Here is a 138,688-nt window from a genome sequence, read left to right on the forward strand (position 1 = left end):
TAGAGAAAACAAGCTGTTGTTCCTTTGAAAATGTCGTTGTAACGAAAAGGTGAGAAAAGGATGAGATGGCATAGGCATCACCCTCAATTTCATAACCATGAGATTCTGTTGAATTCTCTTTTGGCCTTTTCTGAGATGACCACTTTCAGTGTGCAACTAAGGTAAAGAAAAGAGTGGTAGAATTTCGCTTCATAGGATTTCTTTGTTTAGCATATATCAAGAGAATGTAGTGGAACAAAAAAATTAAATGTTGGCACATAGCATAGCAATGGCATAACATAGTAGTTTTGATGATTGCAAGGTCAAAGAAATAGCATCTGTATAAAATGGGAAAGCAAGAAAAACACAGGAACAGGGAAAGGGAGAGAGTGTCTGTTATTAATGTCTCAACCCACCATTCCGCGACTCCCTCCTTTTCTAATTTTGATATTCAAATTTTCCATTCATTTCTGACCCTTCAATTCGTTTGTGTCTTTTTAGGGTTTGTCTCTCGGATCACCCGCTCTTAAAATTCTCTTCTTTTTTTCCATTTACATTTTTTTTTCTTGCCATGCTGACGGGTGATGGCCCAGACTTTCTGCACTTATTTTCATTTCTACAAACCGTCAGCGATGAGTCTGTCACGAAACAATTGAATTGGGTTGGATTGTGAATTCTGAATTGTCTTCTTTTCTTTTCCTGGCAGAATCGATATTGTTTATACATGTTTCTGTCAGATTGTTGGGTTGATTTCCCCCCTGGTCATGCGTCTGATCAATTCGGTTCTGGGTTTTGCCAATCCAATTTGTTGCTTTTGATGCTTGATTATGAATAACCTTCTCCTTCTGCATGCATTGCATTTTCCTTTTGAAAGGATTTTCTGGGTCGCCCTCTGCTGAAGGAAAAAAGTTGACCTTTTTGCCGTAAGATTGGAGTTATAATTAGAAAATGAAGCTTGTGGTTCGTGTTATTGAGGCAAAAAACTTGGCGTTGACGGATACCAATGGGTTGATTGATCTGTACGTGCGGGTGCAGTTGGGGAAACACAAGTTCAAGACCAAAGCGGTAAAAAGTTTGAACCCAATGTGGGATGAACAATTTACTTTTTGGGTCGACGATCTTAAAGATTCCCTTATTGTCTCTGTGATGGATGAGGACAAGTTCTTTAATTATGACTACGTGGGACGGCTTAAGGTGCCTATCTCACTTGTTTTTGAAGAGGAAATTAAATCCATTGGTCCTGCTTGGTATTCATTGAAATCCAAAAACAAGAAGTGCAAGAACAAGCCATTTGGTATATTGTACTGTTCAACTGAACTCCCCTCAACCTTATCCAATTGTTTAGGGCATTTTTTTCTACATCCCCCACCCTTCTCAGTTTGCTTGGTTGTTTGTTTTATTATGTCAAATTCATGAATTTCCTGCTGTTGTTATATTGCTTTCATGCTATTGTAGACGACTGATCTCGAAATGTAAATGGCCTTTTGTCGAGTTTTAAGGGTCATCTGCATCAAGTCCTTTTGGAAAATATTGTGCTCGTACGTGGATCCCGCTACTGAACTTAAATTGTGACAATTGCTTTCATTTTCTGGACAGGTGAGATTCATTTGAGTATATTCATTTCCCAAAATGGATCTGGGGAGTCAAATGACATCGGTGATCAGTTAGTACCTCCAAGAAAATGTCCTGATGCAATTACCAATTCTCCTTCGTTGTCTTCTCTTAGCTTTTCAAACTTGTCTTCTCCTGTAAGGGAAGAAACCGCATCTTCCAGTTCTAAGGAGGACAAACCTTTTATGCATCAAAATCAAAAATCGTTTGCTGGCCGAATTGCTCAAATATTTAACAAAGGCACTGATGTGGCTTCGATGTCTCCCAGCAGAAGTATTGACTCAGACCAATCTGAAACAAGCAAAATTGAAGTTGGTGGTGAAATCAAGATTGAGGAGGATCAGCCCCCTGTTGAGACTTTCGAAGAAACTATTAAAAAAATAGAGTCCGCAGATCAAGGAAGTGAAATTCCTAGCAATTTATCGGGAGGAGTTCTTATTGATCAATTATACATAGTTGCACCGGGAGACTTGAATACATTGCTATTTTCACCTGATTCTAATTTTCCCAAGACACTGGCAGAGGTACAGGGTACTACAGAACTGCAAGTTGGTACTTGGAAGTTTGAGAATGGTGGGGAGACCCCAAAAAGATCGCTTTCTTACCTCAAGGCAGCCACTAAATTAATCAAGGCTGTCAAAGGCTACGAGGACCAGACATATTTAAAGGCTGATGGGAAGAACTTTGCGGTTTTCGCCAGTGTCAGTACTCCAGATGTTATGTACGGCAGCACCTTTAAGGTAGAATTACTTTATGTAATCACACCTGGACCGGAGTTGCCATCAGGGGAACAGTGTTCACGTCTGGTGATATCTTGGCGAATGAACTTTGTACAGAGCACCATGATGAAAGGAATGATAGAAAGCGGAGCTCGGCAAGGTATGAGGGAAAGCTTTGATCAATATGCTATTTTGTTATGTCAGACTGTAAAGGCTGTTGTCTCAAAGGACCTTGGTTCTAGTAAGGAACAGGCTTTGGCAACATTACGACCAGAGCCTCAGTCAGATTGGAGGCTGGCACTGCAATATTTAGCTAACTTCCAAGTATTCTTAGCATTCTTAATGGTCATGTCCGTGTTTGTGCATATGTGGCTGGCATCTCCTAGGCTAATTCAAGGGCTTGAATTTGTTTGGCTTGACCTCCCAGATTCTATTGGGGAATTTGTTGTATGTGTTGTCTTGGTTCTTCAAGGTGAAAAAGTATTCGGTCTAATCTCACGCTTCATGCAAGCCAGAGCACGAAAGGGTAATCCCTTTATTTCCTTAATTATTTTATGATCCTTTAACTTGACAATTTGCTTGATTTTAAACACCCATCAGATTGGGTGTTTATCTGAGCAAATGAAATTTCCTTCGTTTTTTTTTGTTGGTCAAAGAATAGTACCTTAAGAGAGAAAAACAAAATTCCAATGTGGGAAACAACATACCGTCCTAAAAAAAACAGGGAAAGAATGACAATCCGAATTCAAGCAAAGAGTAATATATGCTTTAGCTCAGAAGAAATTTCTACCTCCTATGCGGCGTTTTGGGAAAACCATAAACTGAAATATGTTAGGGAACTTTTACTCCAATAATAGATGCAAAGCAGTAAATTACTGGTTAAAATAGACAAATGAATACTCTGACCAAAATCAAATAAATAATTGATACATACAGAATTGAAAGCCTTGTACTTTGAAAATGAGCTTTCTTGCCAGAAAGAGTCAAACCTAAAGGTGAAGAATGTATTTCATGTTTTGCTCAGATACTGCTTTGGATTTTCTCAAGTGCTTGTTTTATACACTTTCGAGTTATACAAAGTAATATTAAATAATAACATATAAATAAACCTAAATATGCAATACATAAAAGAATAGGAGTAAGGTAGACATCTTAGACATCCTCTGTACACTCAGTGTCTCTGACAATGTTAGTTATTGCATCTAATGATTTTGAATTTTATAGGATAAAAAACAAATATTTATTTTACAAGGATCAAAATTGAAACACTCATTTTATAGATATTAATAATTATAAACATATTCAGCCTTTTTCTATCATTAAACTTGTATCTTTTTTATTTGTATGGAGGAAACAATATGAGCTTGTCAAATGCTAATGTAGTATGGACCTGGAAATTTCTTCCAGTTACGTTTTATTTGAATGAATTGATTTTGCTTTTTCTGACACCTGAGATGCTTATTTTTTTCACGGGGTGGCCAGGGATTTCTTCTCCCTTCTTTCTTGATTGTTTAGCCCTTGTTTACTTTATTTGGTGGTTATATGGCTTTCCTGATATAGTTTTTATGTGGTACTACAATATTAGGTAGTGATCATGGAATTAAAGCACACGGAGCAGGATGGATGCTAACTGTGGCCATAATAGAAGGAAGCAATTTAGCTATTGCTGAATCTAAGGCATTTTGTGATCCATATGTTGTGTTTACTTGCAATGGAAAAACAAGAACCAGCTCAATCAAGTTCAAGAAATCTAGTCCTTTATGGAATGGTGAATATATTTGAAATCTGATACTTTATCATTAATGAGCACCTCCAGCGATCTAACACACGAGTCTATTTTCCTCTACATGTGGATGGTGAATATGATAAAGTATTCTTTGTTAAAAAAATTATCTGTCTTTGCAGAAATATTTGAATTTGATGCAATGGATGATCCTCCTTCCGTGCTGGATGTGGATGTTTATGATTTTGATGGACCTTTTGATGAAGTTACATCTCTAGGACATGTTGAAATCAATTTTCTTAAAACAAACATCTCAGATCTTGCTGATATATGGGTTTCCCTTGAAGGAAAGTTGGCTCAGGCAAGTCAGTCTAAGTTGCACTTAAGAATTTTCTTGAACAACACTAGACGCGGGGATGTTGTAAAACACTATATAAGTAAAATGGAGAAAGAGGTGGGGAAGAAGGTAAGGATCCTTCTATGTTGTCAGGCGTTTGTTTTTCTTATTAATTATTTTGCACTTCTGTTTTATCACCCTTTTCTACCCTTTTTTCTTTTCCTATTTACAAAATTGTAGATTAATTTGCGGTCTCCTCAAACAAATTCAGCCTTTCAGAAACTCTTTGGGCTTCCACCTGAGGAATTTCTCATCAATGACTTCACCTGTCATTTGAAAAGAAAAATGCCCCTACAGGTGTGGTTGGTTTGTAATGTGGTGTTGAAAGACATTGTAAATTCTATTTTTATTTTAATGGACATGTGCTTTCTTTCTTATTATCTCATTAAGTTGTCACTTTTTTGTTTTCTTCAGGGTCGACTGTTTGTTTCAGCAAGAATAATTGGTTTCCATGCAAACTTGTTTGGACACAAGACAAAATTCTTCTTGCTCTGGGAGGACATTGAAGACATTCAGGTTATTCCTCCTACATTTTCATCAATGGGAAGTCCAATAATTGTCATCACTCTTTGGCCAGGAAGAGGTGTGGATGCAAGGCATGGTGCAAAAACACAAGATGAAGATGGCAGACTGAAGTTCCGGTTCCAATCCTTTGTGTCTTTCAATGTTGCAAACAGGTAGACTGGGGACATTTGATGTTATTGTACAAGCTTGCTTCTTCTATATGCTTAACTGCAACACCGCTGCCACTACCACAATTTTGTTTTACCAACCCTGGTTACTTTAGGTCTACAACGACACCAGTATCACTTTGAGTTTTGACCTCGAGTTAAGGCATATAAGAAATAGTATATCACATGATAAAATGCATTTAGTGCTCATGAAAATTAGTATTTAGGAAGCTAGGCTGAATCAATGTTAACCTAGAAAATAGTGTCGACTAAGTCTGTTAAGAGCCTAGCCTATATGTATGAATGCTACATGTATATGTATATAAATTCTAGAATAAGAAAGCATTTTCATTCTTAGTTTTCTCTTAAAACATTTGGTTCTTTTTGTCTCCTCACCCCCTTTAAATTCAACAATTTTGATTGTGAATTTATGTTAAACATTAAAAATTGTCAATATCAACAATTCACAGTTGCAATTCTTTTGATCATTTCCTATCCTGATGCTCTGATAAAACCCATTAACTTCTATTATATTTTCCTTTGTTGTAAATTGCATTGCCCTACGTTGGTTGGTAACTAAATTGATTTTCTTAATAAAGTGTGGAACTAGAAAAATAAAGTGTGGAAGTTATTTTCTTAATGTGTTTAGGTGTCTGCATTTCTTTGATTAACCATCATGCAATATTAAGTTGCTAATGGATGATGAAGAAAAAGTATGCTAACTTGTGTTTTTTGTTTCTTGTTGATCAAGCTATGCTTTCATAGTTATTTGTTGTTTTAAATATCCGATAATATGATCTTCCGATTGTGTTTGATTATATTTTTTTAGACTAATGTAGTTGTTTTCCAACTAGCCACTACTCCAACTACATTTTGTGTGAGATATTTTCGACCACCTGAAAAAAGGCCCATGTTTTTGGAGGCGTGGTCTTCCAACTTGTCAATAGATGATTTCAAGAAATTATCTGTGAAATTAATGGTGACAAACTATATTATAAAAGATATCCTATTTTACAACTCTAAAAACTGTTCTGTGCTGGTATAGGACTATCATGGCTCTCTGGAAGGCCAGATCCTTGAGTCCTGAGCAGAAAGTTCAGTTAGTAGAAGAAGACTCTGAAACTAAAGGCCTTAGAAGCGATGAGAATGGGTCATTCATCGGTCTTGGTGATGTCAGCATGTCTGAGGTTCATTCTGGTGCACTTTCTGTTCCTGTAATCTCTCTCTTCCCCTCAAAAAATTATTGGTTCATTATCACTTTTTTGTACAACTTGGCAAATGCTCGTGTTTCATTATAGTTTCTTATGTTTTAATTAATTTAGGCCAGTTTCTTGATGGAGCTATTTAGTGGGGGTGAGTTGGACCGAATGTTCATGGAAAAATCTGGCTGTGTTAATTATTCTTATACCCCTTGGGTATCTGAGAACAGTGGTGTATATGAGAGGGCAGTGTATTATAAGTTTGAGAAGCGGATTTCACGTTATAGAGTTGAAGTAACGAGCACTCAGCAGAAATCTACTTTGGAAGGAGGAAAGGGTTGGCTGTTGCAAGAGGTTATGAACTTCCATGGAGTTCCCCTTGGTGATTTTTTCAATGTAAGCAAGCCAAATTTAGCTTGTTCCTCAACTTTCTATGATGTATTTGTTGTATCTTTGTTTTCTAGGCTTACCTATATTTGTCATCTAATTGATTTTGTCTTCTGTACCGTTGCCTTATGTCTTCTAACAATGCTCTGCAGTTGCACATTCGCTATCAAATTGAGGATTTGACTCCAAAGGCATGTAAAGTACAGGTATTGTTTGGAACTGAATGGCTGAAAAGTACAAAACATCAGAAAAGGATTACAAAGAACATCCTAAAAAATCTGCAAGAACGCTTAAAGTTGACATTCAGTCTAGTTGAGAAGGAATTTTTGGCTAAATAACGAATGAATCATCATACGGAATTTAACCTCTTACAATTAGGAAAGGTAACTGATATTCTTACAGCACCATTACAATATAGATTCTTGTATATATGATTCTGGGCAATCCTTAACATTTCGTCCAAGAAAAAACAGTTCCTCATATTCTACGATTTTCTTAGAATAATTACCATTCTACAAAATTCAGATTGCCCAGTGTTTCACCAATTAATAAACCAAACTGACTACACCCTCCTTTCAGAACAAATATTTTTCCATTCTTCAGCTTGAACTGGGATATATGATGACTTCAGAAAATGATGCTGATTTGCTACCAAAATTTGTTGTTCATACCAGACTACTGTTTGGAGATATTACTAACTGGTTTGTCGTAAATGGCTAATTAGACTCTGCGAAACATACTCAGATTGCATCAGCAGTTGCCTACCAGTTCAAAATTTGGTTTGCTGTGAAATGTCACTATTTAGATGATTACTTGGCATTTATCATATGTCATGGTTACTGTTGTTTGCTTCCAAAGTATAGGTGACAAAATAATTAGTCAGTGATTGTAAGAAATAGTTTGACTGCTATAATATTCTGGTGCTCAAGTATATATCTCTCACTTTCCCTAGTAGCTATGACGTAGACCTACTTCTTGGGTGAATCACACGCATCAGCTTAGAAAAAAATGTGTTTTTTTCTTAATCATGCCTTGCAAATTGTTATAAAACACAGAAAATAAGTATGTACTTCTCTGTCAAAATTTTCTTACCAAATCTTATTCTAAAGGTAAAAGACTATATAACAAAGACAGTAATAAGCATCCACAGTCAGTCTCAACCTTGGCAACAGTAACAGCAGCCATGAAGCTTACAAATGAACAATAATTTGAAGACAGTTCCAGAAAAAAAAAGTTCAATTAAAAATATTTAAATTTTTAAAATTTGATCAGGTCAAATAAAAACAGTGCTTGTTTAGTTTGGTATATGTGAATAAGATATTCTATTTGATTTATGTCCCTAAGGTAATTTTAATTTCTTGCTGTCTCTTCTCAAAAGAAAAATAGGTGATATATATATGATAAAAATCTTATTTGAATGTAAATATAAATGATGTAAGAGTAATGTATATAAAAATAGAGGGGATATTAGAAAAGTATTCCATGGTTGGAATAAGTAACCATCCACCCCACATTCCAGTGGTTCTCCCAAGTTGTGTTTGCATCTTCAGTGTCAACCTGCAAGATCCAATAGAATACCATCATGGTGACAATTTGTGTATTTTATAGAATTGATTTTTGTAATTAAAAGTAAGTTTGAAATATTAAGGATTATGTGCACACAATTTTTTTTTTTATCTTAGAAGAGAATTTGTATTAAAACTACGTAGTATTATTCTACCTGAGTTGGAGAATGAAAATCTGATGCAGAAAAAACCCTTCTCAGTCTGCATAACTTTTCTGCAGGTTTAGAATTTGAAAATATCTAAAAAAAAAAAAGAGAGAGTGAAAAATTGAATTGAAAGAAGGCCATAAAATATCTTTCAACAAAATAGTGTCAAAAGGAAAAGGTGTATATATATAGACTGTATTATAGTGGTATTGTTTAATTATAAATTATTATATATGAAAAAAACTACTTTTAATAATAATTATATTAAATACTTTTTATTGATCAACAATATAGAATTTGTAATGTTACATAAAATTTAACTCAAAATATACTTAACACGAGCTTAGCAAACTGAGTTAAATTTATTTGATCTTCAACCATGAAGGTTTTTTTTTCTTTCTCAATCGATTAAAATTATGTTTAGATTAAAAATTTGAAATACTTCTACAAATTTCAAACCACAATATAAAGAAATTTAATATTAGTAAACAAAATATTTTGAAAATAAAGTACTTTAAAACTCTAACAACTTTAATTACAACATATAACAGACCTAATATAAGAATAGTAAAATAAATTGAAGTTATAAGTGATGCTAGTAAACCCTAAGCTACATATATAATCATTATCTTTTTGTTTGGCAGAAGAAAGAGAAGTAGGTAGGATGAAAAAAATTGATCGTATAAAAGTAAACAATAAATAAAATAAGTTAAATATAAACAGAGAATAGATGAAAACAGATAAATAAGTAAATAAAAATAGGTGAAAAAGTCCAATAAATTTACCATTTTTAAAATTTATTTTTCTTTTTCAAAAGTCCTGTATTAATCATATCTTCATCACTAGTCTTTCTATTTTTTAACTTAACCTACCCTGTATATTTTAGGTAGACAACAACAAAATTGAGACATTTTTAAAAGAGAAAGTGATATCCAAACACTAACTGAACATTTGATTAATTCAAATTTTGTTCAATAAGAATATTATGAATATTTTTTAACATCCCTTTTACTCGTGAATAACTTTATATTTAAAATTGGCAATAAATAAATAAATATATATATATATATATGACTAGAAACAATGATCACCTGTATAACTTTTTTCCTCAATTCTATCTCTCCCTTTAGTTTTATGACTTTTGCTTCAAGCTCACTGATATGAGCCTGCATTATCAAAAGTATTTGTCAAAACTATAAAAGATTAAATTGTCTTAAAACAAGTTATTAATTGATGTTTACATGTATTTGAATATACCAATTCTGATTTTTGTTTGATTAAAAATATAGTTTTAGTGTCTGTCCTTTAAATTAAATTATATTTTAGTTACTATATTTTTAAATTGATAAAATAATATTTCAATATTCTAAATCTATGTAATTTTGATAGTTTCAATATATATATCATAAACTTATTAGTAAGAAGGATGAGAATAAAAAATTTTAAAATGAAAAGGCTAATTTTATCAATTTAAAAAAGTACAAGTTTGACAAAAAATATAGAAATGATTTTATTTTTTTTGTGTATTTTTAAAGATGGGTGAGATTTTTGCACAAACCTGTTTCTTTTCAATGGATTTTCTAGCTGAAATTCTATTTTTGAGTCTAATTTCTCTTTTCCATATAATATACTCTTCAGTACCCTTTTTAAACCTTCTTCTTCTAATCCATCTTGGAGTTTCACCTTTAGGATCATGCTCAACATTTAATGTATTGCCATCAGATTCATTACTTCCAACTACTGAATCCTTGTCTATTTTGTTTTCACTTGTGTTATTTTCTGTTTTTTTATTGAAAAACTTATTTAGAAAAGCAAAGTCAAATGCACAATCATACTGTTCATCATAATCAGAGAAGGAATTCATACCTAAATCAAAATATTTTTATTTATTTAATTATATTTTTATCTGAGAACTTAGAGGTTCAAGATATATATATATATATATATATATATATATATATATATTATATATATATATATACATACACTTAATCTTCATTGGCATTTAGACAGGATGCAATCCAGTGTGTTATTTAATTTTGGTTTTATAACATGCATTGTCAATGAGAAAATATATATAATGATTAGTTTAAACTACATGTTTCTCATTTTCTTAACTACAAAGTACAATCATGTTGTATGAAAGAAAAAATACACGCATGTTTTTAATTTGAATAAATATCAGAGAAAATTCTCTTTATATATATATATATATAAAATTATTTACAGTTGAATAAAAATAAATTAAGTAATTTTATCTGTTATTTGATCACCATGATAAAATTGTTTAAAAAGTTATATTTGAATTAAAATTGTTTGAAAAAATAGATTAAGTATATTTTAATATCATGGGCAAATTTTTAAATTCAGCTAAAAAATCCTAAATTTTGAATTAAATTAATTTTCCCTACTTATAAATTCTGTCTAAGATTTGTTCTTTTTCTCTATATAACTTCACACATAAAAATCACTCTATCTACATAAAAAAAAACACAAATAACTATCAAAACACAACTTAATGATATAGAAAAAGGAAGTTTGGTAAAAAAAAAAACAACATACATCCCAAAAGGGAGCATATATTTTAAGGAAAAAAAAACACTATTTTCAATAGTAAAATATCAATATTAGAAAAATTAAATTATTTAATAGAAGATGGATATATAATAAACATATCATAATCTTTCATTTAATAATTTGCCTAATTCTCTATAATTATATACATATTTTCATTTGAGTAGAAAAATATTAATGGTACTTGTTACCTATTACATTATGTAAATTTAGCTTCTTTTATAAATTCAAGATCTGAAATAGTGTGAAATTTCCAAACAAACATTTTATTTTTAATTTTGGGTGTGTATGGTAAGCTCGAGCACATATTACAGTGTCTCACTATTATCACATGAGCTCCAACAAGATGCATAAAGAATTCAAATATTATGTATATATTACTAATCATAATAATGTATTACAAGATTGAATAAATAAATATATTAATATTATGTGTATTATGTGTTTTGATGAAGAAGATTTAGATAATAATTAAATAATTTGAAATATTATATGGTAAAATATATTTAAAAAACTTTAAATAATTAAATTTAAAAACTAATTTGATTTGTAAAGATTATAAAATTTACATTTTCAACTAAGTAAAAAAGAATTTTCTCATTGAAAATATTGTGAGCATAACATCAATAAAGAAATCTGTCTCATTGAAAATATTGTTGGGATAACATCAATAAAGAAATTTTCCACTCAATTACATTTTGGAATGTTGTTGATTGATATATATTTTTTCTTACTAGCTTGATTTGTTTCTTATAAGTGAAAATCAATAGTGATTATTTCTTTATTGTTGTCAAGATTGTTTTGTTAGTATAAGTTAATGCTGTTTTACAACATTAGGTTTTTTTTTCATCAATATTAGTAGTGGTTAATAAACTTGTCTTTGTTATTTCGAATTCATTTTGATTTAACAGAAAATTTGTAATTAGTTATATAAAGGTATATGTAATATTTAATTTTTTAGATTGAGTATAGGACGGAGACGAACATTAGAAAAAAACAAATGAACATATTTTTTACATTTGATAATAATATTATATTTTTTTTTGTGATTTTAATTTTTAATAAAAAAATATTTAATTAATATTTGAAAAAATAGACAAATTTAAGTGTATATATATATATATCTTTCTAAGAAAGATCAAGTTTGTATTTATCTTTAAATTAATGTTAAATATCTCATAGGTAAAAAATAATTATTTAGCAATGGATTGTAGAAGGAAAGTGTTATATTTTACAGGGGAATGAAGACCTAAATTAGTATTTTTACTTTTTCTGTACGAAAGAAGTTATGATTGATCATACATATATACACTCAGAGGAAAAGTGATTTGAAACTAAGAACAAAACGTGCTTAACTTTATATAAATAGGAAGGCAAGGGAATAAGTATGATATGAAATATTATTTTGTCCTTGTTTGTAAAATAATACACAATATCTGACAAAGTTGTAGACGCAGGATTTGCAATAAGATTCTTGGACAAGGGAACCAAAGAGGACCAACGCATTCAATGAAGCCCATTAGTCAAACAATAGAACCAAAATGTAGTAAATTTTTTGGGGAACCATCTTAACCTGATAGCCCTAACTTGGTAGTATTAGTAGGTCCAATGTGATAGAGTGTCAATTGACTACGCCCATTTTCCAGCAACCATTTCCAACTCACACTCATTACCAAGTACTATTAGATTCATTCACAAATACTCACACAATTGACAGAAGACTATCAATAATCTAAGTTTTACATTGAATTTACATAGATAGAAATAAAAAAATAAAGTATAGTATAAAGTTAAAAATCTATTAATTTATTGTCTTAAGATTTTGGATAAAAAGTAGTGTTCATTTCTTATCTGGTTAGACTCAGATTATATGTGTTATATCTTACAGTGAACCTCTCCTTCCCTAGATCAGTACTATAAGATTCATTCACAAATACTCACACAATTGTTAGCTTATGGTAGATTTTCAACTCTAAGTTTTGTAGAAATGAAAAAGTAGAGTATTGTATAAAATTAAAAATTTATTTATTAATTTATTGTCTTAAGATTTTGAATAAAAAATGATATTCATAAAATAAAGCTCAGATCTCATATGTGTCATATTTTCCAACGAATTTAAGTTTCGTAGAAATAAAAAAGGAGAGGATCATATAAAATTAAAAATTCATTAATTCATTATATTAAGATTTTGAATAAAGAGTGATATTCATACGATAAGGCTCGGATCTCATATGTGTTGTATTTTTCCGGTTAACTTCCTCTTCCATGGACCAATTAAGAGATTCATCATGTCTACACCAATTTATTTGTGTTCCATGTCTTCAAATTCCTCAAAAGCGACACATGACCATGATTCATACGTGAAGGCCTGTTTTCTTAAATATCAAGTTTTCAACTCCCACTTCACTAAACCAGACATAATCATAACTCACTAACTGCTTTTACAACAATTTTTCCTCCTTACGATAAAAACACAATCCAACAATTTACCTCTAAATGACATCTATGCTCTCTTTACGATTGCTCTTTCAGTGCTGTGTATTTGTACTGTGACCCAAATTTTACTCCAATTTGAAAACAACGGTATTGGTATCCTCAAAAAAAGTAAGTTAGGTGCAGTGACCTGTTACCTTTTAAATTAGCAACATGTTAAGAAATAATGGTGGCCAGTCATTTCCTTTGCCCTACTTAAATAACTTGTACCTTCTTTTTAAGTCACTTCGCAATATACCTGCACAATCTTAATCGGAATCTTTTCTATAAAACTATTATTTTTTATTTTGAGAAATTGAAGGAAGAATACTATGTTAACATTTATCATAAATGAAAATTTATGATACTGTACGCATGCATCATGTTTTGATTCCAGTTTCATTAAAAATTAAATGTTAATTATTCGTGATCTGTATTGATATATTTAACTAGAGCATGGCATCAGTTGATGTAACAAAAAGTTGGAAGTTTCCCTTTCTGAAAGACATGATAAGGTAATCAACGAATTTAAGACCTGCGGGTTGGAAGATCTTCCCGGCATGAATTAAGAAATCTAACCAAGAAAAAAGTGAATAATGTGAGACAGCTAGTTGGTAGTATGAACTTAAAAAAAGTATGAGTGAGTTTTACATCAAAAAGTTGCACAGTTTCTTTCATCCCTTTGAAATTTAATTAAAAGCAATGCAAGTATATCCACAGCATGACTCAAACATTAATCCATATATGGTTTATGAAAGTAAAATATATTTATAAAGTTTCATCTGATCTGATAACCTTTTTATGATGATGCTAGGGGAAATACAAGGTCAAGGAGCAAAAGAGCACACCAGTTAAAGTGCTTGCTGCACACAGAATGAACAAAATGTATTGGCATCAGACTGTCATCAGGAGACGATTATCTTCACGTAAAGGCACATGGTCGGCTTCATCTTTTTTCGCCTTTTTCAAAGATCAGCTTTAATGATCAAAATAAATACAAAATCTAATTAAGAAAATGATGATAAAGGTCTGTATGATCATGATCATGTTATTGAGATGATGATGCTCATCATGGCCATCGTCATCTCCTTGTCAAGGCATAATTTGTGTAGGACCATCGAGGAAATTGCTTTGCTTTGAGCTTATTTTTCATAGATATATAGATGTTATGTACATTTGGTTGTAATAGGTGTCTAAGATCGACACCAATACCAAATCCATTGTTTTTATCTTGGTAGCAGCTTATTCTTTGAGGGTATTAAATCAATAGTTTGGAGAGGTTGGTTGAAGCGAAAGGATAGAGTGGATGTGTGGGGTTGCAAGTGAGTGACAGAGAATCATGTGGGTCCCCCAAAGGGTTAGCAAGACGATTGACGCACGAGTGAATGAACAGGAACATAGAGAAGAAGGTAACACGCATGAAGTATTAAGCAAAATGGAAGAGTGACACGCAGGATAAAGAGAAGTGCTTGTCTGTGTTTGGCCTCCAAAACAACCAACACTCAAGTCAGACCAATCCCATCACCAAGATATAACCAACGGCATAGGGCAGGACACGTGGCTCACATGCAGACAATCCATTCGACTGATACAACAACAGTATTCAATCATGTATATATAACATGGTATAACAAATAACTAGAATTTAGGTGTTTAACCAGGAATTCAGTTCTTTAGTTTATACGTGCAGTTAAAAAAAAATCAAATTTTTGAACTGATATTAGTATTTTTGAAGAACTTTCAGATACCCTTTTAAAAAAAGTATAAGAATATCCTTTTGAGGTTTAGTGGGGAGAAGCATGATGAGGAATGCAGAGAGGATCTTTTATCTATGCAGAGAGTTGGCCCCACACAAGCTTCTTTTCAATAAGTATAGGAGCACTCCAAAGTCATAGCCCACTTGCAATGCATGCTTTTTGTAATTCAATCACTGAGCACCAATTTTCAAGCTGTTGGGTGAAGAAGGAAAAGACACTGCTTCCTCCTTTTCTTTTCATTTTTTTCCCATGTCTTCTTTTCCCCTTCTTCTATTCCATTCTATTTACTATTCAGTGGATTTATCATGGCATGCTTTTGATACATTGCCATGTTGACTAATCCCAACGAACCACTCCTTCTCTCTCCTCTCCCTGCTGTACCCCGTAACACTTGGTTAGGAGACATTGTGGTACTCATTTTTCTTTAGTTGGTGTCTCCCTGGCTGTTTCTAACCGAAGCATAAGTTACAGACACACCCTATTCCCTCTTTCTCTCTCTGAGGATTACTTGCATAACACTACTACTAAAGCACTCAGCTTACAGCTTCTCATCTTCATCTATGCTCCTGCTAGCCCACTCTATCTCTCTACCTTCACTTTCGTTACTCATGCTGTTTCACATCATTTCTTCAATTTCTACACTACACCTACTTCTAAACCATGCAGCCTTTTCAATTCTAAAGCTTTTTCTGCTTCCTAAGATTAAATCAGTTGCACCAATAATACAGCAACAGGTATGTTCTCTTCTTGCTCTGTTTGGCGTTTGATGTAATCTTTTTTATTTCTGTTAGTGTAAAGCATGAACTGTATTAGAGATAAATATGTGTGACACAGTGAAATTATTTAATTAAAGCATTAAGGTTTTGACTTCTCACTCCTTAACCAATTAAAAGCTTAAAGTTGCTTTTTCGTTTTCGTTTTAAAGATGAAGAATACTTTTGTCAGAGGATAATAGAATTTTATGAAAAAGGAACTTGCGTTTGAAAAGTTCCAAAAGAAAAGTGACAAAAGTAAATGATAAAAACCTTCTAGTGGGGGTGACAGTGGGTAACTGGCAGAGAGTTTGTCAATTCCAGAAGAAGAGAATGTTCACATAATTGGCTAAACACCCAATTGAATGCCATCAAAGAACATAAAAATAGATCACATTGTTTCAGCATATAGCTGACTTTAAAACCATGCATACACATTTCTGGATTTCAGTGTTCATGGAATTGGGATCTGTGGGAATTGCCTATATGGAAAAGGTGCTATGGCTACCCTTCGAATACCATCTTAATTGGGAGAAAGAACAAGAATGGTTGGTTTTTCATTCTTCTGTGTGGCTGAAGGCAATAAGTGCCATGCCACAAACACTGGTTTTTACTTTTTGCTTTACCACCATTTGTCTGTCAAAGCACAGACCATGCTACATGTCAGATTTTAACAGTGGGGAGGGAGAGCTTAGCTCTAATACCACATCCTTTATCAAAATTAATTTCCACTGCCTTATTTTTAATCTCTCAAGTTTTCTTTTTTCATTTACAATTATGTCTCTCAATCCTAACCGGTTTCATCTTACATCTAAAGCATTATATATGACTTCTTAACTTGTTTAAAAGGGAAAGGCTTTTCTTTTTAAATCATTGTGGTTTGAAGATGTGCTTTTCAACTGCTACATTATATTTACTCACTACTACGTCATGCTTAGTTTGTCATCATGTAATTTTATTAATTATTAAATGAAAGAAAACTAGTAGGACCTGATCTGTGCAATTGAAATTTAAAGGATTAAGAAGACTACAAATGCTGCTAACCTTTTTCTAATAATTCAAACTATCTCAGTGATTCCTGGCCAAAATTGAGAATAAAAGAGAAACAAATTGAAGAAAGGAGAAAAGGTTGGCTTCCACCTTTCTTGATTCCTATATGGTTAGTGGGGAATAAGATAATTGAGATGACCATAGCAGTGGACCACTCTGGCCTATACTAAGTTTAAACTGAAAAAAAAGAAAAGAGTACATTAGTTAATATATCAAAGTTCTCTTGAGACACTACGAAAGTGACTCAAGAAAGTAGCCACACAAGAAATTATTTGCCTTCGGTTAGGAAGCTTTTGGTAGCAATAGTTTTTAGCTCGGAGCATCACTTTCTCTCCGATTTTCATATCATTGTCTGAACAAAGCCACGTATCTTTATATACATGGAATTAATCAAAAGTGTATCTTCTAAAGAGATTGGCATTGGGGTGTGTATTAGTGCATATCTGTTTTGGATTTAGTACACTTTTGAGAGCACTGTATAAAAGCTCTAATCATTAATGTTGGCTCACCTAACACTTAATTCCCAACTTCCAAACATTGCATAAACATGCTTTACCACTATCCTTTCTCTAGCCAAGACCCAACCGCCAAGGTAATCATGTATGTTTATGCATGCTCAGTGCATTTTCTGCCGTGCTGCTGCTTCTTTCTTCATTTGCTATTATTATCAACTAGTGTGGGGTTGCATGAGTATTCAGTACCCAAAACATATGCTATTGGCTCCATTCTACTTTTTACAGTTTTTTTTTTCAGTCTTTCTGTGACACAAATTTAAAGATATTAGCTAGGGATGAAGTCATGCAAGGATTATCATGACACGAGTCAACGTCTTAACAAAATTAATACTAATTATAAGTAGCACTTTCCCAATTTCAGATCCCTTGTTTCTCTTCTATTATTTTATACTTCGGTACAAAAACTGTATGTTAGTATCGTATCCGTATGAGTTACAAGATTATCTTCCAACAAGGGTTACCAAATTTTCATGTTGTTCAGTTTATGTTTCGTGTGTCAGGAACTGCAGATGAGGCAGAAAAATCTGAAGCCTGGTGTTAGTCAGTGAGAGTATTCTGCATCTGCAAGACTTTTAGACTATAGTTAACTTCACCTACTCATCTATTCTATTCTAACGGTTGAGACAGAAACTTTCAGAAGTATACCATAGAGAGAAACAGGAAATGTCAATTTGCAAAACTCTGTAAGCAATTGGCGGATAACGGCCAAAACTGGAATTTGGTTGCTTTTTTATTTTTTTTTAATATGTGGAGGGCACCATCTGCAATGAATTGAAGGGCTTTCAGGATTGTATATAAATATCAATGAGGTTGAGGTATGGTCTTCTTGCAAATTTCTCTCTCTTTTATTAAGAAATTTTTTCTCATTCATAAGGGACAGAGTGACCAGGACAGGATATCATGTCATATTCTTCTACCTTTATCTATAGTGATTTCTGATTTCCTTTTCCTTCTTCATCCCTTTGCTTGAAATGAAGAAATCTAAGTTGGTGCTTCCGTATTCTGCTGTTTCATGGTCATGCATCACGACATAACCCTTTGATTTAGTTCTGAGAGGGTTACATCAATGCCTTCCCTTCTCTCCCTCTCCATGACTTTATGAGATCTATATTGTACTGTCGTTCAAGGTGTAGTCTTACCTGAACTTGCAGATTTTGAAGTAGAGGTTTTTTCTTGACAATTTCTACAAATAAAAATGAAGTTCATGAAACTTGGGACAAAGGCAGATACATTCTACACTGAACAAGCTACCAGGTATTTTGCACTTTGCAGGAACTCTTTGGTCAAAAAAATCGACACAATACAACTTTTTTTTCAAAATAACATGTATTGTCGTAATGCAGGACTCTGATATCAGAGATAGCTGCAGACCTTGTGATTCAAATCAATGACATCACGTATCTGTTACACAAGGTATTGGGATTAGAATGAAAACGTGGTGTGTGTGAAAAAGATAAAAAAAATGTAATAATTGGTTCATCTATAATTGTGCTCTTTTTAGCTGCAGTTTCCGCTTCTTCCCAAATGTGGCCTCCTACAAAGGCTTTGCTATGACAGTAGTGATTCAGAGAGTGTCTCTCTGGAGCTTCATGATATACCAGGAGGAGAAGAGGCTTTCGAACTGTGTGCCAAGTTTTGTTACGGAATTGCAATCAACATAAGTGCCCATAACTTTGTATCCGCTCTCTGTGCTGCCAAGTTCCTTAGAATGAACGATTCCATTGAGAAGGGAAACTTTGTTGGAAAACTTGAGTCTTTCTTCAATTCATGCATACTTGAAGGTTGGAAAGATTCCATTGCAACGCTTCAAACTACTGCTACGTTACCAGAGTGGTCTGAGAATCTTGGTATTGTCAGAAAGTGCATTGATTCAATTATTGAGAAAATTCTCACACCACCACCACAGGTCAAGAACTCAGATCCTCCAAACCTTCTCAGTTTTGTGTGACCGTTGCATTTTTTGGTATCTTACAAACGATTATTCTGTGCAGGTCAAATGGTCCTACACCTACACCAGGCCAGGCTACACAAAAAAACAGCACCATTCTGTGCCAAAAGATTGGTGGACGGAGGATGTTTCTGATCTTGACATAGATCTTTTCAGGTGCATAATAATGGCTATTAGATCAACATATGTCCTCCCTCCACAGCTTATTGGAGAAGCTTTGCATGTCTATGCCTGCCGGTGGCTACCGGGAATCCCAAAGCTTAAAAGTTCTGGCAGTTCAGTGTCTCAAACAGAAGAATCTAAACAGAAAAACAGAAAAATTCTTGAAACAATTGTTAGCATGATTCCTGCAGATAGAGGGTCTGTGTCGGTTGGCTTCTTGTTTAGGCTTCTCAGCATTTCAATTCACCTTGGTGTTTCCTCGGTGACCAAAACAGAACTCATAAGGAGAGCCAGTTTGCAGTTTGAGGAGGCAACAGTGAGTGACTTGCTTTACCCTTCAACATCCTCTTCTGACCAGAACTATTATGATACAGAGTTAGTTCTAGCAGTGTTGGAAACTTTCTTGAAGCTTTGGAAAAGAATGTCTCCAGGTGCTGTGGATAGCAGCTACTTTTTGAGATCAATTAGAAATGTCGGCAAGCTCATTGATTCCTATCTTCAAGTGGTAGCAAGGGATGATAACATGCAAGTTTCAAAATTTGTGTCTCTTGCTGAAACTGTGCCCAGTATTGCTCGAGAAGACCATGATGATCTGTACCAGGCAATCAACATCTACCTTAAGGTGAAGTACCCATAACACTCCTACACTCACTTATCAATTTTTCAGTCCCTTGTTTCAATGCTGCATAATTGCACGTAAAAATACAGGACATTTACAGCTAAAGTAATGAAATTTATTACCGGAAAATGTATTAAGTGCTGGGATTACTTCCCTTAACATGATTTTTCTTTTAACAAAAAGTATAAGTATGACAGATCTATGGTTAGAGTGTAAGTATGATGAAAAAGTCCAAATTGCATAAGAATGGAGAGTACCTATGAGCATGATGTTTTAAGATTGTGGATTGGACGTGATGGCAATCTCATTCATGTATAAAGTTGAGTTGTTATGATCTGTTGATGGAAATTCTGAAATTGGGAGAATGTAAGAACTAGTGAAAAAGTCTCATAATAGCAATGAACAAGTTGTTGTTTGTCAGATTCACACATAAGTGACAAATTTAAAATGCTAAAAGATTCACATTTAAGGTGTATTTATGAACTGATTGAAGTTATATGCATGCACAGATGCATCCTGAACTGAGCAAAGCAGACAAGAAGCGGTTGTGTGGGATTCTAGACTGTCAAAGATTGTCCCCAGAAGTGCGTGGACATGCAGTAAAAAACGAGCTTCTGCCATTAAGAACAGTAGTGCAGCTGCTCTACTTTGAACAAGACAAAGGGTCTAAGGCAACCTCCAGTCACAAACTGCCAAAGCCACATGAGATACTTCTGGGAGCAAAAGATAGAGCAGCTACCACAAGAGACACCCAAAGCAAACATTCTTTAGGTCCAGCCAAAGAAGAATTCAACGGAGAAGAAATTAGAGAAAGGGATAAGCAGAAAACAAAAAGATCAGATGGCAAATTGGCATTGAACTTAGAAAAAAAAATGGTTATAAGAGGAGACATTGAAGAGACACAATCTGAGAAAGGCAGGATTGTGAGAGATGAAAGTAGTTCGAGCGGCAAGGTGAACATGGATCCTAAAAAAATGATAAGAAGGGCAAGAAGTAAATCAGAACATGGTGTGAAGAAGTAAGATTCAGATCACCATCACAGCAACAGTAATAATAATCTTAGTAACTTCAATTCTTATTATTTCTTTTTTAACTTCTCATAAATGTCAGCAATGTATAAATCCTTTGTACTATCTCTTTCCCCAAAGAGTTTTATCTAGGGAAATTATTTTTTTACATCCTTTTGTTTGATAGAGAGACACACAGAGATAATGTGTATTAAAAATATTTTTTTGTTAAAATGTCTTTTTTAAACCAATAAGTCCATGTTACAAATGCAGTTTAATAGCCGTGAAATCTGTATAGAAATCAGTCTTTTCATAAATTGGTAAGCTAAAATTCATCTAAATAATACAAAAACTTATTTAGAGATATAAAGAGTGGTAAAGTTGGAAGGGAACAAGTAAGATCATTTTCCTCCACTACATCAAATTGTCTCTTACACTTACATTTCATATTTTTTAATATTTTTATTTGTTTTTTAATATAAAATATTATTTTTATGATTTTTTATGTAATTAATTTCTTTTTTTTTAATCAATTTTCATAAATATTCTTTTATCACTATAATTATATAAAAATATTTTATTTTCTAAAATATAATAATTTATTATCATAATATTTTTATGACGTAAAATTTAAGAGATTTATGTTTAAATTTAAATTATTATTAGTTAAACTTTTTGTTCTTTAGGATATTGTTCAAATAATATATTATAATCTTAATTAGTATACAAAATTTTATTAAGTTTTAACTTAATTATTGGTTTTCTTTATAATTTAAAAAAAAAAATTTTTAAGCTTATCAAATTTGTTTCTTTTATATATTTTTTTACGTGTGTTACTTAGGTTATTTGTAAAGAAAATAAGAATGAGAGATTAAGATTTACAATTACAAATTTCATAATTAATTTCCTTTATATTAGAACATTTGTAACTAGAAGAGACAAAGATGCGATAAATTTTTATACTCATTGATGAATTTTTACTTCAAATATAAATATATGAAACTCGTACCTTCTCATCTATAAATTTTATCATTCACGATTAGATTGTAATTTTACATATGTACACTTTTGAAGTGTGTTATAATTAAAATAAAAATTAAAGTTTTGTTTTAAAACCTTTAAAATTTAAATCAATGAGTAATATTTTTTAAAAGAAACATAGGTAAAATATAAGAAAATAAATTGAAAGAAAAATATATGAAAAACAAACAGTTTATCAGATAAGTAACTCAATATAAAAAAAATTAATCTAATATATATATATATATATATATATATATATATATATATATATATATATATATATATATATATATATATATATATATAATGTAAATGTTATTGACATTCATCTTATATATCTATCCTATTATAATTTTAAGATCAACTATTCTACCGTAACTCTTTTTTTTTAATATATTCATAATCTGATTTTCAACATGTATAAAAAAATTACCAATAATTAAATCAAAATTATATTACAATGGAAATTATTTATTATATTTATTATTTATTTTCTTTGGTCAAATAAGGAGGAGTAATTGTTTAAGATGGAGGAGATGAAGATTAACCAAGTCTGTGTTGGTTTCATACTAAAGTTTTTCGAAATTGGAATAATTTTTTTGCATCTAATAAAAAATTATACTTCAAACAAATTTGAACAATAATTAATTTTATTAAATCCTGTACCAAGATGCATTGGAACACAAAAATGAAGACACAGTTAGACACGTGGGAAGGTAGGTGCGCACGTGCTACCATCCATGACATATGCCTTCCAAATGAGGGTGATGTTTCAAATATGAAATAGGGTTCTTTGGTTATAATATTCTCATTTCTACCATTCATTCCATAAATACAATTCATAATTCAAAATTAATTGAGTGGGTTTTGTTATTTTAGGTTGGAGTGACAGGATAAACAAGATTGTTCAATTTTGCATACCCTCAAACTTCCCTTGAATATCAACAATTTAATCAAACTCTCTTTCTTTTTCTTTCATCAAAAATATATATAAAAGCAAAAACCCACCTTGATGCTGGCCTGTTCCTAGATTTCAAAGACAGACGAACATGTCCGAGAATATTCAGTCCAACTCCCTTTCGCTTTCCCTTCTCTCTTTTTTCTTTCTCTGAAAGGTAAACCCCACTTCTCCATTTCAACTCTTCTCACCTTAATTTTGTTTAAGTTCTGTTTTTTTGTATTATTTAATTAATCCCTGTAGATCTAGTTAGAAATCCCCAATTTTATTTTTTTATATTTTATTTTGATGTGTATTAATCAATAATCAAGGGAGATGTATCTGTTTATTCTTGCACGGTCAGTATGCATTTAGGTTCTGAATTCGAAATCTGCAATGAGATGTGTTTCTCCAATTCAGGAGGGTCATGCCCTGTGTCACATTGTTGCTTCAATTTTGCCTTGATTTATTTCATGTTAAGCTATCTAAGCTAATATATGCTTTTATTATATTGAATCAGATTCTCGCTTGGTTTTGTAACCAAAGTTGATTGGAGATTAAATTCGTTGATTTCTCTCTGATTGCACGTTTCTGCTTTCCATACGGGTGTAGAGTATTTGAAATTGGAATGGGGTTGATTCTGTTTTATTGTGTCTTTGCGTATAATCATTCTTTAATTGCTAGTTTTTTTGTACTGCTGGCACCTGTTATTGTTAAAAAAGATCTTTAGAGGGTAGAAATATTTCCCTTCCGCACACTGCATACAAATTCTAGGTGGAGGATAGAAGGCTTGGTCAAGTTTGCTCTGGTATTAAAATTAAATTGAATTGCTAAATCCCCTAGTAAAGAGTTAACAAAGAAATGGTTGATGTTTTTATTATAGATTTCTATGGGATGCAAACATTTTAGAGATACATACTGTTTTCTAATACTATGCATGTATCCTGTTCTCATTGATGTCAATTTATTTTTCCATGGAATATCACATTTACTTGCTGTTGTTGATTGGGAGACTATTAAATCTGTGAATATTAAATCAATATGATGACAAAGGTAGCTTGCTTGCATCAATTTTTGCTGTCACGATCTAAGTTGACAATGCTATTAATGTGGCCATTGCGAAAAAACGTGAGCTTCTACTTATGTTAATTGTAGAAGCATCTATTGCATTACATTTTGCCTAGTTTGTTGTCATACAAATAAAGTTGTATCCTAATCCTTTTCTGTGCCTCTTCTCCTAAGTCTGAGTAACAACAAAGTTATGTTTCAAAGGAAATGAGAAATGAGAAATAAAAGGTTTTCATTGATTAGATTGTTTAGAATCTGCTTAGAACAAGTTTAGGCTTGGTTATCTGCAATTTCTCCGGATAAATAGTAGTCATTTGTGTGCTGCTCCTTTTTCTTGTTTGCACCATTATAGGTGTTTTAGTACATTCAGATGTTTAAACTAAATTGACTTGTAGGTGTTTTCCCTTATATGTTGATAAATCTTTCAAAATTGTTATATCAAATGGCAGAAGTAGACTCAATGATTTTCTTACATTTTATGTGTCGCTTGTTTTCTTTATTAATGACTAAAGTAACAATAAAAATAGATACATATGATTACCTTATCTTTTTATCTCCTGGATTTCAGGTATGGAGTGTTTTGACATCCGGAAGATATCATGGTGCAGTGCCTAGACGGATTAAAGCATTTGTGTGCCGCTCTGGTAAATTGTTGTGATGCAGATTCGTCAAAGCAACCTAGAGGTTTAGAAAATCCAGAAGTTCTTGCAAGGGAGACAGTGTGTATGTCATTGTCCTGAATTTCTTTCTTATGTTGAGTGAGGAGCTCTTCATGGGAGTAGTAGACCAGTTATTAATTGTTATTTCAGTGTTGTCATTGGAAATTATTAAATTAGCCCCCATTTCATTATTTTCTTGTGTTTAATTGTGCATGTATCTCTTTTTATCCTTGTCTTCCCTCTTTGGTTATCACGATATTTGGAAGACTACAGTGGAAAACACTTAGTTATATATCTCTTTTACCATTAATTGGAGATGGCGGTCATGCATTATTGAGGACCAAATTACATAATTAAATTGCAAGTAAAAGATTCTAAGATACATTAGATTCTGAGATCATAACTTAACACAGATTACTTGTACTATCTGAATGGGAGAAGATGCTCACTTCAATATTATCATTTTATTTCCTTCTAATTCCTTTTACTGGCTACAGAAATTGTTAAAAGCTGTTGAAGACTTAGGTAACAGTTAGATGGAAATGAATCTATATAACCTTATTGTTCAGCTATTGTGCCTTTCTTAAGAATTTATTCACTTATTGAATATTCATCTGTTTTCCTCTCAATTTTGTTCTTTTATCAAAAACAAAAAAAATAGGAAAGAAATATTAACAAAATACGATATTCCTGTGTTTTATTGTAAATGCAGTTAGTGTAAGTGAGATTGAAGCGCTGTATGAACTGTTCAAGAAGATCAGCAGTGCAGTGATTGATGATGGCCTGATTAATAAGGTTTTTTATGATATTTTTCTCTGTCCTTCTGTAATTTTGTTTTATGAAATTACGATATATGTATTTTCAACTTTTCTGGACAATGGCATCCTTCCTAGTTTAACCTTTGAATCATAATTTCCCAAGTGCATTATGTTTTATGTATTAATGAAAATATTCACATTGTTTATGTCATTTTTTCTGGACAATGGCATCCTTCCTAGTTTAACATTTGAAAAATGTTTGTCTTTTTGTTTGTTTTGATGGTTTTCTTATTGAATATGGCAGGAAGAATTTCAGTTGGCATTGTTCAAGACGAACAAGAAAGAGAGCTTATTTGCAGATAGGGTATATAAAGATTAACTTGTTTATTTTCCATCTGCCTTTTACATTTCCACCCTGATGAAAAAGAAACAACAATATAACAAATATTTGTGTGCACTGTTTTTCTGAAAATGCCATAACTTTGGATAATATTTTCAATTTCCATAGTAAATTTTTTTTCAGCTACCTTTGTATACTTTATAATCTAGTTGATTTCTCTTACCATGTTACAATTTGGCCTAACAAATGTGACAGTCTATGTCATTATTGTACTATCTTTGATTTGTTAGGTGGGTGCCTGTTTCTAGTGTAATATATATGATCTGATTACTATTAAGTTAGTTGCATAGCATATACATATTATATGAAGCTTAAAAGTGTATTTGTCCTGTTTATGATTTCGGACTGTTTGTAGGTGTTTGACTTGTTTGATACAAAGCACAATGGCATACTTGATTTTGAAGAGTTTGCACGGGCTCTCTCTGTCTTTCATCCCAATGCACCAATTGATGATAAGATTGAGTGTAAGAATGATAAATCATGAGAAGACTTCTGCTATCTGGTCTACTTTTTAGTGTAGGTTTTGAATGAAAAGGGCATTTATTGGAGAGGGGGCTAGATCATGTGTTGTTTCTGTAGCTGTCTTTTTATTTCTTTAATGCATTTGGTATTGACAGTAATGTATATGCCTGTTGAGGAATCCCAACTTTTACCTTTTGCAGTTTCATTCCAATTGTATGATCTCAAACAGCAAGGTTTCATTGAAAGGCAAGAGGTAACTTCTTTTTCTTATGATTATGTTGTGAGTGTTGTTAGTTCGTTCATGCATGATCCAAGGGAGAGACATTTACAAGCTATAAACAAGATCCTTCAATATTTGAAGACAAGTTGAGGAAGGGGATTACTGTTTAAGAGGAATGAAAAATAAAAAATGGAAGTGTATACTGATTCAGATTATGCAGGGTTTGTCATAGATAGGAAATCCACTTCAGGATATTGCATGTTCTTGGGTGGAAATTTGGTGACTTGGAGAAGTAAGAAACAAAATGTTGTTGCAAGGTCTAGTGCAGAAGTTGAATTCTGAGCTATGGCATAAAGGGTGTGTGTGTTATGGATGAGAATTATCCTAAATGATCCTAAAGTGGCATGTGAAGAATCTATGATCCTTTATTGTGATAATAAGTCAACTATTAGTATTGTTCACAATCCAGTTCAGCATGATAGGACCAAGCACATAGAGATAGACCAACACTTTATTAGAAACTGAACAGTGGCCTTATCACTGCCTCTTACATCCCATCAGGACTTCAGTTAACAGACCTGTTCACAAAAGGTCTCACATGCAAGCTAAGCGATTTCATGATCTCACATGCAAGCTAAGAATGTTAGATATTCATTCACCAACTTGAGGGAGAGTTGTTAGTTGGATATTAAATGCAATACTAAAAGTTGTTGGTAGAATATTAAATGTATTACTAGAAGTTGTTAGAAGTTGTTAGAGGTTATTAGAAGATTCTAGAGATCCCTTGTAATTATTACTTTAGGGTTTGAGTTCTCTATATATATGAGTTGATGTAATATACTCTGATAATGTACATTGATGACTGATGTTATTTGTGTATAGGTAAAACAAATGGTAGTGGCCACTCTGGCTGAATCTGGCATGAATCTTTCAGATGATGTGGTCGAAAGTATTATTGACAAGGTGCTTAAATTATCTGATAACTTGCATGTCAAATCTTATGTTCATTACTAGACTGTGTATTTGAAGCATTTGACAAATACCTGTTTTTGCTAGCTTTTTGTTTTCTAAAGTTCTCTTTGTGTTAGAGTAAGCATGACATTTATTATTGCTAATTTTACTCTTGAAAATCTGTAGAAGTGAAACTGAAGCATGTGAAATTATATATGCAATGGGAACTATTAAGTAAAAATCTGTCTAATTTTTGTGTTTGTAATTGCTTACAACAGGCTGCTAGTTCTGTTGTTTCTCAAATTTAAGTCCGTATGTCCTTTTGACAGTTCATGTCCGTCCTTTGTTGTATCTCACATAAGGGATCCATTAATGCAACAATTGTGTGTACTCTATACAAATAATGCGACGTTTTCTTCATAGTCTGTCCAAAGTTTCTACAGAATTTATCTCTTAAATAAAGTAAACTATTCTTTCAGCCTTAATCTTGTGAACATCATAAATTACTAGAGTTTTGACTGTTGAGTTGATAATAGTGAGGTTGGTGTATAAAACCATTCTTGTGTTACTATAGTCTTATCTGGTGATCTGTCACTGATAGTTCTTAAGTTATTTAGACATTTGAGGAAGCTGATACCAAACATGATGGGAAGATTGACAAGGAAGAATGGCGAAACCTTGTCTTGCGGCATCCATCTCTTCTGAAAAATATGACACTTCAGTATCTCAAGTGAGTTCCTTCCTGTTGGTGAAATGTTATCATGCATATTGGGTTGTGTTTGTTAAAATGATCTGGAATATTATTAATGCAAACCGTGAATACTAGCCAGTGTTCTAAGGCAAACAGCAAACCCCAAATTTTATTTAAAAAATGTTATTAATGAATCCCTTCTATGATTTACATCGCATTCCTTACACAATTCTCAATAGGAACTTATTATTATTGATTCGTTAGTTGGCTCGAATGATTTACATCGCATTCCTTACACAATTCTCAATAGGAACTTATTATTATTGATTCATTAGTTGGCTCGAATGATTTTGTTACCAATTCAAACTGGATAGCAAATCCCCTATAATATCAAATAAAGAGAAGAAACGGGGTGTTTTTATTTTCTTCTTTTTTATGACCTCATTTTTATAGTAAAAGTTTTCAATTTTTACAGACTCATGTTTTTTAAAAGCTTGATATAGATATTATACATAAAATCATAATAAAACGGAAATGATATTTTACTATTTTAAAATTATTACAATCCATGCCTCTTTCATCTTCCCTTGTCCCCTCTTATTATCAACATTTTCTAATTGAATGTGTGTTGTTTTCGCTTTCAAGTTAGTATTGAAAAAAGAAGAAAAGAAGAAATTTCCAAATGGTTTCGTAATAAAAGTTGTACTAAAAGTTTAGAAGTTCTTTGCTAATGTAACGTATCATTGGAAGAATAATTTAGAAAAAGCAAAATATATCTACATGTTCATGACCTATGTGGACTATGCATGTAAAATTATCTAGGGGCCATTCAAATTAGAAGTTTTGTTTAAGTTGTAACCGTTTGGATTTTGGCATCAATTCGATTACCTTTATGATTGATTTTATCCTCGATGGCATTTCTAAGATATATATGTATCTTACTTCTCTCGAACTATTTTATTTTATCAATCTCAAGCATCTGGCATCTGAATTAACTTGTTTCCTTGGCAGAGATATCACCACTACATTTCCCAGTTTTGTTTTTCACTCACAAGTTGATGATACATGAGGCAACTACATCATGCATGTCAGGTTCAGTGTTCTTGATTGGGAGTGATTTTCGATTGGCTTGTGAATGATGGGGTTTGGTGTGAAGGGTTCACTAAAGGGGTGGATATGGACTTTGTTTATATTTTCATTATCAGTAGAACTTTGTCTTCCCGTTTTGGATGGATGAGGTTTATAGATTGAATGAATGGGTTTGCTTATTTATTTACTTCATTTGAGAATAAAAGGGGGAACAAAATAGATTATTCAGGCGTTTCAGCATTAACACGTTGGCATTAATTTTGGTCAGAAATATGTTTTACCACAAGTCTTTGCAATTGCTTCAGCAAGCTGTGAAGAGTTCTTTGAACACTTGTCCAGGGTTAAGAATTGCTGCTCCAGAAACACCAGAGCATGTCAGCTCTTGTGCCTAACCAACTTTGCCTTTCCCCCTTGACAGATGGATAATGTCCCTTTCTATCCAATTTCTTTCGCTCTTGTTGCCATTATTTTTGTTTAGGTCATTGGTGATTAAAAATCAGTTAGCAGCGTATGTTCTCTTGTAATTACAAATTTTTTGCAAGGGTATGTATTTGAGATATTATTTCAAACATTATTTTTATTAATGTCTAAAATCACAAGATGGATTTTTCTTAATGTCTACAAAATCATTGGATTGATTTTATACCACTCAGAAATCTTCAGTTGTATTAGTTGCAGAACGGTAAAGGTAAATCTAATGATAACAGGAAATATACTCTTATTAGTCTTTGCAGTTTTGGTTAAACGTATATAAAGTGTTTTTGTTTTTTTGGAAAAAATATGCTTTTTTTTCTCTGAAGTATTAGCTAAAATTAGAAATGGTTCCGGATCAAAATTGTCACTGTTTGGTCCATATGCTTTCAAAATAATTAGTTTTGGTCCTTATTTTTTAATGGCGTTAAAATTTATCTTATGTAATAAACTTATCTTATATAATAAACGACTTTCTAACTTTATCTGAAATTTTGACACGTGTGTTGACATGCATGTGGCATCATGGCATGTGCTGTTTCTTATTTTAAAATTAAATAATTTTTAAAAAAACAATCACCTAAAAAGTTGTGTTTTAGTTAATAGGAACTCTTGTGTAGGTGATAACTGTGGAGGTTCAAAATCTCCACAATGATGGGTAAAGTTCTTATAAATTTGTTTTTAGTATTACTATGTGTATATAAATCTAAATCTATCTCTATCTTTTATTTTATTCGATGTGAAATTTTCAATGTCACATAAACAGATTTAGATAAATCATGTGTAATATTGAATGCTTTGATGTTCAGATCATCTCTTGTATTATGATACAACAATGATTAGATCCTATTCTGGTTGGTTACAGAACCAAGAATGGAGTTGAATATTCTACTTCACTGCTACTTCTTGTTATAGAAAATGGAAATCCCACATTGTGGAACATCTGAATCACAATGAAAAAGAAGGGGTGATTTGTATTATGATTAGAAATGGTAGTAGAACCCACCACTGATATCTGGTCTGAGAAACAGAGGAGTCAGAGCCTTTGTCTGTGACGCCCACAAGGAAACGACAATCACCAACTGAGGGGTCTCGGAAAGTGATCATACCAAGCCCATCAAAATTGCAGCTACGTGAGTCTTGCATTTGGAACTGATAGTAACTGTTGAAAGCATATGAGATGTTACCCTTCTCCCCAATCCCATTACAAGAACCTCCATAACCAAGTGTGGTGCAATCCGCAACACTGCATGCAATTCTCATATGGTTTGCTACGTTTTGAACATCTATGGAGGGGCTTGCTACACACCATCTGGGTGGAAGATACTGAACATTCTTTGCATTCTTCAATTCCTTGTTGCCAAGGCCAAGGTCTAGAGGATACTTAGCTTGGCCATCAAATGAGAATATCCCCCAGTGTCTTTCAAACCCTCCTGGTAGTATGCTCTTTGCTCCTTCATCAAGCAGACTGAAGAGATAGATGTCCATAGGAGGAGCACCTGGCCTCAAAGGGGTCCCTTTGTTATTTAGAACATGACTCAGGAGACCTTGATTGAAAACCTTTGCTGCACTGATATTTGCACCAATGGCTCCATCTGAGGGCCAACCGATTTCCCCAATGATTATAGGCATTTGACCATATCCCAGTTTAGTAAGGGCTGCAACCAAAGTGTCATAGTTTCCATCAAATGCATTGGTGTACACATTGTTTCCATCTGTGACAGGGTGAGTAGTTCCCTCAAAGAATGCATAGTCTTGTGGGAAGTCTTTGTTGTCATAGAGGCTGAGGAATGGATAGATATTAACAACAAATGGGGCATCGTTTGAGTTGAGAAATTGAACCAGCTGAGTCATGATTTGGGTCAATTCAGGCCGGAATGCCCCTTGGGAAGGAAGTGAAGACTCGTATGCATCTGCATTGCAAGGGACAACTAGTTTAATGTAACTAGCAAGATTTGCTTTCACCAAAGACTGCTGTAGATTGAGTATGGCTGGCATCACCAAGTTCTGATATTCACCGTTATAACTAGTGAGGAATGGTTCATTACCAACAGCAATGTACCTATAACAAAAACAACAATGGTTTAAATGCTTTTAAACATCAAAACATTCTAAAGAAAAAACTAGCTATAAGTCTGTAACAGCTAATACTTATGGCTGACGAAGAAGGGGAAAAGTTCGAGGTCGTACAGAAAGTTAACATAAGCCAATGCTCAAAAGAAAAAGTTCTTTAACTTATACATGATATTTTATTTAAACTTGCAAACAATTTTCTTCGCCCTAAATGAATAGGATCATACTTATTGTGACAAATACTTCAAACTATAGTCTTCGATTGGCAGAGAGCAAATTCAAGACTTCAACGTAATAATAACATTCCATGGAAGATTAAAGCTTCTGATAATTTCTATTTGAGATGATCCCATTGACAGATATTTTTGGATTGTTCGTGATATATTACAGTTGGTCAAAAAAATTGTAATTAACGATTTATCCTCGGATGGTAAAAAAAATCAAATAATCTTTTCATATATAACGTGAAAGAACATCATAATAGATTAATTAAATGCTATTGCAGACTTTAAACGACTGCATTAAGCAACTCATTCCAAGATTTGTAGATATTATCTGTTAAGTAAACAGTTTGACATAAGAAATCCCAGGGCAATATGCAAAGCACATCTCAGAATGAGAACAACTATGTGTTATCTACTCTTCATCAAGAAATTAAAATCATGTAAGGTTGAAGATAATAAAGTAAGGAGTTGATTCTTGACACTATTTGACTGTAAAAGATAGCTTTATCATACAGCAAACTTTCCTCCATCTTGATACAACAAAATAAACCACTCCACACTATTATCATGGCGTCAATATTAATGATAGACACTGTTAAGGAAATAAATAACCATTGATTTTGAAACTTACGGTTTGATTCTTAAACAAGATGCTCATGTGTATTAAAAAACTTTGTTGGAAAAGACCAAACACGCTTCTTGATAATCTCTACATAACTCAAAAGAAACTCGTCCCTAAGAAAAAGTATTGGTTTTGAAAGAAAAACCTGATATCAGCACCATGCTTTCCTATGTAAGCAGAAACATTCTGGCGAAGCCACAAATCAGCAGCAGTAGGGGAAGTGCTGAGGAGGGCCAACATGCCATTCGGGATCCCAAGCATCACCTGAATCCCACTCCCCATGAGAGGCTTAAGCACCTCAGGTTCTGCCTCAAACACCTTTACTTTTGAAATCTTGTTATCTTTCAAGAGATCAACCACCGTGGAAGGCTTCAACTTGTGGAAAGAAACGGTGCCCCAGTTGACCCCTATTGCTGATTCTCCCATCGGAATAACCCACCTCCATGCTAACAGCCACATCATAACAGCACCACCCAACAACCTTCCCTCCAACATTCTAACACTCAAAAGAACAAACAAACACGCTTTTACCGCTCATTAAACAAAGATTTTGCAGCACTTTCAGGGTGGAGACACACGGAACGCAGAGCTAGAACTAGCTCAGTCCTCACACACTAACTGTGTTAACTGTTAACAGTAAAGCACCTGAAGATGAATGAGAACTTCCTTGCCTTTTTAGCTCAACAAAGATTATTACTAAGCGGGATTTATGCAGCTTTACCAGAATACCCTCTGTCTTTGTAAATGTTTCACATTGCAGACAGAATATTGTTGTTTTTAGATTTTTATTTTTTATTTTTATGGCTATTATAATAACTCCATCTTTTCTTTAAGAAAATTGCTATGCTTCTGAAATCCACTTTTTCATTTGTTCACACACACCATATATGTGATTAATTATTTATTGATTTGGACAAGTAATATTCTCTCCATGGACCATTATTGTTATCTTATTCTTTGGAGATATACTTAATTATGACTGAAATTCCTGACTTCACTGGTTTTATAAACATACATACATATATATACATACACACACACATATATATATATATATATATATATATATATATATATATATAACATATATAACTTTGTAGCTGGTAATTGGAAAATTAAGTCACATAGGATGCTTAGTTTCATTGCTTTAGGAACTCCCTTAATTTAGAGGTTGGATAATACTAGCAAAAGTATTGGTACTCTTCTCCATATGATCAGAGTGGTGCCTGTAGAAAAACTCTGATGTTCAAGTTACAGTGAGCTAATGTTCATCTCATTTGGTAAAATGAAGTTAAGTTCATCACATTTTTTTAGCCGTCTTTTTTCCTCTGACAGTGACATTCCAAAACCAATGGAAAAATAGAGCCACGTGGCAGAAGGAGGTTCTCCTTGGTGGCCACTCTTTATTGGTTCATATGGGGAAGAGAAGGAACTAGAACTAAGATGAATTTGAAGACAGTTATATTATAAACCATCAATGATTATTTTGAATTGTATTATAAATTAGTTTAATTATTCAAGTTATGAAAATTATAAATATAAAAGAGAGTAGATAAAAGGGGATAGATTCTTAAACAAATAATGTATAAAAGATTTTTTACATATTTGTCCCCTTTTAGATTTCCATTTATGCCACCAGATTTTGATACACAGGATAGGAGTAGTTGTGCTGTGAGGAATGTCCTTTAGGAGGCCTTCAAGCCCTATTTTAATATTCTCAATCCCAATCCAAAAAAGCAATAGTTGCTTATTTTTTTAATAAAACCTTGACAAAGCAGAATTATGGCCAAAATTTTCAATTCACCCTTTGTTCTTATTCTCCTCTCCTTCGGCTTTCGATAGGCTTTTAGGGAATCGACATCAATTGGGAATTTGGGCTCATTAGCATAGAATATTGGAAGCTCATTATACTCATTTTTTGACTATGCTGTCTCCCACTACAACAAAAAGAGAATACTAGAAACGTATAACTGTTTCTAACACCTAACATTCTCTTTCATAGTGAAATTTACTTAATAAAAGTATACTCTTCGGAATTTTCCCAGAAAGGAAACCTCCGAGTCATTTTCCTTTTCTCATTTGTAAACTAAGCACCTTAAGTTTTTGAGGACAAGGCATCATTTTCCCTATCTAATTTGAAATATAGATACAATAAGTTCTGGTGTACCACCTTGTAAATTAAACTCCAACTTAAATGGAAAATAATAAATTTAGGATGTCAACTTAGAAAGTAATTTAATTAAAAATAGTTTATCCTAATAAGGTTTAGTCCAACAAAAGTTGAAACTCTTAAAAGTATAAAGGAAGTTGCTACATTGACATATAATTAAATTCCAACATAAAAACTAGTGTTACAGAGTATGCACAAATCACACTAATTTGCACATGATCTCCCCATCCATCTTTTACCAAGACTCTTCAGGCAATAGGAAGATTATGGCATAAACCTGTAACTGTTGACATCAGAACATGTCAATCGGCTACGAACGGGATCACCAGGTCATTGAAAACTTTGATGCTGTGTCTGTGTCTACCTCCTTACAAAATCAGGTTGGTTGGTGATAGATCTCACCCACGACCATTTATGATCTTTGGTATCAACCGGGTTATTTGCTTGCGCCACATCCTCCAAAGGAATGTATGCATAGTTTCCATTAATAGGACCAGTTACAAAGCCAGTATACCCTGCCATAACACCGTGAATTGCAGAGTGTGCTAGGAGTGTACAATACAAGTTATCAGAGGCATTTGCGTGGACTGCACGAATCATGTATGTAGGATCAATGTACTTCACCGTAAATAACTCATGGGGGTGGTCCCTTGCCCACCAGTTATTTAGCTCTGATTTCAACCATGCACCAACGTCTAAGAAGACCAAGTTCCCTGATTCATCTTGTTCTTCCTTCTGTGAATCAGTTCTGGGGATTATGTCCTGGCCAGCACCCTCAGCAACCACAATCACGACATGTCCATTTTCCTTAAGTCTCTGGTCAAGAAACTCAAAGAGCCCTCCTTTCCCTTCCAAATAGAAATCTATTTCGGGAATTAGACAGCAATCAACATCGCGGCTACTGAGTGTTGCATGTAGAGCAATGTGGCCTGTGCTTCGACCCATCAACTTGACCAGGCCTATGCCGTTCACTGCACTCTCCGCCTCCACATGAGCAGCACTGATTGCTTGCTGAGCCATTTCAACAGCTGTTTGGAATCCAAAAGATTTGTCAATTATTCCCACATCATTATCCACAGTTTTAGGAATTCCAACAACTGCGACTTCCAGTTTGCGACGCCGTATTTCTTCAAATATCTTCACTGCACCTCTCATAGTCCCATCTCCTCCTATAATGTACACCTGTTCATGTGCATAATCAACCTCTTCAGTTAGTTTTCTTTCTTTCTTCCTTTCTTCCATTCTGTGTCTACATGTATTTTTCTACCAAATACACGTATATGTGTCTTACTTTACTGTTCCTCAATATAGACACGCATGTGTGTACGTTTTAAACAAAATGTACTACATCACTGAATCTTCGTTGCATTATATTGAGGAACAGTAAAGTAAAACATAGGGATGATATGCAATTTCAATCTAGAAGAACAATAATGAGCACAATTCTTCAATCTGATTGTCCAGAAATAGAAAACAACGGAAACAAAAAAAAAAAGGTGTTCTTCTACTTATAGATTTCTAGTTTTAAGTACGTTGAACCTCTACTGTATATGCATTAAGTGATTAGAAATAACTAAACCTGATTGAAGGCGTGATTTTGGATGGCGTCGACGATATCATTGAGGTGAAAACCGCCTCTGGATGTCTGGAGGAGTGTGCCACCGACGTTGTGCCAATGTTGAACAACTTTGGGGTTGAGGGGGAGTGGCTCGGAGGAGTAAAACCCTCTGTACCCAGCAGTGATGCCCATAATATGACGGACGTCATAGAGGTGCCACAAACCCATCACAAGCTCTCTGATGACGGTGTTAAGGCCGGGGCAGAGACCCCCGCAGGTGACAATGCCGACGCGGACAAGCGAAGGGTCAAAGTAGATGAGCTTGCGGGGACCGGCGCGGTGGTAGGCGAAGCGGGGCAAGGGAGAGGGGTCGTTTTCGATATGGCGTAGTACGAGGTCGGAATGAGTAAGGTAGAAACCATGATCTCGCAGATGGCGGGTGTTAAAGTAGGGGTTGTGATCCAGCGGGTTAGGGCGTGTTTGGAGGTTCGGAACATAGTGGCTGAGGTGAGGCACGTCTTTCAGGTATATGGGTTTGAACAAGTTGGATATGTCTGATGCTGATTCTGCTTCTGAATTGGAAGATGCAGCCATGGCCATGACTGTACCTTCTCACTTCTTCTGAGTCTCCCTTTGTAGAGAAATTTCGAAAACGGGCGGAGAGTACGTGGCGCTCCATGGTTCAGTTTTTTGACACGCTACACCAAAATTACTTACACCTAGTGCGCCATTTTCAGACACTTGTGCAACCTTATTTCCATTTTTTTATTTTAATTTGGTTTTAATATAAGCTTCTTTCTATAATAATTTGACAAATTTTACAAGAATTATTTTAAAATCATATTTGATTCTATAACTTATGGTAAATTAAGTTCTTGTTTGCTTCATATAAATTGATATGAAAAATAAAATTAATGTAGGTTTTCTAAATGTGAGATTGGGAGAAACTACTCCTTTTATTCAATATATTACTAAATATGTAAGATTTTGTGTTTGAGATGCTTAAATATATAGGTGCGTAATTATTAGATGACAAATAATTTTCAAGTATGTATCTTCTTAAATCAACAATATATATTAGATATGACGTGATTATCATACTAGGTTCGTGAGTGTCGTAATTTATGCCACATTCGTTATCCAATAAAAATACATTCGCCACCAGTAATTCATTTGATGTAATACTGACCTCCACTTTAAACATAAAACAGCCCCTTTGTGATACAACCAATAAAATAATTTAGACTTGTATTTTTAATATCAAGAATATATGTAATAAAAGAATCATTTTTAAAATAGAGGTTTTTAAATATTATAAAAATAATATTTTATATTATAAAAGTTTTTATTAAAAGTTGTGCTAATATCAAGTTAAAATGTAAAAGTGTTTATTACTTAAAAAATTAATATTAATTTTAAAATATTTGTATAATATAGAAATTTATTTTTTATTAAATCGGTTAAAACCCTGTCAACAGTATATAAAATTTGTATTATTTATACAATAACTTTCCCAAAGATTCTCAGTAAATCGATTTCATGCCCTTCTAATACGAGGTCAGACTAATGCCTATAACAAGTCCAAACAAAGCAAACCTAGAAAGACCAATTATAATTGCATCTTCAACGTGCTTAAGTTCTCTTAGCCAATAAAAGCAATGTGAACTAAAATTAATAAACCTTGGGGAACAAACACCCGACAAAATTTGGTAGAAAAATCCAAACACAATCTGCTTTGAAAATCCTATTAGTTTAAAACTAAGAACTGAAACCTCACAATCATAGTAAAAACATGTCCAATTTCTACCATATCATCGCATTGGACCAAGTGATGTGAAAATGAAATCGAAAATTAAATTGCCTCGTTTTTTGCTGATGAAGTTTCTAGTACACAAATCAATCCATGGCTAACTAAAAAAAGAACGATAAATCCCCAGAAACCCCTACCCCCTTGCTCAAATATGAATTGGATCCCCACCCTAACTGTATTTTCTCTATTACATTGCTCTGGTTAAAAACCTCCGGGATCATTGATTGGTATACACATAACCAGACAATTTTTTACTTGTTTTAGGTAGTAAGAATACATAACTAACACAGTCTGTTATATTAAAAAGACATTATATCAAATTGACCAAAAACAACATAACCTATTTAGATTTAAAAATAAAACATATCAAACTGACCCAAAACGACTACGAAAGTCATTTGAAGATAAAAGAATTTCTATCTACCACGACCAGAATGGGAAGGTTCACACTCTGAATGGGACGAGTTGTTCCATAATCGCATACCAGTGAGTCAAAGAAAGACCCAGCACGGAGCAAAGGCATTCAGCAGCAATTAACAGATCCCCAAATCAAGTTTAAACGACTATTTCGATAAATTCATGCTTTAAATGAACAAGTTGTGAACATAAAACAAACACTACAATGTTGATATATGGAATCAAGTCATGATAAACCATACAATAAGGAACTGAAAATAAAACACTGAAATAACAAACAAAATCCAATAGGCCGGAAGAAATTACTAAAGCATATATGTTGTCACTTGAGAGGAATGAACCTAGAAGAGTGGGTGGCACCAATACCAGGTCTACCGTGCTTGACAGGTTTGTATGAAATTGAAAACTCAGCGAGATAGTGGCCAATCATTTCGGGTTTGATTTCAACCTGATTGAAGGTCTTGCCATTGTACACTCCAATGATACTACCGATCATCTCAGGGACAATAATCATGTTGCGCAGATGAGTACGCACTGGCTCTGGCTTCTCACCTGCCGGTGCTTCCCTTTTCTGTCATTAAAATCAGACAAACACAATCAGAAACAAATGAAGGTAATTTATTTGCTTATTAAAACAATTTCAAATTGATAGGGAAATCAGCAAAACCTAACAAAATCCGTTTCAAAGGAACGCAGACACATATAAGATAATGATGAAAGAATAGAGTACCGCTTTGCGGAGCTTCTTAATCAAGGCCATGGGCTTTCTGGTAAGCCCTCTCTGAAACCTTCTACGAGCACGGGCACTGAAGAGCTTGACGAGTTCATCAGTGGACATATCAAGAAGCGCGTCCAGATCTACGCCTCTGAAGCTGAACTTCTTGAATGTTCTCTTCTTCGGCTGTGCTCCTGCCGCCACATCAACCTCAACTTCTGCCTGCAAATAGAAAGGAAAAAATCATTACCGATAACAACAGCCACCACAAATGTATCTCAGTCTCATCGAAGAATAAGAAAAGCCCACCATTGTTGCCGACTGCTAGGGTTTTGGTTTCGAACAACAACAAACAAGTGAGGGCACTAGTAGTTACAGGAATACGCTCTCACCTTTATGCCTCTTATGTAACCCTAGTATAAAATCCAAGACTAATGGGCTTCGATTTTATCTTTATTGGGCTTGGGCCATGTCTTGTTTTACCTCAATAATTTCAACCTCCACCCCATAGATTTATATTTTAAATTTATTTCTCTAGGGTTCAATTTTAGTTTTAATTTGGAGTTATTCTAAAATATAAAAAATTTTATTTTAGAATATACAATTCAAAATACAAAATTTATATTTTAGAATATAAAAAATATGTTACAAATTAAATGATCTAAAATACAAAAATAAAAAATACATTTGAAATTATATAAATCAAAATTTATTTTTTAATAAAATAATACATGAAAGAATATTTTTAACCTTTCTCAGAACTTATATATATAGATGCATGTGCAGGAAGAAATGTTTATACTGTAATTAGCGATATTAAGTTATCGAAATTGTTGCATACCTAAATTATACATATTTTGAGTTATAATTATATATATATATATATTATATTTTATTATACTATATTTAATTTAATTATAATTAATTATAATAATCTCTTATCTCAACTAAATCAGTATTTTTGTTTCTTTTTTATAATTTTATGTTATAATAAATTTTAAATTACATAAATCAAAATATATATTTTTAAATCATTTTTATTATAAATAATTATTTTTAAAAAATAATTAAATTTTAGAAAATAAAAAACGATCAAGTTAAAGAATGCTTAAATTTTTAAAAGAAATCATTTAAAACAATAGATATTTAAGAACAAAATTAAAAAATAAATGTGTCCGTATATAGTTAATTGTATTATAATACCTACACTATTATACATTTAATTTAATGGCAGTATTTTGTTTTGAAAATAGTATTTTGTTAGCTAACTGAATCATTTTCTTGTGAAAATTTGTTCGAGCTATTTTTGTGAAATTTTGTTCTGCATATTGTTTGTGAAATTCTGTTCAGCATATTCTTTATAAAATTCTGTCCAGTCCTTTCACCTATTAATATGATCATAGCTTTGAACTTGAAGAAGAACTAGCCACTTAACATCTTTTGTTTTACTCTTTCTGTATTCCATTCAACTTTACTTTTTAATTCCTTTCTGCATATTTGACCTAGACTTATGGCATTCTCAATATTATATTAAGAATAGCTGGGGACTTTTAGAAGAAGATAAGGATATATCATTTGTTTAATGGAAAATAAAAAGGGATATAGAAAATTTAAATGGTTGAAGTTGAAATAGCTATTTTCGAAGTAATAAAAAGAAAAATGAATTAGAAGGGAAGAGTTAGAGTCGAAAAGAAGATTTTTGAAAAATAGTTATAGTTAAGAAAATAGATAAATGGATGATGTAGTTAAGTAAGTGTTAAGCGTGGTATCAGACGTGAATAGTAAATGAAAAATAAAGTTAAGTTTGGTTTGTTTTATACATGACAAGAATGAAGAATGAAAAACATGCCACAAAATAGGAGAGAAACATTTTTGGTTGTAAGAAGAGTTTAAGTCTCTAGAGTACGATAATTGTATGTTTTGGGATGAAGAATCTGAACTTGTGAAATATGAGCATGTTGGGTTTTAGTGAGGGTAGTTATCTTGTCTACTTGTGGGAGTTTTGGTTTTCTTGTAATGTTTTTCTTTTCTATGTTTTTCTTGTTTTTTGTTTTTGAAGTTGTCTTCGTAAAACATTCATTCCCATTTTTTAAATAGTTAGATTAAGCTAAAATTTTGATATATGATTCCAAAGATCTATTACTTCACTTCTACTCCTCGGATTATTAATTTGAGGTTTGTGCTAAAGGGAATTAATTTTGCATTTTTTAGAAACCTGATTACATCTTTATTTCTTTTATTAAGTTGTCTTGGTAAAACCTTTATTTTCACTTTATTTACCGTTAAATTAAACTGAAATTTTGATATATGATTCCTAAAACCTATTACTTCACTTCTACCGCTCAGATTATTAATTTGAGATTTATGCTAAGGGAAATTATTTTCACATTTTGGATGGAACTGAAAACCACTCGAATTTTGTTCTTAGGTTGTATCGACAAAACCTCAATTTCTACCTAGTTAACTGTTATATTAACCTAAATTTTGGATATATAGTTTATAAGACATATGGATTCACTTTTACCGTTTAGATTATTTATAGGATATTTGAGGTTAGGGAAATTAGTTTTTCCTTTTAGAGGAAGTTGATCACCACCATAGTTCTGTCTCTGAGACTAGTCAGTAAAATTAAGATTCTCGCTTTATTAATCGTCGAATCAAGCTAATATTTTTACACTCGGTTCTAGACATATTGTTATTTACTTTGTTCGGTCATATCTTTAATTAAAGACATGCATTTAGAACAATGTTGTTTGTTTAGTGCATAACATTTTCCACACTTATTTAGTTGAGTTGGTTCTTTTTGCATTGCAATACTTGTTCAATTATGTTTAATTTGAATGTAACACCATACATTTTTTAGTCTTGTGGAAGCTACAATTGCCTTCTAAAATTTCAATAGTTTATAGATATGTTGTTATGCAATATATTTAAGAAAGTGATATGAAAATCTTGCATTTGAAGATTGCTATTAAGCGGGTGTGAATGATTTGTATTCATTAAAGGAAATCCTTAAGGGGAACTATCATTGCTCTTGGTTTTCTATATTTCTAGTTCGAAATATATGATGGATGAAACCGTTGGGTTGTGAAAATATGCTGGATCGATGCCTTGAGATAATGATAATGTGAAATTTGTGAAACTAGTTGGGGAACATTTTGACTAAAGAAAGATACAGTACTTAAGTTGTCTATTAAGACACGTCTCTCTTTCTTAGAAGTCTACTCAACAAGCTTGTATTCAAAAGTTGTCATACTATTTTGTATGATCATTTATAGTGTATGTGTTGGATGATTGTATACTGTTTTAAGTTTACTGTGATGATGGTATAATGTTTTAGTTTGCTTTGACATATCTTCTTTAAGTATCAACGGGTGTACTCCTTTATAATGAGTTGAGAATTGATAGGAAATAGTCCAAGTTATTAAAAGCCAACTGAGAGTGGTGTGAAAACCTGAGTGTTACTCTTGAGTGATTCAAGAGTAGAAAGTGGTTTAGGATAAATGAGAGTGGTGTGAAAACCTGAGTGTTACTCTTGAGTGATTCAAGAGTAGAAAGTGGTTTAGGATAAATGAGAGTGGTGTGAAAACCTGAGTGTTACTCTTGAGTGATTCAAGAGTAGAAAGTGGTTTATGATAATTGACGATAATACCTTTAAGGGTAGAGTCTCTCTTTCGCTTGTGAGAGTCAGTGGAAATGAGCATTCTTCAGACTGTGAGAGGCACTAAGAGTGAGTTTAAGAATCGTACTTTCTTACTTAAGTAAGATAGTGAAGAGGGGAAAGATGTTTGGCCTTATATCATGCTTGAGAATAATATTCGGTGCAAAGGCACCAGAGTTCTTACTTGTAATATCTTGAGGAATAGGACAAATAGGTCCTTACTGAGATGGTAAGACTACTCAACCACCCGATAAGGATATAGTTTTGAAATGATTAGTTCATTGAAGGGATCTTAAAATGGAGTATGATTATATGTATCCGTGTATACTTACCCGATGAAGAGCTGTAAAATAGTGGTGAGAGGTGACACTTGATCTTATAATTGCATGCGAGTATTTCGTCGTTGATTCCATATATATAGATTGAGATTTTGTGATCCTTTTGAATTATGTGTGAGTGATTTGGGTATAAGTTATTGAATGACTCGTGGATTATAATTGAATAACTTAAATTTTGTGTGTGAGTTTGATTGTGTTATCTTTGTGTTGTGTTTTCTTTTGGTTGACTCACCCCTACTTGTTTGTGTTTGTGTGATGATTGTATAACTTGTGTCGTTATACAAGAGCAGATAATGTTATAGGTGAAGCTGAAGTGAAGATGTTTGTTGGGAAAATTCTTGGGATTTTATTTGAATTGTATTTGGAGCGCGGTTATATAAAATTTGTAATATTTATATTACAAACCGTACTTTTTTTTAATTTGAAATAAATCACCTTTGATAATATTAAAATTTTATATTTTTGTGAAGTAATTGAATCTTTTATAAATCATTGTGATACCCTATGAGAGGTGTTACATTTGTAGTATTAGAGCAATGATTTTGAGATTTTGGGAAGTGAGCTCGTTAGCTTTTATAGTGTAACTCTATGATTTGTTATGCATTCTGAGTAGATATTGAATACTAACTTGTTTAGTGTATGAAGAAAATGACTAAGTATCTCTCTAGATTCTCAAGCTACACATTATTTTGTGTTGTTGTACTTCTACAAATGATTTTAGGATTGCATAAAATCATGTATCAACCAGTTAAGTATGTGTTGGATGCTTGATCATAGTTTTAGGACGCAAGTTCAAAGTGAATATGATCTGCTTACCTCTCTAAGACCTAAATGTCATTCTTGGGGTGGATTGGTTGGTTGTCAATCCCATTTTGATTTTATGTCGGTATAAGAAAAGTTATAAAGAACAAATCTTGGATACACCCATTATCGAAGAGTATAAATATATCTTTTCAAATGAAATTTTTGGATACCACTGAGTTACATAAAAAAAATGAAAAAACATCTTGATAATTAAATACATTCAGATAACCTAACATTGTACATTAAGAGCAAAAATAAGTACATGAAAAACTAAAAGAGCAAGCAGAACGAATTAATAACAAATTAGCTACATAAGTTATATAAAAAATATGATTTTTTTATGATATAAAATTAATGAAATCATAATTATAAAATTAAATATAAATAATTTTTATAACTTTTTAAAATGATTACATTTTAAAAATTAATATTTGTAAATGTTATTTATATAATAAATAAATAAATAGATATAAATCAGTAAAAACACGGGACTTGATATAAAAATAATAAAATTATAATTATAAAATTAAATATGAATAATTTTTATAATTTTTTTATAGATAATTTTTATTTATTTTATAATTTTATTTATTTATTTAATTAAAAATATAGTTAACAAGAATAAAACAGAAAAACAACAAAAACATAACAATTTTATCTGTATAATCCTATTTCTAATTTCTAATATTTATAATTATATTATTCATATTTTTTTACAATTATATATATATATATATATATATATATATATATATATATATATATATAATTGTATTGTAATATATTCAGGCCTAAAGCCCATCCAAACTAGTCCTAAAGCCCATTCAAATTAAAATTTCATTTAAAATATATAAAAGTGAAATTAAGGAATATGTTTTAGATGGTTTATCCTAACATCTAAACTATCCCACCTAAATTACCTGTTAGTTTATTTTTTGTTATGATAACAAAAAATAATAAAATTATTTTTATTATAATTATTGAAATAAATATAGCTAATTTTTTATTATTTTATAGGTATTTTTTTATTATAAAAAGTTATTATTTTAGTTTTAGAAAATGATTAGATTTAAAAAAAACAATCAAATAAAAAAACGGTTAAATTTTTAAAACAAATCACAGGATGTGAAAAGAATTGTGTAGAGAGGGATGTTGTTTTATATAATAGTATAGAATATAATAATATAGAATATTTAAAAGTTAAATGTTTGTATTAATTCAATTAGTAGATGTGTTATGTTTATCCTACTTAAATTATTTATATTAGTTGACAGTTATATATTACTAGTATTGTTATTTTTTTATTATAACAAATAATAATAAAATTATTATCATCATAGTTATAAAAATAAATATAGATGTTTTTTTTTATTTCATAGGTAATTTTTTTATTATAAAAATTTATTATTTTAGTTTTAAAAAATGATTAGATTTAAAAAAGGTCAAATAAAAAAATTTAATTTTTAAAACAAATCACTTAAATTGGATACTAAAAAAAAGAAATGTGTATGAGAAGGTTATTTATATAATAATATAAAAGTATATAATTATAAAAATAAATATATATCATTTTTATTTATTTCATAGATAATTTTTTAATTATAAAAATTTATTTTAATTTTAGAAAATGATTACATTTTAAAAAATTAATATGTATACTAAGATGAAGAATGTTCTTTATATAATAAATAAATAAGTAAATCTAAATTAGTGAAAACACATTTGGATTTTTATGGGATAAAAATAATGAAATTACAATTATAAAAGTAAATATAAATAACTTTTATAATTTTGTTATAGATAATTTTTATTTATTTAATTTTTAAATAAAAGTTAACAGAATAAAACAGAAAAATGACTGAAACACAACAATTTTATCTGTACAGTCCTATTTCTAATTTCTAATATTTATAATTATATTATTTCTCTTTGTAAACGTTGTACTTTTCAATTTTAAATATGGGAAGATATTTAGTATTTTTCTAACTGGAATCATAGTATTTGTATTTCTGTTTTGCATATCAGTTTCCTTTCACTTATAAATACCACTCTACTTCCTTCACCTTCTCTTCTTCATTTCTAAATTCATGTTTCTGCATTATCTTATTAGAGAGAGTAAAATGATGTCTCCAAAGCATTCAGTTTTGCTCTTACTCTCCTTCATTCTCTTCTCTCTTTTCCATGCACCTGTTTTTGCAACAAAAAAGGTTACTTTATGTCACTATTTTCACTTCAACATTTTGTGTTGGTTGTTTAACAATTGTTGTGCAAACCCAGTAACCATTTAGTTTTCAAGTTGATTAAAGGCTCAATCTTTTTTTTTCTTTTCTTAAAAAACAGTCTTACATAGTCTACATGGGATCACATGAGCATGGTGAAGGAGCCACGGATGCTGATTTTGATCGAGTTACGCAAGCTCATCATGAGTTCCTTCAATCCTACGTTGGAAGGTACACACACTAAATTAATGTTCCTTTTATCCTCGGTGCAAAACTCCTCTAAACTAAAGTTGTAATGCAGCTTTGAGAAAGCAAAAGAGACAATGATATACTCTTACACAAGGCACATCAATGGTTTTGCTGCCATGCTGGAAGAGGAAGAAGCTGCTGACATTGCAGGTGAGCATGACACACCAAAACAAAAACATCATTCAGAAATGAAATTTCATCCTTAATTAATAAAGTTACTTGTGTGTGTTTGATGCAGAACATTCCGAGGTTGTGTCAGTTTTCTTAAACAAAATTAGAAAACTGTACACTACTCATTCATGGGAATTCATGGACATGACAAGGGGTGGGGTAGTTCCCTCCGAGTCAGTGTTCAGAAAAGCCAGATATGGTGAAGACAGTATAATTGCGCATCTTGACACTGGTACTGTCATCATCTCTAGTATTTCCATTATTTTGACTACAATGTGTTATGGTATTGCCATCACACAAACACAAAGCAGAGATTTTTTACATATCTGAGAGTTAAAATTTCTGAGAGGTCTTGTTTCCTATCTGTTCTTTTTCTTTCTTGTGAGCTGCTGACAAAAATACTTCTATGTTGTCTGTCATTGTGTCATTGCCAGAATCGCTTCGACTTCACTTACAGTTTTCTTAAAGTCTGATTAAAACTTGTGTTGTAGGTGTATGGCCAGAATCTCCAAGCTTTAGCGATGAGGGGATGGGACCCATACCATCACGATGGAAAGGAATTTGTCAACATGATATGACCGGATTCCGTTGCAACAGGTGATCTAATGTTTTTTTTTTCACCCTTGTTTTTATCAGTTTCCAACAATATTTTCTTATTTATAATATCAAAAAATGAAATTATTAAAAATTATTCTTGAAAATATAAACTCTAATAAAATATTTATTTTAAAGTATAATTAAAATAAAATTATATCTTAAAATATTACCTAAATTAGTCTTTCTGAAATTTCTGCTCTTTTGGTGCTCTCAAAGGAGAAAAATCTAGATAAAATGAAGCTGCAGCTGGCTTTTGTTGAATTTACCTGAATGTGTATCAATTATGGTGCAGTTGTTTCTTAAAAACCGAACATTAGCGGAATGAAAAAAAATTGAATTGTGTAGCTAGCTAAGGTTAATGTACGTTGTGATAATACATGCAGGAAGCTTATAGGGGCAAGGTACTTCAACAAAGGTTATCTTGCCGATTCAGGAAGCGAAGTAAAATTTAACAACACAGTACGAGACTACGAGGGTCATGGATCTCACACACTGTCAACAATAGGAGGAAACTTTGTTCCTGGGGCCAGCGTGTTTGGGTATGGAAATGGAACTGCCCAAGGTGGCTCTCCTAAGGCCCGGGTTGCTTCTTACAAGGTGTGCTGGGAAGACGGTCAGTGCGCTGATGCCGATATCATGGCAGGCTTAGACATGGCCATACATGATGGGGTTGATGTACTCTCCCTTTCTCTTGGAGCCGGTGCTACGGAGTACTTTTACGATGGTTTAGCAATCGGGGCCTTTCATGCTACCATGAAGGGCATTTCTGTCGTATGTGCTGGTGGAAATTCCGGACCATATCCTGAAACTGTCTCTAATGTTGCACCTTGGATACTAACCGTTGGTGCAAGCACCTTGGACAGAGAGTTTCACTCTATTGTTCATCTCCACAATGGACAACGCTTCAAGGTATGTATTTTCCATTTCAGTAGAGACAAACTATGAATGTGTTGAACGGGAATTTTTCAATCAACAACTTACTTTGTTCAGTTTTAATTGAAATTTTCAATTCTTGGTTATCAGGGAGCAAGCCTTGCAAAAGCTATGCCGGAAAAGAAGCTTTACCCACTCATCAACGCTGCAGATGCAAAATTGGCCAATGAACCAGTTGAAAACGCGTAAGACCTGCTTCTTTAAAACTTTTCCAAAAATGTATTATATATGTAGTGATTAACACGCTTGTCCCGTGTATGTAGTACTCTGTGTCTGAGAGGAACAATTGATCCTAAAAAGGCAGGTGGCAAAATATTGGTTTGCCTTAGAGGTATCAATGCAAGAATGGAAAAGAGTCTGGTTGCTTTGGATGCTGGTGCAGTTGGGATGATTCTTTGTAATGACGAGCCTAGTGGAAATGACCTTGTTGCTGATCCTCATCTCCTGCCTGCATCACAACTTACTTATAAAGACGGGCTTGCTATCTATGCCTACATGAATTCAACTGAGTAACTCTTTCGCTTCCTCTCTTTCAAACATACCCCACATAATTTTGTTCCGTCAACATCTTTAATGGTTATTATGTCATCATGCAGGACTCCGCTAGGATATATTGAACCACCCGAGACTGAGTTGGGGATAAAGCCTGCTCCAATCATGGCAGCTTTCTCCTCAAGAGGGCCCAACACAGTCACGCCCGAGATCCTTAAGGTTTGCCCATTAGTCCATTATGTGATTCCTTAATAAGTTTTTGTAACCTGTGGTTTTAGATTAATTCCTGGTTTCGTTTTCTTCTGCACTCCTTTTGATATCTCCAGCCTGATATCACCGCTCCTGGTGTAAGCATTATCGCTGCCTACTCGGGAGCTGTTAGCCCAACCGAGTTCGATTATGATAACCGTAGGGTTCCTTTCATCACCATGTCTGGAACATCCATGGCTTGTCCTCATGTGGCTGGAGTTGTTGGCCTTCTCAAGACTCTCTATCCTACTTGGAGTCCAGCAGCTATTAAATCTGCAATAATGACAACTGGTAATTAATTAAAAGCTTTAGCAATATCTAAGTTTTGTCCTTTATCTTTTGATTGTGTCACATATTTACATGAATTTTTGTTGTGGAAAATGTCATGTTTCAGCTAGGACAAGGGACAACACTGGTAAGGCAATGCTTGATGTGGATGGTGAGAAGGCAAATCCATTTGCCTATGGGTCTGGCCACATCAGACCAAATCGTGCCATGGATCCGGGGTTGGTGTATGACTTAAGCATGAATGATTACCTAAACTTTCTTTGTGTTACTGGCTATAACCAGCCTCAGATAATGGCATTTTCTGGTGCACATTATCGTTGCCCTGAAATAATAGAAATCCTGGATTTCAACTACCCTACAATGACAATACCAAAACTTTATGGCACAGCTAGTTTGACACGGAGGGTGAAAAATGTTGGGTCACCAGGCACTTACATTGCAAGACTTAGGGTACCGGCAGGTCTTTTCATCTCTGTGGAGCCTCGTGTGTTGAAATTTGACAAAATTGGAGAAGAGAAGAGCTTTAAGATAACAGTGAAAGTAACAATACCTGGTGAGGCTACAGCATTTGGAGGCATAACTTGGTCAGATGGGAAACATCATGTCAGGAGCCCAATTGTAGTTGGTGGTGTTAAAGGGTAGAATTTGTGATTAGAATAGTAATTAGGATGACATCTTTTTTTCATCTTCTGCTTTATTAGTTTCCATGTACATCCTTAGGAGATTGAGAAAAGGGAGAACAAATAAGGACGGAATTGTCAGCTCCATCATTTGTGAGAACAAAATAAATAAATAAATGTTTGTTCTATCTATATTTATGTCACTATAACTTAATAATAGTGTATGTGTGTATTTCAATCGGTATTAGGATTTTATTTTGATAGGTTTAAATTATTCGTACGAAATTTTAATTCTAACAGGAGAAATGAAAAAGTATACATTTTTTTATTTCTCTGCATGGTTTGCTGCCTTCATACGTCCTGTCAATCGATTTATTCTCACTGAACTGTACATATTGGAAACTTGATCCCAAATATCTGCATAATTTTTTCACCTGCTGGATAACATAACAGCCAATTTTCTGATTTCGGGTAAGCTTCACCAACAGTTGAATCTGAAAGTGTTGAGTAAAATCTTAAGGGGCTAATTGTCCTTAACAAAAATCATTAAGCTAGCATGCAATATTAAATTTGAAACTCATGAAATTCTAGAAGCTAAAGCTCATCTGCAATTCCAACACATGTTTAATCCAAGCTAAGGGTAAAATCAAATCTCACAATCAATAAACCCAGTCCGATCAGATCTATGCATAAATTTCCTGCCTAGTTTGTATTATATTATATTATAGTGAGTGAAAATGTGACGAACCTCGTGATCATTTGACAGAACGGTCCTCTTTTATGATAGATTATGCTCATCACACCAATAACGACCCCAATAGTTCGTTACCAAAAACCCGAGAAAAGAAAAAGTGAAAAAAGTGTCCTTTTCACGCCCAAAATAACTGCGAAACGATGAAAACGCAAAAAGTGTTACGTTGCAAGGTAGAAAACATGGTGTTCCGTGATTGGGAGTGGAGAGTAGGAACGTTAAACATAAACCCCTTTGATTGTTTGTGGTGGCCAAAATTAGGAACGCAAAAAAAGGAGCAAACACGTATCTCAGATTGCTTTTGTTGGTCTTAGGGGGGAAGGGTGGATGGCATGAAATAAAATGTGTGACAGTGTGCTCATGCATGTGTTTCTGCAATGAGTTTAGAGACGGTTTAATTTGCTTCGCTTAATATATTTTATTTATATGGCGTGGCGTGTGTGTAACCATTACCATTTCTAATCATTTGACACATGCATACGTTACAACCTAAGATATATATATACCCATTCTACCTAGCTTGGTTCTTCGCCTCAAGACTCATCTAAAGGTGCCCCACCTACCCCATTACTCTTTCGATAAATAACCTCATCATCTTTCTGTAATTACATCTGTCGTGAGATTCATTCGTTAATGCATGCTTCAATTAAAAAGGATCTTGAAATAATGTATCTGAGTTTTTGTGTTTCATCTCGTGTGATTAAGTTTTTTTTTTTTGGAAATCTTGCAGTGGTTTACAAATGGAGCAGCAGAAGGCCAAGAGAGGAAGAGAAGGAGATGATGAAACTGAGAAGGAATGGTATGAGAATGAGAAGAACGCAAAGAGAAGAGACGTGGAAAAAGAGAAGGAGAAGGAGGGTTGTTGTTCAGATGTTGGGGTGTTTGATTTTCCATGGCTGAAAGATGGTGTGAGGAGTAAATCAGAGGAGTACTTTTTGGATTTTGAAGACAATTTCTCATCGTTGCTGGAAGAAGAAGACGCGTCCTGGAAAGGTAATTCTAGTGTTGATTTGTTGAAGGCATATGGTTTGTTTGAGAGTCCAGAAGAGAAGTTGGATCACATTGCATGGCAGCCATTTGAGAGTGATATGGTAGAGCATGAAGCGGAGGATATTGATTGCATTTGGAGCTCTCTCCTTCGACACCCTCTCTGACTGTTCATCTCTGCAACTGTTCATCTCTGCAACTGTTCTTCTCAGATAGAGTTCAGAAGAAGGTGTTTACATTAATGGAGTTAGATGTAAAATATTTAATATATTAATTAGTCCCATTTTCTCACATCCTTCGTTCTTTTCTTCTTCTCTTTTTCCATTATAATTTAAATCCTTTCCTTTCTGCATGGATCTGGAAGACATTCTCACTTTTGATTCCTTGTCCAAATTAAATTACATAGACTATGTTATCAGTTCAATCTGGAGCTCATACTGTAGCTAAATGCCCAGATATAAAAACTTAGATTTAGTTTATTTTATTTTTACAATTGAAGAGATGAGCTAATTCAGTTTGTATGAAAATTTTGAATGACTTGTTATCTCACAAACATATATCATAGCAAAAAGAAAACATAAGAATTTAGTTTATTTTATTTTTATAATTAAATTTTTATTTTTATTAAATGCAAGATAAAAATTAATATTATATTCTAATAAATATTATATTAATATAATTTATTGAATTTATTTAGATCTAATATTCTAGATATATATTATTAATTTAATTCTTTTCAAAAAAATTGTACTTAAATTAAATTTAAATAAATATAAATTTTAGAAAATAGATATATTTTAGCAAATCTTAAAGAATTCCATATTTCTAGGTAAATGTCTAATTCAATATAAAATTAAAATAATAACACGTGTGTAGGTAATATAATATATAATAAATATTTACATATATCAATTATTTGTTGTAAATGTTATCTATAAATACCCACGGATGAATATTTTTTTTTTCCTAAAAACGACTATAACTTATTTTATATCTTAATAATTTGTCTTAGTTATATTTTTTTAAATATCAATTTTAATAAAATGACACTAAAGTGATAAAAAAAATCTTTTTTTAATCAATGTTTATTTTTTATACAAAATCATAACAACAACAAAAGAAAATCCCAATACCCCTAATTTTTGTTATTAAAAAATCCTAAATTTTAATTTTATAGAATAAAAATTTAACTTTTTTAAAGAGAAATTTTGAGCTTTAATTATATTTCAATAAATTTTATGTTTACCTTTTCAAGGTTGAAACATTTTAAATTTAAGATAAAAATTAAGCTTTAACCTTTTTATAATTAGTCACGTTGAAGTTTCATTATAATCCAATTGATCTTTAGAATATATGCTTTTGATTTAAGTTTCTGTATCCTTAAATTGCCAACTCAAGTAAAAGGTATAATAATTTATTTATCTTAAAGTTAATTAGTCACTTCTTATTTTTAAAAACTCGGTTTCCTGTATTTAATGTATAATAAAAATATAGTTTTAGAAGATATAAAAAGGAAAATGATAAAAGCAGTGAAAAGATATATTTACGAAAAAAAAAGGTAATAATCAGCAGAGACTAAAATAAATAAGCAATTGATATGAGTTTAGTAATTTAACCCAAATTAATAAAAGATACTCTTTATTAAAGAAGTAAAAACTTTATAGTGCCTTTTTCTAAAAATGAATAATAATTTTTTTTCTTTGCCTTGAAACTTGAATTTTAGCAGTTTTACCTTTAAGAATATTTTGTACTATGTTAATGTAGAAAATAACGCAGTAGAGAAAACTTCATTTCATACGCATCCAAATAATATTTATATAGTTAAAGGGTCTTTAGCATTATAAAAAAAGTAATACATAGCTATTATTATCAAACCGGTAGATATTTTTTTTTAATAACAGCTGATTATGATTTATTTAGACAAAGTTTCTTGAAGAACACAATAAGGCCTGACAGTTAAATTTAGAATATTATTATACTTTTTTAGGATCTCTTAGGAAGTGAATTACTTTGCGATTTGATTGAATTGAAGAAATATATGTATGAATGAGTTGAGCATTAAATGTTAATTTTAAATAAGAATTTGTAGTATATTTGCTCTTCTGTTTGAGATGTATTTAAGAGTTGAGTGGATATTGTATCAGATGAACATTGTAGTTTTAATTGAAACTTAATGGATGCTAGAATAGAAGTCACATTTAATTATAGTTTAAAATTTAGTAGAACATTGAGATTTTGTTTGTTAAATTAAATTGTTCATTAACTTCATTAAATAGTATTTTGAGTTTTGCCTTACCAAATAAGTTTAAATGGTCAAAAGTGGATTTTGTTCAATTAGTAGTTAAAATTTGGTATGTTAAACTTGTTAAGAGGATATATCCAATAAACCATTTTTTTTAGCTTTTTTATGTGTTTTGAATTATGCAAATGTTTTTTTATTCATTTTTACTCAAGTGAGATATTATCGCTAAAAGAAAAAATAATTAGACTTTGTTTATGTTTGTTTATTGTTTAATACTCAAACAAGAAAAAAAAAGTATTATATTCTTTTTGAATTTCACTCAAGTGAGTCACTATTATTTAAGCGAAATTTCTAAATGTTATCTGCATTTTTTAAGCTTTTTGTGAATTTAAATGGTGTTGTGATGATTTAAATATTATTGGAATGTGTATGAAAAGAAGTTTACTATAAATGTTAGATGAACCCTTTGTTTGAATATACGCATTAAAGTATAAACTGAATTTATTGCATATGTGGAACATAGAGAGTTTTAGATATAAAATGTTTTAAACTTATGTTGATTTGAATCAATTTATATATCCAATGTACCTAAATGGATAAAGTGATATTACTAAGTGACATACTTAATAAAATTTTTGCTAGAAAATGTAAATAAGTAATCTTTATTGAATATTTCTTTTACTATGTAAATTTCATGTGTTGATTTTTAATTGATCAATGATTAAGAAAATTGAATTAATTCTAATTATAATATGATAACTCATACAATTGAATTTGTATATATCTTTACTTCTATTTTTAATAATTATTGTTCATTTTCTATGATATGGAGAAAGAAGAATAACATAATTATATTTTATTATTTTTAGGATAAATCTATACATGTTATATGTATATTTTTTTTCCTAGATATTGTGGAGTTACATTATTTTCATTTTAGTAACGAATTTGGCAGAGTATTTGACCAATCCCATAACAACACTGCTCAATCAAACAATTGCCAAAGAAAACTGATGAACAATTTTTCATAAATTTTGCACGTTGTTGTAGTTCAATACATCATTATCATACTATTAAGTTTACATAACAATAGAAGATTTTACTTGTTTGGGCTGTTGGAGATGGATCCATTCCTGAAGGATTTCTTAGATTTGGAACAAAAACTCACTGATAATATAAAATGAGCTCCGACAATAACATCCTAGGACAAATGTGTAATTGAAAAAAGCCAGAGAAACGTGTGTGGGGATTACTTTATTGGGCAATGTCCCACCCGGGGTACCATTAATAGCAAAAATAATACCAAGATTATCTTAAAAAATCTATCTTTATTTTTTCTTTCCCAATTTTCTTTTTGTCGGTTTTAGGCATGCATCATTCACTATTCAGTGTTTTTTCCATTGAATTCACGCCTTCTGAGAAAGAAAAAAAAGTTGGCATTAGCAAATAAAGAACATATCACGGACACACACAGAGACTGCAACACAGCTAAACACTGATTGGTTAATTCATTATGAGTTGATCATTATGTTGGTTGAGAGATTTTTGGTGTCATTGTCTTTATATCTCTCTTATTATCTCTCCTTTGTCTTTCATCAGTGCTTTAGTTGCCATCTATTGTCTACAACTTCCTCATCTCTTGTTTTTACATTACAACAACAAAGTAGCGGCTTTTGAAGAACGGGTCTTATCTCTTTGTGTGGTCTATGGCCACATTTTCTACGCATCTCTCTCTTTACCACCCCAAAATGCGTTTTTTTCGCAAACTCTATGTACTTGATTTAGATTTGCTTCTTCATGCTCCTTTTGTACAATCTTCAGATTTGTAACGTGTTCAGAGCTTAAAACACAAAGTGGGTCTGTTTTACAGCTTAAAAAGTTTGTGTCTTGGTATGAAATTTCTTTGTTTTTGGTCGTGCCAGTGCCCTATGAAATAGATTCTACACGGGAAAAAGACAGTAGAGGCATTGTGACTCCTTGGCGACACCAATCACTGCAGTGGGTTTGAGCAGAGATGATAACCACCAGAAATATTGTGTTGCTGCTGCTTTCTATTACTGTTGTTGCTCCGATTGTGCTCTACACTGAACGTCTTGGCACATTCAAATACCCCTTTGGTATTTGTTTCTCTCTCTTTTTCTTCATTTACTGGAAACTGCTAACAAATGGTTCTAATCTTTTCCTATGCTTTTTGCAATGAGCTAAATTCTTTGTTTGTCTGGATTGTCTTTTGTATGCGTTTTGCAGCTGAGCAGGAGTTTATTGAAGCGGTAACTGCATTTGTGAGTAATATACCTGATAGATAAATTGAATTTTTGTTTAAGCAGAATGAGATCTATGACTTAGTGGGTTTTCTATTGTTGTGTTGTCTCAGGCTGTCAGTGCAGCAGATTCTGGCCGTTTGAATCTCCTGCCCCAGGCATATTTCCTTCTTTCTTTTTCCTTTTACTCCATAACACAACTTTGTGATGAAATTTTCCTTTATGGCTGGCGGATGCATGTGCGGGTGAACTAAATCCTTGATAATTTCTTTGAAAACAGGAATTTTCTGCTGCCCTTGAGGAACCAAGTGAGGTTGTACATATCAAGGACACTACAAACACAAAGAATTTGCCTCGTGGTATTTTGTTTGTTCTTCTTGTTCAGCAAGATTTTTTTTTCTCCCCTTCTCTGCTGGGCTTTTGTTTCTTGTAATTTTCACTATTGTCTGTGATATTGTTTGGTTGGCCTAGGCTTTCTCTTTTCCAAACCGGGGGAGCATGCTTCTGCGAGGGTATTGTCAGCTACAAATGAGGGAGGTCAAACTAAAGGTGAGAACCCCATCAAACTGGTGACCGATGAAATTAAGAAAGGAAATCAAAGCGGCAACCTGGAGAAGTATGATACAACAGGTGATGTTGTAAATGGGGAAGATGCTATTGATGTTGATGACAATGAGGGGAAACTAGCTAAATCTTTTGATGCTTCTGATCAAGCATCTGAAACTATGGTATGCGATAGACGTGCCTCTTGATTTTTCTACTTTCTTTGTTCAGTTTGAGTTCAAAAGTTTCTATAGGATTCTGGTCATGCTAAAAAAATTATGCACATCGTTGCATGTATGTCTAGTAGCTGGTTACTCATCGTCTGTGAAGTATAAACACACTTGAATGCTTCCGTTGCTTGAACCCTGAATTGATAATGCTATGAGGAATTTAAGATCAATCCGTTTTGTTTCCATTGCTTGCTTTGCCATACTTCATTCTTAATTGAAAATGTGTTCATGTTTGAATGCCCGTTTTGCCAAGTTGATACCATGGTAATCTAAAAATGCAGGTTTTTTCGCCCTTGATGAACACATCTTGGACCAGATTTGTTTACATATCCGGTTGAGGCCCAAATATTTTATATGGGGTTTAGAGTGCAATTGTGGCAGTGTAATTATGTTAAGAAACATATATACGTTGGTTGAGTTCAATCTTTTTTCTTCTCTCACTCTCTCTTTTGGCTTTCATAAATATGTGCCTTGTAGAGCTTCAAATAAGCTCGAGTAAAGATGCTATCATACTTATATAGTTTAAATTATTTCATTCCCGGACCTGCTGAACAAGGAAAAGGAACAAAGTGTTGCCATCACTGTGCTTTACTTTATTTTCTTAGCTTACATATTCAGAAAAAATATCACATTATATTAATATAATAAATGCTAAACAACCTCAACATAGGTTGAAGCATTCTTCTTTACATTTGGTGCATCCTCTTTCAGGACACTAAGCAGGAGCAACAGCATACTGAATCTTCTGGTCAAATAACCAAGAAAGGACCCTCATTATTGGAAACTGATAAGCATAATGACCCAAAACCAGCTGATACTCGACTGAGACAACTAAAAGATCAGCTCATCCAGGCCAAGGTATTTCTTTCCCTTCAGGCAATAAGGAACATTCCCCATCTCACTCGAGAGCTTCGATTACGGGTGAAGGAAGTCTCACGAACACTAGGAGATGCAAGCAAAGATTCTGATTTACCAAGGAAGTAAGTGTAACTTAAAGAATCTTGTTATGCATGTCTGCGGGTTTTCATGTTTTTATAACTCACAAGTTAGCTTTTCATCTTTTAAGATTATCTGCACATGTTGAGTAGTTCAATTCTGCACTGAGCTACATTTTATTATTCAGTCTTTAGTCTTATTTTTTACTGTACTAATGCAGTGCAAATGAGAGAATGAGGGCAATGGAGCAAACATTGATAAAAGGAAGGCAAGTTCAGAATGATTGCACCTCTGCTGTGAAGAAGCTTAGGGCTATGCTCCACTCAACAGAGGAGCAGCTTCGTGTGCACAAGAAACAGACCCTGTTCTTAACACAGTTGATAGCAAAAACATTGCCTAAAGGTCTCCATTGTCTTCCATTGCGCCTTACAACTGAATATTATAGCTTGAATACTTCTCAGCAACAATTCCCAAATCAACAGAAGTTAGAAGACCCCCAACTATACCATTATGCTATATTTTCAGATAACATATTGGCAACGGCTGTTGTTGTGAATTCTACTGTTTCCAATGCCAAGGTAAATTATTTTCGCAGAAATTTCTTAGGTAGTTTTTATCTCCCAGGCTTATGAAACACCAATGAAATTTTGGTTTGTCTTTGCAGTTACTGTAATACTGTCTCTATTTTGACTCAGAAATTCGTTTCCATTTCTTCTGCCCCCTATAGTTAGTGAAGAATTAAAAATGAAAAGATAGAAACTGGAGCTAGTTGATATTAATAGTGGCTCTGCCATCTCGGATTATATCATTAAGTATGGTACATTAATAACTTTTCAGGACACCTCAAAACATGTTTTCCACATCGTCACTGATAGGCTCAACTATGCGGCAATGAGGATGTGGTTTTTGGTGAATCCACCACGGAAGGCAACCATTCAAGTTCAGAACATTGAAGACTTTACATGGTTGAATTCAAGTTACAGTCCAGTTCTTAAGCAGTTGGGTTCTCCTTCTATGATAGATTTTTACTTTAAGACTCAACGGGCAAGTTCTGATTCGAACTTAAAGTTCCGGAATCCGAAATATTTATCTATATTGAACCACCTTCGTTTCTACCTGCCTGAGATATTTCCAAAGCTCAACAAAGTTTTATTCTTAGATGATGATGTAGTTGTGCAGAAGGATCTGACTGGTCTTTGGTCAATTGATTTGAAGGGCAATGTTAATGGTGCAGTAGAAACTTGTCAACAAAGTTTCCATCGTTTTGATCGTTATCTCAATTTCTCAAATCCTCTTATTGCAAAGAATTTTGACCCTCGTGCATGTGGATGGGCATACGGCATGAATATTTTTGATTTGGTTCAATGGAAGAAGCAAAACATCACCGAGGTGTACCACAATTGGCAGAAGCTGGTAAGCAAAACGCATTGTTTTCCATTTTCTTAATATCAGAATGTATAAGGAGACTATATAGTGTTATCATATATGAATCATATCTTATCTTAATTTAGATTATGATCTCTTAGGATTGGTTAAAATCCCATAATTTTAACATGATATCAAAATGTCAATGTATCATTTATTTCTGATTTGAATTCTGAACTGATGTTTCCTTTGTAACTAAATTGACATACAGAATCAGGATAGACAACTATGGAAGCTAGGAACACTGCCGCCCGGTCTCATAACATTCTGGAAACGCACTTTCCCACTGCACCGTTCTTGGCATGTCTTGGGTCTAGGCTACAACCCCAATACCAACCAAAAAGAAATTGAACGGGCTGCTGTTATACACTACAATGGAAACATGAAACCATGGCTTGAGATCACTATTCCCAAGTTCCGAGGTTATTGGACAAAGTATGTTGACCATGATCTTGTGTATTTGCGAGAATGCAACATCAATCCATAGATGATACATTTAATTTTCAAAGTGTTCTTGGCATTTGATGTGTTCTTATAGGTCTGCAACTCCATGTGTAGAGCTTGTATTTTGTTACAGCTTCATGAGTATGTTGTTATATAGGTCTGCAACATCAGTCAGATTTCGATTTCGGCATGGAAAAATAAACCCAGCCAAAATCAATTCGCTCACATAATGAAATGTTAGTGTTACTTAAAATTCCTTTCTGTTTAATAGCTTCTAATCCAACCCGAATAACCCTTATTAGTTGAATGGATGAAAAATATTTTGTGGGCATGTTGGATCATCCTTGTTGCATGCACCGACAATTTGACTCAACTGAAACAAAAAAAGATTGTGTGGTGCAATACTAAGAATATATCACATCACATTCAAAGCAGGGTCCCATATACAGGTTGGGTTTGAAATTATAATCACGTGGTGGTGGAACCCGCTGCTATGTCTACAGGAACTCACGGATCACATCACATTGTAAGCATGTATATTGCTTTTAGTGATTTATGTTTACGTGTGAAGTTCTGTGAACACTCAAACACATCTCATTCAGTCACCTTAATATGGATGATTGCAGGGATTTGAATTGCGTTATCTTCTCTCTGCCTCTTGTGTTTTCCTATACAACCTAGTCAGAGAAACCTCCTACATATGATGAGGTGTCATGTCAAACTTAATTATGTTTGGAAAAGCCCTTATTTACGGTGACAATAGGAGAAATATTTAATTTAATAAGAAAATGAAAAATAATAACAATGATTAAATATGAATATAATTCTTACAATTTAATGTCCTTTATTTTTAGTTTTTTATAATTTTCATTCATTCTTTAGTTTAATCGAATGATGGAAAATGAATAGGTAAAAACATGAAAAATAAAACAATTTGGAGTGGAAAAAAGGAAATAAGATATATAAAAGGTAATACATTTATTATTGTTATTATTATACTGAAAAAAATATAATATTGATAAAATAGTAATTGTATAATCAATTATACCAAACACGTAAAACATGTAATTCAGTATAAATATCTACAAATTATTAGCAATATGGACAGCTTTTTTTTTACATTTACATGAAAAATTAAACATATCTTATAACTTCTGTGGTATTTTTTCTCTTTTTTCGGGTCTTAATTCGTTGCTTGTGTAAAACAAAAAAGGGGTTAGTTTTATTTTAAAGGAGTTGTAAAAGAGAATAGACTTAATTTACGAAGCCCAATAAAACATTTAAACATTAAATATAAGCGATAAACTTAATTTAAAATTAATTTATGGGGACTAAAGATAATTTTGAATCTAAATTTGATGGGTGACTGAAATCAAACCCTGAAATTTTGTAGGATGAAAATACATAACATTAGCTTTTAAGGTAGAAACTAAATATATTAGCATTAGCTTTAGAGTAGAAACTGGAGTATATTTTTTGTTTGTGTATGCGGCAGCGTACCTACTCTTTCAGTTGATCCGAAAAACACATTATTGTAAATAACATTTATACATAAGCATTTTCAAGAAGGCATCTAACAACTTTTTTCCTACCCTGTAGACCTATAGATTTTACTTTCAAAGATAAAAAAAATTCAATATATAATGAAAGAAGCAATTTTGAATGAGCTTTTTGTAAGTAACTTTAATCGCCTGTTGGTGTTCGTCCAAGGCTATCAGCAATTAATCATGGTTGTAATCATACTCTACAAAGTCGGTATATAATGCAGAGCCATCCTCTGCTTGATGAAGTAGGGAAAAACATTCATCACAAAAATAACAAGGGTTTTCTGGTGTCCATTTGTCATCCACAGTGATCTTTGTAGCTCTGAATATTTTGCAAACACTGCACTTCTGAAAACGTAACTTCAGTTGAAACGTGATTATTGGATAGAGAGCTCGATTATTCACGTCATCAGGATGAATTAATCTCATATCTCGTATCACTAAGGTATGGGTGCAGTTACCCTGCGGGGCAGAGAACAATTCACAACAACGTAAAGAAAAACTACAAAGTATATCTCATACAAAATTTTCAAATATATATAGAAGAATAATAGTCTCAATCTGGTATGAAACATCCTCTTTGTGGAATATTGAAAGGTAAAACTTACCGTGACCTGCCCCCTTTGATTTAACCAATATTGAAAGCAATAACAGCCATTTATAAGTGCAGAAAAACAGGTACTGGTTTTAGAAATTCTTTTTACACCCGAAGCCGCAGAAAAGGACTTGCATAAATGTGTTACCTTAATCCATCTTTTGCATGGTCTGTAAGGATATTTTAAAGAACATGTTTTACTCAATTAAACCAACAGACTACATCTAGCATCAAGTGCAGGAGGTGAAACCATGGTATTTGACATTATAAAAAAAAAACCTTCGTTTACAATACCTATTAATCTGAGGCAAAAAATAATGTACCTGATGACAATAGAGATATCCAGCACCAAGTTGAAAGCTTAAGTCACAAAAACGTAACTTCTGCATCTCAATGGATCTAAAGTGAGGCAACTGTGATGCAGATTGTTCACCCATGATTGCCTTTTGTTTCTTCTGCAGCTCTCCAGTTATAATATATTCCCATTTCTTTTGTGCCTCCTCCTTGGAGTTTTGGAGCCAATCCAATATAGGTCTTGTGAGATCAATAGCAGATGGATCCCTCAAATCAGGGCAGAATACATCCTACAGAGAAATAGCTTGTCGTCAGATTCAAAGAAGAAATAATTAGCATATTAACATCATAAGATAAGAATAAGTGATAATGCATACTTCGATGAGAAAATATCCAGAAGGATCATGCTGCCCAGCTTTGTGCATCACCTGGTCTGTTGAGCAAAAGATCTTGTCCCTTAGTGCAGTTAACATCTGTCCTCCAAGAACTAATAACTCCTGGATCTACCCAAAATTAAAGAACAGATATCCTACTGGTTAAACAGCTATTTCAGAATGGTAGCGATTCATGATCCCTTCAACAAGTCAGATATAAAATTTCATTTTAATTGATATCAGCATGGTATTCAGTACTGTCAAAAACCGTGGTGTTCATTGTGTATAAGTTTTATATTTGTCTTAGAATTAGCTGTCCATATTTCCTAAAATAACCAGCATATTGATGCATTTATAGGTCCAATGACCTGATAATTTATACAATAAAGTAGAATATTATTCCTTCTAAATTTGAGAAATACCTTGGTACCCTTGCGAACATTATGGTAAACCTCCACAAACAAAACAACTTCAGGATACTGCACAGGTACGTGTTCCTGAAGGCTGACAGTGTTGACCTGCTAAACATAATCTAAATTATAATGGGGAATATAAATAAGAAAATATGTGGGGAAATGCACAAAACTCGTTCTTGTTTGGGTATGTTTACAATATCAACTTTGCACTAGCAGCCACTCAGACAGGGCAAAACCAAATAATTAATCCAATTGACAAAGGAAATATATGGCAAGCCAAAAGCTTCGAAGGTACACATATGAGAGGCTATAACTAACTGCTTTAAATCATCTGAAAGTTGGATTCATCAGTAAAATGTTTCAAATTGAACAAACAATCTCATTAGCAACAATAATCGTATAAGATTTTGAAGTAACCTTTCTGGTGGAACTCGTAGACCTAAGGGTCCTCATCCTTTCCGTTTTAGTTGATTTATGTGCAGCTTCATTGATCTTGAAAGCAGGACTACACAAAGACAAGATACATGAAATCAGACCTTATCTACAAAATAGAATAATCACTAACTATTAGCAATACCAACTTAAATGAATGAAGCTTGGCTGCTGCTTTGTCTTCTTCCTGCTTCTGTTTGATTCTCACCACTTGCTCCACCTTTTCTATACAGTCAATCTGAAATCGATTATACATAAGAGATACATAACAACACCCCCCACCTTCGACCCAAAAAAAATTTGTTAAGGCTGTATGATTGACTTGACAACACATTTGATTCTGAACATGATTTTGGAATTTTTCAATTGCCAAATGGTCCAGAGATCAGGACACGTATTCATGTCTAGGTCCTGTGTGAAACAGTTTTAAACAATTTGCATAATCTAACTAAACTATTCTAACAGCAAACATAGTCAAAATTATGACAGCATAAAAATAAATTCAAAATGGTTATGGTGTATGAATCATGAACACACTTAATATGCTTATCCAATTATCCTAAACTTGGACACTGTATTTTCAACTGACATGTAATACCATAAACTAGGCCAAGCTGCAATGAATGTTGTCATTTGTTTATTACTTGTACCCCTACATTCTTACCATGATTATAACTAACAGAATATTCTCCAGGCTAGACTTTAGGACAAAATAGCTTGCAATCGCTCGTCTATTTATAAAGAACTGGATTTGTTAATTTAACAACATAAAGGCCAGAGAAGCGTACCAAAAAACTTTCTTCATTTTTTGTCATGATATCACTTTATCTTTGACAAGGTAACAGAGACTACATATATCATTTCTTGGGTTTTGGTGTTTGTGAACGGGAATCCTACCTATTTTCTTAGTTTTCACCATTTATTGCCAGTCTAGCTGGCATTATGAAGGGAGTGTTGGACAGTAGCACATTTTGTTTGTCTCAATTATTTAGGAGCAATTTAAGTTTTTTGACATTTTGGTAGGAGCAAAAGAATAACAATTGAAACTGAATGGTATAGTTTTCTTTATAAACCAAAATAAACTGTTAAAAACTTAAATTAAGTTAGAATGACTAATTCTCAACTTCTAATACATGTAATAAACCTTTACTTAATATAATATAAGTATCAAATAGTTATAAGGAAACATAAATGTTTTTAGAGAATTAGCTTACGTCAAGAACATAATTATTTGTTCCCCTTCTCTTTCTTTTTGATTTCTTGTCACCACACCTGCAGCCAAATCCAACAACTTAACTGAGAGAAGTTCAGACGAATGGAATGAATAGGATGCACATTCTATGCCATTGTTGGGCTTCCAGCAGAGCACTTACAGAGATTCAATACAAGTATAAGAAAACTACTTAATTCTCTATCACTCGATAAAAGATCACAAATACATGAAGTTACAACCATATCTGCAGGAAATTACACACACAAATTAGGCTAAGTTATTAAGAGGCCAACTCTAAAACTGCTAAAGCAGGCTACAGGAAAGCAGGATGGTCACTATTTTAAATATTATAATACAAACTAAATAATTGATATTACACATACAAATACTCAAAAACAAAAATAAAGAAAGAAATCCATCATGAATAATAAATAAGTCAAAGCTTACACCCATAATCACAATCAATCTGGGAGCAGTAAGGGCATAGCAATGAAAGATGATGGTTAAATTAATGGGAAAAACCAGATTACAAACTATATTAAAATTACCAAAATGTGAACTAGGAAGTTTAAATAAGGAAGAATAGAATAAAACACGGGGAAAAAAGTGCTGTGTAGCGGAAGGAGTATGTCTTGTAATACTAAACTTTTTCCTCTGGAGTTTCAGGATTTTATTGAGTCGTACCCATAATGGCCATGTACAAAGTATGCATACATGATGGATATACTTAGATAAACGTCATAATTAACTTTTCAACAAAAACTGGGTAAATTGTTTGGGCGTAACATCAATGAGATTAGGTGCAGGATGACATAAGACTGGGCATACGTTGGTGACCAGCTAGATCTTTTCCCCCTCCCAAAAGATGACAATTTTCATTTGAGAACGAGAAGATTTCCTACTTTCTCTCAAATTCCCATTTTTGGTTACCCACTAATCAAACTAAGTCATCCTTGCAACAAGAGCAACATCAACAACAAAAAGAAGAAAAAAAAGAATGACCTTGCATTGGGTTGGTCTGGAAGAGGAGGATGATTTTCATCGTTCTCAGTGCCCTGTAATATCACTTCCATTACTAATGTGAAGGAGTGAAACCTAAAGAACTACAGCAATGGAATAAAAAAACAGCATAGGCTAGTGCATGTGCATAATACCTTAAATACTTCTTTGAGAGCGATATCCATCAACTGGTCCTCGGTAAATATTTTAAGGTCATCCACCCTGCAAAGGCAATCATCATAAGTTAATGGTGACCCAAGAAAGACGATAGTGGTACAGAGGAATAATCCATACGAGATATCAAGGTGAGAGAAATCTTCAGACAATTCAGCCTCAAGATTCTGCAAGAAAAGGCATAAATTAGAAAAAGAAAAGAAGAAAGGGAGGGGAGAGAAGAGAGATAATGAGCTAACCTGAAGTTCAGAAAGAAGAGAAGTCTGAAAGTGAGGAACCCTAGTGGAGGGGCCGACCATGTTGGGAACGTAAATGGGTCCACCCCTCGGAATTGGAATGGAGAGATCGCATTCTGCGGCCTCTGGAATTGAACATTCCATTCCTCCTTCTCACTGATATAATCAAGTTTCAGATCACAGAGAACCACTTCTGAAATTTAGGCAGTGACTGTGTATAATATATATTATATTCTCAACCAACAGCTAGGAAGATATTGCCGGGACAGTCCACACTAATAAATACAAGTATTTTAGCCTCTACACTGCACGGATCAATCATCCATGTAAAAGTTCTATCATAATTAATTATTGTAAAAATGCAAAAAAATATTTACATAATGAATTAAAATAAATATGTCAAATTACCAAGATAAAGTTTAACAACTTTTGTTCCTTAAAAGAAATTAAATACATTTGAATATAATAATTATCAACATAAAAACTAATATAATTAAAATCATGAGATAACAGAATTTCTTTGAAAACAATATTCTTCTTAAGTTCCCATTTTTCCTATTGGTGTTTCATGATTATCACTTAGATCTTCCACACAGGTATATTACCTGTTAAAGTTATAAATATTATTTTGTCTAAACTGGTTTCTTAATCAAATTAATAAGAAAAGTATTTTTCAAAAAATTACATCAAACATTGGAGAATGTTAATAAACATGTAATAAAGGCATTATTAAATATAGTGTTGAAGAGTAGAACTAAAGTGAAGATAAATAAAAACATAGTATTTCGATTTTAAATATATACTTAAAGCAAAATTAAGAATATATTTACTAAAAAGTCAATTAAAATATTTTATAATTTTAAATTAATGTAAATATATTTTTATTTTTTACTTTAAATATTTATTCAATTTAAAAAATTAATTTCATAAAAAATTGAACAAAACAAATGTTATTGGAGTTTTTTTACTTTAGAACTTTGAAAAATAAAGTTCAACAAAAAATTTCCAGTGAATATTTTGAAGGCTGGTTTACAAAACAATGGCCAAATTTAATTCAATGAATCATGTATCCTAGCTTAATTGACTGTGTGGCTGGCAAAGGTCTTGAATTTTTATCATTGGGGAAAGGGGGAAACTATCTCATCACTCTTAATAGATAAACATAACATAAAAAAATCATTTGTGAATTAAGAATTGTGCTATGCAGAAAGTGGATTCACATAGTTGATCTTTGTTAATAAACGGAATATTGACACATTAGGACATGATTATTTATAAATATTTCACGTGTCAGTGTATTATTATTATATTTAGTAAATATGACATTAAGTGAAACAATCAGACGAAGATTCAACTTTACAAGGAGATAGAGAGGAATGGAGGAAAAATCCCTCCTCATCCAATTTTTGTGCTCCCCTCCAATATTAAGGGGTTTGAAAGAAGAGAATATGATCTCATTTGTTTTTTTGTCAGCAAGAGAAAATGATATATCATCTATCTAAGAATGTGGGTTTGGCTTAACCCAACCCAATAAGACCAACACGCAAAGTGAGAGTTATTCTCCATTTACATACTTTATTTAGACTTTATTTTTAACCAATAAGGGACTCAATTTTTTCCAATACACCCTCTCGCATCCTATAATATTGGACTTGGTGAGTAGATAATATAAGAGGTGACCCTTTTTTAAATAGATATAGTGTAGACTCTGAATTACCATCTTAGAATGTAAATTGAGTCTAAGTACAGAACTTAGCTTGTGAGGTGAGAGTCACGCTTCATTTACATACTCATTTCAGGTTCTATCTCTAACAAAGGTGAGACTTGATTTTATATTAGTATGAAAGTAATTTCATCCCAAAACGATAACTATGACCCTATAACTAAATCATAACATAGCCCACCATGGTAATTCTGACTATAAATTTCAGATAACAAAAGATCTTCCTTCCATTATCATGCTTAAATTTCATATTATAACACAATGTTGATAAAAAAAATGTTCACCTTCTTTTCATCATTTGTGTTCAACGCATAAGTATCACAGTATCAAAAAAATTTAATTGAGTCCACGGAGATTTTTATCCTGACATGGTTGGAAATAACATAAGTAGAGAAACAGTAATATTTCAGCAAAATCAACAAATTATTATTAGTCACTAGCATTTCAATGTGAAGTTTCATCTATTAAGATTGACCATGAGGAGATTGTCTCAAAAAGTAAATAAAAAAAAAAAAAAAAAACTAATGATGCATACATCTTAACAGTAAAATACATCCAAAACAGAACAAGACAACTAAGCCAGAAGTGGCTTCTAATCAAATCAGAACTATACAACAAAAACAATACTATTTAAAAATATAGTTTTTGTAACAAAACTGATGACAAATATTTATTCAAATATTACTATGGCTAAACAAACGGGAGCAACTGTGCTAATGAAGCTTTAAAAAACCTGATGTAAACTTGTTTTGATTTGCAATGAATTCTTCAAAAACGAAGTCAGCTTTTCTCCAGTAATTTCTTCGATTTCCCCAATAACCTTTTTAACTATTCCTGTATCAAAAGAAAACGTTCTGACACAGGCAAAAGCTTGAGAATTGTATGAACTCAAGAATACAAGTTAAATACAACGAAATCCATGTCCTTCAAATATCAATTACAGAATTGTTCATCATAAGCCCGACAGAAACAAAATCCCAAACCCATCATGTCAATAATCTATGACCTGACTTCTGTGTGCACAACTTTATATCATTAGATAAGCAACCCCATTGGTATTAACCTTGTTGGCATTCAAGAACCCAAAAGTCTAAATCACTTGTTGAATGTAAATATAAAATGATGAAGTGCTTCACTAAAAGAATTCTTTTGAAATTCAAATTCAATCTAAAACATTTTATGCATATCCTGAACTACATCCAAGAGTTATTGAAAGTTATCCAAGTTACAGATATGAAAATTGAAAACCTATCTATACCCAAAATATTAAATTTAGTTGTTGGCCCATCAGTCAAGTGTTCATTAACACCTAATCCCTAGATTAATTTTGTGGTAGTAAACAAGCAATAAAATCTAGATGTGAATGCCCATGGCATACACAAGTTACACATGAAACTCGTCAGTTAACTTTAATGTGTGACTGACAGGATGCCCCTTATGCTAATTACTGAGTATATAAGATAGGTATGTGAATAAAACATAATTCCTACAGATTGCACGTCCCACACCTAAATATTTACCTTGAAAAATTATGCTTTAAATTAAATTTTGCTCACTCAAACAAAGGACAAACTTCAGAAGTACAGCGCTTATTACTTTTCCATGGATATGGTCAGGTATGGTGTCGAACCATATTTCTACTTTCATATTTTCACATTATAAAAATAAATTATTGAGAATAAATGAGAAGAACAGTATAGGAGGATAAAAATATATCAAACAAAAAATTAGTTTCCAAGAGCTTTCTAATTATCTTTACATTACATAACAATCATCAGTTTGTTGAAGAACTGTGACATTGCCATTAGCCACTACAGCTCCACACGGAGAGCTTTCTCGGGAAGAATTTACACTTTTCCTACATAATGTTTAATCTCAAACATGTATATGTCTCGCTGTGAGGGGAATGTGTTGAGAATCCCATGTCAATTAGAAATAAGAACAATTTATAATATAAGTGAGTACAAATATCATCTTACAAGTCGGTTTTATGAGATTGATTTAAACCTAAAATTCACTTCTTAACATGTTATCTAGGACATCGGTTAAGCTTATCCAAATGAAATTTGTCATTTGTTGGGTCTAGACATTAACAAAAAACAAATTTCACTCGAATAGACTCTAACCTAGTTATCAGGTTAAGAAGTGGACTTTAAACCTAACTCAACCTTACAAGCCGGTTTTGTAGAGTAGTTTAAAGTCTACTTCTTAACACTACTTTTAAAAGGAAAAAATAAAACTTAGATTCATTTTCCAAATTAAATATAACCATTGTAACTTTGCAAATGTAGCAAACTAAATTGATTTTTTAACATTTAGAAATATAGAAAATAAAAACAAACCAGTACAATCTTACTAACGACAAAGAAATTACCTCTTACAGATATGGAACTTTCAAATTCCCTGCACTCGGTATATCACAAGTTTTTTGTTATACCGATTAACATAAACAATAACACTCAACACATTAAGGCTGGTGCTTTTGCAGCAATATAAATCATATACTTTTCTGTCCCAAGTCTTAATTTTGCGATATCTCATATGTCACTATCTTATCATTTGTCGGTCTCTATGTGTATCTTCCTTTTTTGTGTTAAATTTTTGTACAGCGAGGATTTGAGGCGTGATTGAGTCAAGACAAATCCAGCAAGAAGCAACATAGTGTTTCAAATATCAGAAGTATACAAAGAATGATAATCAACAGAAAATAATATTGATCAGAAACGATTACAATAGCAGGCATATTACAGCATGAACTTCAAGAAGATATCCAAATAAGGGTTTGACGGAGAGAAGGAAATTACCTCCAGACCGTCATTGGCCGAGACACAAATCGAAGTCTTCTTCGTTGGTTTGCCCTCGCAGTCCCAAACGTGAGTGAGAGCTACACTACGGAACAAAAAGATGATTTCTTTTTCTAGAGAAATTTCAAGCTTTCTTGCGACATTGGTTATTCTTATTCTTTATTTCAGATTTGAATATACAGTCCTAACTGAAATATAATACAATGGTATAGATATTTATTTTCTTGATAAGTGTCTACGTTGTTTTTTTTAAGTAATTTGAAAAGTGTTTCAAATGTTGGATTTTAAGGGATTAGGGGCTTATATATTATATTTATTATAATATAAGAAAATAATATATTAAGAAATTCATTTTATTATTTATATTTAGTTTACTTATTGTTACTATGGGCCTAGGATCGACAGATCGGGTACGATGACTTATTGGCTCGAAAGGACTAAACGGTAGACGTGGAGAAAAGAATTTTGTAGCCACTTGTTTTTCATAATAGTTGAGCAAAGTTAAAGCGCAATTAATATTACAATGACTAAGCGGTTAAGATTTTGCATTAATGATCATTAAAAGGTAAATTAATTGGTTAGATTCTTATAAACTCTATAAACAAAGGTTTAATTTCGAAATAAACTCATTTTTTCCATAATTGATTTACTTCTTCCCAGAAAAATTCTGACTCGAACATCGGAGTATATTCTGCAGGTCACCCCATACACTAATCGGTTACTAGAGCAAGGAGAAGAGCGCACATTCGGCAAGGCAGGAGCAGCACACCGGTGGTATCATTGTCCCAATTCAGTAGAAACATTTATAAATGTTTTTAAATGTTGATTTTTAAGTCATTTGATATGGTTAATTTATCTTTGGTTTAAATTTTCACTTTTGTTCAAAAATTTCAATTTAGTCATTATATTTTTTAGTCGTCTTAATTAGGTCTTTTTATTTAAATGTATAACAAATAGGTTTTTTTCATTAATTTTACTGAAACGATGTTTGGACTTAATGAGATATAATATTGAATGAATTACCTGTCATTTGATTTCATAATTTATTGTAACTCTTTTAAGATATTGTGTTTCTTTACCCTAACATTTGAAAGAAAAGGTTGTCTTCTCTGAATTGTTTAAATGTTTCCCTCTCATTCTTGTTCATTTTGTACATGTATGGTTGGGGATGCAAAATGATAGTGTGTTATCCATATAAAAACACGAAAAATCAATCATTATCAAATATAAGTGTAGAATGAGTCTATTAATGTATTAATTATATGAGTTTAGTAATACACATTAGATGAGTTATTCGTATATTAATTAGACAAGTCTAACAATATTCATTAGACTAGTATGTCAATACGCAAATTATACGAGTCTATTAATACACATGATATGAGTGTGTCCATTCATCAATTAGATGAATTTTGTAATACACATAAGATGAGTTTGTTCATATACTAATTAAACTAGTATTGGCAAAAACATTAGTCAGATCTAGCAATACACATTAGACGAGTTTATCCAAACACTTATTAGACAACTATCATAACAAACACTAGACAAATCATTATATACATTTGTTTGACAAGTCTAAGAATACACATTAAACGAATATGTCAATACACTAATTAGATAAGTTTTGCAATATATATTAGAAAAGTTTATCTATACAATTATTATACAGGTCTAACAATATATTATAAGAGTATGTTCATACACATATCAGATAGATCTATTCATTATCTAATTAGATGAGTTTTGTAATACACATTGGACTAGTATGTTCATATACTAGATAGACGAGCGCAACACACATTAGAAGAGTGTGTGCATATACTAATTAGACGAGTCTCTAATAACACATATTATATAAGTTTATAAATAAACTGATTATTAGTCTAACAATACACATTAGATAAATTTGTTCATATATTAATTTATATTTTTAGCAATTCTACCGTACATATTTTTATATAGTTTATCTTTTGTATTTTCAAAAACATATCTTTTGTACATTTTCTTTCACTTGTTTTATTCTTTGTGATTTTACAAAGTTTACTCTTTATATTTTAAAATCATTTTTAAGTTTATTTTATTCAAATGACTTTTTTGTTTTCTCTGGTTCGTTATTCATTTTTCTTCTGGAATCTGTTCCTATATGGATCTTTCTCCAGTTGCATCTATTGAACATTTCAAAGAATAATAAAGGTGTCTGTGGCACGAACTGAATCAAATCGTTATCTTTCTGGCTTTAAGATATTTGACTATCAAATCACTACTTTTTGGCTTCCGTTTTGAAATGCTGTCAAATTTGTAAACAGTTAAGAAGCATCCTAACGTGGTGCATTATTCATAAACTCGTCTGAAATATATTGAACCTATACACGTCCGAAACCGTCAAGATACATTTATAATGTGAATTGGGGTGATCGGAATAGACCTATTCATCAAGAAGAACTTGGCTGATGGGTTATACACGTAACGCGAATTTTTGTAATGTTAGTCAAAGTAACTGTGCCTGTGCAGATGTTAGGAAGTGTGCCTTGATAAGAAATTTTTCCAGTGTTAACAAATTATCACAAAAAAGTAGTATATAAGCAAATTATAGAGAGTGACAATTTAACTGCTTATAACAAACTAAGTTGTTAACTGTAAGGCCATTCATCGGACAACATAACAAGCTCTAATGCTGGAAGTTTCCACCACTCCATTCATGATTTCTGAGATACTCTTTTTCATAACTCGAAAAGTTACAAAAAGTAATAATGTTTATATCAAGTAATAATCACAGTGGGGAAATCAAAGCTGAAGAGAAACAAATGTTAGGCAATTCCTAAAGTTAAAAGAACATTAGAACTACCTACAAATAGTATTCTAATATTTAATGTTAAAAGAACATTAGAATTAGAAGATGGATGGGTGATAATATAATACAAAAGAGAAAAGGGTGAGAGAGGTGAGTCTAAGAGGACTTGTGCCTTCGATGGTTTGATCCCTTCATAAGGCAATGCCGCAGGCGTCTGCTTAGAGCTTCCAGCTTCTCAAACCTCTCGCTCTTCGGCTTCTTTACATCGCTTTCATCTTTCTTTTTCTTATTCTTGTTCTTCTTGTGCTTCTTGTCATCTTTTGGGTACAACGATTTCTCTTTAGTGCCACGCATAGGTGTTGCAAACACCTTCACATTATTCTGACATTGTTTATTTATAAATGAAGCATGTCAGTGACAACGAATAGATTATAGATCATTACATTACATATACATGGAATAGACATGCAAATGAACCACAGACTGCAGAACAAGTGGTTCTGATTGATATAATCGATAGTACACACAGTCACTTTCAATATCATTTTCAATGTATGTCATACCTGAGAGAGGGTATCATCAGCCCTTAAATCTGCACAAGATTCTTCATCACTGCCTCCTAAAGAAGAACATCTGCCCCAACTTTCTCTATTTGAGCTAGTATATGAACAGCAATCTTCACCCTCGCCATTTAGCTTATCCTATCAAATTCAACCATGCCCCATACTTAAAATAAAGGCTGCTAAAATTATAAAATGTGGTAACAGTTCCTCTGCACACCAAATTAGTACTAAACTCTACTCCTAATGAAATTATTCACCCATTAAAACAATACTTAAGATCAGTAATAATTAGGCTGAAAATCCTGCCTTTTTGCAATCAAGTTGCATTTTTGGAGACATTTTTTTAACTACAACAGTTTAAAACTACTTAATACGTGAGTTATTTTGACTTTATCAGCATTTTTTAATTATTTTGTCCGTCAAGAATGGAGTTGTTGGCACTAAAAATCTCGAATGAGTGCTATTAGGACATCAAATATGAATATAATTAGTATTGGTTTCTGGGTACTCAGGTATTATGAGGTCACTAACTACATTGCATAATTCATCTTTGAAGTATAAGGAAATCAAATTCCTTTCAATTATTAAAAAAAACAATTAAATAAATCTTATAATAAATAAAGAAAAATTACCCCGAAGAAGGGATTATAGATAAAATTAACGACTCTCAGGGTTAATTAAGCCAATGAATAGAACACTATTGGAACATTGTCAATCAACTGAGTACACGGTTGGCCTAAACAGAGTAATTTTATTCGAAATCATGTTTTTTACAACTATATTGTAGTACACATATTTTTAAATATAACACACCAAAAGAAGCACACAATGTGTAGACTTAAAATGTAATACTTGTTTCCAACGGTGAAACCTAGAGGTAAAAAAATATCCCAGAAACATTTTGTTAACTGCTGAGACAGTGTTTGATAAGATCACCTGCATATCCGTGGGTTCATCACGGCCACTTTCGCCATTGCCAACAATATCTTCTCTAAAAAAGGATTCCTGCATTATAAATTTACAAGTGATGAATGAATTAAACATCAAAATCTTGTTTAAAGAAAAAGTAATAAGCAGGCCCTACTACATCAGTCACTGGTGCGACGTCCGAAAGAAGTTCCGTAACTGATTTTGTGGTGGAAATTGCTGGAAGCACAGAAGATGAACTTGCAGCATTGGTTGATGCCGACCTCAGACTAGAGAGAATCTCATACAGTAAGCTCTAGAATGAAAACAAGAGCAAATTAGTTCCTGTTCTTCAAAAAAATGCTCACATAATATAAGCTCAATCATATGACCATCAATACATAACCACATAATATGTTAATATTTCCAGAAGGTGAAAAGACATTTGACAGCAGAAGACAGCAAGAGCTGTCAGATGGGTCACCTCTGACTGATGGCCAAAAGGCCCATCTGGCTGTAAAGCCACCACATACAGAAATATGTGGTTTAAAATTATATTAATCTTGATAGCACATTGAATTGTTATTGTTGTTCCATAAAAAATTATCTTCATGTAATAGGAAAAGACAAATAAGACAGTCAACCTCAATAACAGTGCCTCAAACTTTTGTATCTTCTGCGGTGAGAAAAAGCTTCTTCATCTACTAAGAGCATGTGCACCAATGCTACTGTGGCGATTGGAATACTAAATACGTCTTGTGCCATGAGTGCATGTGCAGAAAATCCTTTTTATTAGTCTTCCAACTTAACAAGTCTAAATCTTCATTGCCATCATAAAGTGGTTTTGCTTAATACGTTCAGCTCACTTTTCTTAATGTTAAGATTCATTCCATTTTGAAACTTGTTAAGCTCCAGCAGAAAGTAATTTATTAATCCATCATCTTAACAAAAAAGTTTATGAAAGTAATGACTAATCGTTTAAAAGAAAAATATTTTGAGTACTTTTGACCTCTTGTTCGTGTGAGGTTTAGAGGAGGATGTTCATTGGAAATATACAACACTAATGAGATTTGAGGCCAACTATACAAGGGATTGAAACCACTCTCTACCCAATAGGTTGGGTTTTCATCCTTATATGGTGTTTTACTTTTTCATTTCTACCCAATGTGCAACTTAGACTCACTTGGAATTCTAATAGTTCCTACTTCCTTCCCCACTTGACTTATCTAACATACCATGATTGAGATGCACTTTGTGCATTAAAATTAATCAAATTTTCCATAAAGCTTCTCAAACTATTATCTTGAACATTTAACCTTATCTTCTAATGTTGACTAATACCCAATTTTCTTTTCAATCTTGCACACGTTTCCTTTATTGAGCAAGTTCTCATCGAACATGCATTCAATATTCTATACATGCTAAAAGTATATGTTTGAGGTTGGGTAAGATAAATTTGGTATCATGTTTATGCTCTCAAAATGGTTCCAGAAACTGACATTTTTATCCCCTCAAATCTTCATTAGATGGACACCCTAATAATTTGCATCTTCCAGCCTAACAATATCAAATGTTCTTACATATTTGAGTTCACTTCCAAACATCAGCTATATTGAATCCACCTGGTTGATACATCCAATCTTAAATTAACAATAGTGTCAATAACAGATTCTTGAAAACAATATTTGAAAGTAACCATCCTCCCAATTGATTCTTAAATTTTATAAAGTGCACCATTCCACACTTTCAAAGCCTCTTGAACAATCAAGTATATGAACACAACAACAAATACGAAAAGGTCAACATTACACACAAATTATTTTGCAAACGAAGGTGAAATTTAAGAATATCTTCGTATGATATTAGCATAAGCTTTATCCAAAAATGATGAAACAATTTCTTATCAGTTCCCCAATATTTGAAGCAATCAAATAAGGGAACTTCTATCTCACTAAGATCTCATGTGGGGGACACTTTATCAAACAAAATTAATAAGTACAACTTAAGCAAGCTTTGCCTAAAATTCCTAATGGTGTGTTTGACTTCTGATAATTGACTATTTTTGTCATACGGTCTCTCCACACTAAATAATAATCAGATTCAGAGTGTGCGCACATTAAAGTGCAAAGGATGCAAATGTGGCAAAACTGGATTCAAGGATCAGACATGTAGGCGGGTTTAGGGACTGGAAAACTAGACAAATATAAGGATTACAAAATTGCAGATAGATCCATTAGATCAATGATATAAAGAAAAAAGATAACTTAAGTCAAACATAAACAAGATAAGGATTGACAAAGCAGGTACCACTCTGATACCAACTTGAGAAATTAAAGAAAAAGAGAAAGGGTATTTTGAGAGCTTGAAAAGTTTTTGCTTAGGTAGTCATATTTATAGAGTAAATTTGTGATACAACTGTGATAAATGAAAGAGTTAAAAACAAGTAATGTAGGTACTACCCAAGCAGCTTTTGAATAAAGCTTACTTAGCCTACTATGAACCTATCATTTTTCTACTCGGTTTATTTTTTAAATATATGTTTGGGTTTAACACATTTCCCGTTGTTGATGGTGTCTCCCACCGAAGAACCCACAAAAGAAAGCAGAAAAGCCCAAACAGTGAAAAAAGAAAAAAACAGGTTTCAACCTTTCAAACTGTGATGGAGTTCATGCCATTGCCAGGTATTGTCAGAGTGCCCACCATAAGGAGAGACTGTCAAAAGCTGCTATGGGTTTGGCGGTCAAGTGAGTTAAGTGATTGTCTGCCATATGGGGCTTGGGAAACAAAGTCTCCCACAAATGAGGAATGACACAAAATGTTGATTACGGGGCTCAGGTTTACTCATGTATTCGCTTAGTATTAGTAAGTTAGCAGAAAAACTAAAATATAAATATTAATAATAGAGCAAGTGTAGTCATGCATACAAAAATGTGAATCTGACTTTTCACTAATTAAGATCAAATTTGATTGGTTCTGTTCCGCAGGGCCCGATCTAACAGGAAAATTTTAAACAATTTAACTGGTTGGGTTTGAATTCTTGGGTCCATCAAGTTGGCCCGAATCAATCAATGCTAACAATGACCCACCACATATCTTAAACATGTTTTAGAGGTTTCAGGCAAGCTATAGCGTAGCAATTTGAGTAAGGTTGGCACTAAGGTCAAGAAAATGTACTACCTAATCTATTAGGGATGGAAATGGGAATGTTAAGGGTTGTAATTTGCATCTTTTTATGTGTCATTTCATTAGTCCACAAGCTGCACTCTGGCCATAATGTACAAATTCAGCTATATTTCATTAGTCAATTTTAGTTGGTTGGTATTTTTATAACATTCTACATTTGAAGTGAAGAAAGCAAAAATGACCAGTAGGCAGCAGTGTTCGTATGGAATAAATATAGAGGACAGAATTTAACTGAGCATGAGATCAAGACATGAAATTCTAAATGCTAATTACCTCCTCCACACCAGAACCTAGTTTCAAATTCCCCAAATCATAATATTTCTCAAGCTTACTGTGACCTCTGGGAAGATTAGGAGGACGAAGGACATTGTAGAAGAAAATGGAAACTGAATCATAAAATAATTGTGGCCGAGAGGAGTTGTGATCACCATCAAATTTTATGACATTTTTATCACCCTACAGAATCAGAAACGAAGTTATATGTTTTGACTGCAAATTAAGAAAAAGTGCAAATTGCTTTCAAAATATTTTGTTCTCAAAGATTTGGAATAATTCAATACCGCATAGGATTCAGAGATGAGATCAGAATGGTGGGGCTGAATGAATTTGTCATCACTTGCATGTCCAAATAAAACAGGAATGAATGTCTTTGGTGCAACCTGTGGATTTAAAACACATTAACTCAGACAAGGAAAGGAAATAACTCTACTTAAAAATTTGTTTAGCCAGAAAATAAAAACTGTAATGCCCAAATTTCATGGTAAAAATAAGAAAACATGACTAGTGTTCAAAATGTAGGATAATGGGACACCACACACATATACAAGCCTTGCAAGAAGACTCATCAAATATTTTTATATTACATTTTAAGCTATATTTGTTTCTAAAAGTTAGATAAAAAATTGAAAACTTTTATTATAGTACTAGTGACCTTGCAAGTGTCCATGCATACCAAAGTGTCTGCTCAAGAATCTAACTGAGTTGATAAAAAGTTAGATTTTTAATTGAAGCTAGTGAAGACTAGATTGCCTAACACATGTCATAAGGATATAAGGGAGGTGCCGATGTGGGAGATGTGTAAAATACCAAACACCTCAAACAAGGAGTGTCAATGCATCCTTGTCATGGTTAATGGAGTTTGCAAAATTACATTAATAATTTTAATAATTAAAAAATGTAGAACGGCTCTAAATATGCCTTGCCATTCTTCTGAAAAACAAAACAGAACTGCACAACTAATACATACCAGCAAACAATTCAAGTTCATGATATCAAACTTCGCCTTCTTCTCAATAACCCGCCGCATGTACTGCACAGCCATTTTAACCTAATTGAGGCAAATCCAGCAGAATATCAGACGAAATAAACATAGTTCACTGCTATAGGCTTTACATCCATGTTGCTTGAATGTTTCGGAGAAGAAAAGCAACTGGCAAGAAAGTAAATCAAGCAAACTAAACATTATCCCCTTAAAAAAGTTGCATGTAGAGCAACCATTCCAGTCATGAATGTAGAGTGATATGCATCTTTAGGGCATGATATCAAAGGTCTTTAAAATTATTTGTAGCATAGTAAAATGGGGTAATATGTTAGTGGTGGAATGATAGCTTAACTAGAATTGACTCTGAATGACTTAGATACCATATTAAGAAAGTGGAACTTAACTCCAACTCAACCTACAAAACTAGCTTGGCAAGGTGATATTTGCTTCCACCTATATTATAATTTGACCATATTTTTAGTCAATGTGGGATCTCCAACAATATCTATGTTAACAAAAAAAAAGGGGAAAATTTTAATCTAAGGTACAGCATCGAAAGTCACCTTGCATGTTGCTTAAGAAGGTCAATCAAATCAATTTATAAATTAGAAGAGCCTGTTCAAAATTCTATCAATTTCTTCAGCCATCTAAATGAAATTTGAGGTATATAGAACCAATAAATGAGTGGAAAAGGATGTAAAAGAAAAGCAGCAAAACAATTTTTTTAGTACAAATGAACAGCATATTTAGATTTTAGATGCAGTTGTAATAATGCAACATCTTTAAGGACTTTTTCAATAACTTTCACTAGCAATAGACCACCCATTTTACTACATCCACTACAAATAGTTTTAAAAGACCTCTAACAGATATCATGCCCTAAAGATTCATATCACTACATGCGTGACTTTTTGGATGGGACCAGATAGAGTCCCTTTTTTCTCTATTGATTGAACATTTACTACAAAGGGAGTTGGCAAATATATATATATATATATATATATATATATATATATATATATATATAGAGAGAGAGAGAGAGAGAGAGAGAGAGAGAGAGATTACAGTGAATTTAGGAAGCCGAATTTTATAAACATCCACAAGCTCCATCATAAGATTATATAAATTTGAAAAGGCACTATCCAACACCATTCCAGCAATAGAAGGATCTTCAGCTCCATAAAGAAGACTGCATCACACCAAAGCAAAAGTGAACGGTCAATGAAAGTAGATATATGTGCATAATGGTAGCTCATAATGACATTAATAGAGTAAGGTTGGGAATGTGATATACTACAAAACCCACTAACTTGGCCATCAAAATTATGAAAAATATGCATTCCAAAAGGGGGGTCAGCTATTTTTCTCTTTTTTGTCCCAATTTCTCAAAGGGTGGCGGTTCTTGCAAACAAGTGTCCTACAAACACTGACTAAGAATTAATGAATAAAAACTTGTATTGGTAATCACGATTAAGGTACATTGATAATATTCCCACAAAAAATTTAGTTTTTATTTCTTCACCAGTGTCCTAAAGACATTTGTTAGCATTCTCCTTACATGGATAATTGAAAGAATGACTTTCCATAGGAAGGCCTAAACAGTTTTGTTCACACACAAACAGATATACAAGGAAGAAGTATAACTTAGGTCATCAAATTATACTAGAACAAACATTAAAATCATCCACCTAAGACCTTTTTTTGTACGGATACACATAGAAACTATAAAGTACTAATGGAGCAGAAATACTTGTAAAAATCAACATCAAGCAAGTTAGTTGGGAGATTTAATACCTAGTAACTGCACCCATTGATCGTCCCCAAAGACCTATACGAGATATTTGTTTGTTGCTTCTCAAATATGACACCACCATCTTGAGATCATCTTTCTACCACACAAAGGAATGGACACATATTAGTGGTTTCATAAAAGATGGGATAGGCAAAAACTTAAGTTAATAGACAGAAATTAATAAAGAAATAAAAACATGCATATAGAGATAACTTACTTCGTGCCAGCCTAGACTGACATATTCTCCATCTGATAAGCCTGAACCCGAGAAGTCAAGGGTAAAAACAGTAATATTTGAAGGAAGAAGAATTACAGCAGCTTCATTGGCATCTGCCCTACATCCACTGCATAATTGTACATGTGCACACATATATCACAAGGGAGAATAATAGAATAGCTAAAAAAATTAAATTTACAATTTTTTCAAAGCGTCAAGACGAGCCATTTAAATAACAGACACCTGTTTCCATGGCAATATATAACACAAGGAAGAGAAGTATCTTCTGGGAAAGGAGATGGGAGATAGTGGCTACACTTCAAGGTATAGCCTCTGGCATTCTTGAGCTGCAGAATTGGAAAACAGATAATCTATCAGTAAGCAAATAATTGGAATCATGATTTAACTAAATACAGATGATGATAATTACAAAAAACCATCAAATTAATAATGTCCATACTTGCCTCCAAATCCTGCCTTTGGTATGTTCGACTTGCAAGGGTGAATTCTTTTTCCCACAGGTACTGGTCAGGATTATACTCCGCCCTGACAAAGTAGATACAGTTGTAACTAAATTTGCTGGAAAAAATAATCACAGGTTGAGCAATGGATACGGATGCAGGGGCACTTTCATAGTTATTTACTGGAGTAAAGAAAAAGTTGATAAGATCTACGACGAAGCCTGTCTGACAGTTGTTTGAAGATGATTGAGTGTGTGCTTGGTTTACAGGTTTGAAAACTTTCAAAGCATCTCAACAGAGAAGTATGTTTCTAACTGGATTGGGTTAAACAGACATTCGAATACTTACAACTTTTAACCAATAAACAAAAATACCCTAACTGAAATTTAAAATCAAATTAAAAAAACTACTTGTTCGAGCATGGCTTATCAAGGAAAGAACCAACATATTAAAAAAGGTAAAGACGATTTTGATGCATATAAAGTACTTTCCCCCTAAATTATCAACAACTAAGATGACATGGCCATGAAAATTTAATACGATTCTATATTAGTTAAAACTGGTGTGGAGATCAAAGGCAAGAGATAAACATGAAAACAAAAACAAAAAGGTACAGGACACACGTAATTACTAGGGTGGGGAACAAAATAGGAATCCTCTTGTGAAAAGAAAGTGCCCTAATGAATATGGCACAGTTAACATTCTCTTTCATATAGGCATCATACAGTACCTGCTTACTTGAATAGTGCCATGCCACCAACCAGAGAAGCAAAAATTAATACCTGGGAGGCCGAATAACGAAATTGATGAATTGCTCAATCATCTTGTTCCTACATGTAGCTCACTGCAACTCCACCTCATCACCTTACAAGTTGACCTCGCTAAGAAGCTCAAAGGCAATTGGCCACACCATCTTCGCAACTCAAAGATCTCAAATCTCACAAATAATTTTTACTCATCAATGTTAATGCCAGACACACAAGCTAAGCTGCCAGTGCTCAATTCCTGAGAGAAACGACGCCAACTTAGATGGTACTTGCATTTAAATACCAAAAGAAAAGAAGAAGCAAAAAACCCAGTGACAGCAGTGGAAAAAAAATTCAAAAATTTACACAGAAGCAGGTCCCAACTAATCATATGAATTGAAGAGAGAGAGAGAAAGTGAAAGAAAGAAAAGAATCTTCAGGCTCAAAAGGCTCTACCAGATCCAAATGCCCTCCTGAAAAGTAATGTATATCCTAAACCCAGAAAAAGGCACGGTAACCAAAAAATTTCATTCACACCCCTCCCCAGAAAGAAAAAGAAAATAAAAGTTTAGATTAAACTCCTTGTAGGTGTGCCATGATTGCAAGGAAAAAACTTTATTTATCCAATGTCAAAAAAAATTCAAACTTGGATGACTGGGTACACGTCAACTCAACAGAAGGGTCCCAAATGCAAAACAAGAAAAAAGTGTTTAAAATGGTAAAAGTTCGTAAAGCAGAAATGTGGGGTAAGATAACAGCACGAATTCCAAGTCAAACGAGATCCCACATCCAAATTACCACATTGAAGCCTATGAACGCAGTTCCCATCTCACTTTCTCAACAAAAGAAACGGAGAAGCTGCAAAGAATGGGGGAAAAGCAAACAACTTTACCGGAATAAAAAAGTGGGAAATAGTTAGAACTTACCACCCAAAAGCAAATGCTTGTCTGAAGAAGAAAAAGAAGAGATGAAATAATGAAAAAGGTGGATTGAAAAAGATGTTGGTTCTTGTTGTTGGTTTTGCTCTTCTGGCTTGTGAGAAGGAGAATTGAATTTGAATGAAAGATGGAAAGTGAAGGAAGATGAGAGATGAATGTAAGAAATAAGAGAATAGCAGTAATAGCCAGCTGTCTCTCTTTCTGTTGAGCAGTGGTTTTTGTTCGTCTAAACGTACCTCTTTATTTTCTTATTTAATTGCTCAAATATTTAAAATTCTCCTTTTTCTTTTTCTTTTTATCTCTTACCCCTTCGTGTTCATATAAAGCTCAAATTATAAATAATTTTATAATTTAGTGTACTTTATTTAATGATGTAGCTTTTTCTTCACGTATTTAACGAATTAGTTCAAAATGAATATTTTTAAAATCTAAAGTATGATAAACAATTTAAAAATACATATAATGTTAGATTAAATTTTTAAGACTTTGCTTGTGAACACTTCAACTAACTATGTTGATATAGTTAATGTTTTAGCCCTAAACAACTTAAATAAACTCTTTTTTTCCAAAAAAAAATCAAAAATATCATTATGAGGTTTTTAGAATTTAACGTTTGCAGAATATAAAAGATTAAAAATAACATTGTCATGAGGTTAAATGTTATATAAAGTATAATATTCAATATGATACAATTCATTCAATATAAGAATTAAACTATAAAATCATTAAATATGTGTAAATATTAAATGATGTTTTAATGAAATCCATTAAATATAAGTATTAAACTGTAAAATCATTGAATATAAGGTATTTATTAAATATTTTCAATTGAATACTAATATAAAGAGTTGCTGACAACATTAATTGTGATCCATAAATAGTTTTAAAAAAAAACCGCTAAATGTTTCAGTCATTTATTTAATGCGAATTTTTTATTAAATGTATTAATTAAATGTATTAATACATGTATGTACAAATATTGAAATGTTATTCCTAAAAATATAGTTAATGTATTAAATATGTAGCATTAAAGGATTTGAGATATTAATTATTATTCGTAAGAGGTTTTAATCACAAAAAACTTGGTTCAAAATAATACAATTCAATCGCATTCTAACCTGATCCATATAAATTGTACACTTAAAATTAAGTACAAAAATATTAATGTTTTTTTTTCGTTTTCGTTTAATTCTTAACTTTTCCTGGTCTTATAAATTTCTCTGTATAAGTAAGAAATCAATTGTTTTGCAAAGTAATGAGAAGTTGTTTTCACAATCACCCAATATTATTCAATTTTAAATTATTACATATAATATATTATTCCAAATAAGATCATAAATATTTTTTTTAATTTAAACATTGAAAATTTTCAAAACACCAAATGATAAGAAAAAATATTACTTATATTTATTTTCAGTTACACTTACTGATTTCAAAAGTAATAAAAGGAAAAATAATTAGATATTAAAATCTATTTTAATTTCTCATCATCCAGATAATTAAAATAACTGATGACAACCATTTTAATCAATTCAATACATGGTGATGGAGATGCACTACAATAGTTAGGATTAGTTTCTATTGTGTACATTCCTTTATTTTTTTTAAATTTTTGGCTTTGTTAGTGTGTATATGTAATTTTTTATATTTAGTACATGTTTTATGGATGTAATATAATAGTTGTTGTTTTGTGTGAGAGGTCGAAAATTATTATTAAACACTTATTCATACTTTTCTCTTCATCAACTTATGTTATATTAAATATATTTATTTAAACTGTGTAACGCGAGTATATACACCTATCTATTTATGAATTTTAAGATAAACTTATAACTAACAGAGTTTTAATCACGATTCAATATCTAATAAATAAAATTTAGTAACAAACTTAATTAAAGGTTGGACTTAAAATTATATAGAATTTAATACCGCTGGATCTCTTTATTCTTTGATGATATGTTATTTGTCTGTACTAATATACTTATATATTAGTCTTATGTGTTTGTGCATTATCATTTGTACAACTTTTATTTATACGGTTTTGCACTGTTAAATAATATTTTACAACTGATAATATTAAATATGATGCATAGTTTTAAAAATACCACTAAATATTTTTAAGTCGTTTATTTAATGCGAATTGTTTATTAAATATATTAATTAAAGGTATTAATACATATACACAAATATTGAAATGTTATTCCTAAAAATGTAGTTATAATATATTAAACAAGTAGCATTAAATTATTTGACATATTAATTATTATTCGTAAGAGGTTTCAATCACAAAAAACGTATTTCAAATAATATAATTCAAGTGCATTCTAAACAGATACATATAAATTGTACTCTTAAAATTAAGTACAAAAATCTTAATTTTTCTTTTCCGTTTTCGTTTAATTCTTAACGTTTTCTCCTCTAATAAATTTCTATGTATATGTAAGAAATCAATTGTTTTACAAAGTAACGTGAAGGTATTTTCTGGCCCAATATTATTAAATATTAATTTATTATATAAAATGTATTATTGTAAATAAGGTCATGTTACGAGATACTTCTTAAATTAAACTAAATTCAAAAATGAAAACTGTAAATTCTTAAAAAATTATTTCAACAATTTATACAACCGTACAATAATAAAACAACAAACAAGTAAAAGAGTTATTCAACATTATTTTCACATCAAAGAACAAGTAGAACATAAAACTACTTTTTTATTTTAAATCCTAAATTAATAGGTAAACAATCATGTACAATAACTTCCAACAAATTAAATGTTTAGTTAATGAGAAAATCATTATTTAACCAATTTTTTTTCCTGATCCAGATGTTCCATTCAATAAAAGTATTTTTTTTTTGTATTATTTTTGAGAAAATACATTAGTATTATCCAATTTCCAATTCAACATATATCATCCTCGTTAATCACTAAAAAAAAGTCAACTAAAATGGCGATAAAGAAAAGGAACGTGCTATTACACATATTATATTCTAAGATCCATAACTATCAATAAAAATATAACTCTTATTTAATCACTTTTTAGTATATACTAATTTATATATAATAAACAGTGAAATTTGTTGTGTATTATGTAATTATAAAATTACAATTTTTAAAAACATGTTATAATAATTATTGTAGTAATTAATCTAAAATTATATATTTTATTTCTAATTATTATAAAACAATAAATTGCATATACCTGTTTTTATACACTAGTTTACACACATGGATAACCAATAAACTCATCCTATAAATATTATTCAAATTTGTTTTGGTTTTGACAATAATCATAAATGTAAGAGCCAGAAAAAGTTTAACGCCATTGGGTTCTATGTGGGGCAGCGAGGCCCATTAGACTAAGGTCAACCTAACCTTAGGAAGGGTTCTTCAAAATTTTTCATTTTCTAAGCTCTTCTCTCTTTAAGACTATTTGCCCTAAACTCTTCTCTGTCTTCTCCCTAAATTTCCAGCTCTCTGAACCATTCAATCTTGGATTAGAAGGTGCTCAGACGTTCACCACACCGAAGGCTTCCTTTTGAAACGATCGTATTTTCGTTTGGACCGGTAAGTCGTTTTTCCCTTCTCTTTCACTGTCTTCGAACCTAAAGCATGCAACATTACTGGTTGTATGTTACTAGTGGGTTTCGTTTTCCTGTTTCTGCCAAATCAAGCTCTAAGAGTTGTTGTTGTCACCACTTTGGTGGTTTGTAGGGTTTGGATTGAGTTCGCGTGTGAGATACCAAAAGGGACGTCCTTGTAAGCTTGGTAATACAACTCTGAGGTAAGAAGAGCTAGTTATATTTTAGGAGCTGGATGATTGGCCTGTTTAATTTATTTTGAGTGGTTTACTGTTACACTATATTTTGGGGTGAGCATGTTTTAAATTGCACCTGTTGAATATGTGAAATTTGTGTAACCATGGTTTGATGATTTTGATTTGACTTGGATATATTTGTTGGTTGTACTTGCTTTGTTGGAGAGGCTTTGAGTATGTAATGTTGGTCATGTGGTTAGTAAGTAGGTGCACAGGTACTGTTTTAGGTTACTGTGAGGTATTGAAGTTAAGTAATTTGAAGTATATAACACCATAGGACAGTTTGGATGACTTAGATAAATCAATTGTGACTTATTGAGAGTACTGTGTTGGTAGGATAAAGGAATCTTAAAAATCTGAGTTGGCACATCCCTGATCATAGAGCAGCTGGTCTGATCCAGTTAGTTGTAACTAGTCATATGTGATAGCGTCGAAGGTGAGATTGGTGCGTTCAGACATTTGATTCTTCTCTGATGACCAATTGGGTTAGTAAGGAGTGGTTGAGGTGAAAATCATGTGTTAGTCGTGTTAGAAGGGTAAATAGTTAAGGAAGTACTGTTTTGAGTCTTTTGAAAGGAACTGAGATAAAGAATTTGAGCATAGGTAGTCCTGAGTGCAATTGGGCAGTTTGGCTAGCTAGGATGAGTAAATTAGAACAGGTTAGGATCATAAAATTGAGAAAAGTCATGTTCAACATGGTCGAATTGAAATTGGGTTCTTGGGTTAATAAAAAATGGGAGTTTAAGTTAAAACTTGGGTATTGATCACTTTAAAATCATGTTAATAACGCTTGATAATCATCTAGACAAGTTTAATTAGGTACAAAATATGAATTAGAAGTCTTAAAAGTTGGAAGAAAGGCCTAGAAGTGGTAAGGAGTGGATAAGTGGGTAATTCTGCAAAATTTGCGTTCTGCAGATTGTGCAGACTCGCTAAACGAATGTTTTCGCATAGCGAGTCCTCACAGAGAGGTGCTCTCTGTTTGAGCATTCACACAGCGAGTTGGTGCGCTGTGCGAAAGACTAGAGAAGGTTGCTATCTGTTTGGTAAGTCGCGTAGCGAATGTAGTCGCTTTGCGACTGTTGCTAGCTTGGGAAATTAGCCAAATTAATTCGAATAGCGAATTTAGGGCGCTATGCGAATTTTAACTGTTCCCCTGTCAAGAAAATTCGCTAAGCGCATCAAGGGTTGTGCACTATGCGAATTTTAGCTGAAAAACACTCCCCTTGTCAAGAAAATTCGCTCAGCGCACCAAGGGTGGTGCGCTATGCAAATTTTTGCTGTCTTGCCTTGCATCTTGGTGCGTTGTGAGACCTGGTTCAGTGAGTTTCATATTTTTCCACATCTGTTTGAGTTGTTTGATGTTGTTTGACTGCCAGGATGTATGTATGTCCATATATTTGAATTGTGTGGCTTGAAATAATGTGACTGCAAATTGAAATGATGAAATTGAGTGAGAATTGGACATCTCAAGGTGAGATGATTGAAAGTGATGTGCGGGATCTTAATGTTGTTCTGTATAACTGTATGGAGCTTTGAACTGATATGTATATCCCTACACTCAAAGCATTGTTCATGCTCAAATAGAGAAGAACAATGTGAGTGGTGAGAGTAGAGGAGGTCCTCGTCTATAGTCTTAGAGTTTAGACATAGACAGATTGGGGGATTTACCTTGCATATAGTGTTGGGGAGGGCCAGCTGAACTATGCAAGTGCGAAGACGACCAATAGTTCGACAGTTATACCAATCCGGATGAGTTGTGTTGAGTGTTTGAGTCATGGTTTAAAGGGTATGCTTTAATTGTTATTTTATATGTAACTAGGCATTATGGCATTGATTGATTGTACTATATGTTTATTGCTTGTTTATCTAGCTCACCCTTGCTTCTGTGTTGTGTGCTGCTTGTGTATGTTTTTCCTTTGCGATGATCATCCACTTGGATGGAAGCAGATGTTGTCGAAGAGGTTCCCTTGGAGCAAGAGTTGGAAAATGCTGATGCTGCAGTATAGTCTTTTTAGGATTTCTAAATTTAAGTTGGTGTTATTTTGAAATACTCTAAACTGTTAAAGTTTTAAATTTCATTTTTTATGTGGATGACTATAATGTCAATTAAGGAACTACTATTGTACTTTGACTGTTCTCTTTATTATAATGATGAAATCTTTATTAAGTTGTTATATATATTTGAGGATGTTACAATCAATTCTTCAAGTTTCTTTTACTCTCAACACAATCTTAATTAAACATTTTATTCCTTTTACACTTATATTCAAAATATTGTATTTCCAATTTTTTTAATCAAACGGTTTACACTTTACACATTTGATTATTTATACTAATTGTTAACATTTTCCAACATGATATAATTTTATTTTTAATTTTATTCGTGTAGACCCATACTCACGTGGGTAACATAAAAACTTAATTCATTTATTATCTTTAATTTTACTGTATTTTGTTTTATTTGAACAATATTTTTCACTAGAACCATTTTAATTTTTTTCAATGATTTAACATCTCATAACAAGTTTTGTTAAATTTCAAAATTCTCTTATCATATTTTTAATTATATTTTTTTATGATTTGGTTCCAATAATAAACTAATTAAGCTGTTTTATCATACACATTTGACAAATTTAATTTATTGCTTATATTTAATATTTTTAACTCGGTTTCAATAATATATTAGTTAAATTGTTCTATCAGACACATTTGACAAATTTTATTTATTGCTTATCTTTAATATTTTTAACTCGATATCATAAATGTAACTTTTTGGTATCATAATTTTTTTACAAAACATGTTTAAAAATTGAAATGTATATGTTTAAATTTAAATTATTATTGGTTTATTTGGTTTTTATATTTTATTTCGTTCAAGTGATATACTTAAATAATTTTCTAAAAATATTTTACAACTTTATTAGTTTTGTTTGTTTGTTTTATATGTTACCTATATGTTAATTTATTGATAAAATAAACAACAGAGATAAAAATTTACAAGTATGAACTCAGAATCTTTACAACAAACAATCTTATTTCTTATTTCAAAATATGTTAATTAATATTTGAAATAATAAAAAGGTAGATATAGACATAAATAAAGAATTATTATTATTATTTTATCTATGTATACAAGATTTTTTTTGGCTCACAATTGTTTTCTAAATTTACCCATTAAATAATGTTTTTGAAATTAAATTAATTATTTTATCAAATTTACCGTTTCTTTTATTGTTTTTTTTTCAATTTGACCATTTTATTAAAACTTAACCATCTTTTCAATTGTAAAAACTACCTATAAAATAAATAAAAATATATATACAATGAAATTATAAAAATTATTTACATTTAATTTATAATCACAATAACGATAATAACAATAATAATTTATTATTATTATTATAAAAAAATGAATGCACATGAGTTTTCATTAGTTTTAATATAACAAAAATTAAAATACTATGCAAAACGTATGTATTGTTTTAATATTTTTCTAGTTAAGTATAATATGATTATTAATGTAATTAATATAGTAATTAATTAAATATAATGTAAGTATTAAATTATATATTAAATACAATATAAGTAATAAACGATATATTAACTATTATGTAATTGTTAATTGTATTTATAAAATTCATTAAATACAATGTCTTTATTAAATATTTTCAATAAAAACATTCATATAAAAAGAGTAATAATATCAAAGTTAAAATGGCAATTTATTAAAATAGCGATTTAACTGATAAATTATAATTTTACATCGTAGTTCTAACTCAAAATTTACTACTAAAAATACACATGACTTTCGCTTTTATTTTGTAATAATGAAAATAAAATTAATTTTCTAATTATTAGTATTAAAATAAGAAATATTATTAAATTTATAAAAGTATATAATTAAAAAACAATAATATAAGCATTAAATTATATATTAAATATATAATGCAAGTAATAAACTATATATTAATTATTATGTAAGTGTTAATTGATGTCTTCATAAAATTCATTAAATACAACGTGTTTATTAAATATTTTCAATAAAAAGATTCGAGTTGTAACATCAGACGACTTAAAATCGAAATTTATTAAAATTGCGACTTAATTGATAAAATTATAAATATATAATTTTACATCGTATTTCTAATTCAAATTTTACTATTAAAAATATACATGACATTCGCTTTTATTATATAATAATTAAAATTAAATCCAAATTTCTAATTATTATTAAAGTAAAAAATATTATTAAATTTATAGAAATATATAATTTCAAAAAGTAATTATAAAAATGGTTATAAAATTTGCAAAATAATTATAGCATAATATATATTTATATATAGAGTGATGTTTTGGTGTCAAACATTTATTTTTTAACTTTATTGGTGAACTTTAAAATGGTATGAAAATAATCCAGATGAAATAATAATTTAAAAAAATTAAATTTTATTAAGATAAATTTTAACTCATATTTTTATATATTTATATGATAAATTTTATTTTACAAAAATAAAATTTTCACCCATATATATTATTAACTCGTTTGATCTTTAGTCAATAAGACAAAACTTCTAACATTTAAATTAGAATAATTATATTATTAATTTTATAAAATTTAACCATTTTTTAAATTTAACCACTTTTTAATTACAGAAGTATTTTCAAAATAAATAAAAAATTATTTACAATAAAATTATAAATATTATCTATATTTAACTTTATAATTATAATACTAAAAATAACAACAATAAATTTATTGTTTTTAATCATCATACAAAAAATAAATACATGTGTTTTTCCTATTTTTATATTAATAAGACTAAAATCAATATGTAACATTTACCAAGTAATTAACAAAAAAAATCATATTAATAATTATAAATATTAAAAGGAAAAAAAAATCTCATACTTACAAATAAAATGCAAAATGGAATAAATGCCTTGTTAACAGTGTAGAAGGTTGATACAACATTGATATCTGAAAAAAAGGAAAATTTATTTAGACATTGTTAGTGTCTATTTTATTCAATTTCAACTAAATGCCTTAACATTGTTAGAGAATTAGATTATTTATTAATAAAAAAATAAAAAAGTATAAAAATCTAACAAAAAAGTATAAAAATATACAATAAATAATAGAAAGAAGATAAAAAATATAGTTTAATTTTTTATTAATTACATTAGATTTATTCGATCAAACAGACGCAGCATCCAATAAAAATGTAGACAGCAGTGTGGTGAGTCCACTAATAAATAAACAAAAAAGAAGAAGTAAAAAGTTAGAAAAAGAAGAGACAGGAAGACGCGCAGTGGCAGTTAATTTAAAAGATTAATTAAAGAAAGATAAAAAGAAAGGAACAAGGAAGAAAGAACTCGCAGTGGCAGTTGGAGATGTGTCCTATATATCCTAGGAATGTGCTTCAATCGTGAACGCAAATCAGATCCTCTCTCTATCTGTCTCTCTCATTTCAATTCAATTCAAGGTCTTCTCCTTTTCTTTTCTTCTTTTTCTTCTTCCATTCGCCAACACTAAGGTCTCTCTCTCTCTCTATATATATATACATATGTATATATCTAACTCTATGTCTCTGTACCTTCTATTCTATTTCCCAATTCCACCTTCACCTCTCTCTATGCAGTTTCTTCATTCTTCTCCTTTATTTTTCGATCAAGATTTATTTTATTTTATTTTATTTTGAGGCCTTCTTTCGACAATTCATCGTCTCGAAACTTGAAGATAAAACCTTTCTGCACCTTACGCATTAACGCCTGTCTGAATTCTGCAAATTCATGCATTGTTTTGCTCATGATTTTCCACTTCTTGACAACTCCTTTGTCGGTTAGCTTTAGAATTTAATTCTTTTTTTTAAGGTTTCACGTTTTTAGGGTTAGGTTACTGCTTGCTTGTTATTCCTGTTCCGGTCACTATTCGTAGACCGGGAGTATCATCTTCATACTTGGAATTGAAATTCAAATTTTAGTTCAGGGTTATGTGACATTGGGTGTTTGTTTGTATATTTTCGTACGGGGTGAAATTGACGAGTTTTCTGATTTTTACCTCCCACCATTTGTTTAGCAGGAATCGGTAACATAGGGAACAATGGCTCGACAACAGGGGGACGAAATGGATTATGCCGCTGACGATAATGAAATGGCGGATGCAGAAGATGATATATATTTTCGGGGCAGAGTGTTTGGTGATTCAGAGTCCGAATCCGATGAGGATGATGAATATGAATCAATGGTTGGTCTCCCCTCATAAGTAAAATGTTCATGCCTTTTGGTTTTGTCTTATGTGCTTCATCTACGATTACATGAGTAAAATTTTATGAAATGGCTTTGACATAATCTTTCCTTTCTGATTGCCCTTGTTGGGTTGCGGGTTCTTGCTTCTCCGTTGCAGGAAAATCGAATGACAGACACCACTGCTGCAGAAGCTAGGAAAGGAAAGGATATTCAAGGTATACCTTGGGATAGACTGAGCATTAGTCGTGAGAAGTATAGACAAACTAGACTAGAACAGTACAAGAATTATGAAAATATACCTCAATCAGGCGAACTGTCAGAAAAGGTATACTGTGTTTTACTCGAGTTCTGTGGCATTTGAGTAATGCTTTTTAGGGATTTTTATCTTTTTCACATCTATTCATCTCTTGCCTACAGGAATGCTCACCAACAGATAAGGGAGGAAAGTATTATGATTTCTGGCAAAACACTAGATCTGTGAAATCAACAATACTTCATTTCCAAGTACGTTTATATACTAATGAATTCTATTGAATGACTTCAGATGATGCGATAAATATTAGACTATTACCTCCTTGAAATTCAGCGTGCCATGTTCAATGAATTAACTTATGTTAATGGGATACCTCCAATCTGTCATTTGCAGTTGAGGAATTTGGTGTGGTCAACATCTAAACATGATGTGTATCTTGTTTCGAGTTACTCAATTATACACTGGTCTTCTTTAAGTTCCAAGAAATCAGAAATACTGAATGTAGCAGGGCATGTAGCTCCATGCGAGGTAATCATTTAGGCAATCCTTTGTTATCAAAAGAATCACTTAGAATCTAGAAATGAAATTAAGCCGTTTGTGCCTGTTGGTGATAGAAACATCCTGGAAGCCTTTTGGAAGGATTTACTCAGACACAGATTAGTACACTGGCTGTGCGGGATAATTTGTTGATTGCTGGGGGTTTTCAAGGAGAACTTATTTGCAAGGTACTTCTACTATTATGGGGGTTGTAGTTGTCATTCTTGTTCCTTATATGTTTAGTATTTGTCATTGTTTATTTTGGACGCACTATTGCTACACACCATGCAGGATACTTGGTCACTATTATTTATTGTACTGAATATTTTATTTCTTGCTTTGGATGTTCTATCAAGATTACGAATTTTATACTCTATATATTTGTTAGATTTTTACATTGTTTTTAAATGGTATAGAAATCATTTTGCCTTAAAATGGATATGATTAATTGAACAATTACCGACTAGCCAAACTGAATAATATGAATTCATTCTCAATCATTTGAACTTTGTTTTCATTCCATATAATTTAAAGTTCTTGACTGATTAAATGATACATCTTGTCTTGCAGTACATAGATCGACCGGGGGTTAGTTTTTGTTCAAGAACTACTTATGATGACAATGCAATAACAAATGCTGTTGAGATATATGAGCATCCAAGGTCTTGATTCTCTGCTCTACTATTTTCTTTTATTTTCTTTATTTATTTTGGATCTTTAATGATTCATATGGTGCTAACAATTATTAATCACAAACAATATTAACAGTTAATTGATATCTCGATGGAGCTGTTCATTTCACTATTTTTCTTTTTTTTTCTCTGTTTATTTTGGATCTTTATTGATTCATATGGTGCTAGCAATTATTGGTCACAAAGGATGCTAACAATTAATTGATATCTCAGTGGAGCTGTTCATTTCATGGCTTCGAATAATGACTGTGGAGTTCGAGACTTTGACATGGAAAAATTTCAGCATTCCAAGCATTTTTCCTTCTCTTGGCCTGTAAATGTAAGTCTTTATTTGGTCAAGTTTCTAATTTTGTATAAAATTTCCATGTGGGATTTGTTTTTTTCTTATTGAAAGCAGTTTAGTAATTCTGTCAGTCCGCAATCCGTTAATGGTTGGGGTGTCAAAAGCCCGTCGATGGAGTGTTGCCAGCGCACACACTAAATTGTCTATAGTTAACCTACCCTGGCCAGCCTGAAAATAAAGCTAATTCACAAACCATACAAACTATATAGATATATGTGTGTATGTATGTATATCTCCAAACCAACAATCAAGTGTCACAGCCATACATCATAGCTTAGGCCCCTTGGCATAAACATGTTTTAATAGTTCATCTAGGAATCATGTAATTCATACATAGTAGTTATCGTAACTTTTCAACATCACAGTTGTATAGTTAGTATATCCAATGGTAGAACCTACAACTCAAAATAAAGAGATTTTTGCTTCTATATTTATCCCTATAGCTGCATTATAGTTGATAGACACCAAAGAAAGTCACCAAATCCCCCAATTTATAGGGCTTAGGATTTTAAGGAAATAACAAGATTCCTAATATTTAAGGAAACCGATTACTAATCTAAGTTCTAAATGATCACATCGATTTATGGGTTTACTTTGGAAGAGCTTCTAATAGAGATTTTTGAGGGATGGGTGTTTCTCTTTAAACTCAAATCACCTTCCCCATACTTATATTGTCTCATGGGTGTAGGGAGTTTTGAAACAATGGAAAGAGAAGAGTGGGGAGAATGGAAGGAAGAAAAATATGAAAATGGGGTGGAGAAAGGAGGTTATGTGAAGGGGGGTGGGTGGGTTCAGGGGGAGACACCAAATGAAACTTTAACTTGACAAACCTTTGAGCTCTACTATTATTAAGGAAACTTCAAACAGAATAGTAGAATAGTAATGGGGAAATTTTTAAGCTTAAAAAGGAGATAGAATTGAAAGCATGTCTACATATATATTTTTTCACTCTGCATTCTCATTACTGTGCACACTGCCAATGTCGGAAAATATGATATCCGTCTTCTAATAGATAGAATAAATTATCTGAATTTGTTTCCCTTTCTGGCCGTAGCATACTTCATTGAGCCCAGATGCGAAACTGCTTGTGATTGTTGGAGACAACCCAGAAGGATTACTAGTGGATTCTCAAACTGGAAAGGTGGTGTATTCTGTTGATTTATTTCATAAATTCCTTATGTGCGGTGTATGGGTAAATTAGAAATTATTTAAATTTTGGTTCTTTGTAGACTGTCAAGTCTTTATCTGGACACTTGGACTACTCATTTGCATCTGCATGGCATCCTGATGGCCACATTTTTGCTACCGGTAACCAAGACAAAACATGCCGTGTTTGGGACGTTAGGAACTTGTCAAAGTCTGTTGCTGTGCTTAAGGGCAACCTTGGAGCTATACGTTCTATAAGGTTCACATCTGATGGGCGATTCATGGCAATGGCCGAACCAGCTGACTTTGTGCATGTCTATGATGTAAAGAGTGGGTTCGAGAAGGAGCAGGAGATCGATTTTTTTGGGGAGATCTCTGGTGTATCTTTTAGCCCTGACACAGAATCACTTTTCGTTGGTGTTTGGGATCGCACCTATGGAAGCCTTCTTCAGTACAATCGGCGGAGAAACTATAAATATCTCGACTGCGTGTAAATTTGACTGCATACCCCTTGTCTATAAGCTCCTACAGTTTATGTTCTTCTGTCTAGGAATTGTGGCACCACTTGACTGAAAAAAATGATCGGTGGCATGCTTCATCATACAATGTAGGATGATAAGGTCGTTACATAAACTCCGTTGTTTTAAATAACCTTGATTTCCTATCTCTTACCCTTTTATTTCTATTTTTAATTTTTTAATATCTTTTGCCATAGATGAATGTGTGCTAAATTTGTACCATAGTGCCTTTTGTGGTACTCATTTTCCACAGATCCCTCTAGGTGGGCTTATTCATGCTTCATAAAAGGTTATAGATACAATTCACCTCTTATTGCGGGCTGTTTCATCCGACAGCTCTCTTTTTTCTTCGTGCACCCCCATAATATCCGTAAATCCTAGCTTACCCTCATTAAAATTATAATGGTTCCGAGTTATGAAAACTTCCTTCCGGATTAAAAAATTATCATAGAAAACAGAGTTATGGATTCATTAGTCCAGAACGTATTTTTATAATAATTATAGTAAACTATTTGAGGTATATGGATGTCAAAATATCTGTCAAACTTATTATGAAATTTTGCATAGTTGTTGGTTTGCTTGGGTGTTGAATTATTGCTCGAACTATGCTTAAGTGAATACTTAATTGGTATTCACTCAGGGTCATTATCACTCAGGGTCTCCAAATGAATACTTAATTGGTAATGCTTCTTACTTAAATTGTTATGGTTCTTATTCAGAACCATAATAATAATAATAACAATAATAACTAAAATTTAATTTGATTATAATTAATACTAATTATATTTTATTTTAAACTACTTTTATGACTAAGTAAAACAGTATCTTTTTATTTTTATCAATTTAAACATTTGTTTTTAATTTATCAAATCTATCATATAGCATTCATTAACTTTCATAAACTTCAATCTCAAATCTTTTCATTTTTCATAATTTTTTCTTTGATCCAAACAATCCTACGTTCACTTTTTTCTCTTCTCACATCCATCTTCAAATCAAACACAGCATGAACATGCATTCCAAGAATAAAATATGATTTTCAAATAAAAGTCATTGTATATTCCACAAGTTAAAATAACTTTTGAAAATTCAAAAGTCATTTTTAACTTCAAAATTATACAGTTTGAAAATATATTTTTTAAGATAAAAAATAGACAGAGTTCATTCATCCTTTCCACCTCAGTCCAAAATCTTCGGGCCACGTGTCACAGTTTTTAAAATAAAGTTCATGTACAGCAATACTTCATACAATATTATATATTCATTAGACTTCTTACAAGACCAGCAGTCAGCCAGCATAAATAAATAAAATATGTACAAGGTAATATGAACTTTTTGAATACAATTATGCTAGGACTATTGAAGACTATTTCAAACTCGAAGGACTTTATAGCATAATTGAAACATTTTAGTATTTCTCTCTACCATCATCACTTGTACAACATGCATATTCTCTTCATCATTTTGATAACCGCAAAGAACAAATAACGCGAATATTTTATATGAAGATCATGTGCTTGCTTAGTCTTGGACAACCGATATTAGAGTGAGTAAACACGTATGTTAGATCAAGTTTACAAATCCCCAGCTTCGTGAAAGAACCATAGTCATCAACTTGAAAGCATAGAATACTAAAGCAGCATATAAGATGTCTGTCTTCCAACCTAATCTGCCTACTTGACGTAAGTTTCTGAATTCAGTGAGTTGGAAACTTGGAATGATCCTTGTATTATGACAATTCCTCCAAGTTATCAATAAATTGCATGTGACTCAAGGTGTGTACAAAAAGGAACCTTCATAGTATCATTGAGTACGTTGTTCCAAAAATATCATGACGAGTAGCGGTCATCATCATCATCCAATCCCATGTTCTCCAAAGTCAGGGGCATAGCTGTTAAGACCAAGACCAGGGCCAAGTTGCGAAAATACGGAGTCAACAAAATTTATTCAATAAGCGTAAAATTAATTCATAAAATTCAAACAAGTATAGTGCACACCAACATCAAATAGAAGATATCATGTCAACCGCAACTGAGGTATTTCATGAAAAACTCGCAATCGTATAAAGGAGGAATTTTTTATGACACTAAGAAGTATACGTACATAATATGGATCAAATACTGCAATGTAAGTTTGACAGCAACAACAAAACAAGATTTTAAAGGTTAAAAAATAGTTAGTTTCCAAATGCCCAAAATATGGTCATAAACTATTGAAAAAACAAGATAACAACCAAAGATGCTGCTGCTGCTGCTTACTCTTTAACGGGATAGAATTGTGCTTGTAAGCAGATAAAAGTAAGCAAGAGAAATACTCCGAGAAATCTCCGATTTAAAATAATGTAATTCATATTTAGAATGTAAGACTACGACTTAGTTTGTTGAGCTAGTAAGACGCATAAATCAGCATATTAAAAAGCAAAAAGTCAGATATAGTAACACCAAATACTAATTCTTAATCTTCCGCCAGAATTTTACATATATTGATTAGAAATCAATGCCAAGTCAAACATACCTTCATCTTCATTTTGACTAGTGAAGAACGGGGTGAGGTAGTTTTTATCTAATGCGGTAAAAGATGCAGCACTACAACAGAAAAGCAAAGAAAAATCAAAACTAGAAATTTCAGTAATGTAAACATACATTTACAATCTCTTCAATTTCAGAGCACGGATTGTACCTTCTTTGAAATTCTTGTAGCCTCATCTTGATTTTGTTCCCTGATGATGATTCTTCATCTTCGGGAGAAAGATAACCATTGGTTCCCTCAAAATTCTTGTGGATGAAACCAAAGATGTTAGTTGAAAGAGAATAAAAATAAACAAGTAGATTCATTATAATTATCATATCCTTTGGCAGAATAAAATGCATAGTCCCAGTTGAAATATTTAATTTAGAAGTTAACATAAAACTCCACAACAAAGTTCATAAATAATGTAATTTCGTTGAATTTAAATTGCATTTAGAGTTTTACATATATCCTGTATCTAACACTTAAGCTTGGTTCCAGATCATACTGGTACATAGCTCTTGACTATTTAATTTTTTTGTAATCGACATTGACTAAAGATATAACCAAATTATAAGACATAAATAGACGCAAACCTCACTTACAAATTGGTTTTATATGGTTTTATAGGATTGAGTTTATATCAAGATTTGTTTTCCCTAATGGAATGACTCAACTTCAATTTTATATGCCATTTAAGAGCATAATCAAAACACAAGTCAATTTTCATGCTTCCGTTACTTTCAGCAACAAATATAGAGTCTAGTTACATACACAAGATTTAAATAAAATCTTTTGATAAAAAAGAAACGATTATTTTCCCTAGAAAATCCATCTCAAACTTGTGTTAAGTATTTTTCAATTCAGGCAGTCCCCCAACCACATCTCACTCGAGCAGAAGTCAGCTATGCGCTTCTTGCTATATTCCACAGGGAGAAAGCAATTATGTGGAAACAACAATGAATAGATGGTTCTACTGTTTGATAAGCAAAGAACCTCATCTAGAAAAAACTTACCGTTCTGGTAATTGAAGCCAAAGGACTCTCGATGATAGGACTGTCACTACCTACAACTTGTAAAGCTTCCAGCATGGTGCCTGTTGAACCACCAATCAGTAATACCTGAAATAAAGTAACCAAACCTTATTGTGAATAACTAGCCAGGTATAGGGACTGTGAAAAGGTGGTGAAAAGAATAGGTAGCTGCTAGTAATTTAAAGAAGAAAAATAAATGTGGACCAAACTTCCGTATAGGTTTCCAGAAGTTCCAATCAAGTTGTCCAATTCACCATCGAACTAGCACAGTATTCTCCATTGAAAATGTCCAAATTTCTGTCTCTCCCACTCTGAGATTCTTGAATGGTCTATTTATCTTTACATATCAGTAAGCTGACAGTGTTTCCTTAACATTGGATTCAGATCTTGCACATTTTTATCAAGATTCGTCCAGAAAATTCAAGAATGTGCTATCTTAATACTTTTTTTTTAATAAACCTTAAGTTTACTACTCAGTCTCCTTGATGTTTTATCCCTGCACTTTCTTTTCATGTTTTATTGTAATACAATCCTCAAGTTTCTTGATGCCTTCCTGCTCTATAGGTTGATTTCCTTCTCAACCTTCTTTGCCCCTCTTGCATCTGAAGATGGAGCTAATAATAGTCCAACTGCTAAGATTGCCTTTTCATGGGACATCCTACATCAGCCAATCAAATCGTATGTTGAGTGGAGAAACCCAAATTAGTTGGTTACAGCCAAATTATGAAGCATTTATGAGAATTTCCCCCAAGCCTAGACAAAACCACATTTGCACAATAAAAGTGCTAGTGAAACACCCTTTATAACCACTCTTTTTTTGAGTCTCATTTCTTAATTAATAAGTTTCACTCATGATTTTGTAATTTTTAATAAATTTCAGGTAGAAATAAAGTGTTAGAGAGTGTGCAAGCAACTACACTCCTCCTTGAACAATAGAAAGGTAGGATAGTGTATTGTACCAAATGATTTTAGTCGGAATAACAATTTCTTGTATCTAGCGTGGCAGTGAAAATATATGGAGGTAAGAAAGAAAAGACGCACGCAATGACAATTTAAAAAAGGATAAAAATGACATATCATGCTTTACATAAAGTTTTCTTTTTTCAAATAGCCTTTTAGATAGGAATATAGATATGGAATGTCAGAAACAGAATAAAGCGTGAAAATAAGATTCAAAAGAGTGAAATAGCAAAGGACCTTACTCTGCTTCCACATGCATTTATTTTTAATGTAATGACTAATGATTAGATTAAAATATTTGATGACAAGCATGAGAAAGCCTACCGTCAAAACAACTATTGCAGTAGTTGCAGTTAAGATGATCTGTCCATGTCCATCTGGCAGATCATGAATTGATTGCAGAGCAAGGGCAAAAGCCATTGCCCCTCGAAGTCCTGTACATGTTCATAAAGTACAAAACTCAACACAAAAAGACAGGGCACTAAAGAACACACCAAAATAAGGTAGTCTATTTTATCGACAGAACCAAGAAAGCTTTCCAGATTATAGTCAAGGATTTGCAAAATTCTGAAACCTTACCACTATACCAAAGTGCTTTCTGATGTTTTCGCGGAATTTGTCGGCGGGTAGGTCTGAACAAGTTGACCAAATAAGCACATGAGAACACATTGGCTGCCCTGCACAAAGTGATCAAACAGTGTACTTAAATTTTCGTGGAGAAATATGAAAGCTAAGCACAGAGGTGTCAAAGTGCATGCATGTCTTTATAGTTTACCAAACTAGCTAAAAGCCTGACAAGCTCATATGTCACTCATCAATAACTCGGGACGATAGAAATTACAGCATAATACCTTGCAATTCCAATGAATATCTGAAGTGGTTACCAAGCAAGTTGAGAAGGAGGACAAATATGAAACATCAAGCTAGTACAGATCACAAAAATTGAAATTTATAGGATCAAATAAAGGATACAATGGAAAAGAATATAAATCCGACATGCGACCAACTATGTTTCTCCATAGCAATATCAAAGCCCATGTAGATAAATCTGTAGATCATTAGATAAAATGATTCACGTGCATCATTTAGAGGTAATGTTGAACTAGAAGGGAAAATCTGCCATTAAATCCTCCTTACACAAATGTCTCAGCTAATGATGATATCAACTCAAAAAAAGCAGAGACGAATCTTTGAGAACTACGTGACAAATTTGAATATGTGTAATGCTTCATGACCTAAAATGAACACAAAAGTAGGCATAAGAATGCTTTAAAACACATGAAATGACCAATAAAATTAAAAAAAGATGCAATTACCATTCCTGTGAACAATATTGATACAATACCAGACAGTCCAAGACCTTCAGCAAGCATGTACCTGAGAAATAAAATAATTTGCACCAGCATAAAGAAATTTATAGAAATTTTACAATAAAGTTATGTACAAATGGTCCAAGGAGTTTTCTTACGAGAAATACGGGAAAAGAACAAAAAGACAGCTCTCCAAGTTCTGAAGACTAAATTGAAGAACAAAAAGATCAGTAATTTCAAGATATGACCTGGTTATATTGAACCAAGAAATGAAACATAAATACTTACTTGTCAATATCCAACCCTGAATATTTAAATAGGTATTGATAGTTAAGGTTTCACTATATTTTGACTTTTAAATCTCCAAAGAGTTACTAAGCTGCATATATATGTATACATGTTTAGCATAACCGTTAATTTAAAAGGATATTAGAGCAGATACAAAACCAACTCCAACACCTGCAGAGCCACCAAAAAAATGCCAAATCAGGAATATTGAAAATTAACAATTTTGAATTAGATTCTCTTTCTAATAAAATCATCTTACTTTTTCTTTTTTCATTTCTTTACCAATCCAAACAACCTCACTTTCTATTAAAGACAAAAATGGAGAGGAATGGGGGCGGTGAGAGATTGACTATACCCATCCTTGTCCCTAAAGTAAAAACTCACACATTCACGTGACCAGTACGAGATGGATATGAAGTTTGCTTCACATCCACATCTTTGTCAAAACAAACATACTTGTACCCACCCAAATATTTATTAAATATTTTTTTCACCAAAAAAAGCTAAGGAAACATGATATTATGAAAAATTCAATACCAAAAGGACACACATTTTCTTCTCTTCAATATCAAATAATCAAATAATAACAATAATAAATTATACTTACAAAAATTTCAAAATATAATACTAAATAAACTAAAGGTATTTTAGTAATTTAAAAGGAGACAGGTATTACTCATACACATTCTCATTCCCTCGAGTTCAAACGATACTTGCTGAGGTTTATTTGTCATCCCTACCTTTCACTTTAATTCTCTTTCTTTCTTTCCTTCTTCACTCCCTCTCTTTCAATCACCTCATCTAAACAAAGTGTAAGAGATTATTTAACAACCATTGAGTTATAACCATAGCCATTTGAAATAAAATAAAAAACTCTCATGGTAGGAAGTATAATGAACCAATTGTTCAAGGATAACTAATAGGGACTTGAGTATTATGGGGTGCTCTCACATCAAGTAGGATGAAATGTTCAATAGAGTATTAAAGTATCTAGTTCTCCTCCCTTGATGGTTAGCTTTTAAGGGTGGGTTCTCCAAGTGATTGGTTACTTACCTCTTGATAAAGAGTTGGTTAATCGGTTCGTTGAAATGCTTTATCCCCCCTAAATAGCTAGCTTTTGAGGATGGGTTCTTTAAGTGTTTGGATACTTATTAATGACTAAGCACCCAGAGCAGCCCAAAGCCACCCACCAATGTCGTTCAACAAATAAGTTGGCACAATCTTATCCTGCATCACATGTACAGTTGTTCAATCCCCAAAATGATCACATAACTGCTAGTAGGAAACAAGGTGTATGAAGATACAAATCAATCCATATCACGGCGATTCGCATGATCATGACCAGGGTGATAAATGTGGTATGTATAGGGGGAGGAGAAACCCTAACCAAGTATGCATCATTCTCCATTTTCTCACTTTTTGACCTCACTGACTTGAGTATCATAATTCTTGCAGGTGACAACCCACCTTAACTGACTATTGGAGAAACGTAGAAGGACAAGGATAACAACAAAAGTCACCACAAGAAAGATTCAACCATCTCGGGGTTGTGAAGAACACAATCTATTCTACATTAAACAGTCAATACGATCTCCAAGAACAGGAATAATAGTTTCTCATGTCCGTCACACAACGGACATTTCTCGTGTCCTCCACCAATAGTAATAGTTTCTATTACTATTCATCAGTAAAGTATTACAACAATCTTCCACAGGTAGATCCAAATCTGTTAGTACCATTATAATTATGTGTGCTTCTGCTAAACAGGACAAACTCCTTTCAACAAGTTGGAGTCTGAATGCTTCATTTGAACAATTGGAATACCAATCTGCATCAATTTCTATCATAAATGATATTCATCTAATTTTGATAATATATGTGATTTCATTAAGTGGTACAAATAAAAAATACTTTCGGAATCCTCCTTTTACAGATTTAACATGTTTTAATAATATGACACCAATAGGGTTATTTTCACCAAATATAAGGATTTATGTAACCATTAAAATTGATAAGAAACTTAGTTTCGTTTTAATCTAAATCCCAAGTAGAAGGGGTTGAGTGACACAAAAATTGGGGGGAATAGGTAGGGAAAGTACGACAGTCGATGGGGATAGTCATCTTTAAAGCCCATAAACACTGCATTAAGAGAACATCATGTAAGATTTATAAACCAACCAGCAGACATTGACCCGACAAAAGTCTCTAAAAATCTAACAACCACCATGAAGAAATTTTGTCCAGATGGATGACTTTTAATCACTGTCATTGTCCTGCAAGGTGAATATTTGAGTCAAAATAATGATAGGTTATCTTATATAAACTTAGAAATTTCCATATACCTGTACAAAGAAATAGCCATCTGCCAGCGTAGATTAGGGGTGAGAAAGGAGAGACATAAAAGAGGGAAAAGATCAGCAAGTGGTACCATCCATGTTTAAATCACAATTGATTCACTTTCAAGAGTAAAAAAGAAAAGTTGTAGTAATAGAAAATTACTGCATCATTCAAAACAGATTCTCCAAAAACCAAGGCATAAAGATTGACGTCTGTGCCAAGCTCCTGCAATCAGAAACAAATCGAATCAAAATGTAAGGTGCATAACATATTATAATACTAAAGTGAAATAGAAAGATAACAGATGACAGGGTAGTCGAATTGAAATCAGGAAAGCCTAAACCTTCACAAGTTAATAAAATGCTACTTAAAAGCATTGGTTAAGGGAGCCGAAGAGCTCTAGAAAGCGGTTACCCAAAATGGTTCTTCCCAACTGACAGCATGTTGCATTCAGGAGCAATTGGCATAACCTTAGAAGCGAGAAGACTCGGTACAAGAGTATGTAGCATGCAGTAGAGGTACAAGCAAATAGAAGAAAAACAAAAATTAAAGCAATATGTAAATCACATGACCTGAAATATGGACAAAACAGTAACAGGATCGGTTGCGGATATCAGTGCACCAAACATTAGACACTCAACAAAAGGTAATCTGTACATGAGGTACATCAATCCGCCAATATAACTGTGGACAGAGAAGCAAACCAAGGAAAAGAATCACTGGTATGGAAAAAATGAAAAATGCCAAAAAAAAAAAATGCTTACACTAAGACACCCGTCACAATGGAAGCCAGAAAGGTGCCGAATATAGCAAACGTGACAATAGCTCCAAAATTAGAGAAAAAAGGTTTCTGCAAAGAACGCAAAGTGAAAAGACCAATTTGAAAAGAAAGAATGCAACAAGAAAGAAAATAAAAACTTACAGGCGAGAGACTGAAGCCAGACTGAGTAAAGCGAAAGCGCAAGGTCAAGGAAATGAAAGAAATAAGTAATTGTGATGAAATAAAGGAAAAAAAGCAAACAAGAACAGCAGAAGAACGCGAGTGGTTAAGGATATAATATTATGGGAGGTAAAAGGAAGAGGAAGAAAAACTCCTCGTGAAAGTTGAACCACGCCCTGTTTGGGATGGGAGAGAAAGTGAGGAAGTGAGGTTCCAGAGAAACAGAAAAAGTAACGAGAGAATAGGAATGGAAATAGAAAGTGAATTGAGACCTGATACTAGTTTGAGTATGAGAAATGTTAGCGAGTGTACCAACGAGCAAGCCAATGAGAAGAGAAGCGCTGGCTTCGGGAAGAACGTAAATCTTCTTGCGACGAAGGATGTGACCTAACACGAAAGACAGAACCAACATCATTATTTGAAGGAGAATCCCCACTCCCGCCGCCTGCTGCTCTTTGCTGCCGCCGGTCACGTCCATGCCGTCCACCGGAGATATTGGATTGCTACCCTCTGTCATCAGTTCAATCGACCCAATTCCCTTTCGCTGTCTCTACCACGCTCTCTTCTTGTAAACCATTAATTAGATATCAAATAATCGTAATTTATAGTTTCTGCATTGGTTGCTTATGGCCCGTTTCAGTTTGGGTTGCCACGTGGAATTCAGCGCCTCTGCCATCTGTCCTTTACACAGAAAGTGCATTTTTGACTTTATATTAAAACCTATTTTAAATTGTTTATTACATTTCCTCGTATATAGTCCAAGATCCACGTGTCACCCCATTATCGCGTGCACTTCAAAATCTCAGATCACGCGGGCCAACCCACTTTTCTTTAAATGATAAAATAATTATATAAAAAATTATGTTTACATTTCCTACTATGTAATTTTTAAAATTTTAATATTTTGAAAGAATTAAAATATACCTTTTCTGTAAACATGTTTTGAACTTTGTAAAATTTTAATTATACAAGTAATGTCAAAATGAACTATAATTCGTGAGTTAATTCAATATACCACAAGTTTAAGTTAGGTTGGATTTGAAAAAATGTAAATTTTTTATGTGGGTTAGTTTTCAACTCGATTTACTTAGAACTCAACTCTATTGAACCTGAAGTAAGAATTATTTATTATGTTTTGTTTCAATATTATTAGTTAACATTCTTTTATTATATTGTAAATAAGGATAAAATTAGGAATATTATAGATTTATCTATTGAAGATTCTGATATTTTAAATAGAGAAGTGATACAAAAATTATCAATATTAAAAACTTATTTGTTTTTGGATTACGCTTGGATTATATGATATATTTTTTTATTTTGAATTGTTTTTATAGTTTAACATCATTTTAGAATGAAATTTATTTAGATTTAAAATAAAAAATATTTATTTTTTATTTAAAAAAACTTATAATTAAATGAGTCAATTCGTTTAATTTACGTGGTGGGTTGGGTTGGGTTTGAATTTTTTCACGTCGCTAATAAGTGAGTGAGGTTGAGTTGGCTCATTAAATGACAAACCGATTATCCGTTTTGACCTCTAATTATATATATATTTTTTATCTTTTTATCAAATAAATTTTTTCATTATTGATAAACAATCCAATTATTAATAGAAAATATCTATATATAAGCAACTACTAAAGTTTTTTAAGCCTTACGTACATTTATACCTGTATAAATAACTATCATTAATATCTCTAAATATACAGTGATTTTTTATGTTAATGATTTGATGATATATTAATGATAAATTAAAGTAACTAAATCTCGTATTTATAATAATGTGAAAATATTTTAAATTAAAATATTTTAGAGGTGTGTGGCCAAGATTCTCTACTACGTATATACAAGTATGTTTATATCTTTATCTTATTAAGAATGACAAGTTAAACCGTAGGATTAATATATAAGTAATTGACATTAATGTTACGAACGAATACATTATGTTAACAATTTGATATTACATTAATAATGAATTAAGATTATTGAACTTTTAGAAAATTAAAGAACTAAATAGATGAAGACGAAAAAAGTGGATGCAAATTGCAATGCATTATTACATTTGTAATGCAAGAAAGATGAAAGAAAAAGACAAGGTTGTGGTGCGTTTGTATGGTTGGTGAAATGTGACAAGGAAAGATTTGTAAAAGAAAAGGTAAGGTAGGGGCAAAAAGGAGTTAGTTGGTTAATGAGTATGGTAGCGTGAGTGGGACGTTTCCATCTTTTTCAGAATCTCACCCAACCCAACCATAACCATTTCACTTTTGTTCTGTTTTGCTCTGTTCTGTTAGTTAATTGCCAGAGCTCAACTCCTTCTCCCAAGGTTCGTTTCATTGTCTCACTTGTCGCAAAAGCTACTTTCATATATTTTCTTTGTTTTTTAATTGGGTATTCCTCCAAAATAATTATGTTTCTTTCGTCAATTCACCAATTCACCAATTTCAACACTTGTGTTTATAATATCATCCTTGCCCTATCCATTGTCGCTTTTCTTTTGCATGCCAATGTTATTCAATCGATTATTGGGAGAATTAGAAGCTGGGTTCCATTTAGTTGCTGCAATTATTTCTAGGTTGTCTTTATATTTTTTGTCGTCACGGTCTCCAAGCAGATACTTCGACACCAGAATATTTATTTATTTAATTGATTAATTGATTTTTGCTTAGGAAATTGAGTGGATTCTGGGAAATTTACAAGTTCAAACATAGTGTTTTGGAATTACCTAGCAAGAGGTGCAGTTTCTTAAGGTATATAAAATTGAGAGTTTATTTATCAAAGACGTGGGATTACTGATATCTGTGATTGAAATGCATTATAAACCTATCAATATTGCTGTCTGCATTTAGTTTTGTTCATCAACCGTAAGTTCTATTATGGTTGAAGAAAACTTATTCCACCCGTAAGATTAAAATGATTTTAATCAGGCAATAACTCCTGTAGTTCATTTTTTTTTCCTGTCTGACTTGGATTTATTCTAACAGAGAGCATCCTATCGGATCTCTGAAACCTTTACATCCTTAATACTGCACCTGCATATAATTATAAGACAGTTCAACATCTTCTCGTTGTATTGTATCTCTTTTTGGGTTATTTGACTAAGTTGGCTTTATTGTCATAATATTGGGAATGCTACTTGCCTGCAATGATCGTATAGAATCCCTGGTGTCCCTCTTTTTTTATATATTGTTATTTGCTGACTGTTCTTGCGTAATTTAATTATTCAGTGTAGAATCAGATATGCACTTTGAATTTTGAATCACACACTCTCAGTTTGGTGCTTATATTCTGATGTTTTTTTTTCTGTTGTTATTATTATAGCCTGCTGGCATCTCAATGATGAAACAAGAATCATCAGAGGTGTTGGAAAAACATGCAGGCTCGGGCTCTCGTGTGAGGGGGGATAGTGAATATGTTAGACTGGTCATACCTGATGAACCAAGGGCTGTTGAATCTGAAATCTTGCTGCCTCGACCAGAATCAAGATTAAAGTCTTTCTGGTGGTGGATTAAATCCTTTTTATGGTGTGTTGTCATTGTGATACTTGCTTTTATTCTTATCAGATGGGGAGTGCCACTGTTTTTTGAAAAGGTATTTCCTCTTTCTTTTACAACTATTTAGGTACTACAGTTGCATCTTCTGTTCAGAATGCACCGGTATTGAAGTTATTTGGCTAATATGCATTCGTTGATATTGACTAAATCGTGGCAATCCCGTGTCACCCTCAGTGTTCTTATAATATTTCTAACTGAAATATATTATTGTGGAAATGATGTTACTTCAATTATTTTGTGGAAATAGCTCAAATAAACCCACAAGATCATTTACCAAACACAAACGAATAACAACTATAATGGAGAAACCCGCAAGAAAAGTTAACGTTAACAAAGAAAAGTAACGAAGAAAGCACATAAAAATTAATGTGGTTCAATTAAAGTGTCACCGAACTTCAATCTACATTCACATTCTGATATTTACTATTAACCGAAGTTACAGCTCGAACTCTCAATTCTCAATTGGGTAAAACAATTTATAAAAGGTTTTATTTATATAGAAACAATTGTTACACGTCTAAGCTGTTTGAGAAGACATGTGAAAAGTGCTCCCACATCTGAGCTTGAAACGTCAACAACAAGGCGGACTTTCTAATGACAAATGAAAGCAGTTACAGTTAGACGGTCTTCAACATTAGATAATCTAGAAACCGTAATCAAGATTTCACTGAGCCAATCTTCGTGGTTATTGTTGCTAATTCCATGCTCTCCTCCAACTTGATTTAAATTATGCTTCACAAACGAACAAGTTACCGTATTTTTGGTAAATGTTTTGAAGGAAATGTCTAGATGAATTGACTTAATGTGCAATCTATGGCATGGATGAAATCTTGCAGCAAAATAAGATGGACTCTTTTCCTTCAACTCAGAAGGAATTTCCTTTTTCACACTTTCTGTTTTCATTTTCACTTCCCAAAAACGCTGACATTTTAAGGTTACTTCTGAGCATGATATTAAAAAAGACCATTGTAGTATGGACATCTTTGCTACTCCTAAAAGCAAGTTCAGACTCTATATTTCAGGTCTTGTGGAATGGCATGCATTCCATATGGATGCTTGTAATATTTGATTAAATTAATGTTTTGATTCTTTATCATTTTATTTTTGATATGCAGGTTATTTACCCATTTATGGAATGGGAAGCTACTGCCTTTGGCCGTCCAGTTCTTGCTATGATACTTGTTGCTTCTCTGGCTTTATTCCCAGTATTCTTAATCCCTTCTGGCCCCTCCATGTGGCTGACCGGGATGATTTTTGGTTATGGCCTTGGCTTCGTTATAATAATGGTTGGAACAACCATTGGGATGGTCCTGCCTTACTTAATTGGGCTACCGTTCCGTGACCGCATTCATGTAAGTCGTTTTATTTCTTATATGATCAACAGTCTTCTTAAATTTTGTGCTGTTTTTTCTCTGACTAAGTTTTTCCTTTTGTTTGTGATTGTTGCCTTTATATTCTCCAGCGATGGTTAAAGAGATGGCCCCGGAATGCTGCAATGATTAGGCTGGCAGGGGAGGGGAACTGGTTTCATCAGTTTCAAGTCGTTGCACTGTTTAGGGTTTCTCCTTTTCCCTATACTATTTTCAATTATGCTGTGGTAGTCACAAATATGAGGTTTTGGCCCTACATATGTGGATCAGTAGCTGGAATGGTACCAGAAGCTTTCATCTATATCTACAGGTTTGTTTTCTTTCTATTTAGGGTCCTTCATTGGCTTAATGAGTTCCCTAAAGAAAAAGAGTAGAAAGAAAGAGGAATTGTAAATATATTGCAATTGCAAAGACACTTGCCATTTCCTCCATTCTTATCTGGTTAGAAGACAAAGTAGTGAGTGAAACCTTTTCGAGTTCTGTTAGATGTCCAGACAAATATCCTCTCTAACTCAAACTCTTTTTTCTTACCATGATTACCGGGATTTTTTTTGTGTTTTTCTTTATAATTCTTGACCCCACATTAACTTCTTATTGTTTTTCGTCAGTGGTCGGTTATTAAAGACGTTGGCTGACGCACAGCACCGGAAGCACCACTTGACTACTGTGGAAATCGTATACAACATTATTTCTTTCATTATTGCAATAATTACCACTATTGCTTTCACTGTTTATGCAAAGAAAACGCTCAATGAACTCAAATTGACAGGGTTGAATGAGGAAGTGACCTCTGTTTCTGAAAAGGGGTGTTTTGAGATGGAGAAGCTTCCCCTTGAACGGCCTAAACATCCTAGTTGGTCGAAATTTTCGTGACTCGTTTATTAACAAGTTGCTTTTGAATTACATTTATAAATCATAATATTTTTCCCTTTTATGTCTTTTTGATTTTCATATGACAACCCCTTTTCTCCCATAGTTCATTTTGGGGTCGTAATATAATAACAATATTTTGAGAACAGGTTAAAGGAGAAAATAGAAAGAGGCCAACAATGATTTATGTAAAGAGTTGAGAAGGACTGATTGAATTGTATTATGCAATACGTCTGAGTTCCAAATTGGAACCATGTATCTTGCAGATGTAAATTTGTGACCTCTCTTGAACTATCCTTATGTTGTTCTGTTCCGGTGCTGACTGACTGACACTGCATTATAGTCTCAATCACCATCTTATGCTGTCATACAATGTGTTAGTCGTTTATTTAAATGCGTGTGAAACAGTGTATCGATGGTTTGGAACCTTGGTATGATACTCCTGTTTTGCCACTGCCAGTAGGGAGATGGGATAGCATGGAAGCTCAATTGTAGATGTTGACGCCTCTTATCAAGTGTTTAATGGTAATGCCATATTCATCGGATAATGATTTCCACAACTTCCGCATGAAAAGGAAATGATGTCCCACAGTCCTAGACTAGAAAGAGGATCAGTCCCTAGCATATGGCACCTGATTCGATGGAGTACATGAAAGAACATTCAGCGGCTTTAAAGTTGGAATTTAAAATCAGCACGGCATTCAGTAATGAAATGCTACCAGTCGCCGCCTCCGGTTTTGATACAATGATTTTTGTTTTATTTGAATTGGCAAGTGCATGTGCAGGTCTAGAGGAATTGGTCCCAACCTCAAGCACTCTCATACACACTTGCTTCGTTGGAAACGAAGCAATTGTTTATACCAACCAATAAATTATTTAAGAATGAAGTGGCATTTTGAGTAAGCACACGTAGAACAAACGAGCTTTTGCAAAATTGAAAAAAAAAAGTCCTCAAACTAGTAAAGAAAAAAGAAATTGGGTAAGGTAACTACTCTAAAACATTAGTTCAACGTGTTCCTTACATTATGCTCGTTTTCAAGTTTAAAGAATTCAAGATCTGATACATACATACATACTAAGTATATCACAAAAAAAAAAACAAAAACAAGACAGTCTCAAGTACCACTATCTATTTTTAATGCTAATCTTGAAGGCGAAGATTGTTCTTAGACAAACAAGATTCACTGGGCCTAGTTGCACTACTTTCACTTTTCCTTGGCTTTAATGTACCTCCATCTTCAAAATCATCAATACACTGAAGTCACATATGGTACTTAGGGGAAAGAGGATGATGAATGACAAACACCTCATGGTTTCCATGGTGCAGGAGGTGGGGGCGGCGTTGGAAACATTGGGGGAACGGCAGAGAAAAGAGTGTTTTTGTCTATTCCTGAGCTTTTATCACCCGACAACGCCACAAGCGCAGCTACTAAACCTGCATTGCCTGCAAGAGTTGGTTCTGTGTAGTTATAGTTGGTTCGGACATCATGGAACCCGTCGTGCTTGTCAGGACCAGCAACCATAGCTCCAACAATTGTATGTGGGTTTGGCTTCGACGTGTCCCTCCACCTCCATCCTCCTTTACAGTTGTACTTAACTTTATTCTTTGGTACAGAAGCCCCTCTATGGTGAACATGTTTTGGATAATGATTGCCAAAACCTACAATATAGCTCATTTTCCGAGGGTTCTTCCCAAGAATGTAATCAATCTAGAAAATCACCCAGAAAAGAGAAAAGGAAAATAAATTAGCCCAGACACATGATATTAGCTTTCATCATGCACGATTTAAAAGAGTATAACAGCACACCTGGGTCTTCGCAAAATTTCGAAGAACATCAGTTGAAAAGAAATTGGGACCGCAGTACCATCCAGGAGTATCAGCGGCATCGAGATAATCACTGTAAAGGGCAGCCAAAAATGCTGCATTGACAACATATTGGAGAGGCTGAGGCCTACCATGGTTTAATTGAATCAAGCCGCCTGGTGAAGAAGACATCATTATTCTCATTAGAACAATAGTTGGAAAACCTGTTGCGCAGAAAAAAGGTCGAAAGTCGGAGAATTATTTACCCCTTGTTCTATTAAAGCTGGTGAACATTGGCAGGTAGGAACACATGATTATGCCTGTCTGGTTGTGAAATGTCCTTAAAATTTCTTCATACGGATAACCAGGACTCAGGAACAACCTCAATCGACTCAGAAGAACCTAAATACAAGACAGAACATTAAGTTACTTCCCTTCCACTCTTGAACATATTTCCAGAATTGGAATTCTTAAAAATTCAAAACGAAGCAGCCGATCAAATGGTCCACATGAGGTGTTGAAAGCAAGGGAACCTTCTAAAGTTAAACAAGTAATGAGAATGGCCCAAGTTTTGAGTTGAAAAGCATTGTGAATAAAAACGATAAATTTCTGGAAAATGCAGTAATACTTGAAAGCTATTTGGATAACCCTTTTAACCAGAAGCTATGGCTGTTTGAGAAGAAAATAAATGTAAAAATGAATTGAGTTTTTCCGCTAGAATCAACATGCCACCTCCGTTTTTTAGCAAGTTAGATAAGAAAACTAATCTAAAAGATAAAAGTGCATATGAGAAGATTTTGGTGATAGAGCTGCTTGATTGGAACTGAGCACAGAAGCTGACAATTGAAACTGACCTTAGAGGTGTTGAGTCGAAATTGAAGTAATGAGGTCAGAACAAAACAAAAAAATAAAAATAAAAAGAAACAAAACAGAGTGATGCAGTCACTAAAGTGAGATTGATAAAAACACCAAATAGCTTAATTAGGTCGCAGATAAGTGGAAACACGAAGGGAGAAGACAAAAGGAATTACCTGAGCACCAGTAAGCTTGTTGTCCCAGCTGAGGACACCATAGTCAGGACCTCCCCAGAAGGCGCCAGCATGTTTGGCAAGGCCGGGAGTGGTAGCCAGCTTTAGGTACGACGAATTCCCAGTGGCAAAGTACATCCAAGCCCCTCCCCAAACAAACTCATCCCAATAGCTAGTCGAATTGTAGAACACAGAAGCCTCGTTACCCTGACTGTACCTCCCTCTCTGCTTCCTCGAAAAGCCATACAGCGTGGTGGCGCCGTGAACCAGCTTCTGCGAATACGCCCTGTTGTCCTTGAACACAATCGAGGCGGCAGCCAAGGCCGCCGCCATCTCCGCGGCGAGATCGGAGCAGCTACTGCACTCCTTGACGGGGCGGGTGTAATCGATGTCCTCGGGCCTCATCCAGCAGTAGTGGTCGTTAGGAGTGGTGCTCCCATCAGAGGTGTCGCCGGAGCCAACCTGAGCGGCGATGGAATTAATGGTGTCGGCAGTGTGGTTGAAGGTCTTGAGAAAGTAATCGGTTCCCCACTTGATGAGTTCCTTGACGTGAGCCAACTCTCCGGCAGCCTCGTACTTGGCGCTGTATTCGATGACGCTCCAACTGAGCATGGTCATGGCGAAGGCCTTGGGGAAGTGGAATTTGATAGCGTCACCGGCGTCGTAGTAACCGCCTATCAAATCCTTGATCGCACTCGACGTACCTTCAGACTTCTTCCCATCGTCCATGCATGAGTTCCCTCTCCACGAAACGTTGTTATGCCTCGGAAGCTTTCCCGCTACGCACAAAACAAGGAACCAAATCAACCAATCAATTAAAGTAGAATTACGATAAAGAAATAATAATGGTGAAATGGCTAGTTACATTTTTGGGCGTTGAAGAAGAGGAGGGCTTTGTGGAGAGCAAGAGTGTAGTTATCGGGAGGAGCGGGCTTGTGGTGGTGGCGTGGGACGGTTTTGACTATGAGAGTGATTAAACCGGCGAGGACAGCGGAGACGGCGAGAGTGCCAAGTGTCCAGATAAAGATTTTGCGGCTGACGATGATGCATCCCAGATCTACGTATTTCTTCTTCTTCTTTTTCTGTTCTCCGGCGCCCAGGAGCCAGCTCTGTTGAGTCTCGTCTAATGCCGCGCGGTCCAACTCCTGAAGATTGCGGCTGCGCTCGTCGTCGGTGGCGGAGTCCGTGGCGTGGATCTCCAGCGGCCCTCCCCACGGATCCCTACCGTACATACTCATTTCGGATACCAACCCCTACTTCCCAGTCACCAATCCCCAATCCCTAATCTAACAACGTAATGCAATGTTGTGAATGGTAAAGTAGATTTGCAGTGACTCCTTCTCTCTGTGTGCAGGAAGTGTCGGTTGTGGAGACAGAAGGAAGAGACGACTACTGAGACACGTGATGTGACGCGCCTTACTCTTCTTTTTTCCACATTCCTTTTTATCTCTTTTTTTCTTCGCATATTAAATTATTGATGTTCGCGACAACCAGTAGCCAGCTCACTCTCACTAATCCGCACTCTCTCATCCAACGGCTCTCCTTCCACTCCTTTTTCTTTTTCTTCCTTATTATCAACCAGCAATTAATAATTATTTTCAGCAAAATCAACTTAAATAATTTATGCAATTATTTAAACACGACAAAAATTAGGAACAGTGGCTAGATTAAACAAACACAAACAGAGATGTGTACCACACAACACAAATCCTGCTTTTCTTTTTACTTCTACCTTCGTTGTTATCATTGATTTGTGAATTTAGTCTCTTTAATTTCTTCACAAATATAAGGCGACAAATTAATTGATAAACAAAAAAGTTACGCAATGAAATAATATGAAAAATAAATTTGTGGAACATTGAATAAAAATATATAATAATTCAACCTAATAACTAATTAATATTCTAACAATTTTTTTAGTATATGGCCTTGTTTAATCTTCTTTCTTAGAATAATAACGCGTTTCTTAAAATTGGATAAGTTGATTCCGTAATGGGCCACTCTGCATTATGGCTTTTGGGCCGTCCAACTGTCCAATTTGACCGGAAGCATATATTCCAAATTTCCAATTTGTCAGTACCAAATTTATTATTCTCTATGGTTTATTTCCTAATATTAGAGGAAGAAAAATAAAAATGCATAAAAAAAATTGAAATTTGAATTAAAAATAAAATAAAAATAAAAATTCCTATTCTTAGAAATTTCCTTTTCTCTTTTCTTATACTTTCTTTCTAATCAAGCACAAAAAAAAAATGAATGGTGCCAAAAAATTAGAATCTAATACAATAATGCCATATTAGATAACTAAATATAGACATTTCAGTGGAATAATAACAATTTTCAAGAGAATTATTACATGCTTGTAAAGGCTTCCAAAGATTATTTTCAAGAGGCATAAAATAGGATCTATAATATATAGTTTAACATCAAAATAATCTTTGACATTTGTAACTGCACGTACAACAGTTTTATATTTATTTCATACACAATATAATACAAGATGATTTAAGATGAAATCATTGTAAAAGAATGAATTTTTGTATTTTTTTAATAAAAAAGAAAATAAAAAGTAAAAAAAATAAATTATCATTTCTCTTAGATTTTGTGAATGCATTTTAGTATCTTTACAACACTTCACTTGAAAGAATTTGGAAAAAAATATTCAATGAATTTGAGAGGATTTGAAAATAAATTATTTATTGTTTATTTGAGTAGATTTGAAAATAAATGAAAATAGATTTAAAAGTAAAAATAAAATTTATAAAAATTAGTGTAGAATTTAATTGATATAACAAATTAAAAATTTTACTTTCAAATTTATTCTCACTTAATTTCAAATCTATTAAAAATAATAAAAAATTTATTTTTAAATCTTCTCAGATTTATTCAATTCGATCACTCTACTTCTAAATCAAATCAACTGAACAAAAGTTTTAGAGTGGATAAACAATGAGAAATTTATTATGCTTCGTTATTGAAAAATGCGAGGACATGTGGCAAAATCTGAAGCATTGGTAAAATCAAATGGCTGACAGTGTTTAAAGGAATCGAAGTTGGAAGTAGGAGCAAAACACTCCTTTGGTGTTTGAAGTTGGAAGCATCAGTAATGGTATGCAATGCCTCTGATGCCTTCTCTGCTATGTTCATGGCTACTCATTGATCATTGTTACGCTTGTTTGTAATTAAATTAACAGGCAAGCGCAAGTGTTGCTAAAGAAGAAGATAACAAACTCACGCTCTATTCGTATTGGAGGAGCTCTTGTTCCTTCCGAGTCCGAATCGCTCTCAACCTCAAAGGTACTTCAACTTCCTTCCTTTCTCTCTTTCTCACACTCACTCACTCGCCATTGCTTGTTACATTCGATTCAGGCCTTAAATACGACTACAAGCCCGTCAATCTGTTGAAAGGAGAACAATATAGCCCCGGTTTGTTTTCTAACCCTAAATTTCCCTAATTGCAAGATATTCATCGATTAACGAAAGAGTTTCCTCTTTTTCAGAGTTTCTCCAGCTCAACCCTGTTGGTTGTGTTCCCGTTCTAGTGGATGGCCACGCTGTTCTTTATGATTCTCTCGCCATTATTTTGGTCTTCTGTCCTTTCTGCCACTTTTCAAAATCTTTAATGTCTCATCTTCGCTGTTAGTTTCCTCTTTAAATGCCTATCGTATTTTCTGTTCTAATGCATGCAGTATTTGGAAGATAAGTATCCTCACAATCCTCTGCTCCCTCGTGATATTCCTAAGAGAACAATCAATTTCCAGGTACACTTACATTCCATTCCTCCAAGATGAAACTAACGATAATAATGTTATTCCTTTTTATCCAATATTGAAGGAAAGAGAAGGGGAGTTTCGCAACCTAATGCGTGCATTCTCTTCTGATGTTTTGATCCGCAGGCTACTAGTGTTGTTTCCTCAACAATACAACCTCTTCATAACTTGAGTTTACTGGTAAGTTATGCGTTCAGTTTTTTCATTTTCTTATTTTTTTAATATATTGTTTCCTTATTTATTTGTTTACCAAGAAGCCATAGCTGGGTGCTGGATTGCCAGGTATGTTTATTGTTATTTTACTTTTATCTTTGCAGAACTACGTTGGGGAGAAAGTTGGTCCTGATGAAAAACTTCGTTGGGCACAAAGTGTAATTAGAAGAGGCTTTACAGGTGAGGTTTGATTTGCTTGCTGAAAATGCGTTAAAGATAGTAAGAAAGGAAATAGAAGAAAAAAGAGAGCTTTTGAAGTGTCAACATTTGTTTGAAGTGAAACAATTTTACTCTGAAATACTAGCGTATTTCTCACTATAACATAACATATAATTCATGAAACAGTTTCATTTTCTGAATTTTAGTTCTATCTCATTTGTCTAAAAGTTAAGAGCCTAGTGTTATATAGCTTATATCTAAACGACTCAAAAAGGGGATGACCCCGTTAATTAAAATTTGCTTCCTATAGAGTGGATCCTACTATCCTAATTGGTCTCTTCTTAAATATTGTAAGTTTTTCATCTATAGGCAGTACGTACAGAATTTGACTGCACCAAATTGAAATGACAGTCAACCAGGAGCGGAGTAATTGAGTCTCCAGTACTTAAACACTACAGCTTTTGATAAACAATTTGTTTTTAAATTGGAGTCATGAATTGGGCAAAAAAAAAGGAAGAGGGAAATCTTTGGTGACAACGTATCCTATCCAATGTTCCAAATTATCCCTAAGTTGGTGTAGTTCATGAGAGTTGGAGCAATTTTTAACCCAATGCTTTGCCTGATAGTTGATATCTGTTTGTTACTGTCGAAATGTTCAACCATATTTTTTGCATGTTTCATTAAATTTTGGAAACTAACTGCTAATAGAATCGCAGTGTATGTAAATGGTGCTTAATTGTGTAAATAGTTTAAGAAAATATTCACCGTTATCCCCCCGACATTAGATATATCCTGTTTATGTACGTATTTCCAGATTTTGGTTTGTTTCTGTCTTAATCAAATGCTATTTATAAAACCTGTGTTTCAGCACTTGAAAAGCTATTGAAAGACCACACAGGAAGATATGCAACCGGGGATGAAATTTTCCTGGTATGTTGGTACTTATAGGAGTTTAGTTATTTGAAAATTAATAAATGGAAGAGCTAACGTATTTCCAAATAGTAGCCTTAAAATCTTGATTAGCAATATGAGAAATCCCTGTGTCTGACTATGGCACAATGCAATATCTTCACATTGATCCTCTTACTAGAGCTGTCAACATGGGTTACCCGTCCTAGCCACCATGTGTTTGCTACTTGGTAGACCAAACCAATCCAATTCACTTATGAGTGAGCTTCAGAAAAAGGAGCCCTTCCCAGTCCATCATGGGTTGTGGCGGGTTAAGCAGCCAGCTCACTCAATTAAAAAAAAAATATTACAACTTTTTAGTTTTGTTGTTTTTCTCTTCAATCTACTATTTTTTCTAATATGAAAATTGGAACTAAATTCCAAATCACTGGAATAACCATGACAAATTAATCATCATATGTTAATATATTGAAAATAACCACGACAAATAAATCATATGTTAATATATATAAAATAGCCATGCCATATTTGTGTTGTGTGTGTATAAATTACCTGCAAATGATACTTCTAAACATCATATTAATAGGCATACGAAACACAAACACTAAAGGATAGTTCTAAATAACATCCAAATAAAATCTAAATCATCTCAAAAGTTAATCCAACATATTGATCTTAAAACTTAAGCACAACATACAATTCAAAATCATAAAAGTACAAATTACTATCTAACATCAAATCATTTATGTCCCCAGCCTTTCTTTGACATTAGAGTTAAAGTCTTGAATAGAGAAATTCCAAACACACTAATATGCTGAAGCATCTTCTTTATCCTTATCTACAATAAAAAGAAATGTTAACTCATAACAATAAAAGATTAAGTAAGAAATAATTTGATGAGCGGCGTTGCTGGCAGTAATATGACATGAGCTGGAAGAATAATGTAATTCAGCAACATCAGGCAATGAAGAGTGGAGTGAGGGAGAAAGTAACCCGTGAAGTGAGAGATTTTGATTTTGAGAAAAAGAATTGAAGGAGAGAAGGAGAGCTGGAGAAGAGAACGGACCCCTGGGCCATGTATATTTCCCCCATCTCATTTTTTTAATTGTGTTGTGCTGATGTTGGGCCACTTTAGGGTGTTCTTTAAATTTTTTGTCACATGTTGGTGAGCTGGGTTCTTAGTGGGTTGGGTTTGATTTCAGCTCGTACTAAAATTTGCAATTTTCTTACTCCTTTGACAGTTCTAACTCTGATATGTTGGAGCATAATTACAATGCGATTGAACTCCAAACTCAGTCAATCATCACAACACTTTGAAAATGAACAGGATTAATATTTTAAACAAGCACCAAGTTATTATCTTCATTTGGAATATAGATTTTAGCATAATGTTGCATGCACATTATAGTTATTTATAAGTTACAATCTAACAAGATCCGTTTGCAGGCAGACGTATTTTTAGCACCTCAGTTACATACAGCATTCAAAAGATTCAATATCCCAATGGTAGTATTCTGTCTTTGGTCTCTTTTTGTTCAGATATGTTTGACAGTAGGATTTCTCAAAAATACATGAATTTCTCACTTTAACAACACATTGGTTGCTAAAATACTTGCAGTCGATTTCACAAAACTAAAACTGGTCCTTGAAGCATCTGGAAGATGTGTTAATTGTAGGACTTCAAATTTGGGTAGAACTAGTCAATGTATAAGTGTTGAAGGGTTAAAGAAGCTTTTGTAAAATTGTTAATGAAGCAAGCAAACCAATGCAAGTCAAATGAATCTTACTTGGCTTAACATGCATGATGGTGATGTAAGGAGGAAGTTACAACCTCTTCATTAATGATGTGGTTAAGTTGATGAACTTGCATAATTTTCTCATTAATTTGGTTAAATTCATGAATTTGCGTAATTTCCTCATTAGTGATGTGATTAGGTGAGTTCATGCATCTTTCCACTTTGTTCTACCTTAGAATATTTTATAAACTTGTAAAAGTTTTTTATAAATGTTTACAACCCTCTAGAAAGTTGTAAAATACGTTTCCTTCATTTTTCTAAAAATTACAAATGATGTTATACTTCCTAATTTATTCTTCAGGTTCCTTCATTCTTCTTTTTGTCATTCTTCCCATGTACTTCTCTTCTCTTTCTTTTTCTTCTTTTTCTTTGTTCATGTCGCTAATAGTGACTTCTTGAGGTGATTTTCATCCTTCCAAGCTCTCTCATCTTCTCTTTGAATTGTTTCTTCTTCGTCTACGGTCCCATTTTATTGACATGATATCGATTATAAATTTTAAAATTTAGAACTTTTGTTTTTCTGTAGTTTGCAAAAAAAAAAATTATTGTTTGTTGAATATTTTTATTGTGACTACTTATTTGCTTTTTATCGTCCAAGCAGAACGAGTTCCCTGTTCTGTCTAGATTGCATGAGACATATTCTGCGATCCCCGCATTCCAGGAGGCTCTACCAGAGAACCAGCCAGATGCAGTACACTAGTTGAACCAATAATTTGGGACCGGTAATCAATCTCTAACGAACTTTGGAAAACTTTAATAACCTCCATTTATTATTTGAACCGTATTTTTAATGTGCCAATATATTAGGCCTAAATAAATTCCAGATTTTCAATGTCACCTATTTTTGTGGAGTACTTAATTTATTTATTTTTTTCGATTTGGGTACCTAATAGATTAAACATTTTGCTTTAAGTCTCTTCTGTAATGTCCATCGGTTTTACTATTCAGGTGTTCATTAGGTTGTACCGATTCATATAATCTAGAGTATTGAAGCATGATATACATTAAGTATCTTCTGTCACTTATACTGACAGACATGACACATTGATTGTAATGATAAAAATAAGTTGAGCAATTAAAAGAAAATTTAAAAACATTGGAAGGATTAATAAATATTTATTTAGGAACTTGAACTAAAATTTTCTAATTTATTCAAAGTTCAATTTCAAAAAATATTAAGTACTTCAAACAAAAATTATTATTAAAGCTTTTATATCATACTAATTTTGAGTGTCCCTTCTTTTATTTGGCTAGCAGTTTTTAATTTCAAACTATTTTTATTTATTGTTCCCAGGAAATTTGATCTGATATTAATAGGGAAATTGCAGCAGGGATTTGTCATCCGGTTGAATTTGTTGTTATTAAGGTATAAAAAGATACTCAGTAATAAGGTTACCACATCCAACGTGTGTATCACACATCCTGTGTAGTTCAAAAGCTATTTTGATTTGGGTTATATATTGTATGTCTGTAAAGTGTTATAGTATCTTTAGTTCCAAATCTTAATGATCATGTTTTTACGTTAAATCGATGTTTCAAAAAAGTTTGAGCTGATGACAATGATGGTTTTTTAACAATGAATTGTAAGTTCTGTAGATTAGGTTCAACATATTATTCAACTCTAACGCAGTCAGAAGTGGGTTTATGGGGTGAAGTCCTTGTCATGCATTAGAATGATGTCATTTTTATATTTTGTGAGAATGAGGAACGCAAGCTTGTGACATGTGTCACTACACCAACCATAAACCTCACCATTCCTTTATTCTCTCATTAGTCATGTCAGACTGACTCCAATTGTGCATGGTTGGAAGAAATTAAAAAGTCTTCATTTTATGTTTTCTTAGAATGTTGGTTGAAATTTGTAAAATGTTTTTCTTCTAAAAAATGTTATTTTTATGCATTCGAAGTTTATGGGTGCAGGAAAAAAATCAGTGCATTCCTTTGAAAATCCTACATTTTTTATGACATATTTTTACCAGGATGTTCCTGTAAATATAGTAAGTGTCACGTACTTAATGTATTAATTAGGACATTCCATTGAAGATAATGAACATTATATTGTTGTGGGATTAATATTGTGGATATAATATGGATTTATGGACTATTTTCTTTTGACAAATTATTTGACTAACTTGATATTGAGTATCTGGAATAGGGACTAGATAGAGGAGATTTACCTATTCGCATATTTTTGGTATTTAGATTAATCGGTGGAATTTTATTGATGAGTAATGTATAATCTTTTTTGTCGGTAGTATAGATATATACGCGCATCAATATTTACTACAGGCAAATTCGTATACACCTAAACAATAGAAAAACAACCATAAAATCTATAGATTTTACACAAATTTTTGTAATTGTCAAAAAACATAACCTTACTAAAAACAGTTTCTAATTACCTAAAAACAATAACCAAATAATATAATGTTATTCCAATTCTAACCTGTTTCTCGGTTATGTTAAATGTAATTGAAGTTAAAACATCACTAAGAAAGCATAAAAGATAACAATTTCAAATAATGTAGTTATAACATGTTTGATGATATAATAAATCATAATAAGAGATGTAGAGGATATGAAAATTCATGCCCGTTGTAAAATTAAAAGTTTAAAGCGTTTAAAGTACTTTTAAAATTTTTACAAAACACGCACTCCACTATATAACTCAGACTATATAATAACACTTTACTTACCCACTGTGTTTCTCATGAAATATTCATTTTATAAGTGCGACTCGTCTGACGACTTTACAAAACTTCCATGTAAGCACCACTATCTTAACTCTAGTTTGTCTTTCTTCAAAGTTCCCCACAATTGTCATAGGAAGCTCCAAGCTCACTTTGTCTTGTACAATTTGTTTGATTAGTCAGCGTCAAACAAAACCTTCGATCTGTCCGTAGTGTTAGAATTTTATGAATCAAAGGATGAGATGAAGACTCATGTCCGTGTTAGTAAAAGTTTTAATTGTCTAAGCTTTAGGGTTTGTTTAGCAAAACCTTTGATCTGATCATCCACAAATCAAATTCAAGTCTTTCATCTGTTATAAGATTAAACAGTACTATGATATATTTTAACATTCATTTAACATAAAATATAAATATTAAATGATTATAAAAATATAAATTTTTATATTTTTCAAAAAAAAAGAAAAAAAAGATAAAATTAAATAAATATAAAAAATATAAGTATGTCAAATAATTGTTTTTGTTCAAGATTAGTTATTAAAGTACATATAATATTTATCCAAATCATATCCACTACTTTATTGAAAAGCCGCTTTACAAATGTTACACGTTTGATATTTCTTTTTAATATTTTTTATTACATTAAATTTTTTATATTTATTTGACATTATTTTTAATTATTTTTTACTTTCTTTTTTAAAAAAAGTACGTTTATATTTTTATAACTATTTTATTTTTGTAATGAATGTAAAAGTATATTATTTTTTTTTCTATCTGCAACAAACATGAAAATGATAATTACAAGAAGAATTCTTATATAATCACAAAACGAACCTGTACGTGTCAGTGCTGATGTGAAGAAGCGCCACTCCTGATGTCAATACTTGCACGTGTGAGGTGGAAAACAATCAAGAGGCTTGACTAGGCACAGTATTGTATATAATTTCCATGCGCAAGTTGAGGCAAATATGTCAAACAGGGTTAGGAATTAGCCTGCGACTGAGCTTTGTAGGTGGTACTGACATGGTATGGTATGGTACTATGTTATGGCATTAAGCCATAACACCAACTTGCTTTGCTTTATTTCCTTACCCTTTTTTTTGTTTGTGTGCATGTTTCATGTTTGATGAGGAGGCCACTGAGAACAAGCTGAAGCTGTATTCACACTGGATAAGCTCCTGTTCCTTCCGAGTCCGATTTGCTCTCAACCTCAAAGGTTAACTCACTCATTACTACCCTCTTACTCTCTTACTTCCTTTCTTCCAAATGTCTCACCTTCCCATTTATTTTCTTCTGTTCAGGACTACCTTACGATTATCAAATAGTCACCACATTTTCTGAGCCCGGTTTGTTTATTTGTTTGTTTTCTGTTCTACCAAAATTGTGAGTTGAGTTATGCTGATCAATTCAGTTCCCTCTTTGTGACCTTCTTCTTTTGCCTTTGATCTGTGTTTAGAGTTTCTCAAGCTCAACCCTATTGGATTTGTCCCTGTGCTGGTGGATGGCGATTCAGTAATTGCTGACTCTTTTGCCATTATTATGGTAAGTGAGTGAGGGAGTGAGTGATTCCTCATTTCTTTTCCATTGTCTTATTTTCTTATTCGGTTTTCACATGCAGTACTTGGAGGATAAGTATCCTCACCCTCCTTTGCTTCCTCATGACATTCTCAAAAGAGCAATCAATTTCCAGGTACAATTATTACTTGATTTGTTTCAACTTTCAGTTCTCTATCAGATGCCATCTGTTGTAATAATTTCATTCCCGTTCACAGGCTGTCACCATTGTTTCCTCATCTATACAACCTTTTCAAAACTATACTGTTGTGGTACATTTTAAGTGCTTTTTTTTATTGAACAGTTCTATATGTTACATTATTGTTCATTTGTTTCTTTTCTTGAGGCAACTTTATCACGACGCAAGGGTGCATATAATGTATTATTTATTCTGGTCCTTTAGCATTTGCAGAAGTATATAGGGGAAAAAATCGGCCCTGATGAAAAACTTCCTTGGACCCAACGTGTAATAGGAAAAGGCTTTACGGGTGAGGTTTCTCTAACTTGTTCACCATCAGTTTAATTGGAGAAGGTTTTTTGTATCAGTTTCAGTAAGTTGCCTGCTTAAAACTTGAGGGAAAAGTTTTTCCCTGTGTTAGTTAATTCCAACATTTCTACTGTAAGACATTCTGTTCATATTCTTAAAGTTTGGATTTCTGAGTTCATTTATTCTGTCAAGTATTGTTCCAAGTTCATTAGTTAGTATATTAGTTACTTTTTGTTAATAACTGTTTGACAGTGTTACGTTAAAGTCTGGGTTATTCTGACCATTCATATTCCCATCTATGTAAGGAACCATTGCACCATTGCTTTCAATTATGAATGCAGAATTCATTTCTCAGTTTCTCTAGTCATACGAAATAAGTAGAGATCCTTTCACTGTGTTTTCAGATTATTCAATCCCTTCTATCTTCTCTCTGAGAACTGTCTAACATTTATGGCTTAGATAAGTTTTAAATCCCCAATATGTGACTAATTTTTTCATTTAAATTGGGTACCTAATAAATCAACCATTGTGGTTTAAGTCTTTTATATTATCTGCATCAGTTCTATTAGTTATAGTTAAACTTTTCCATTTGTCTCATTATCTTGAGTGGACAAGTCTCTTCCATTCCCTATATTTAGATGATATATCACCATATGATGCAAAAATGTCTATTGTTATGATAAAAAAAGATCAATCACATATTAGAGACTGAAAATAATTTAAGCCAACCTTTATTGACAAAAAACTATCTACAGTAACTAAGAAACTCAGATCAATATACAAGAATGAAATTTCATTTAGGAGGGTAAGAACAAATAAGATTGTTTTGTTTCTATTTTCCCATATGTATAACTCTGTTTACTTTACAAACTAGCTTGTTATCCAAGAATAATAGCTAAGGTTTTTGTTACGTAGCTTGTCTCTTTGTAGAGATAATATTGCAACTAGTTTGATTTGGGGTTCTTGTACATTTACATTTTTTTTAGGTGAAGGTGAGCGTTGGGGCTCCAAATTAGGTCTTTTAAACCTCTAGGGTCCTGCTGTGTGTGTATATATATGTATATATCACCCTTTGGCTAATATGAAGTTTAACACAAAAAACTGTGATTATTTTGCGCCATTTAACAGTGTTTTAAATAAGAGTTAATTAAATACTGAAATGCTATTGTACATGTGTTTCAGCACTTGAAAAACTGTTGAAAAACCATGCAGGAAGATATGCAACTGGAGATGAAATTTTCCTGGTATGTTAATGGAGTTTAATAGCATCACTTTGCTTCTTTTCCAAGGTCCGATAACCTAAATATCTTCTCTTGTAATACGACACATTACTTTGCCTGCCCATAACATTTATTCTTATGCTCTGCAGTACAATTTTAGTGCATTTCAACTAAAAAGTCAACACACATTTCTGAAAATGACAATGTTTCACCCTTAAAAACTCAATAACTCAGACAAAAAAATCCACTAATATTTTAATCTGATAATAAATCCAACATAATTTAAGCTTAACCAACAAAGGGTTTATAAAACAACTTAATACATAAGCCAATATATATATGTTATGTGTGTGTGTTAATGTTGATGCATAACTACCTTAACACTGCTTAGAGTTTCATCAATACCTACATCATTCCCTGCTCATCATATATCTAATACAATCACATCAGGGCACCCCACAAAACACAAAAACAATTCATAAAGCATAAATCATTCCACGAAATAGTTAAAGATAGCAATTTATACTAAGTTCTACTCATCCAAACAAGATCAAATACGACTTATCAGAAAGCTAAGAAACTCTTATGAAGACTTCAAGTTGTAAAAAAACATTTACTTAGCTTAAAAGTTCAAAAATTCCAACAACTTCAACTAAAACTGACAGCTTGGCGTTTACTCACTAAAAGACTCGTAAATACACCTAGAAGCTTTTAATTCCAAAATAACAAAAATATAAATTACAAACAATCTAAAGGTTAGTTGAGAAGAATCAAAGTTCTCAACTACACCACTAAGGAAGAATATGGAAATCAAAGGGATTATAGAGCAAAAATGATCTTACTCTATTTCCAACTACCCTATCTCACAACTATCCATAAATTAGATCCAATCTTGAAGATGAGAAATGAAGTCAGTTTTTTAGAGAAAATGAGAAGCTAGAGAGAATAAGAAAGGAGAAAGGAAAACAATCGGCATGTATTTTTTTTTTCTGTTTTTCCTAAAGAAACAAGAAAGAAGATGAAATAGAAAGAAAGATGAATTGAATGAAGCTGGGCCTGGCCAAAAGAGTTTTACAGAAAAGGGTTCGGCACAGCAAGAAGGGCTTGTTCTGTATCTTTGTCAGAGTATACTTTTCAGTTGCATGTTCTATTTATAATCTAACAGAGAAATGATTGTGGTTTGCAGGCAGATATGTTTTTAGCACCTCAGTTAGATGCAGCAATTAGGAGATTCAACGTTGACATGGTATTATTCTGTCCATGATTCACTGACTTCATTTTTTAATATTCACCCTTTAATGATAACAGCCCATAATTGGATGAGTGTAAAAAGTATTATACTGTTAGTCCATACTAATTAAATCCTTATTTAGAAAGTTATATCTATGAATTTTAATCAATTGATAGTGTAACATTTTTTAAACTTACGACTTTATCAAGACGAAGCTCATTGTGTTAAAATATTTTCATATTTCATAGCTTTCGATGCATACATATGGTTATTTCATGATGCCAAATCTTAGTTCATATAATCATATCTGTTGTCCAAATTCATAGTTCTTTATTCCTTTTCTTGTTCAAACAGAAGGAATTCCCTACTCTATCAAGATTACATGAGGCATATAATGAAATCCCAGCATTTCGAGAGGCTTTGCCAGAGAACCAACCAGATGCAGTTCATTAGTTGAACCAATAATTTGGGAATGGTAACTGATCTATACATTATAGCACCATGAAAATTTTTATAGCCATTTTTGGTTTAGTTCTGTTAACTTGCTGAAGATAACAAGTCATATTCTACATTATATTATACAAATTATATCTGGGTTTAATGACTTTAAACTCCAATCATTGATCAAAGAAATGTGACCTGATATTAGGTTGGAAATATTGCAGAAGCAGCCACTGATTCAGCGGTATTATTAGTACTCTTGCAATAGAGTTGTTAGATACAATAGGAGGAACAGTTGATGAAAGTGATTTAGTTTGTATGGTTAAAAATCCTTGTGATTATCTTTCATCTCATATTGCTGCTAGCATACTGAGATTACATAATTCTTAAACGATCTACATGTTCCTATTATTCCTCTGCTTTGTTTCTTTGATGCTTTTGTTGACTTAACTGCATTTTGGACCTTCTATTATGGTCTATGCTTGATTTGGATTTCTCAATAAATTTTTTCCTCGGATTTTAGATGTTCTAAATGAATTTCAAGAGATAGAAAATGATTTAAAAAGTTAAGAAATTGAAAATCTGTTTTAAACATTTTTCGAAGTCGTGATTTTAATTTTTGAAGATGGAAAATTTTCGGATTATTTACTTGATTAATATAAAAGTTTTGTTGTAGGTTTTGGATAGAAGATTTCAAGAAGCTTCAACGAGATTAGTTCATGAAGGCTTTTTGGGAAAAAAAAATGAAAATATGTAAATTTAGATTAAGATAATGGAAAAATTTGATTGTAAAAATTTTAAAACTTTTGAAGGACTCTTTCATTAAAGTTAAAAATTTGAGAGCCAAATTCTGAGTACAGAAATTTCTCAAAAGTTTATTTGGCATGTTAATGAAAACTAATTAAACATTTTTTTTCTAGGATTTACGATTAAAAAATCTACATGGGTTTGCTTTTTGGTATGTGTTTATTTTCCAATAACAAATTAGTCATGTTTCTGGACTATGCATTCAAAGTAAAAAACATAACAGAAGAGTTGAAAGTGAAACATAAAAATATATACGAAAGATAGTGATATTAAGAATAAATGGATATTTTTTTGTCCACAAGAGAAAGATAAGTTTACCTTGACAAAGGAAAAACTATTAAAAAGGAAGAAACAACAGTCAAATATATTGTTTAAAAAGAAAAAAAAAAGAATCTTCACAATAAACACTATAAAAAGAATAAAAAGGAATGTTTAATTATTTATTTGGTTCCTAATTTCGTTCAAAAGTAACAAGTTAGTTTTTTAATTTTTTTTTTTTTTTAATTTTTTTTAGTTTTAATTTGATTTAATTTGTGAAAAATGATGTATTTGATTTTTATCTGTGAAAAATTAATGTAATTTAGTTCTTTTCTTTAAATTTTTTGAAATGGATTAATAATGATTTTTCAACAATATTGAAAAATTAATATAATTTAGTTTTTCTTAATTTTTTGAAATAGATTAATGATTTTTCAAAGACAAATGGTTAATATAACCTAAAAATAACATAAAACGTTAGAAATATGCCATCTTTACAGAAAATTTATAAATGATAGTCTAATATTTTAACAAAAAAATAAGTTGAATTATAGTATTTCTAAAATTAAATTTCTGGTTAAAAAATAATTATATTAATTTAAAAAATCATAATTTAAAAAAAGTAGCCCATTACCACGTGTTTGTTTCTGTTATAAATTCGTTAAAAGATGATGTATTTACTGAATCTTAATTGTAAGAAATAAAAATACTAATGTTACTGATTATATTTTCGTGATGAAGATCAAAAAATAAATGAAAGAAATATTTTTAAGTCATCATCTTTTCACCAAGTAATATATTGATAATGTTTCCGTAAAAATACTTTATTACTATTGCTATTATTATTATAAAAAAAAAAGAGTGTGCAATAATTTTTAATCATACAATAATTTTATGCAATTATCGTATCACTAATTGATTTTATAATCTTATAACTAATATATAATTATATTATTCAAATTTAAATTTCTTACGTCTACTCTAAGAAAGTATTCTGATGTACTAGAAAATTCCGAGTATTTGGTAAAGGTTAATGAGTTGAAAAAGTCTAGATAAGCTTTTTTGTGGTTGATTTTGATTTTAAGGAGACTTGTTCAATCATCTGCTAAATCATCAATAAAAATTGTGTGCATTTTCATAAATAAATTATTAATTGTTTTGTTTTAAGAAATATCTGATATTTTTTTACTACCTCACAAGTGTCCTTAATATAGGAAAGTTTAAATATAAATATTAAATAATTTTGTAAATGAATATGGCATCGAATATAATCGCTCTATTTTTAAAATAAAAAAAAACAATAACTGTTTTATGTATATTTAATATCACAAATTTTATTAAATTAATTTTAAGTAAATGTTGGAACCACTATATATATATATATAATCTAGTTTGTACATATTAAATTTTTTATAATAATAATAGCATTTCTTGATATCGCATGCTGTAATTACTTTAATTATAATTCAATCGTATGGTCTTGTCTATGAAATGAGTAAATGCTTATTTTAGGTCTTAGATTTCTTTTTCCCCTGATATTGGAAATCATTACTTTATCTCTGTTCTTACATCGTATTAAGTTAACATGTTTTTTTAGTAAACTAAAGGTTAAAAAATCATTCAATCTAAATTGTTATGTAAGATACATAAAATAAATATTATTTCTCGAAAAATTAATCTTAGAAATTAAAAATATCTATTTAAATTTCTGGATTGAATATTAATTTTAAGTGAAAATTAAAATTAATTTATTTTTGAAATTTAGATTAATTTAGTTTTCAATCTTTATAACTTTATAATTTTGAAATTTTGTTAAATTTTTTTTATATTTGATATTTTATTTTAATGTTATTTTATGAAAATTATAAAAATGTTTGAAATTATTAAATAAAATTAATAAAATTTAGTTAAAAGAATTAAGAGATTAAAATCATATTTAGTTATTAAATTTAAAGATCTGTTATTGGGAATTAAGAGATTAAGAGATGAAAATTAAAATTAATTTATTTTTGAAACTTTGAATTAATTTAATTTTTTATCTTTATAACTTTATAACTTTTAATCAGTTAAGTTTAATTGATGTTTTATATTTTTATTTCAATGTTATCTTATAAATATTATAAACATGTTTGCAATATTAAATAAAATTTAATTAAAAGAATTAAATTTATTTATTTTTAAAAATAAAAAACTAAAATGATAAAAATTAAGATTTTTTTTTTAAAATTTTCAATTTTAAAATAAGAGATTAAAATCATATTCTACCCAAAATTTGGTGAGAATGAGTGACTCTTGGCTTCTTCCACAACGGCTGGTAAAGTTTGTAAGCATGCGAAGACCAAAACCAACGTAGTCCTCCAAAACTTGATGGATTGGATTGTAGCTGAAACATTCAATTCGACCCCTTTTCTCAATCAGGAATACAGCTTACATTACACAGGATCTTATATCTAAAGTATTGAAATGAAATAGTTGGAGAAGTGGTCTATAGAAGAGTTTGATTGAACAGATTTTAAAAATCAAGTTTAATGCATAAGTGGGTAAGTGGGGATATAATATAAGTTGAAGGAATTGAATGGTGTAATAAATGTTGAGAACCACTAAGCAAAGCGAAACAAGAGAGATTTGAATAGGTCAACTTGTTTCCAGTGAAGTTGACGAGACACTACTTCAATGCAGTCTTCCCTACGCTGACAGTGATGCCACAACACAACCCTCTTCTAGATAACAATACATTAATCTTCTTTTTCTTCTAACTCCTACTCATCAACCTTCAAACATTACTTTTGTTCCTATCTGTGGAATATCTCCCACTCTTACTAAGTCTACAAACTAATGTGCTTCTGTTCTATCCATCTACGTGTTAGATTACTGTCTCTTTCAATATATGGTTTTTCATAAATCAAAAATCCATTTTTTGTTGAGAAAAAGTTGTTGCGTAATTAAGATAGTGAACAGCAAGATCATAGTAAGCAAGTGTCAAGATATTTTTTTAAGGAGGTTACCAAAAAGGGACTAAAAAGGAATGAATATGCATATATGAGGACTATGTGTGACAGAAATTGAAAAGGAGGAACTTTGAAGCCTTTGCTCCAGGACAACCTTTATTGACTTCTATTTTAGTTTGTTGTTGACTTTGGGTTGTGTAATTAATTTATAGTGAATAAATTTGGATGGAAGGTGAATGAGAAAGGATTTTAGTAATCACATAGTTATCAGTGGGGAGGTTTTGAGATCCATTGAAGTTGAAAATGTGGGAAAGAATATCAGTAGTTCTGCTGCTTGTTTTGAATTATGTGTTGGTTGCAAAAGGAGAAACAGATGATGTGGATTGTAAGTTCAGTTTTCTAGTTATATACTGTGTTTTTTATCATCTTCTGCGCATCTTCAGAGCAACCAGAAGGTGGACAACTATATACAGAAGATGTCATTTACTGAATTGTATTCTTTGGTGTAACTTTTATGCAGTTTCCACACTTAAGTCTCTTACGAGTACCTGGACGAACACCCCTCCAGAGTGGGAGGGTACAGATCCTTGTGAACATTGGGAAGGAATCAAGTGCAAGAATACACGTGTTACATCAATGTAGCTTCTGTTACTGAATATGTTTACTTGTTTTTCCCTTATCCTAAGTGTGTTTTTGAGTGATTGATTCATTTATTTCAGAACACTGGCAAGTACTAGTTTGGGTGGTCAGCTTTCTGGAGATATTGGATCACTGTCTGAATTGGAGATTTTGTAAGTATTTTATTCAGTATATTCTTTTACTATATCTACCAAAGGCAATGATCAAGTCATAAATCGAGGTCATATACCTCAAGTGAGGGCAATCTGTCACTTGGATATGCATCTCAGAAAGTATTGGTGCTAATTAAACTATTAGCTCGCGTTTTTATGATTTGATCTATTTTTGGGTTCTTGATTCTTCTTTTCTGGTTAAACTAACTAGTGTTTTTTCTCTACAGGGATCTATCTTACAACAAGGACTTGACTGGACCACTTCCACAATCCATCGGGGATTTGAGGAAGCTGTCAACCTTGTAATGCAGAATTGATTGCTAAAGTAGTAACTCGTCTTAAGTGGTTTTGATAAAAACAATTCTAACAACATTTTCTTACTCATTTGTCAACAGAATTCTTGTTAGCTGCAGCTTCAGTGGTCCTATTCCAGACAGCATAGGAAATATGCAGGAGCTCCTGTTCTTGTAATGCTTTTTAACTCATTAATCGGTCTAAAACTCACTGAATGTTGGTTTCATTGTTCATGTTCGTTTGTATTTTCTACAAGAGGCTTCTGACATATGACTAGTGTGTTTTTATTTTTATTTTTGGCATTATAACAGAAGATCTTGGATCCTATTCTAAATCATATACTTGGAATTGCAGGTCTTTAAATTCCAATGGCTTTAGTGGAGTAATTCCGGCTTCTATTGGTAATCTATCAAAGCTTTATTGGTTAGATTTAGCAGACAATCAACTTGAAGGGAGCATCCCGGTATCTGGTGATGACACATTTGGTCTTGATAATTTACATCATGCCAAACATTTGTATGTCAAATCTCTTCTTCTGTAGTAATTGGCTTGCCAATTTTTTCTAAACACCTTTTTCGTTGTACGTACTAAAAACATCAACACATGTCCATTTTATACAGTCATCTTGGGAAGAATAATCTCTCAGGCACCATCCCTCCTCGACTGTTTAGCCCAGAAATGGCTCTCATTCATTTGTAAGAACTGTTCTTACATTTTTTTTTTCACGTAGACTGCATTCATATAATTGAGCACGTGTAACATTACGTACCCTGCATTGAACTGCTTACAAAAACAGGTACAAACGTCTCCAATTATGAAGTGAACTAGTTGCTACAAACTCTTGAATTAACACATTCGTTTCTGTTTTTCTGTCGGGGCATTTTTACTATTCGATTCCTTGCAATGCTGAAGTATCTAGATTTATTTTGTAGACAAAAACATCTTCATTGTTTCTCACATACACGTTGATCCTGAAAATCTTCTTGGGCAGGCTTTTGGAAAGCAATAAACTCGTAGGGAAAATTCCATATACACTAGGACTGGTTAAGAGTCTGGAGGTGGTGTAAGTGTCTACATTATTCCTCAAACAAGTTCATGAATTTTTTTCTGCTCTTGGCATTAATACACTGTTCTTGTGTGAATAGGCGCTTAGATGGTAATTCATTGGAAGGACCTGTACCTTCAAACATCAACAATCTTACGAATGCTCGAGATCTGTAAGCAAACATGAAGAACATGTGAACATTTCCTTTCCCTGCACGCACACTTTTACTTCAAAAGTGAACTTTTTTGGCTTTAAATTATGCATTTCAGGTACTTGTCCAACAATAAACTGTCAGGCTCCCCGCCAGACCTTACTGGAATGAATGCCCTCAGCTACCTGTAATTTTCAAAGCATTTAGTTATGATAGTTATATTGTAGTTGTTACTATCATTCCGTATCCTATGTTTATTCAAAGTTATCTCTACCTTGTAATGGTGAGTGAGTACCTCTTTAATCTATTTTGAAGGGACATGAGCAACAATAGTTTTACACCATTGGATTTTCCAGAATGGTTCTCTACTCTCAAGTCCTTAACGACATTGTACGTTTTTCATTGTGCACTTCTTTGACCTTTCACCGCCCTCTCTGTACTTTCGTGAGTGAAATCCGGTTACACAGTTAGATCTTGTTTTTCATGGCAGAATGATGGAGCGAACACAACTTCAAGGACAGGTTCCCTCTTCTTTGTTTGAACTTGTCAATTTACAGACTGTGTAAGTACACCTGTCTTGAGCCTCTCGACTAGGGAAAGTTTCTATAAATGGGTAACAAGAACTGAGAATTCATGCCAAACAATAGCCTTTAGAAGTAGCTAAACATAATCTTCCTTGAAATAGTAATATATATTTATTATGTACTAACATCTGACCACAGGGTCCTAAAAGACAACAAAATAAATGGAACCTTGGATGTCGTCTCCTCCTACAGCAGCCGGCTGCGACTTATTGATTTGGAGACTAATTCAATTGACAGCATTAAGCAAACTGAAGTTTCAAAAGTCATTATAATGTAAGCCTAAAGTTATAATCATTGCTGCCATTTTTTGTGTATGTCACTGCATAGAATCAGTAATTTGAATAGTTTTATAAGGTGTTCCATTTTTCTGATAGGAGTTTGAGATTTGCGCCTTTGGTTTCACTTGGCCTCATTTTCACTGCATTTTTTTCCTGCAGACTCAAAGATAACCCAGTTTGCCAAGAAACTAATGAACGAGGGGCATATTGCTCCTCTTCTCAATCCAATTTCTCGTATTCAACACCACCAAATAACTGTGAACCTGGTGCCTGCAGTTCAGATCAGATTTCGAGTCCCAGCTGTAAATGCGCATATCCATATACAGGAACCTTAGCTTTCAGGTCACCTTCCTTTACGGACTTGGATAACACAACACACTACTCAATGCTTGAGGATTCTCTGATGCGGTCTTTTAAGTCTCACTTTGTACCTGTGGATTCGGTTTTGTTGAGCCTTCCAAGAAGGGATTCAACTGGGTATCTCAAATTGAGCTTACAAGTCTTCCCATCCGGACTAGATCATTTCAATCGAACAGGGACTTTAACAATTGGTTTTATGCTAAGCAACCAGACTTTTAAGCCTCCACAACCGGATTTTGGACCATATTTTTTTCTTGCAGATGGATATGAACACTTTGGGAACTATGGTAAAAACAATTTCCCACACAGTTGGAATAAAATTATATTAATTGCTCCGTTTTAAGATAATCTTTTTCTCAACCTTTCTTGTTGTGTAGAAGGATTGAGTGAATCGGGTAAACATTCAAACATTGGAATCATAATTGGGGCAGCAGTCGGTGGTTTGGTCTTGCTAGTGTTATTACTCTTAGCTGGTCTTTATGCTTTCCGCCAGAAGAAAAGGGCCGAAAAAGCGATTGGACAAAGCAATCCTTTTAGTAATATAGCTCTATACTTATCTCCTGCATTCTAATCATTCACATGGAAATGATTTAATTAACATGCTGAAATTTCACGAATGCAGGACGCTGGGATACGGTTGATAGCAAGAGTGATGTCCCTCAGTTGAAAGAAGCAAGAATGTTTACTTTTGAAGACCTTAAAAAATACACCAAAAATTTTTCTCAAGTCAATGACATTGGATCTGGGGGTTTTGGGAAGGTACTGAATGTACTATTGTGATTGCAGCTTAAATGTACTGTTGTGATTTTAGCTCCATGTGCTTGCCATGCATCTCGAAAAAATCATTATATTGGAAAAAGTATAGTGGAAATTTTATCTAAAATAAACAAGTATGATGACACAGTTAAGCATTGCGTAATAGATAGCTTTCTCCTACTATATCTTAGGGTAGTGATTTAGAAAGTGAGATCAGGTGAAGATGGTAGTATAATTAACTGTGACATAAGTTCATCTGTGTTTATCATACATAAACCAACTTTGTAATGTGTAAAAGTCCACACACAGGTTTATAAGGGAACCCTTCCCAATGGACAAAGGGTAGCAATAAAAAGAGCTCAAAAAGAATCTATGCAGGGAAAGCTCGAGTTTAAAGCGGAGATTGAACTTCTATCAAGGGTTCACCACAAGAATCTTGTCAGCCTTTTGGGCTTCTGCTTTGACCAAGGAGAGCAAATGCTGGTTTATGAGTATCTTCAAAATGGAAGTTTAAAGGACGCTCTCACAGGTATACTTATCCTCCTGCTTACCAAACATGTTAGTCGTTTTAATATTTTTCCTGTAATACTAATGAGCTTTACATGTAATACTTTGTATCATTATATATATGGCAAGAGTTTACCTTTAGTATATAGCATATGTAGCATATATGGTCAATCGTCACAAGAGGTGTCTGCCCATGAGTGAGAGAG

At 32.5% G+C, this 138,688-nt stretch overlaps 17 protein-coding genes and 1 long non-coding RNA gene across 61 annotated transcripts in view; 11 read left to right on the top strand and 7 right to left on the bottom strand.

Annotated features, from left to right (window-relative positions):
• Positions 1-245: 245 nt before the first annotated feature.
• LOC108323848 (C2 and GRAM domain-containing protein At1g03370) lies at positions 246-14,536 on the top strand. Of its 5 annotated transcripts, XM_052871905.1 has the most exons (10): positions 958-1,044; positions 1,576-2,835; positions 3,895-4,077; positions 4,215-4,498; positions 4,610-4,726; positions 4,844-5,106; positions 6,146-6,314; positions 6,423-6,695; positions 6,839-6,892; positions 14,258-14,536. In XM_052871905.1, exons 2-10 carry the CDS (start codon positions 1,776-1,778, stop codon positions 14,423-14,425), a joined length of 2,571 nt encoding a protein of 856 aa, XP_052727865.1. In that variant the 5' UTR covers positions 958-1,044; positions 1,576-1,775; the 3' UTR covers positions 14,426-14,536. The 5 variants fall into 5 exon arrangements, with proteins under 5 accessions (XP_017412132.1, XP_017412142.1, XP_017412150.1 ...); XM_017556634.2 differs by lacking the exon at positions 14,258-14,536 and having other exon boundaries at positions 249-1,273; positions 6,839-7,069; XM_017556643.2 differs by lacking the exons at positions 6,839-6,892; positions 14,258-14,536 and having other exon boundaries at positions 246-1,273; positions 6,428-6,585.
• Positions 14,537-15,352: 816 nt separating this feature from the next.
• Positions 15,353-21,422, top strand: LOC108323825 (BTB/POZ domain-containing protein At5g47800). 7 transcript variants are annotated; one of them, XM_052871906.1, is made up of 7 exons: positions 15,353-15,934; positions 18,018-18,332; positions 18,495-18,771; positions 18,861-18,930; positions 19,019-19,423; positions 19,509-20,249; positions 20,756-21,422. In XM_052871906.1, exons 3-7 carry the CDS (start codon positions 18,713-18,715, stop codon positions 21,266-21,268), a joined length of 1,788 nt encoding a protein of 595 aa, XP_052727866.1. In that variant the 5' UTR covers positions 15,353-15,934; positions 18,018-18,332; positions 18,495-18,712; the 3' UTR covers positions 21,269-21,422. The 7 variants fall into 7 exon arrangements, with proteins under 7 accessions (XP_052727866.1, XP_052727867.1, XP_017412082.1 ...); XM_052871907.1 differs by having other exon boundaries at positions 19,025-19,423; XM_017556593.2 differs by having other exon boundaries at positions 18,669-18,771.
• Positions 21,423-23,054: 1,632 nt separating this feature from the next.
• LOC108319302 (calcineurin B-like protein 3) lies at positions 23,055-30,126 on the top strand. Its single transcript, XM_017550396.2, has 9 exons — positions 23,055-23,391; positions 24,850-25,004; positions 25,653-25,735; positions 26,003-26,062; positions 26,454-26,562; positions 26,761-26,813; positions 27,663-27,743; positions 28,349-28,461; positions 29,434-30,126. Exons 2-9 carry the CDS (start codon positions 24,881-24,883, stop codon positions 29,489-29,491), a joined length of 681 nt encoding a protein of 226 aa, XP_017405885.1. The 5' UTR covers positions 23,055-23,391; positions 24,850-24,880; the 3' UTR covers positions 29,492-30,126.
• Positions 30,127-30,749: 623 nt separating this feature from the next.
• LOC108335284 (glucan endo-1,3-beta-glucosidase 5) lies at positions 30,750-33,775 on the bottom strand. Its single transcript, XM_017571268.2, has 2 exons — positions 33,047-33,775; positions 30,750-32,044 (listed from the first exon to the last, which is right to left on the bottom strand). Exons 1-2 carry the CDS (start codon positions 33,394-33,396, stop codon positions 30,931-30,933), a joined length of 1,464 nt encoding a protein of 487 aa, XP_017426757.1. The 5' UTR covers positions 33,397-33,775; the 3' UTR covers positions 30,750-30,930.
• A 1,335-nt stretch (positions 33,776-35,110) lies between these two features.
• LOC108338982 (ATP-dependent 6-phosphofructokinase 2) lies at positions 35,111-37,341 on the bottom strand. The gene is made up of 2 exons (XM_017576123.2): positions 36,651-37,341; positions 35,111-36,253 (listed from the first exon to the last, which is right to left on the bottom strand). The coding sequence occupies exons 1-2, from the start codon at positions 37,227-37,229 to the stop codon at positions 35,432-35,434; spliced, it is 1,401 nt and encodes a 466-aa protein (XP_017431612.1). The 5' UTR covers positions 37,230-37,341; the 3' UTR covers positions 35,111-35,431.
• A 1,647-nt stretch (positions 37,342-38,988) lies between these two features.
• LOC108331820 (40S ribosomal protein S15) lies at positions 38,989-39,994 on the bottom strand. The gene is made up of 3 exons (XM_017566780.2): positions 39,881-39,994; positions 39,587-39,793; positions 38,989-39,427 (listed from the first exon to the last, which is right to left on the bottom strand). The coding sequence occupies exons 1-3, from the start codon at positions 39,881-39,883 to the stop codon at positions 39,179-39,181; spliced, it is 459 nt and encodes a 152-aa protein (XP_017422269.1). The 5' UTR covers positions 39,884-39,994; the 3' UTR covers positions 38,989-39,178.
• Positions 39,995-46,497: 6,503 nt separating this feature from the next.
• Positions 46,498-50,214, top strand: LOC108347364 (subtilisin-like protease SBT5.4). Its single transcript, XM_017586552.2, has 11 exons — positions 46,498-46,581; positions 46,715-46,824; positions 46,895-46,992; positions 47,081-47,245; positions 47,505-47,610; positions 47,994-48,519; positions 48,634-48,728; positions 48,807-49,052; positions 49,140-49,254; positions 49,362-49,575; positions 49,679-50,214. The coding sequence occupies exons 1-11, from the start codon at positions 46,498-46,500 to the stop codon at positions 50,212-50,214; spliced, it is 2,295 nt and encodes a 764-aa protein (XP_017442041.2).
• A 5,404-nt stretch (positions 50,215-55,618) lies between these two features.
• Positions 55,619-60,264, top strand: LOC108347362 (probable galacturonosyltransferase 4). The gene is made up of 9 exons (XM_017586541.2): positions 55,619-56,289; positions 56,420-56,454; positions 56,547-56,591; positions 56,714-56,792; positions 56,905-57,161; positions 57,918-58,186; positions 58,363-58,720; positions 58,980-59,555; positions 59,779-60,264. Exons 1-9 carry the CDS (start codon positions 56,187-56,189, stop codon positions 60,052-60,054), a joined length of 1,998 nt encoding a protein of 665 aa, XP_017442030.1. The 5' UTR covers positions 55,619-56,186; the 3' UTR covers positions 60,055-60,264.
• Positions 60,265-61,667: 1,403 nt separating this feature from the next.
• LOC108323781 (snRNA-activating protein complex subunit) lies at positions 61,668-70,981 on the bottom strand. Of its 14 annotated transcripts, none has more exons than XM_017556522.2 (14): positions 70,816-70,981; positions 68,745-68,845; positions 68,296-68,374; positions 66,292-66,444; positions 66,173-66,219; positions 66,034-66,100; positions 65,882-65,934; positions 64,881-64,938; positions 63,816-63,904; positions 63,652-63,739; positions 63,241-63,339; positions 62,822-62,947; positions 62,474-62,734; positions 61,668-62,017 (listed from the first exon to the last, which is right to left on the bottom strand). In XM_017556522.2, exons 4-14 carry the CDS (start codon positions 66,430-66,432, stop codon positions 61,733-61,735), a joined length of 1,314 nt encoding a protein of 437 aa, XP_017412011.1. In that variant the 5' UTR covers positions 66,433-66,444; positions 68,296-68,374; positions 68,745-68,845; positions 70,816-70,981; the 3' UTR covers positions 61,668-61,732. The 14 variants fall into 14 exon arrangements, with proteins under 14 accessions (XP_017412011.1, XP_017412008.1, XP_017412005.1 ...); XM_017556519.2 differs by having other exon boundaries at positions 66,292-66,481; XM_017556516.2 differs by having other exon boundaries at positions 66,292-66,563; positions 70,816-70,980.
• A 2,534-nt stretch (positions 70,982-73,515) lies between these two features.
• LOC108347993 (uncharacterized) lies at positions 73,516-83,875 on the bottom strand. 4 transcript variants are annotated; one of them, XM_017587485.2, is made up of 14 exons: positions 83,665-83,875; positions 82,775-82,997; positions 81,996-82,077; positions 81,775-81,878; positions 81,532-81,658; positions 81,317-81,411; positions 80,588-80,711; positions 79,508-79,588; positions 78,822-78,920; positions 78,535-78,717; positions 75,257-75,394; positions 75,109-75,177; positions 74,173-74,310; positions 73,516-73,990 (listed from the first exon to the last, which is right to left on the bottom strand). In XM_017587485.2, the coding sequence occupies exons 2-14, from the start codon at positions 82,813-82,815 to the stop codon at positions 73,766-73,768; spliced, it is 1,506 nt and encodes a 501-aa protein (XP_017442974.1). In that variant the 5' UTR covers positions 82,816-82,997; positions 83,665-83,875; the 3' UTR covers positions 73,516-73,765. The 4 variants fall into 4 exon arrangements, with proteins under 4 accessions (XP_017442974.1, XP_052727876.1, XP_017442983.1 ...); XM_052871916.1 differs by lacking the exon at positions 83,665-83,875 and adding an exon at positions 83,195-83,341 and having other exon boundaries at positions 75,260-75,394; XM_017587494.2 differs by lacking the exon at positions 83,665-83,875 and adding an exon at positions 83,195-83,341.
• Positions 83,876-87,066: 3,191 nt separating this feature from the next.
• LOC108342041 (uncharacterized) lies at positions 87,067-89,624 on the top strand. Its single transcript, XR_001833338.2, has 3 exons — positions 87,067-87,244; positions 87,392-87,461; positions 89,445-89,624. It is a non-coding gene; the product is annotated as an uncharacterized LOC108342041 (long non-coding RNA).
• A 3,209-nt stretch (positions 89,625-92,833) lies between these two features.
• LOC108323879 (uncharacterized WD repeat-containing protein C2A9.03) lies at positions 92,834-97,378 on the top strand. 6 transcript variants are annotated; one of them, XM_017556683.2, is made up of 10 exons: positions 92,834-92,980; positions 93,577-93,741; positions 93,901-94,068; positions 94,161-94,247; positions 94,390-94,524; positions 94,611-94,721; positions 95,104-95,195; positions 95,439-95,544; positions 96,623-96,709; positions 96,798-97,378. In XM_017556683.2, the coding sequence occupies exons 2-10, from the start codon at positions 93,598-93,600 to the stop codon at positions 97,206-97,208; spliced, it is 1,341 nt and encodes a 446-aa protein (XP_017412172.1). In that variant the 5' UTR covers positions 92,834-92,980; positions 93,577-93,597; the 3' UTR covers positions 97,209-97,378. The 6 variants fall into 6 exon arrangements, with proteins under 6 accessions (XP_017412172.1, XP_017412173.1, XP_017412178.1 ...); XM_017556684.2 differs by having other exon boundaries at positions 92,843-92,980; positions 93,574-93,741; XM_017556689.2 differs by having other exon boundaries at positions 92,866-93,031; positions 93,574-93,741.
• Positions 97,379-98,713: 1,335 nt separating this feature from the next.
• Positions 98,714-107,170, bottom strand: LOC108343144 (sodium/hydrogen exchanger 6). 5 transcript variants are annotated; one of them, XM_017581276.2, is made up of 21 exons: positions 106,882-107,170; positions 106,726-106,785; positions 106,592-106,616; positions 106,434-106,519; positions 106,242-106,353; positions 105,832-105,894; positions 105,675-105,694; positions 105,511-105,605; positions 103,475-103,503; positions 103,333-103,364; positions 103,203-103,250; positions 103,051-103,111; positions 102,872-102,969; positions 102,707-102,782; positions 102,586-102,605; positions 102,314-102,411; positions 102,059-102,168; positions 100,757-100,861; positions 99,912-100,006; positions 99,747-99,817; positions 98,714-99,123 (listed from the first exon to the last, which is right to left on the bottom strand). In XM_017581276.2, the coding sequence occupies exons 1-21, from the start codon at positions 107,124-107,126 to the stop codon at positions 99,062-99,064; spliced, it is 1,611 nt and encodes a 536-aa protein (XP_017436765.1). In that variant the 5' UTR covers positions 107,127-107,170; the 3' UTR covers positions 98,714-99,061. The 5 variants fall into 5 exon arrangements, with proteins under 5 accessions (XP_017436765.1, XP_052727879.1, XP_052727877.1 ...); XM_052871919.1 differs by having other exon boundaries at positions 106,922-107,109; XM_052871917.1 differs by lacking the exon at positions 106,726-106,785 and having other exon boundaries at positions 106,592-106,612; positions 106,922-107,054.
• Positions 107,171-108,797: 1,627 nt separating this feature from the next.
• LOC108344208 (uncharacterized) lies at positions 108,798-113,511 on the top strand. Of its 4 annotated transcripts, none has more exons than XM_017582682.2 (6): positions 108,798-108,935; positions 109,279-109,359; positions 109,931-110,200; positions 111,279-111,515; positions 111,626-111,843; positions 112,142-113,511. In XM_017582682.2, exons 3-6 carry the CDS (start codon positions 109,946-109,948, stop codon positions 112,404-112,406), a joined length of 975 nt encoding a protein of 324 aa, XP_017438171.1. In that variant the 5' UTR covers positions 108,798-108,935; positions 109,279-109,359; positions 109,931-109,945; the 3' UTR covers positions 112,407-113,511. The 4 variants fall into 4 exon arrangements, with proteins under 4 accessions (XP_017438171.1, XP_017438165.1, XP_017438174.1 ...); XM_017582685.2 differs by lacking the exon at positions 108,798-108,935 and adding an exon at positions 108,993-109,184; XM_017582676.2 differs by lacking the exon at positions 109,279-109,359 and having other exon boundaries at positions 108,807-108,935.
• On the bottom strand, positions 113,384-116,674 carry LOC108344226 (endoglucanase 25). Its single transcript, XM_052871920.1, has 5 exons — positions 116,102-116,674; positions 115,240-116,015; positions 114,475-114,610; positions 114,212-114,384; positions 113,384-114,112 (listed from the first exon to the last, which is right to left on the bottom strand). Exons 1-5 carry the CDS (start codon positions 116,472-116,474, stop codon positions 113,711-113,713), a joined length of 1,860 nt encoding a protein of 619 aa, XP_052727880.1. The 5' UTR covers positions 116,475-116,674; the 3' UTR covers positions 113,384-113,710.
• A 1,565-nt stretch (positions 116,675-118,239) lies between these two features.
• On the top strand, positions 118,240-123,610 carry LOC108326179 (glutathione S-transferase zeta class-like). Of its 2 annotated transcripts, XM_017559553.2 has the most exons (11): positions 118,240-118,345; positions 118,431-118,533; positions 118,606-118,662; positions 118,737-118,822; positions 118,926-118,997; positions 119,133-119,186; positions 119,324-119,399; positions 120,247-120,308; positions 121,734-121,793; positions 122,685-122,805; positions 123,378-123,610. In XM_017559553.2, the coding sequence occupies exons 1-10, from the start codon at positions 118,343-118,345 to the stop codon at positions 122,781-122,783; spliced, it is 672 nt and encodes a 223-aa protein (XP_017415042.1). In that variant the 5' UTR covers positions 118,240-118,342; the 3' UTR covers positions 122,784-122,805; positions 123,378-123,610. The 2 variants fall into 2 exon arrangements, with proteins under 2 accessions (XP_017415042.1, XP_052727882.1); XM_052871922.1 differs by lacking the exons at positions 121,734-121,793; positions 122,685-122,805; positions 123,378-123,610 and adding an exon at positions 121,204-121,694.
• Positions 123,611-125,634: 2,024 nt separating this feature from the next.
• LOC108345362 (glutathione S-transferase zeta class-like) lies at positions 125,635-130,525 on the top strand. 5 transcript variants are annotated; one of them, XM_017557282.2, is made up of 11 exons: positions 125,635-125,796; positions 125,902-125,986; positions 126,072-126,116; positions 126,227-126,312; positions 126,389-126,460; positions 126,543-126,596; positions 126,728-126,812; positions 127,994-128,055; positions 129,218-129,277; positions 129,617-129,737; positions 130,380-130,525. In XM_017557282.2, the coding sequence occupies exons 1-10, from the start codon at positions 125,719-125,721 to the stop codon at positions 129,713-129,715; spliced, it is 726 nt and encodes a 241-aa protein (XP_017412771.1). In that variant the 5' UTR covers positions 125,635-125,718; the 3' UTR covers positions 129,716-129,737; positions 130,380-130,525. The 5 variants fall into 5 exon arrangements, with proteins under 5 accessions (XP_017412771.1, XP_017412009.1, XP_017413308.1 ...); XM_017556520.2 differs by lacking the exon at positions 130,380-130,525 and adding an exon at positions 129,928-130,114; XM_017557819.1 differs by lacking the exon at positions 130,380-130,525 and adding an exon at positions 129,912-130,114 and having other exon boundaries at positions 125,638-125,796; positions 125,905-125,986.
• A 3,212-nt stretch (positions 130,526-133,737) lies between these two features.
• LOC108323891 (leucine-rich repeat receptor protein kinase HPCA1) overlaps positions 133,738-138,688 on the top strand; it is a 6,722-nt gene continuing 1,771 nt past the window's right edge. Inside the window, exons 1-17 of the mRNA XM_017556704.2 lie at positions 133,738-134,101; positions 134,237-134,354; positions 134,436-134,507; positions 134,735-134,809; positions 134,903-134,974; positions 135,156-135,317; positions 135,422-135,496; positions 135,793-135,864; positions 135,947-136,018; positions 136,116-136,184; positions 136,313-136,387; positions 136,488-136,559; positions 136,720-136,854; positions 137,019-137,506; positions 137,597-137,755; positions 137,842-137,978; positions 138,285-138,504. Coding sequence (XP_017412193.1) covers positions 134,020-134,101; positions 134,237-134,354; positions 134,436-134,507; positions 134,735-134,809; positions 134,903-134,974; positions 135,156-135,317; positions 135,422-135,496; positions 135,793-135,864; positions 135,947-136,018; positions 136,116-136,184; positions 136,313-136,387; positions 136,488-136,559; positions 136,720-136,854; positions 137,019-137,506; positions 137,597-137,755; positions 137,842-137,978; positions 138,285-138,504 — 2,155 coding nt within the window. The 5' untranslated portion in view covers positions 133,738-134,019. The remainder of the gene's footprint in view (positions 134,102-134,236; positions 134,355-134,435; positions 134,508-134,734; positions 134,810-134,902; positions 134,975-135,155; positions 135,318-135,421; positions 135,497-135,792; positions 135,865-135,946; positions 136,019-136,115; positions 136,185-136,312; positions 136,388-136,487; positions 136,560-136,719; positions 136,855-137,018; positions 137,507-137,596; positions 137,756-137,841; positions 137,979-138,284; positions 138,505-138,688) is intronic.

This window comes from Vigna angularis, chromosome 1, assembly GCF_016808095.1.
Source record: "Vigna angularis cultivar LongXiaoDou No.4 chromosome 1, ASM1680809v1, whole genome shotgun sequence".
NCBI classification, from domain to species: Eukaryota; Viridiplantae; Streptophyta; class Magnoliopsida; order Fabales; family Fabaceae; genus Vigna; species Vigna angularis.

Coding starts and splice junctions, on each gene's coding strand:
- LOC108323781 (XM_052871913.1), bottom strand. CDS start 66,432: ATGGAATGTTCAATTCCAGAGGCCGCAGAATGCGATCTCTCCATTCCA. Junction 66,220..66,291: donor CTCTTCTTTCTGAACTTCAG/GTTAGCTCATTA, acceptor CTTTTCTTGCAG/AATCTTGAGGCTGAATTGTC. Junction 62,018..62,473: donor GATATCTCTATTGTCATCAG/GTACATTATTTT, acceptor TCTGCCCCGCAG/GGTAACTGCACCCATACCTT.
- LOC108323825 (XM_052871906.1), top strand. CDS start 18,713: ATGAAGTTCATGAAACTTGGGACAAAGGCAGATACATTCTACACTGAA. Junction 18,772..18,860: donor TACACTGAACAAGCTACCAG/GTATTTTGCACT, acceptor GTCGTAATGCAG/GACTCTGATATCAGAGATAG. Junction 20,250..20,755: donor CAATCAACATCTACCTTAAG/GTGAAGTACCCA, acceptor ATGCATGCACAG/ATGCATCCTGAACTGAGCAA.
- LOC108326179 (XM_017559553.2), top strand. Junction 118,663..118,736: donor AGGAGAACAATATAGCCCCG/GTTTGTTTTCTA, acceptor CCTCTTTTTCAG/AGTTTCTCCAGCTCAACCCT. Junction 120,309..121,733: donor CCGGGGATGAAATTTTCCTG/GTATGTTGGTAC, acceptor ATCCGTTTGCAG/GCAGACGTATTTTTAGCACC.
- LOC108331820 (XM_017566780.2), bottom strand. Junction 39,428..39,586: donor TTAAGAAGCTCCGCAAAGCG/GTACTCTATTCT, acceptor TTTTAATGACAG/AAAAGGGAAGCACCGGCAGG.
- LOC108323848 (XM_017556634.2), top strand. CDS start 928: ATGAAGCTTGTGGTTCGTGTTATTGAGGCAAAAAACTTGGCGTTGACG. Junction 4,078..4,214: donor ATCTAGTCCTTTATGGAATG/GTGAATATATTT, acceptor CTGTCTTTGCAG/AAATATTTGAATTTGATGCA. Junction 4,727..4,843: donor AAAGAAAAATGCCCCTACAG/GTGTGGTTGGTT, acceptor TGTTTTCTTCAG/GGTCGACTGTTTGTTTCAGC.
- LOC108347364 (XM_017586552.2), top strand. CDS start 46,498: ATGTCTCCAAAGCATTCAGTTTTGCTCTTACTCTCCTTCATTCTCTTC. Junction 47,611..47,993: donor ACCGGATTCCGTTGCAACAG/GTGATCTAATGT, acceptor TAATACATGCAG/GAAGCTTATAGGGGCAAGGT. Junction 49,053..49,139: donor GCCTACATGAATTCAACTGA/GTAACTCTTTCG, acceptor GTCATCATGCAG/GACTCCGCTAGGATATATTG.
- LOC108344208 (XM_017582682.2), top strand. CDS start 109,946: ATGATGAAACAAGAATCATCAGAGGTGTTGGAAAAACATGCAGGCTCG. Junction 110,201..111,278: donor TGCCACTGTTTTTTGAAAAG/GTATTTCCTCTT, acceptor TTTGATATGCAG/GTTATTTACCCATTTATGGA. Junction 111,516..111,625: donor CGTTCCGTGACCGCATTCAT/GTAAGTCGTTTT, acceptor TATATTCTCCAG/CGATGGTTAAAGAGATGGCC.
- LOC108343144 (XM_017581276.2), bottom strand. CDS start 107,126: ATGACAGAGGGTAGCAATCCAATATCTCCGGTGGACGGCATGGACGTG. Junction 102,970..103,050: donor CAATATTGTTCACAGGAATG/GTAATTGCATCT, acceptor TGTTCATTTTAG/GTCATGAAGCATTACACATA. Junction 100,862..102,058: donor CTGCAATAGTTGTTTTGACG/GTAGGCTTTCTC, acceptor ACTTTATTTCAG/GTATTACTGATTGGTGGTTC.
- LOC108347362 (XM_017586541.2), top strand. CDS start 56,187: ATGATAACCACCAGAAATATTGTGTTGCTGCTGCTTTCTATTACTGTT. Junction 56,793..56,904: donor CACAAAGAATTTGCCTCGTG/GTATTTTGTTTG, acceptor TGGTTGGCCTAG/GCTTTCTCTTTTCCAAACCG. Junction 59,556..59,778: donor ACCACAATTGGCAGAAGCTG/GTAAGCAAAACG, acceptor ATTGACATACAG/AATCAGGATAGACAACTATG.
- LOC108347993 (XM_017587485.2), bottom strand. CDS start 82,815: ATGATTGAGCAATTCATCAATTTCGTTATTCGGCCTCCCAG. Junction 81,659..81,774: donor ATATATTGCCATGGAAACAG/GTGTCTGTTATT, acceptor ACAATTATGCAG/TGGATGTAGGGCAGATGCCA. Junction 78,718..78,821: donor TCATCTCTGAATCCTATGCG/GTATTGAATTAT, acceptor CTGATTCTGTAG/GGTGATAAAAATGTCATAAA.
- LOC108344226 (XM_052871920.1), bottom strand. CDS start 116,474: ATGAGTATGTACGGTAGGGATCCGTGGGGAGGGCCGCTGGAGATCCAC. Junction 116,016..116,101: donor CTTCTTCAACGCCCAAAAAT/GTAACTAGCCAT, acceptor TTTTGTGCGTAG/CGGGAAAGCTTCCGAGGCAT. Junction 114,611..115,239: donor ACAAGCTTACTGGTGCTCAG/GTAATTCCTTTT, acceptor TCTTGTATTTAG/GTTCTTCTGAGTCGATTGAG.
- LOC108319302 (XM_017550396.2), top strand. CDS start 24,881: ATGGTGCAGTGCCTAGACGGATTAAAGCATTTGTGTGCCGCTCTGGTA. Junction 26,063..26,453: donor AGAGCTTATTTGCAGATAGG/GTATATAAAGAT, acceptor GACTGTTTGTAG/GTGTTTGACTTGTTTGATAC. Junction 26,814..27,662: donor GTTTCATTGAAAGGCAAGAG/GTAACTTCTTTT, acceptor ATTTGTGTATAG/GTAAAACAAATGGTAGTGGC.
- LOC108335284 (XM_017571268.2), bottom strand. CDS start 33,396: ATGTTGGAGGGAAGGTTGTTGGGTGGTGCTGTTATGATGTGGCTGTTA. Junction 32,045..33,046: donor AAGCATGGTGCTGATATCAG/GTTTTTCTTTCA, acceptor TTTTTGTTATAG/GTACATTGCTGTTGGTAATG.
- LOC108338982 (XM_017576123.2), bottom strand. CDS start 37,229: ATGGCCATGGCTGCATCTTCCAATTCAGAAGCAGAATCAGCATCAGAC. Junction 36,254..36,650: donor AAAATCACGCCTTCAATCAG/GTTTAGTTATTT, acceptor GCACATGAACAG/GTGTACATTATAGGAGGAGA.
- LOC108323879 (XM_017556683.2), top strand. CDS start 93,598: ATGGCTCGACAACAGGGGGACGAAATGGATTATGCCGCTGACGATAAT. Junction 93,742..93,900: donor ATGATGAATATGAATCAATG/GTTGGTCTCCCC, acceptor TCTCCGTTGCAG/GAAAATCGAATGACAGACAC. Junction 94,069..94,160: donor CAGGCGAACTGTCAGAAAAG/GTATACTGTGTT, acceptor TCTTGCCTACAG/GAATGCTCACCAACAGATAA.
- LOC108345362 (XM_017557282.2), top strand. CDS start 125,719: ATGCGCAAGTTGAGGCAAATATGTCAAACAGGGTTAGGAATTAGCCTG. Junction 125,797..125,901: donor TTGTAGGTGGTACTGACATG/GTATGGTATGGT, acceptor ATGTTTGATGAG/GAGGCCACTGAGAACAAGCT. Junction 126,813..127,993: donor AATAGGAAAAGGCTTTACGG/GTGAGGTTTCTC, acceptor CATGTGTTTCAG/CACTTGAAAAACTGTTGAAA.